General features: G+C 39.5%; 2 protein-coding genes and 1 non-coding gene across 5 annotated transcripts; 2 read left to right on the top strand and 1 right to left on the bottom strand.

Annotated features, from left to right (window-relative positions):
• Nucleotides 1-27,731: 27,731 nt before the first annotated feature.
• Nucleotides 27,732-27,803, bottom strand: trnac-gca (transfer RNA cysteine (anticodon GCA)). The gene has a single exon. It is a non-coding gene; the product is annotated as a tRNA-Cys (tRNA).
• Nucleotides 27,804-27,985: 182 nt separating this feature from the next.
• pomp (proteasome maturation protein) lies at nt 27,986-30,718 on the top strand. Its single transcript, XM_061758873.1, has 6 exons — nt 27,986-28,068; nt 28,367-28,464; nt 28,578-28,638; nt 30,161-30,262; nt 30,355-30,448; nt 30,537-30,718. Exons 1-6 carry the CDS (start codon nt 28,066-28,068, stop codon nt 30,602-30,604), a joined length of 426 nt encoding a protein of 141 aa, XP_061614857.1. The 5' UTR covers nt 27,986-28,065; the 3' UTR covers nt 30,605-30,718.
• A 47,585-nt stretch (nt 30,719-78,303) lies between these two features.
• On the top strand, nt 78,304-133,007 carry LOC133470331 (matrix metalloproteinase-16-like). Of its 3 annotated transcripts, XM_061758585.1 has the most exons (12): nt 78,304-78,571; nt 78,645-78,747; nt 93,450-93,598; nt 94,403-94,417; nt 95,008-95,130; nt 99,934-100,238; nt 115,735-115,896; nt 119,149-119,366; nt 123,412-123,550; nt 126,488-126,638; nt 126,968-127,083; nt 131,017-133,007. In XM_061758585.1, the coding sequence occupies exons 2-12, from the start codon at nt 78,670-78,672 to the stop codon at nt 131,349-131,351; spliced, it is 1,791 nt and encodes a 596-aa protein (XP_061614569.1). In that variant the 5' UTR covers nt 78,304-78,571; nt 78,645-78,669; the 3' UTR covers nt 131,352-133,007. The 3 variants fall into 3 exon arrangements, with proteins under 3 accessions (XP_061614569.1, XP_061614567.1, XP_061614568.1); XM_061758583.1 differs by having other exon boundaries at nt 78,304-78,747; XM_061758584.1 differs by lacking the exon at nt 94,403-94,417 and having other exon boundaries at nt 78,305-78,747.
• The last annotated feature ends 9,312 nt before the right edge of the window (nt 133,008-142,319 follow it).

Here is a 142,319-nt window from a genome sequence, read left to right as displayed (position 1 = left end):
TAATATGATGCGTTACGATGTGGTTTGTTGCACATTGATATTGACCTTGTTTTGTTGCATGAAGCACCAGCCTGAATTTTAGTGTGTAGATGTCTGCACATCTCAGTGCCACTGGCCCAAATATGAAGATGGAAAGCTAATCCAGGGATAGCATCAAACCAGCCCATGAGAAGTGTTTAATATCTTTTAATGGAGATCCAAATTTATATTGTATTGTAGTATTTGTTCGTCTCACAAGTCAGTTTTACTTTTCCGGTTGACGTTATTGTACCTTGTTTTATTGTGGGCGTTGTATCCTGCTGCTGTAAGTACAAAAGTGTAATCAAAGGAGACTCTTTCTGAAAGCAGTTCCCTGCAGTTGGATCTTCCTGTTTACACCTACACTCACGTTTACACACCAGTCCTCCCCTTACATGAACCGCACACATACAGTATATCGACTTGTTTCACAGAAGAAATGGTTACTCACATGTATGATATGCATCCCACAAACACATTGTCACAGTGTTTGACCGCACACAATGCACCGGTCAACCACTTGAACTATTTTAATAAATATGTTTTCCTATGACATCATGCAGACCCTGAGAGTCCATTATTTTGAGAGGAAAGACATTCTCAGTGGAATGCAAAATTGGCTTTGATTTATTAGCATGCGTCTAAACGAGCCAGTCAGTGGTTTATATTACACGCTTCTGTCATGCCCGTCATGGCTTCAGGACAGGCGGTATGAGGGAGGACAAGGACCAAAATGAGGCACTGAATCCAAGACGATAATACAATCACGCCCCTCAAAGCCATTACTCCCATATTTGTTTTAATATTAATTTTTTTAAAGAGGAAAACTGATTAAAGTGATTGCTTTCGCATAACAAGAGAGGAGGATCCACCGCGTAGAGCAGAAGATAAACCTTAACCTCTCTTTTCGATTTTTAGTCTTTCCTCCCATTGCACCACCAGGGAAGGGGAGGTATTGCAAGACGTAACCATTACAGCATCTCCTTCACAGCATGCATTTCAATGTTACTCTTGATGTTTTTGTTTTGATTTGAGCAAATCCGCTGCCTTTCCTTGAAAAGTATACAATGATTCATTGCTGAATCATGCTATGTTTTTATCATGCTGGAATCTCCATTGCAAACATCCCTGTGGGTTGTCCAAATCGGAATAAAACATTTGGGGAAAACTATGCCTCTCAAAGTCACTGACATGCATGACGGCAGCATATCCCAGGAGACTTCAGTTCAGTTCAGCAAGCAAGTGAATAACTCTGCACTTCTGCACTTTGCTTTTTCTTTGATATTTTCTGGTGGTTTTTTTCATCCCTTATTCCAAAATAGCACAGTCAACAACAGGTGTTAAGAAAAGAGCTGAGAAGCAAAGACGAATAAACCTGGACGTTAGTAAGAGGACTTTACAATGCACTCTAGCAGCACCATATACGCTATCACTTGACATGAAAGGCAGTGTTCCATTATTTTTTAGTTGTGAAGTGGTTAACTTATTTTTATACTTTTTATACAATGAACAATCTCACAAAATTTGAGGCAGATCTGAGACGCCATTAACCTCAACAGGAGCTCGTCTGTAAGGGCTTGAGAGCTGCAGCGACACATTTCTAGTACCGCTGCAGACAACAGACTGTGAGTTTAATTTCTTCTTGAGAGATAAGTGGTTCAAAAAATGGGAGGACGGATTATAATAATAAATAATACAAAAAAAATAATTATTGGTCATTCAATTCAGTGTATTGTTTTTACATTTTACTGTTAACTTATTTTTTTGTATGTAAGAATGTTACATTGTTACGTATGATAGATCAGCTAGTAAGATGATGCTGAAGTAGACCATAAAATAATCCATCCATCCATCCATCCATCCATCCATCCATCCATTTTCTGAGCCGCTTCTCCTCACTAGGGTCGCGGGCGTGCTGGAGCCTATCGCAGCTATCATCGGGCAGGAGGCGGGGTACACCCTGGACTGGTTGCCAGCCAATCAAAGCGCACATATAAACAAACAACCGTTCACATTCACACCTACGGGGAATTTTAGAGTTGTCAATTAACCTACCACGCATGTGCCCGGAGAAAACCCACGCAGGCACGGGGAGAACATGCAAACTCCACACAGGCGGGGCCGGGGATTGAACCTCATCATAACTGTGAGGCAGACGCTCTAACCAGTGGGCCACCGTGCCGCCAAAATATTTCATGTGGGGAAAAATATTTACGAGGGCAACCACTGGCCCAAAACTAAATGTGTTCAGATTTGGTGGGTCCACTAAATTCTTATTCTTTAAATGTAAGATTTGTTTTATTTTTATTTAAAAAAATGTTGTTGTTTTTTTTTTGCTCAACAGTCTGCTTTTACACCTCTAGCTGGTAAAGGGAAGGGTCTTTAGTCACCGTGTTAATGAAGAGACAATGCACATTCAGCTGTCACTTCACTTCTTATCCCCCAATAAAAGCCTCATTAAACATCTGTTGCCAAGCAACCAGCGCAGATGTGACAACTATATGATGTGTAAGCTATTTAGTAAGCCCATCAAACAAATCCTTCATTTGTGGCCCGATAGAAGTGTGTGTAGGCTCCATCACTTTGGTTTGATTATGGAGCGAAGAGGAAACAAGTCAATGAATCATCCCACAGAAGGGACATTCAACATAACGGCATAGAAGCAAGAACATTTGTTGCATTCAGAGTAATATTCAAAGATGTTTTGGTCTAGTGGGGGAGTGCATTCATTCAGTGCATACAAATAATAAAAGTATTGGCACAGGTGATACTGCACGTTCACACGAAAACATCTCTCTGTGTGAGTGGGAACATTTGGGTTTTCCCACTGAACAAAAGCTGACAGCTAAATGGATGTGCAGTGTTCACAAGCGTGCCGAGCGAGATATGGACAGCGCTTTGAATTATTGAGCAGTGAATGCAACACGACTACAGAAGCAAGAAGCTAAAATTGTGCTGTTTACATAGTAAGCAAATAAAGGTGACCTGGATAAAACGGAATCATTAGAATTATTTCTAGATATCCATCCATCCATCTAGGGGGTCCCAGGCCAGCCGAGAGACGTCGTCTCTCCCCTGTGCTCTGGGTCTTCCTTGGGGATTCCTCCCAGTGGGACATGCCCGGAACGTTTCACCAGGGAGGAGTCCAGGGGGCAGCCTAACAAGATCCCCGAGCCACCTCATCTGACTCCTCTCGATGTAGAGGAGGAGAGGCTCTTCTCCAAGCCTCCAACTTCCTGTGATGCCAGATGGCAGACCAGAATTTCTTCGTAGCAACCCAGTGACTCTTCTTAGTTGGCTTTGGGAAACCACTACTTATTTTAGGGGGGGGCCGAAGATCAGTTTTAGGGGAGCTAAGACAATAAAACTTTGCCATAAACACATAATACCAAATAAATTTTGGGGGCCTTGAGAAGCTACACCCCTGAGATTGACACTCACATTCATGCTTAGGGAAAATTTGGTGTCGTCAATTAACCTACGAACCATATTTTTCGAATGTGGGAGATTACCTGGAGAAAACCAGCGCAAGTACAGCGAGAACATGCAAACGCCGCAAAGAGATGTTCCAAGATCTGAACCTGGATCTCCTGGCTCTGAGGGAGACAAGCTAATCATTATTCCATAGTGATGTCCTTCTGAAAGCACTAATAATAATAATAAAAAAATAACATTCATCAGTATTTTTCCTCTGCATTCTTTTCTTTGGTTGAAAAACATTTTTAACAGGGATGTTCCTTCTTCTTCCACTCCATTTAGAAATGAACATAATCTAATCTATTGCGATCGTTCAGTAGAATTCAAAATTTCATGCAAACGTAATGCTAAATTTACAGACAAAGAGTCAGAGTCTGCAATTAATGTCTGACAAATGCATAAAAACCAGTTTCTTTGGCAGTTAGAAGCCTCACGGTGACTTTGCACATTCAGAGAGAGTTTATCACGGAATGATCTTGTTCTTATGAAACACTCCAGAGACCGCAAACTCACAGTCAGTCATACGCATCTATTTTATGGCATTACGAGCGGGAAGAGGGGGAAAATTCCTCCTCAGGCAAATAAAGTGCTGCTGGATAAACAAATAGTCTTCTTAACATCTTGTTGATGGCTCTCCCCATCATGTGACCCATGACATCTGAAGGCATGACGCAGATCCTCCCCTCCGAGGGATCACCAATGCTATTGGCCCCTTTTGGGTGACATAATTGTGTTTATGTGGCATCCTTGTTCATTAATCATGTAGAAGCCCTGAGTGAATAATGATTGACGTAATATACTGTGTAGGCTCTGCAATATGCTTCATGCAATGTAACATTTTCCATTTAAACATTGCCAGGATTTAGAAATTCCACATACGTAGAGGATTTGAGAGCAAGTGTGTCCAACTCTTGCTTGCCGTACACATGCTCATATTATCCCACTGAAAAAAAAAGATTTGTCAGACAAGTGTTTTCATTGAATCTGTATATTCGCCACTTCCCTATCGAGCGCATTTTACCATTTCAAGGAAATTCTGGCAAGATCCATAGAGCATCTGTCCGCTAGCTTCACCCAAGCCAGATTTCTGAGCGGACAATTTAGGCTCCATTTGCTTTTCTTTATTCCTGTTCCCGTTCGACACACACACCTACACGCACACGCACACTGGTTTCAGTAAGGTTAATCTCAAGAGAATAGTGAAATAAATCTGTCACCTCCTGTTAAAGCAAATTTAAATGGTGCCGAAAGCCACAATGAGAACTTTCCGGGCTGATTTACTGCATGCTTGCAGAGATGCTTTCACTGGATCCTAGAATCCTAATTTAGCTGCACATGTCCATACTTCCTTTTGTCTTTCCCTACTGCATTACAGTTGTTGGGAAGGATGTTTGGCTTTATCTAATGTTTGGGCTGAAGGTCCTGTGGCGATGTGTTGTATATACACATAGATAATGCTGTTTGCTTTGAGCGCTGGCCTGCATCCTGCTTGGAGGACTACAATAGAGAAACACAATGGATACCCGTGGATCTTCCTCAGGGGTCCCACGCTGTTTACTATACCCTCCCCCCAACAACATAGAGCTTTGTCCATTTACACTAATAACTTATAAGAACTAATAAGACTAAAAATTACATTAAATGTAAATGTACTGTATAAATTTGGACCACAAATTGCATTACACCTGAATGCTTTTCTAAGCAGCTAACTACTGACAAGTAAAATTAGGCAGATTGATGTGTTTAAGCATATAATGTCCTGTTTTAAATAATGGAAATAATCTGGAGTTCAACTGTTGCCATTGTAAAACCATTATTAACTATCCAGCCAATGTTTTAAACAATGATGAAACATTTTCCTTCACTTTAAAATAATAAAAGACTATCTTAATACTTTCTTAAGGGCATAATTGTCACACAAGTGTCAAAGTTCACCACGGAAAAACACAATATTCATGAAACCTTTAGCGTGTGATAAAGTCGGTGTCAAGCTTCTAGTTAGCTTCTGTGTTGAAATGAATTTATAATGTATAAAATAATTAGTAGACATTACGTCTTACAAGATGATGGGGTGACATTTTTTCATTAAAATGTTGGTTGTCTTCAAAATTTTACGACTTTTGGGGCTCATAAATTTTGATTTGACCTTTGAGTAGGTCATCATAATTTAATAAGATTTATTCGTACACAGTCTCTGACTTTTTTCCGTCTTATTATTTTGAATGTAAAACAACAACCAACTTGTCAGGTGTTTCTTGCAGGTCTGTCCAACTAATAAAACTTAACAACCACATTCAACCCCCCCCCCCCCCCCCCCCCCCCCAAAAAAAAGGGGACTCCTAATGCAAACGGCATAAAGCAAGACCTCACAGATAAAAGTAACAGACACTTTCAGACTTTTTTCATATATTGAGTGGGAGTCCAGGAAGTTGTGTTATTTTACAGAAACTCCCCTTGTTGTCCTCTGAGCCTTTATTCCCCCAGTTATTCATTTTTCCAGAACGTCATCACTTGGCTGTCCTTTCCACCCACAGGGTGAGTTCAGTGTAACAACATCGTTAATCCATTGATCATATTGTTCACAGTCCTACATTCCAGACCCATGGAGATTATCATGTTGCGAACAGGGACGTTTGCACGTTTGCAAAAAAAAAAATAAAAAAAAATAAAAGGATCATAGACTATATGCAATTATATTAGTTTTATACAAACTATAAAATCATAGTTTCATATTGATACCATATTGTTTTGAATCTTAAGAATATAATCAGATATAAATGATATGTTTATAATTGTATTTTATTAAACTTACACTTTTCTACCAAAATTCCCAGTACATTAATTTCATCCGCAACGTGGACAGTTTCTTATGAAACCTGTGAGATATACCACTAAAGCCAGATTATGGGATCTCTGGTTCAAATCAGTTGGCAGTTTTGGAAACAAAGTCTTCTTTGTGTTTCAAATTCCAAACGTACCAAAATGCATCACATAAAACCAAACCAGTCACAACACATGACAAATCTCAGTAAATACATTTATGTTGATGTTAATTACTGTAAAACAAAAAAACTTTGGTGTAAAAATGCAATAACATATTGTATATCAATTTGAATTTTTACTCAGGCAGGATTTAATGGAGACTAGGAAAAACTCAGTAATGTACCATATCAAGAGTTTTATTGTGAAATCAGTAGTTTACTGTGCTATCTAACAATAAAATATTTTATTAGACTATTTTCTGTGATAACACAATAAATTAGTGGAGGGGAAAATGCTAGGCTAAGTTTAAAAGTAGCAGAATTGTGAAGCCGCATGGTTCCTAGCATGCATTATGCCATGCAATGTTGAACTGTTGTCGTAATAAAGACGTTAATCCTTGATGTATTAACGTAACATGAATCACGTGTGTTTTTTTCCATGTAGTTCGTCGAATGTCTGTCTTAGTTAACTCTCACAGTACATTTTATGTTGCTCTTTGTTTTCATGAAACCCTGACTGTGGGTTGTGTGCAATAGAATGACATCGCGCTCATGTATGCTAATGGGCAAAAAGTGTAGTGTTATTGGTAAATTACCATCTGCATTAAGGATGTACAAGTGTGTACTTCCTTGTGGCTGCACAATTTGGCTGACTTCTTCTCCTGTTCTCCTTGTGTGACTCATCAGGACCACCAATTTAAAAAAAAATACAGTAACTCTATGTGTTAAGTGTTTGGTGTCAACCGAAATTCCATGATGAAGTGGAAACTATACTGTATAATCATATCACAGTATTTTCCCCTAAGGTATGTGGTAAATAACTGTACAATTTACAGAAATGTCTAAGTGTACTGTAATATATGCCCATAATTCCCCGCATGGTTAAGCATTTCGGTGTACGAATATATAACAAGAGACACATGCGAGAAATAAGAAAAGGAACACTGGCTAAAACACAATGCTCCTTAAAAATTATTTTAAAAAATGGAGCAAATCTGACATTTGTTGATCAAATAAAACTATTTATCTGGACAATCAGGATACAACACATTTCTTTTGATTATGAATATTAATCAATTCATCAATGCATTAATAATTTGAGTTTCCACTGATCTTGATAGTTCCCAACAAATTACACTAGTTAACCTTAATTTTAATATTTGATTCATCGAGAGTTGGGATGTGTGATTTTTTTTGTTGTTGTTTTTTTTTTTTTTTGGCACGGAAATCATTTATAAGTCAGCGCTGGTCGTGCCGAAGCACAGTCACCCCGTTGCTTTCCGCCCTACTGTGCTCTCAGTAACACAGCACTTTTAGTTAGAAATAGTATCACGGCTGAAACACCACCGTGCTCATTGTTACTTCTGCCTCACTGAGCTATCAATATCAAGAGGTAAGGTCAACAAATTGTAGTCTTGGCGCTTACCACCGTGCAGGGAATTGAAACCGTAATGAATGTATGTTGCAAGAAATTGATCAATAGGAATTTTTTGACCAACTCAGCTACCACAATCTTTAATTTAACCTAAATGGGAGTTTTAGAAAAGGGTTTTGTAACCTAGCAACGATAAGCACTTGAGACGAGATAATGAGGTCACGGGCGCAAGAACATCTGGTGCTGTAATGTAAACAGCACTAAACATGGCGGACGTCTGGGAAAAACGACTTCCTGCTCGTATAATATTTGTTTGTGATGCATCTGTTCCTTTTTTCTTTCCTGTCTCTGAATCATTTTGTCTTTTTATTTTTAAATTCACTGTGCTCGTCATTGCCATGACCTGCCCCTATACGTCACATTTATAACGCTACTCGCACGCCACAGCTAATACTATTTAATGGATGTGCAAAATCTATGTAACAATACCAATGGACAAATATCCATGTTTGACTGTTATTTTAGCTTAATAACGTTCAACATATATTTTATATATAAACAGTGAAACATGGGTCCATGAATTCAATTTGTTCCGAGACTTGGTTTGCAAACGTTTCCCATGATTTGTTTCAGTTATTTGACTGCAGTGTTGGGAAGATTACTTTGGAAATGTAGTTGGTTATGATTGCAAGTTACCCTGTTGAAAATGTAATAGTAGTGTAACTATTTAATTTACTTTATTAAAGTAATATAACTAATCACATTTAATTACATTTTGATTACTTTTCTTAATTTTGAATGTACGGTGCTCAGATTTGGCCCGATTAGCGCTGTGTGTGTACTGGTCAAAAGAAATATGTTGAGACATTGTTTGACATCCAATTTATTTAGATTAAAAAAAAATTCTCATAAGAAGTGATAATATGAACACAAAAATCACTTCAGAGGATCTCCATCATACAACTTTTATTAACAATCGTGTCTATTGTTAGATTGTAACATACTGAATTGGCAAAAACTGATTGGGCATCGATCAGTGGGGAAAAAGGGGAGTGTCCCAGGGCCATGAAAATTTGGGGGTCCAACCCCCCCACCATCTGTTGACAAATAATATCTGGAAACAAAATTCAGCCCGCACCCAAAAAATTAGTTAAAATATTATCACTTGCTGTTATAGACAAAGTCAGTTTAGTTTTGCATTTTTTTTTTTCTGGAACAAAAGGAACTTCAACTTGAAACAGACTACATTCATTAATTCAGGCCGTGTACTTTACTGATTGCAGTACATCACTCATATATTTTATTCATATATTTACTGTAGCATAGAAGAATATTTTCTCGAATCGATACAGACAAACATATGTCGTCCTGTGGTGTGAGCTTGATTTTTTGTTTATTCAGCTTGTCTAGTGCTTTGCCAAATTTCATCCAAATAGCAGCAGATGTTTTTCAGCTCCATAGAGCACCATGGGGTTATTGACTCAGATGGAGACAACGACAAGATCTGTGAAATAATGTTTGTTGAATGAGATATCAGATGCGGCATCACAAAAAAGATATATTTGTTGAAGGAAAAATCAAAGATAGCTAAAATGGATACTGCTGGATGTAGATTGTGTTTTTGGCTCTTCAATTAATAGTTAAAAGTCCAGTTGAGCAAATTTTCTTTTAGCCAACGTCTGGAACATCCTTATGTATCGCATGCATTATAATTCCATGCCAAATATTTTGTCATCAAAAACTGATAGGCAAAAAAATTAAAATAACAAAAATACAATAGAACTTGTGTGAGGCTAGATAAACTTTAATAAATGTATTTACAATGGTTTTACTATTGCGCTTGCAGTTTGTAACGGTATAAAACTATACTGCATCATTCGAGTGGTTACATATTATAACACATTTGATAGTGTAACTGTACCTGCCAAAAGACATGAAATAAACTACCAATAGCGTTTTTATTCTCAAGCTGAAAATGTTAAAACATCTGTTTTTTACATGTTTATTATTTACTCTGATTGTTAATGCTCTCTACTGTAATTTATTTTTCTTTTGTAATCTTTTTCAGTTTCCCTCTATTTTTTTTCTCTCTAATTACTGTATGTAAAAGCACTTGTGAAATAAACGGGCATGTTTTTGGAAATGTGGGAGGTAGCTGGAGTACCTGGAGAAAACCCAGGCAAGCTTGAGGAGGACATGCAAATTCCACACAGGAGGGCCTTAGCTGAGATTCCAATTCTGTAAATGTTTATTTAAAACAGTTTTTTACGTGCCCTGTGATTGACCTGCGAATCGGCTGTATCTCAACTCGTGATGCTAATAAGTGCTAACAATATGGATAAACAGTACAGTATATGTAAAACCCCAAACTTTTTACATTTTATGATATGCCTTTTATTCTTCATTTTGCCTTACCTAATGAAGTGTCCATTGCGTAGACACTATGTTTCTCATTTTGTCCAGTGCACACAATTCAGTCAGATGTGTTGGCTTGTTGTGAAGAGCTCACGTACCCAGCAGGTAGACTTTGACTCATTATCCTACATCCTGACATGCACACACGCACACACACACTCACACTTCAGCACAATGCCTTAACAGCAGGAGCAGGCGAATACAGTCTCTGCCAGCATAAACTGTCTCATTACTGTACTTTCGCCTCAGCACACATTTGACCAGAAAGGAATAAGAAAGAGCATTTCCTCTGAATGGGTTGTTATCCACAGGTCAGTGGGTTGTGACCTCTATGTGCAAAGCACATGGGAACTGTGACACTACACAGCCAAAAGAAGCCAATAAAGCATGTTGGGATTAATAACTAAAGGATTGTGTTTGTGACTCTTTCACTGGAAAGAGGTTTGCAACTTTTTCAAACCAATAAAACGGTTTAAATTCAGACAAAAGATATGTTTCTAAATCCACCTACTCAAATTGAAACTGCTGTTTAAAAAACGAAATGCACAAGGCAAGCATGTCTCCTAAGGATGATATTCCCATACGTCGTAACACTATTCAGTTTTCTTGCAAATGTCTTTAAAAAGAAAGTAAACTGAATGTCGCTATATCTTCCAAGTCTACCTCAGATTAGTTCTCCAGTATAGTGAAAGTACTTCCAATACTCATACTTTAGCTAGGTTTGAGGAAAGATCATGAAACGATGTCGTCGTCTTCAAGAGAAAGGACTTCATTCACTGCCAATCAAGGCGGCTCCTGTCAATCCCCTTAAATGTGCCACGACAATCGCGCACTGACAGTCTCGACATAGCGAAAGAAACTGAAGAAGAAACTGATTTGGTCGAGTCCGAGCCATTTTGGAGACAACCCCCCTCCACCCCAATCCTTCGTGTGCCCCCGTAGCTGTACCTGCCAGTGGGATGATTTAAAAAAATATAACAATGATGATAGCAATAATTATAATGCATTCAATTATAATTTTTTTCCGAGGGTATAATGCCTACTGTTCACATATTTACGAATGAAATATGTCTGACATCCAACACACATGCTCAGAATCTGTCTGCCAGTACCCCGATCAAATTCGCCAAAATAGCGTGAGATCAGCTGTGCGAAGACACGGTCTGAGCCGGCATAAATTTAGACCGACTTCCCGCCACCAAATCGTATCTCCGCCGGGCGCGTGTCAAATGACACACACTCGCTGCGCCAGAATGTCCAGCTTGTCACATATTGGCCTGCCAAATTGGCAAACACAACGAACCTTGCACTTGCATCAAAAAACAGGATACACCCGCATTTACAACCCGCTGCAGATGCGCCGTCTAAGAAAATAGAGCCGTGAGTGTTTGTCTTTTACATTGTATCCACCTTCATGGAGAACTGTGATTAATTCAAGGTGTCACATATAGGTTTATGAGAGCAAGCATATTTAGTTACTATTTCGACAGCTTTACGTCGCTGTGACACAGCAGCAGACTTCCGTAGGGTCTGTTGTATGACTTGCCAATGCTTGGAGTTCATCTAATAAAGCTGAACTATAATATAAACACCAGCACGATCATGCCAGAAAGTGAACACTCCACCATAGAAGGACAAAAGTGATTGTATTATTATAACAGAACACCATGAAGATAGAAGTTCCATTTTCCACGCTTCCACGCTTCTACGTCTCCCACCATTTGCAGAATAGTCACGGCAGTGCATGGTAAGCTGCTTGATAAGAGGTGTTGCTCAAGATTCATTTTGATCCAAACGTTTTTTTGTTTTTTTTTTAACTGCTGACATTTCGAGACACTATGCTGATAAAAAAAGTGAGAGGTTTATATATCATAAACTGTATACTTTTACATCAGTGTTTCCCAACCTTTGTAAGGCCAAGGCACCCCATTTATATTGGAAAAACCTTAAGGCACACCACCTAAAAAAAAAAAAAAAAAAAAAAGTCACAAAAAGTATGAATACTGAAATGATAATCTTAATTTACTCACAAATTGTAAGAAACGACTGCGAGAGACATGGACGTGCATACAACGCCCACATGGACACGAAATGACAATTAGAAAGATAAGCAAGGACATGCTCCATTTTATGATGAAAGATATGGATCATCATGTCTGCCTTCAAATATGTGATTTTTAACCAGGACCAGGAAACATGATGGGAATAAGGAAACGTAACATCTGACGACAACACACCGACAAGCACTGAAAGAAACCAGGGAACTAAATACAAGCAAACTGACGAGACAACGAGGAGTACCTGGACAAGACACGAGTGGCTGGAAGGAGCTGATTGGTTGACATGAGGGACAGGGCTGACGAGAACAGCTGGAAACTACAACCTCACGAGCAATTAACATGAACATTGCCAATGGACACAGGGGGAAAACATGACAATGTTACTCTGAACAGGCTGTTTGTGTGTATGTGTGTGTGTGTGTGTGTAGGTGTTTGTGCATGTGTGTGCACACGTGTGTGTGTGTTTGCACGTGCATCCATCCGCTAATAGAGGAAAAAGGACAAATGAGGCTATAAATATCAACTAAATTCCTTATTATTCACATTCATTAATATCCAAGGAGCTTGTTTGGAAATGTTAAAATGCTTTCATGATCAGCCTCACTGCTCTTTCATTCCTTGAATAGTTTTATGTTTATATGAGACATTTCAAAAATGCTTCTGGAAAACCTTAGAGCCAAGCGTAGTGTATTCAAAAGAATAAAAAGATACCTGTCAAATTCACTGTCTTATGATGGAATACAGCAATATGCTGACCTGCATACATAGAAGCATTTGCATTTCTAACTATTTAGCGCTTCTGTTTTTCCATTTATCTCTGCACTGTAGCGATTGATGTCTTTCATAAGAACATTTGTCCTGAGGGAGAAAACTAAACTGGTAAAAAAAAAAAAAAAAAGAGGATTCTTTACCACAATCTAATGAGATCCAATTCTGGGTTATGATATAAATTCAAACTTTACAAAGGTTATTAATGATCAGTTACAGTACACTGTCGTTGAGCTATTAGGAATTTGTTTATTTTTGTGATTGGAGTTTGTTTCCAACTGCATCATGTTGAAAGCTGATGTTCGTTTACACATTGCTGCCTTTGGAAGCTGAAACCTGAACTACTGGCTTCAAACCAACGTCCTGTTTCCCAGAAAATAAGACTGGTACCAGTCTTTTATAAAATAACAGTATGGTGAGTAAGAACGAAATTATGCTTAGTTAAGTTCCTGCCTTTGTGTCTTTATGTGCTTTGTGCAGGCGAAACGGTCTCGTTTCAGAGAGCAAGTTAGGTCAAGTGTGGTTTGAAGGAAAAGACAAGGTAAATAATTTGCTTTTCTAGACTCTGCCACATCACAGCAGCCTAAAATGAGTCCGCGGGTTGTGGTTATCCCTTTGCCTTTGTATTATTTACTGCAGGATCATTTATAATCCTCTCTCATTGTTAATGTGGGTGAATAATATCATTGTGATTTTCCCTTCTTCACAAAATAGACCATTGATGGAATTCTGCTACTAAGGCAAAGTTTATGCAATTTTCAAACCAGGTTTTGGTGATTTATGTGACATTGCATTTCCGTGCCACAGAATAATCCCAGTGGCTCTGTAAGTGACCCGCAGTGAATACCAACTACCAATGGAACTGTGACTTTTGAACGCATCCTTTTCTTTCTCGCCCAAGCTTTGCCCTGAACAGAAACAATCTGACCATACACCAAGTGACCATACACAGCTGACAGGCTTTCAATTTGCAGTAGCAACACAGCAAGAGAGAGACAGTACATTGGGTCTGCTAGAGGTTAGTGATCTGATGGAATTTATTGATGGAGCATATTTTTTCATTCAACTTTCCCGAGCTACTTATGTGCAAGTTTTCTTCATTAGTGTCTCAAAGTCAAAACATAGGAGTCATCACAGTGCATTTTATAACACATGTATTTATCTGCTGACCTAGAAACATTAGCAGGTTCTCCCCAATCCCTGCAAGAGCAGCTCAATCTAAACCAGCCCTTCAATAAAATGATTATAACTATGCTTTAATTGTGTGAATTAACAAACAAACAAACAAATTCTGATTGCACGTTCATGGGTTATACAAGCAATGTCATGGAAATTAAGCAGAACAGTTTGCTACATGTGATCAGATAATGTTTTTGTCTCTACACCTGGTGAAGCAGCAAGTGACTTGTACTCTGTTTCATTTGACTGTCAGCAATTAAATGATTTATGGTCACGAGGGCTGCTCATAATTAGCAAACGTGTGGCAGTGGATGGCCTGATAGTCAGAAGACCGTGTACTCTGTATTCAGTGTGCTTTCTCTGTACACCGGCAGATCTTGGCATTTTCCTAGTTATATTTACAGTAAAAATGCCTCAACACCAATAAGATGATCACCTTCCACAAAACATCTATCCGTCCGACGAACTGAAGTTATTAAGCAATCCTCACAAAAGAGGGGCACAGTAAATAGGTTATAGATGACACATGCTATTAGTAAAAGATCACACACAGCAGGAGAATTTTGATGAGGATCCTGCAAAAGGAATTGAATGCAAAGCCATGCAATTTTGAGACAGGAGTCCTATTTCTGTCAGAAATATACTGTTTTGACCAGAGAAATTAATAGCTGCACTTCAAATAAACATTGCTTTTAGCACCTGACATCAAGTTTACACACTCTTCTTGTATAATTTTATGCTGAGGGACTGTTCCTTTTGGCTAACATCAGAGTGGAATGCAAAAACGAGTCTCATGCTTGAAGATGGCCTCTTTTACCAAGCTTGGTGTCCTGTCAAAAATAAATGTTAGTATTTTTGCTTTAAATTTTTTCTTTTTTTAGGTGTAGCTACTGTGTTCAAAGATTTTTTTTATATGCTTCCTGCTGTGTGCTGACTTAAGATTTATCTTTGAGTGGATAACGGACAAAACGTCAACTCCACCTATAATTATCTTCATCAGATTGTAGACTGACATATTTGCTATTACATAAAAACATTTCCAATCCAACAACAATAAATACCCTAAATGCATAGTTTTTAGGCCAGAGCAAATTGATCTGTACCTATTCTCTAATAATAGTATCCCTGCATTTTTACCAATTATGACAGACCCTTCATTCTGGACAGAAATGAACAACAAATCTAAAACAGTTACCAATAAACTGCCACAATACATTTCCACATGCAATAAGTTCTGCTTTGGTTTACTTATTGTAATCTAATTTGTTACTGGATGGATAACAGCGGCCCCAAATAACTGTGGGTGCCGTGTCGTGAACTATTGATGCCTCCTTTTCCCACTCACGGAAAAAACAAACAAACAAAGAAAACAGGTAGCTGAAATTACCTTCTCTATAGGCAAGTAGGAACAAATGGGAATGTCTGGTATTTGTAACAGTTGCATACATAAACACGGACTTACGGCATTGAACAGAACAGGCACTGAATATAGAAAAGTGAACATGTTACATTCTGTAGAAAAGATAACTGAGGAAAGTAATGTTATGCATTGCCCTTTTCATAGAAGTCTTTTTCAAATAGCAGTCATTTTCTCTTGATACTTGTTTCAGCACAATTGGATTTATTCTGTCCTCCATCAGAGAAGGACTTGGAGTTAAGGCACGTCAGAATGTATTTCAGGTTATCGTGACCTACTATATGATTGCATGCCTTAAAGAGGAGTCAAAATGTGACATTACAGCACAGCCGACCTCATGGTGTACAAAGTTCATCACGTGGCTGCATTAGGCAAGTGTTCACGTTTTCATAGGATTCCCTGTGTCCTCAGTCTTTATCTGTTTATTTGTTAGAATGATATCAAAATTCCAACCTCTCCATCACCTCTCTAAAGTGCAGTCCACTCCCAGTTGTGCACCGAGTAATGTGATGTGAGGCGTTGTGACGAGTCAAAAATGCTGCTAGCTGTGCTGAGCCCCTGTGTCAGACCTGATTCCTTTTCCTTTTCATCGACGTCCTTTTTACCACATCCACCAATTTGCTAAACCACTCATGTCCGAAGCTGGCTATCATCCAATCTGTGACGTGGCACACAGTGAAATGTGAGCATATGATTATGAAGTGTGTGCCTTTGTTTAAATGTATTGTGTCTGTAGCCATCTGTAATGCCATGGATGTGTTTATCTGATGATGAGGTGTAAGACATGTAAACATGGCATAAAGTCCAGAATGATTCCCTGACACTTATCTCATCCTTACACACCCATTATTAGGTACTTGAACATTATTTTTTGGTTTATTAAAGGACACATATTATGCAATTATACCCTGACTGAAAGCAGTTCCCAGGTGTCCTAATAAAAGCTCTCTGACATCCTTCTGTCAAAACACACAAAAGATTAAAAAATTAAATTATAGTTAACATTCACTTGTTAAATCACTCGGTTTTGGGGGCGTGGTTCTGTCTCGTGTACAGTAGGTGCTGCGAGCGAGTGACTTTTTGTGATGTTACTGGAGATTTCTGGCGACTCTGACACTCCTAATGGGTAAATGTTTACCACTCTGCAAATGAATTTCGCTGGCACGAAGCCATCACTGGCTGAGTCTCTTTATGTACACCTCACTCAGCCACTCTCTCATTTTCTCCTCGTCCATTCAGCCCTTTTGATTGGCCTTAATGATGACTTCGGCTGGAAACTTTTCTTTAGGCAGCGTCTTCCTCTTAAAAATCACCATAGGTGGCAGTTTCTGTCCATTACCACGGCCGACTTCTCGTGCCCCGTTGTGCGTATCGCTACCGTGGTGGTCCCCTTCTTCTCTACAGTGTGGTTCAGTGTGGATGTCGAAAGTGAGCGGCACCTGGTCCATGTTGGTGACGTAGTTGGGCTGGATGTGTTTGTCGGCAATCTTTTTACTGCAGTAGGAGCGGAAGATGGCCAGCTTTCCCTTGTAATCCGCCGGAAAGTTGCTGCGCCACGGTAGTCCTTGCCCGGATGGATAGATGGTGCCGTTTCATAAAATGAAAGCACCAAGAGAGACCTTGAAAATGTTCGACTTTCATTTCTTATGCAAGCGTTATTGCCCTCAGTGGAATGGTAACTGTAGAGACGCTATACCCGGCTCATTAATCCATTTGGTCTTCCAACTCGGGCCACCTCGCCTTGTTTCTGCGGAAACTCAGCTTCGTTTTCTTGACTTGGCGAAGCTCGTTTTCCTGCTTCCTCCACTTGCGAACCATGGATTCGTTGGTCTTGAATTCTCTCTTGAACTTTTGGGTGTCAACTAGAACATGACTACAACACAATACCATATGTTATTAGAAAGCCAGTTGAAAAACTAAACTGCACTCCAAATCATTCCAAAGTGATGTAAAACAGTTTTTAAAAAAAAAAAATGTAATTATTATTATTTTTTTTTAACCTTACTCTGATTTTTTTAATCTGATTGACTGGGAAAACTCATTGTTTGGGTTTGAAAAATATCTTGTGGGACGCCACTCCTGGAACCTTTCTGACATACTTCATACATACGTATTATACCAAGCAAGTGCAATTTTGTGTATCTACATCGCCATTTTTGCTTTCCTAGAAAATGATGAATGTATACTGCAAAGTTACTGTAAGTAATTGGAAAACTGTGGTTAACTTAAATTTACTCCTGCTAAACTTAACATTTTTAATCACATTGATGCATTGATGTGCTGTGCAGAGAGTTAATTACATTAGCAAGATACTTATTAGAGAATCCTGCTGCGCTGTGACAGCTTCAAATGATGAATGAAGTCATAAAGCATCTTAATAGTCTGGAGGGATAAAACATAAAAGGCATATGAGGAAACAATAATTGAATTAAAAGCTAGCAGATTGTCCCTGAAGAAAGAATAGAGAGTGAAGACAAGGCAAAGATGGAGATGTAATTATGGTACGAGTTGATTACAGGGATGGAAAGCGGCGAGGCTGACCATTTATGACGGAAGAGCATCATCAGATTAGACTAGATGTAAAACAAAAAAGTGACAGGACGATATCGTGATAACATCCCATCTGTTATTTGTCCTAATTACTCTTCTACACTAAATTCTTATAAAGAGCAAAACTCTTTAAACTCAAAGTAACTGCAAAAGTGTCTCCCCCCCCCCCCCCCCCCCCCCCACGTCACCCCATAAATCCAACCCCTGTAAATTGTTCAAACTGAATGATATGATATCAAATATTGTTTCTTTTTGTCCATTTAAATTAAATTTCAGATGGCACAGACACACACCTCATTGAAATCATTCCAAGACTACGACACCCATCTGTTTGTCTTTCAGGGAATTATATTAGCACTTCCGGGTAGTTGCATTTGGGAGTGCTTTTTTTTTTCTATAAACTACATAACTCTCATGCAGTCTTTTATGATTCAGTCAGATTAGTGGAATGTAATAACACAATGTGTGGTGGTCTCCATCCATTAACCTACAATGATATAATCCTACTTTGTCCTCCATTATTCTACGGCTGCATTGTTGTGTGCCAGTTTAGAGATTACATTATTATATGTATGATAGATATTCTAATACAATTTTTTTGCACAAAGGGGACTTCGTCAGCAATTTGTGTGCACGCTCACACTGTGCACGCATGTCAGCATATACAAAGCTGAAAACAGCAAAACTGCTGAGGTAAGTTGAACATTGCATTAAACGAGTGTGTTAAACTTTTAAGTAAACCAAAACATTTCTCTGCGCGTCTATCGATGACGTTTTCTTTCATTTGTAAGCATAAGATGCTTAATCCCAATATTGCTATCACGGTATTGTATAATAATTGAACGAACGTAACAACTATCAGGGGTTATTTTATTGTCCATCTATCCAGGCGCACTTATTTATTATTGATTCAGACTGTCAATTTCTTTCCTGCTCATATAGTGAAGATATTGTTTTCCCAGCAGTGTGGACTGCTGATACATAAAATGAATAGTGAATGCAGTAGTACTGTGTGAATATTTATGGCATACAGTATATGGTTCTAAAATATATTATCTTTTATTTGATCTGTATGGTACATTACATGACACGACATGATCTGTTATTGTGTATTACTGATTAAAATATAATTATAGAATGTGGAGCTGAACTCTTACAACTACACAGTCTCATACAACACTGCAAGCCGACTTTACAAAGAAAGTTGAGACAAGGTTATGGTTCACTGGGAAATACATTAATTCTAAGAAGGCAATCCTCCACTTAATTACATGCAGCCCCCCATTTTAACGAAAGGTTTAGAAGTCGAAAGGCTTTAGTCTCAGTCTTCAACTGGACGAAATTGTCATATACTGCCCTGCAGTTCCATTATTGGAGCCGGTAGGGCGCTTTGTGTCCCCTCTCTGTTTTCAGCACCTGTCTTCAATCACCCTCATCATTTTACATCTGCCTTCGCCTGCTCTTGGGTCCAGCTACTCCCCACACGAGACAGGAATGACAGACATGTTTACTTACGGCTTTGAGGAAGGCCCAAGTCCTTCTTCTGACTTGCTCAGTACAAACTCATTAAGCACAATAAAACTATTTAGTGTCTTTCTAACTAACTCCCAATAGAATTTCCGGCCCTGCTTTGACCCCACACAAAGGGAGGACGACTGTTTGAACCGTTTAGTTATTTATTTATTAATGTCTATTTTTTATGCATATGCTGGTAGACAATAGCTCCAAGATTGCATGGACTTTACTTGACCTGAATCGATTTAGTTCCCCATATTTTAAGTTCTTCAGTCCTGTTATTGTTTAGCATTTTCATTTCATGTCTATAAATTTGGTGTTAATTTCAAATTTAAAGGGAAAACAAAGTAAAGCCAGGTTTTTTTTTTGTCTTTTGTTTTTAACTTTTCTCTTCAGTCTTCCTCTGAAAAGGAAGCCAAAAAACAACATTTACAACAAAATCAAATATTTTGCCAAGTTTACAAAATAGTCATATTTGGTATATGTATATTCGCGTTTATTAATGACACATCTTGGCAACCTATTCTCTCATTGCTGTTTTTCACACAGCAGCTGAATTCTGGAGGATCAGAGGGTAAGGAAAACTTTTTTGCAGCTACTTTTAAGACCACTGGATCCAGAAGTAACACACTGACTACTTCTGCTATTTCAGTCTTTATCAAACCTCCCCAGCTTTGAGCAAGAGTGTTAATCTAGAACAATGGAGGAAGCCATGACTCAGGCAGCTAAAAATAATGAGTGTGTGTGTGTGTGTATGTGTGTCTGTGTGTGTGTTGAATGCAAGCATGTGCACGCTACTGATATCTGAAAATGTGAAGTCATCTGGTTGAGGGTTTTGGTCCATACAGATATACAACAAAATGTAGGAAGCACCTGCTGTTGTTCTCAAAATACACAACATTCATAAATTAGCACATGAAAGTGCACAGCATCAGGCCTCTGTTGCAATTAGCACTCTGCAGAGTGTAAACTGCACTTATTTTGGTCGCAGTGATAGAAAAATGGAATGTCTGGAATCCTTCAATTTTTAAATTCTATCGTTGAAGGATTCACTGGACTCATAGTTGATTTTTGCCGTGTATAACAGTTGTATTTGGCTCATGTTTGAAAACATACTTGAAATCTCAACATACTAACTCATTCTTCAGTGTTGAATACATTGAATTTTTTTAAATTGGAAATTCAATAATTTCTTGGTAGCGTATCATTAAGGATCATTAAGAATTAAATTCTAGTCATTTGTGACCATGCCTTTTTATAGTTTTTTGTTTTTGTGTATGTCGTATTACATCAAAACAATACACCCCATTAAAAGGTGCATCTTTTTACGTTTTATTTTTTTCTACACAGATCTCAAATTAGTGTAAATTGACAAAGTTATGATGGTTCTTGACCGTCTTGTAATGTAACAAATACTACATTGCTGTAATTAAGTAGAGTTTTCACTCATCTGTACTTTTTTATTCATGTTTCTGGCAACTTTTAGTTTTACACCACTTCATTTCCTGATTTTTTAAATTGTTTTATTTTAATACATTACCCTAGCCATCTTTGTCATTTGTTACTGCAAAATAAACTGATAAGAAATTGTTTGTTGACGAAACGGCAGAATCACGGAGCACAAAGTGGAAGAATAGTCCTGCCTGTCCAAAAGGGAGGAACACAATTTACCTGTGGTGTGCTGACGATATGCAATCACCTGGTGCTGACTCTGCTCCTCACACAACATCTCCAGCAGCACATGACAACTGCAATGACTACAATGCTGAACTCTGTGGTGCTGATGCAAGGATAACATTACACACGTGGCGACGTAAAAGCTCGGCTAACTGTTACACGTTAGACCTTATGTGGCACCGTAACTACACTCTGGTTGCAAACCGTTTTCATTGTCATTTTTATCGGTTTGGGTTATTCAAATTAAAGCTTCCGTTTCGTTTGATCTGTCTCCTCCATCCCTTATTTTGCTCCATTGCATTTGAACAAGATTAAATAACACATTTTAAAAGAGCAAAATGAATTAAGCCGAGTAAAGAAGAAAATAATCTACCGTATCTTCACGACCATAAGGCGCACTTAAAAGTCTTAAATTTTCTCCAAAATGGATGGAGCGCCTTATGTGTGCACCGAGTTCCAAAATATGTAAATGTTGTGTGACTCAAGGGCATGCAAAATCCTCTCGGACCCTCCCCACCCCGGTCACCAGCTCTTCCAGCTCCTTCCCTCAGGTAGGCGCTACCGATCAATGCAAACTAGAACTAGTAGACATTCCAACAGCTTCTTCCCTCTTGCAATCAACTTCTTAAACAGCTAACTTATAATTCCATTACAACAAGCTGGCAATTTTTTGACTTGAGTTCGTTGTCACATTTCTGTGGGGCCAATTATGTATTACTCGTGCACTCACTGTAGTTGTCTCGCCGTGCTGCACTATTTGCATATACTGGCCACTCATGCCAGAGTAGCATCTGCTCCATTTGCACACTGATTGAGGAGTATCTGTAACATTTGCACAACCATTGTCCCAGATTATCGCAGTACTCGTCACTTTAAACCGCATACACTCCTTGAAGTCTCAGTGCCCTTTGCACAATGGTCATTGCACCGGACTATTGCGATATTAGCCATTCGAACTGCTCTAAGTGCTAGAGGACTCTGCATCTTTTTGCACAATTGTTTTTTGTCAATGTCTTTATGTCTCCAAAGTCTTCTGTAAATTGACTGTCTGTTGTACTAGAGCGGCTCCAACTACCGGAGACAAATTCCTTGTGTGTTTTGGACATACTTGGCAAATAAAGATGATTCTGATTCTGATTCTGATTCTGATGAGCGCTCCGCTTGACTGACTGGGAGCATTTCCTGCCGACACGCTGCTTATATAGAGGAAAGGCGGACATGACTGAGGACAGCATGCGGACGTTAAAGGGGGAAGGCTGCGCGTGAAAGAGGACGCTAAAGGCACGCCCCCACCATATGTGAATGGATTGTGGATTCCTGGGCTAAGGTATCTGCTTTGACTGTTGTACGAGCTTTCGCGGGAAAGCCGGCAACGAGACTGACTCCGACAATGACGAGAGGGAACCCGGTATCTTGGTTGGAGAACTTTCCCAGCTATTCATTTGGGATACAGAAGATGCAGACTTTGATGGATTTGTGGATGAGGATTGATCAAAAAATAACATGAGTACATTGTTAAATACTTCAATAAAGTACAACCTAACTCAGTTTTGCTCCCGCTCCCTTTTTAATATGTTTTAGCCTGCATGCATGCTACCGTATGTTTTAAGCTAACGTATGGTTTACCATGCCTGCGCCCAATAATACGGTGCGCCTTATGTATGTGTAAAATACAGAAATAGACCCCGTAACTGAGACTGCGCCTTTGAATACGGTGCGCCTTGTGGTCGTGAAAATACGGTACGTTTGTAAAAGCAGTGGCTACTGTGTCTACTGAGGGATATTTGTTTACATTCAATTACATCCTGGTGGAGAACAGGAAGAGTTTATCTAACGAGGCCTGGAATACAGACAAGTAACTGTGTAAATTAATTAAAATAATGAACGCTGAAGACTCTTCTTTTCTCTCTCTCTGTGAGTATGCGTGTACGTGTCCGTGCACGTGTGTGTATAAATATCTGACTATAATCTCCATCCCTTGGTTAAAATTCAAAGCTAAAGCTCCTCTTGATTGCAGCCAATCTCTCACTGGACTCCTGATGTGAACATGCCGACGTGATGAGACAACATCTTGGCTGTGATTACGCTCTACTTAAATTCAGGTAGCATGCTGTGATTAGATCCCTCTACAATAATTTGAACAGGAGATGAATGTGGAATTTTTCCAGTTAAGGATGTACCCTGCCCAAAGTTGGCTGGGATAGAATCCAACACACCAGTGACCCTAATGAGGACAAGTGCTACAGAAAATAGAGGAAGAGATGATTGTGGATTATTTTTTTTTTTACAGCTAAAGTTGAATAAAATGTTATAATTAATTTAAGATTTTAAGACGGTCCCCACAAGTGCGATTGGACCAACTCATGCATAAAAGGAAACAGTTTAGTTCACTACTAAAACCACAATAATGATGAATGTTATTAAATAAATATGACTCTGACATTGCCAATCAAAACTGAGCGTTAAATATTCTGTCTTTGTAAAGGCAGAGTTTGTGATACATGCAGATTTTATTTGGCCGTGGGGGTGTACCAAATTAGGTATTAGTAGACGTGACTATTTTTTTGTGGATAAAACTGCACTTGACCCTGCAGCCTTCTGACTTACTTAAGTTCATGAAAAGACAACACTGACTCCAAAAAAAAAAAAGAAAAATAAAGAACTTCCTTAATATTACATGCAAGGTGACTTGGCCCTGTTATCAAATACACTTTCATATGCCTTAGCAATGGCTTCTGAAGGCCCTTTGGCAGTGTTAAATCTTCAAAATCAGCACAGAGCACTGTTAGTATTCCCATCAATATAAAAAAGATAGAGGTTGCCATGGTGCACCAGACCTTTTGGATTGTCATATCCACTTTCTCATTTGCAGTCCGCCAGTAGAATACCCCAAAACCTTTTGACATTCCTGAAATTAAATGTTACTGAAAGGTCTGGCTCAATGTTCAACAGCAAAACAAAACCAAATATATTCATTTCTACAAATGCTGTATGCAAAAATGTATTTATCTGACACGAACACACACACGGTATATGCCGAAGGAACACACACGCACATTTGGTACAGTAAGCGAACAAAATGCAAAATAAACTATGCATTTTTTGAGCCAACAAGAATAGATTTATGACATTAAAATAGAAACATCTGAAAACATTTATTTTCAAGAAAGTGCAACATCAATCTTTTTTTTCTTTTTAGGAAATGAAGGATGCAGGCAAATGCAACAGCAACCGTTAGAACTATGTGAATGCTATATAACCACCAATGAAGGCATTTGTTATTTCTTTGGCTCCATCTTTTAAAAGCTGCTCAACGTTATATTTCATATCGCATTTTTTGTCTTAACATATGACAATCCATGATGTTTGCAAGTCAAAAACTGAGCTGTTTGGCTGCAGCACAAAGCAGTTACACCTTGCCTAATGCAATATGTTACTTGTGGAATAACCTTAATAATCTGCCTATCGTATTACACAATTGGCCCTGCATTTGATTACTATCATTTTTATGGCTAGTTATGAAAAGTAGTCAAGGAAATATTTTGGCAAGCTTTCGTGGGCCACATAAAATGACATCAATGTCTTCGATGAACCTAACATGCATGATTTTAGAATGGGGGAGGAAGCTGAATTTCCCAGGGAAAATCCACGCAACCAAGGAGAGAGCATTCAAACTCCACAAAGGAGAGCCTGAGCCGAGATACAAACCTCGGACCTCTCGACTATGAGGCAGACGTGCTTAGTACGATTCCACCCTGCTGCAGTGCCATTCGCCAATAACCAGAAAGTAGCCTGCTCACCAATATATGACCAAACAAAGAAAGCTGGGACACACTGTGAATTTAGGGACCGGTGAAAGTACACTAATATTATTTTCCAGCGCCCTAGTGAGTCATGGGTCGGTATTGCATTACCACTATCCCCCGTTACATATACCTTCATTCTGGTTAGGTCTGGAGCATGTTATAATGGTACTACAGAATGGAAAGCAAATACACAGAACAGTACAGAGAGCACCTGACTACCGTATCCTGACTCCAGCAGAGGACTCCTAAATGGTTAGGTCATAAAATTGATGAAATGGTATCGGAACGGGCTTGTCATCATAGAGAGCATGTGGCTTGCATTCCTTTCATCCTAATTGGCTGCATGTCACCTGATAGCAAAAAATGGATGGATGTTAATGGTAGTGATGTTATCTAATTTGGCCGAGGTCTGCGGTCTACTAATTGCCATTGAGGTTTGGAATGCATTACCACATCCAGTTGAATTGCTAAATGTGTAGTGTACAGTATGTATAATCTGTATTTTGTTAACATTTGCACATTTCTTCCTCCTTGCACAGTCTCAGAGGGCAAATTGTATAATTTGTCTATAAGCAGGAAGCTATATTTAGCCAAGAGGATGGAAAAGCAATCCACCAAGGGCTCTTAAAGGACCTTACGACTATGAAGAGGCATACTACGGTATACGAGGACATTGAATGGGTTATAGTGACAAAGCTCATATGTTTTTAAAATGACTCATTATTAATGTTCAGCTTCTCATCAGGATGAAAGGCAACGCAATGTTGTACGGAATATCAGACACCCACTTGACAAGGAAGTACGTGTGATGAATGAATTCATTAATTTGTAAGACTGTAATGGTGCAAAATGGCTATGGCTAATAAAAGGATTGGTTTGATTCTCCCTTTGTTTGTTACATGTGTAAATTTAACCAAATCAAGTTCATTTTGTCCTTTTAAATGTAAAACGCAAAGCTAGGTGATGACATAATGGATGCCGCTGGCTGTGATTCAAAGCTTCAGCCTGGACTCAGGCCACTGTAATCATCACATCACATGAGGGAAAAGAAGATTGGCAGAAAAGTGCCGTGTGTTACTCCCAAATACTCCGTGAGCAGCACACACACACACAGACACACCACACACACGCACACACACGCACACACACACGTACACAGCAAGCGATAGTAGTGCTGAGGAATAGCAATCTCTGCAGTTTTATGGCCAGTGTCAGAAAGGTACTGTTTATTATTGCAACCATATTTTGCATCGGTATAAAAATGTGCTGCATCATGCAGTTCCACAGTAAAGAGACAGTATGATAAAGCAGTAGCATGTTAGGAAGGGATTCAAAAGAGGTCAGTGACTTTGCTGACCTGATTTCCTCAGGCAGTTTATAGCTTCAGGTCTGTGAATACTCTGCAACCTCTACTTTGGCTTTTAATAATAAATGAACTTGGCACTTTTTGGGCCAATGAGCTGAAAGCAGATTGCAGGGCCAGTTGTGTGTGAGTGTGTGTCCATGCGTGACTGGCTCTTCAATGTCCGTGTGTACCTTTTATGATTATGAAACATACCAAGCTGACACAGCTAGTGCTAATGTGTGTGCATACAGAGTGTAATATGCAACACACACGTGGAATGTGGGGAATTATTACTACATGATCCGGTCTTGATGGGAGACCCATCAGATGCATGACTGGAAAAACCAGTGAGCGCTTGAATGCATAGCCACTTGACTAATATCCCACAATTATTCCATGATCTGACTGACGATCTAATTTGCACACTACCTAATTAAAAACATTTTGAACACGTTATTTATTTTCTCTCATTGCTTTATGCTGCCCCCTGCTGTTATACTTTACAAATAACAGGCAACATTGCTGGAAATACTGCACAATGCAAAATGGAACAGAAAGTGGACATGGATAAGCCCCAAAGGTAACACGAGCATCATAGACTACTTCCGACAAAGGGGGTATTTACGGATTGCACCACCCTAAACAAATTTGACATTGGAAGTGACCACAGATTGGTTCGGGTCAAAGTGCAAATCAACTGCCAACTTGAACGAAAGAAACTTCGAAAGAGCAAGTTCACTCATCTTAATTCAAGAAAGAAGCGACGAGTTTCAAATACATTGGGGTAATCACTTTAAAGCTCTTCTAATGCTGGAAGACACAAATTTGTCACAGCTGCCAAGAAATCGTACAAGAGAAACGCAGAAATTATTTTGCTACATAAATCAGGCGATAAAATCGACCTGAGAAATTATCACCCAATAAACCTGCTCTCAAGCATTTATAAAGTATTTCCAAAGATATTGGACAAACGAATTGGAATCAAACTCGGTGAAGGACAGGCGATAGAATAAGTGGGGGTTTTGTAGCGGTTTTAATACTATGGACCACATACAGACAGTTCTTGTTAAAATGTTATTTTCATGTGTTTCAATCAAAACGGTTTTATATTGTTTAAATCCTAGAAAAAAAATGTTTCTCCAATTTCGAGGGGGCACCCGGATTTGAACCGGGGACCTCTTGATCTGCAGTCAAATGCTCTACCACTGAGCTATACCCCCATGTTGCAAGTTGTATAGACTTGGATTTAAAATACTAAACATTTAAATGTACGATCTGTCAAGACACGACATTCAGCGTTTGCAAATACATCACATTCTTGAACTACAATATTGGAACTACAATATTGGCGAAACATTAGAAAAAGCCAAAGCCGTAGTAAAAAAAGCTTGACGCATGCTATGCAACGTCATTACCGGATATTGCGTATGGTACATGCGACACATATCACATTAAAAAGAAAGCGCAAGTCGTCTAGTCGTAATGGTACGTCAATTCTCTTTTTGTTTTCGTTAATGTGAAGTAACAATGTTAATACGATGTCCAATACTCTATGTACTTATATATTAGCACGTTCTTTTCTTTTTCGTTCTTTAGCCATCAACACTACAGTCCAATTGATTGTGAATATGTTTAGTCACTGTAGCTATTCCTCATTAGCTACTGTTAAACATGCGTGTTGGTTCCTTTATGTAGCAAGAATATTTTAAGTTTTTTTTGGGGGGGGGTTAATACTGCTGTACTTGTTCATGAAATATTAACAAATGTATGGCTTGAATATCAGAATTCTCGAGGTATCCACTCTCAGCTGCAAGACAGCGTACCAGTGACTGGCTTGTGTCCACCGGGGTCTTATGGCGTTCATGATTCGCTACGCAATGGGTGAGTTACGGTATATATGTTATGATGCGGTATATATTGAGCAAGTGATTTTATTCAAAGTACATACAAGTCTATACATATTCATTATGTATTTGTTGTCTTACACCGGTTAGCTTCAACAATGTAAAGAATGAGATCCTTCCTGCCCATCCACTGGAGCTGTCAGAAAAAAATGTAAGTACCGGTAGATTGGATTAACAATTAGCTTTAGCATCCAAAAGAGCACTTTACTAATACTTTTGTATTAGTAAATTTCCAAGAAGAATTGACGCTCCCCTAAACGTGATCTTTGAAAATATTAATAGGTTAAACCATATACTGTATATTAGACTTTACACCGATCTGATCGGTATCGGCCGATAATTGCCGTTTTATGCTAATCGGCTTTGATGTGATAATTTGCCGATTGATCGGCTCCGCAAAAGACATTGACTCCGCTTTGTCATCGTGCACAGTATATTTGAATTCAAAAGCTAATTTATTTGTAGCCTTGTCGCGTATCTTTTGACGTAGTACTGTAAATATCTGACAACCAACAAAGTTATTTAAAAGAAAAAAACATGTCGGCGGTGTGGGACAGACAACAAGTAATGCGTGGATCAGACTACAAGACAAATTTGGTCTTTCACGATTGCGCAGTGTCTGACTACTGCAATAAAATCTTGTATTCCGATACCACCGCATCCTGTCATTTACGAACACTGGGCTTTGTCTTGTCAACTCAAACGCAACCGGATACACTCGTTATCATGGCCACGACATGGCGACGCGTGTATTATAAGAACAAAATGGGGGAAAATGTGGTGGTGGTGGTCACCGGCGCTCGGGAGATTACCTTCATTTAAGGCTTGCTTGAGGTATGTTCATATACTTTTAATACAATACTCCTCGCAAGCAGGCGGCAAAACATTATGTCGCCCTAGCAAGCAAGTGCTAGCACTAACGGTTGTGCATAACCACGCTGGCGTTATGTCGTATCATGCTCTAAAGTTTCAGTGTGTGTTAAGTAATTGAATTACAATAAAATAATTCAACAACAGTAAGTTGCCTCCCATTATTTCCATTAATACAAGAGCATTTATTTGTTTCGTCTGTCAATATACCTCACTGGGATAAATAGAGGAGCAAAGATACATTATTTCTTGTAAATTAGTAATTTTTCGCCCCCAAAAATCCTGATTGTGTAAAGCCTGCTGTATATAGTGTAATTTTGCCTAAAGTTACACACACGCAGTAATACGTTTTTGTGTTGATGTGTTCCTTTAAGGGGCGTGGCCTCGCGAGTCAAATCAGGAGCCTGGTATTAGTCACCTTGGCAGTTTGCCACATTTAGTTCAGTGTTAGCGTCTCCATGCTCTTTGGGAGCGTTGTTATTTTGTATTTGTGTGTTTGACTGTCCTGTTCAAAAAAAGGCTGAAAGTGCATTGGTGACTCTCTCTCTCTCTCTCTCTCTCTCTCTCTCCCTCCCTCTCTCGAGCAGTGGCGTATATAAAGCTGGCTTGTAACTCAAATTTTGGCTCGCAATAAAAGGCAACAAAATCAGCAAAGCAACAGCTACTAATTTGAAAAACTCAAAAGTTGGGGCACTCATATGTGAAGATACCACTGCATTTATTCGGACTCATAGGGAGATTGTGTTGATTGTCGGGTTTGAATATTGACCTGTAATGCTGCGATATGTTTCCATGGTGAACAGTTCCAGCTGAACGAGGACAAGATGAATTTATCTACCCTCAGAAACATCCAGGGTCTTCACGCCCCACTCAAATTGCAGATGGAGTATAGGGCAGCGAGACAGGTAGCATTGAGATACTCAGTCTGCGTTGACAACCGTGCGGCTTCATAAGTCTCATGGCCATTGTTGTTTTCCAATTCCTCTCCTTGGTCCAGATCCAGCGTCTGCCGTTCTTGCAGAGCTCCAACCTAGCGCTGGATACACTCAGAGGCACTGATGAATCCATTGGTTTTGAGGATATCCTCAATGGTGACATGCACGCAAACTCATTTACAGAGTCAGAACTGTCATGTATTTGTTGCTAATCCGCCATCATTTTTTTTTCTTTTTTTTTTAGACCCAGCACAGAGTGAAATGATGAGTGAGCCGCACATGTTGGTGGAATGCAAGCTGGGTTTGTTTTAGATGATAGATGCATGTTATTGTATGTTTGTTTAATCTGATGAAAGTGAGGTGACCAGCATTGCTTTTCTATTACTTCAAACTGGTTGGCAATTACAATAAATGTCACGAAAGATGCTCATGCTGTTACTGTTTTGACTCAACTTTGGGGACGAATGTATTTCGTGATAGATAAAGCAACACCTGGGTTGCTTTGTAGGATTTAATATGCAGTTCCACAATTTGAAGGTACAGTAACTGCCTCCCGTCAATATTTGTGCATGGGTTAAAATCCAAAATTTACTCTTCAAATTAATCCACTTATCTGAATATACTCATTTTATTTGAAAAACATGGTGTACAATATTGGGTTCAGCAGACATTTAATTACAAGTGGTAGTTAGTACTTACATTTGTAATTACAATTATTCTTCAACACTGTCCAACTAAAGCCTACACAGTGAGCAATCCAATCAAATTTGTCTGAGTGAATGGTTGTTTGTCTCTATGTGCCCTGCGATTGGCTGGGGGTCATTCCAGGGTGTATCACTCCTTCAGCCTAGTCAGCTGCGATTCTAATGAGGATAAGCGGTATAGAAATTGGACGGGTGGATTTGTCATTATAAATGATCATAACAGTCATTTTCTGATGGTTGGTTGTCTTATTTGTGCCCTGCGATTGGCTGACGAACAATTCAGGGTGTACCTCTCGCCCGAAGTCAGCCGAGGTGAGCGCCAGCACACCCGCGACTCTGAGGATCAGCAGTTCGGAAAATGGTTGGATGGATAGATAAGTCATATACTGCATAATGAAATAATACGATGTTTTTATGTATGCTTTGAGGCAAGTATTATGCAAAACAGTATTATTACTAAATCAGCACATTTAGGGTTGTTGACAGCCAACTCTTGTCATATTTGTATGCAAATATAGATTGGGAAATACATTCATCTAAGAAATGACATGAATGATGAGACAACAAATAGCACCAGAAGGGAAATAGTTATTGCTCATGTTGTTAATTATTATTTGAACGTGTCAAAGGTATCATGAGGTGAATAAAAACTCAAAACACTTGGGCTGAAAATATTCAGGCTTCGTATTACACTCATATTAATAAAGAAACAACAATGTAAAAAAAGAAAGCAACACTGAGGACGAATGAAAATAAATGAAAAGAAAGATTGAATGCATGTTGGTATGTACATGGTATTATTCTACAGTTAATCATTTTTGAAGAGGGCAGTATAATCTTGACAGTGATAGGTTTTTCCCCCACCCAAAAAAAAAAAAGTTAGTCAAAGCCGGCGGTGAGGGAGGGGGAGAGAAGAAACATAGAGGTTCTGTAACTCACTGTAGCAATCAATTGAAAACTCACCGCCATCGGACCAACCAGTAAGACGAGTGTGTGTAGGTGTTATTTAAGCAGGGTCAACCATTACTTGTTTAAGTAACGGTGTCAACAATTTAAAGACAAAATATTACATGTTAAAATGTATATTCTATAGAGTACTAGTATTACCTATTGTTTTCGTAATATCTCATTTAAATTAAATGAATTGTATTTAAAATCTCGGGAATGGGTTACCGGGAATTCTGGGTAACTGCGTCACACTACTGACGGAAGGCTGCCGTATCACAGATCGTAATGGGTAGATTTTAAACTGCGTGCCTATGGTGACGCAAAGCTAGGGAGGTCGAAGGCGTCAGCGCATCTCATGTTTACGGATGGCAAGAAATCCAAGTGAGCAAGGATGCCGGTACATTGGGCTGCATGCGGTTGCACATAACTCATTCAAATCACAACGAGGGAGCTGAGAAAAACACTCACCAGCCAAAATATGTCAAGGAATTTTTTAAAAACACATTTTGTATATTGACAGCACACACTTTGGCATTGACAAAAAAAAGAAGAGAGAAAACCTCGTGCAAATCGGTTGAGAATTGAGCAAGTAACGACTAAGTTGTAATGTGTTAATGTAATAAGAGTCATTCGAGCTGCGCTAAGTGCTAGAGGACTGCATCTTTTTGCACAAGCAACCCTTTATTGCTCAGTGACTGTTTTTCTCAATGTCTTTATGTCTCAAAAGTGTTCTCTGTCAATTGACTGTCTGTTGTCGTACTAGAGGCGCCCACTACCGGAGACAAATTCCTTGTGTGTTTTTTGGACATACTTGGCAAATAAAGATGATTCTGATTCTGATGTCCATGCATTGCCTTTGATGGGAACGTCGACTTTTCCAAGATGGCCGCTACGTAGGCACGTTGGTTAGCCGGGCTGCTATAGCAGGCTGACGGATCGAGTGTTGAAATCTATGTTCCGGATACCGGTTAAAAAAAAGAATAATTAAAAAAAAACAATAATAATAATATATATATATATATATATATATATATATTACAACGTTTTTTGAAGCGAGAACACTACACTTTATATAACTCTTCAATAGTCTTTACGTTTTTATTTTGGTGGCGTCAATCGAGGTGACCCTTTGACGTCATATCATTCATGTTGTGTACAACATTTTCCACCAGGTGACAGTATTGAGCCATGCATGATTGCTAACCCACGTTAATTTTGTTTCCGCACAATAAACAGGTCGTGATGCTGGTAAAAGTTGATCCTCCGACAGTCAATGACACAGGGGGACTGAGCTGAGCGGTTCAAAGTCCATTTTCACGTGTGACTGGAAAGCAGCTTAACCCAAAGATGATCTTTACTCATAATGCTGTTTTGGACAACAAATGGGATTTCTTTCAGGGTCAGCTTCAAATTTAATGCATTATTCACTAGATCTGTTCGGACCCAATAAGTCAAACTTCCTGCTCTATACAATCACGAAGAAAAGAAAAATCCCAATCATGTGAGGATGTAATGCAACATTTATAATGCCTGAACAAAACATGGTAATGAAACAACAAATCAAATACTTTCCCACCCAACATACACATATCCATTGATTTTCTTTTCCCCTTATACCTTCCAAGGTCACTAATGAGGAAGATCCCATACCAGCTGACTTCCGACGAATTGCAGACGACACCCCGGACTGGGCGCCAGCCAATCACAGAGACAAACATTCATATTGTCACTGGGTGGGAAATCTGAACCCATTCTGCTAAGTGAACCAATACATCACCTTGGACCTCCTACTCAACATTAAACACAGGTAATTATTTCTAAACATAAAGTATCAATATATGACGTTTTTGGGATATGGGATTAAGCCCGATTAAGCCCGGGACAACATGCAAAACCCACACTGGAGGGATTGGAACATTCAACCTCTTGACTGTGAGGAAGGCGTATTAACCACTATTTCGCCAAAATTACCCAAAGTTAGCATTACGGTCCTATTTTTTCCTATGTTTTAATTGTTCTGAAAGAATAAAATATTTATGCCAAGTGAGCTGCCAGATTGCTGTGACATCTGCGTTTTTAAACAGGATAAAATAAACAGTGTTTATAAAGTAGTTTAAATGGGCAGCGTTTAAACTCCTAAAGGAGTATTTATTTTTTATTTATTTATTTATTTATTTTTACGCTGCTAAATGTTTTTGATGAATCCTCCTCAGCATTACTCCTTCTAGCTTACTACATTGTAAGAAAAATAAAATAACGACATACTGTATGTAGTGTATGGTTTAACTTGCAATCGACTCCTTGCCGTCACGTGTTATGTTCTCGGTGACACTGGGAGAATTTTGGCACATTAGACAGGACACTGACTTGTTTGTCACAAGTCCTCCTTTTCCTCTTGCTGCGTGGTAATTGCTCTACAAATCACAATGACTGCTGCAGGGAGTCAAGAGGCAGGAGGCCTCATCTCCGGTCACCATTTGGGAGTGGGTTGCCATGGCTACAGATCTACTTCAACTGGCTAAGAGTGGGATTAGTCTTAATTAACGCTAATGATCAGCCAACACACATGCAATTCAATGGATTGAGCCTAATGATTGCACTTTGTCCTACGTAACAGTAAATCAATACATTTTCCTTACAGTGAACTTAAATTTGAAAATAAAGATTGTTATTATTTATTATTTTTTTAATCTATGGATGATGATGATGATGATCACAAGATAACCTTTTGTTTACCTCTGGTTGCCTGTACAGTTCCACATACTTTATTCACGCAGAGAAAATTGTTGGTACCCTTCCGTTTAAGAAAACAAAACAAAGAACTTCTCACTGAAATAGCTTGGAATTTATGAGAACACTGTACCTACTGTAAAACATGGCGGAGGCTTGGTAATGTTTTGGGACTGCTTTGCTAAATCTGCCGCAGGGGTCTTCAGTGTGTGAAATCTCAAAATATAATATAAAGGCATTCTGGAGCTGAAATGGGATGCCAAGAAAATACATATACAGCAAACTGTACCATGCCATATAATTACATATTTACATATTTACAGCCATGCGAGTGGATGGCGATCTGTCCAGGGTGTAGCCCGCCTCTCTCCCAAAGTCAGCTAGGACCCTAATGAGGATAAGCGGTGTAGAAAATGGATGGATGGATTTGTCATTATAAATTAATATAACAGTATTTCAGTGTTGTTGGGATCTGGAGCCTACCCTATCTGATTTCCGGTGAAAGGCGAATTACACCCTGGACTGGTCACCACTCAATCACAGGGCACATATAGAAACAGAGAAAATTTCACATTCACGCCGTTACTGATTGGACGGTGGTCACAATCACAATTACAAACCTCCCGATTTGTTAAAGTGTACATTCAACAGCTGCTGTGATTCAAAGAGTTTCTGTTGTTTTTCTTTGTTTTACACAATACAACACAGCTTCCCACACACACCTTGTAAAAGCATGCCCCCCACCCCCCCCACGCCCGCCCCCCCCCCCGCCCACTCTATCGTCAAATACCAAACACCCTCATGGCATTTTGCTTTTGTTTCCACGCGCCATCTGCCACTAAATGCACGTGGGCATTATTCTCGTAGATTAACAAAATGTCATCACCTGCCTCCCGCTCTTTTACTTTCTTCTTTTTTTTTTCGACTGAAGGAGAAAATACCATCAAGCCTAAATTTTCCGCACATTCACTGCTAAGAATTTCCAATGTAAACGTTTGCTATACACTGCAGATGTGATCATAAACAGGTACTCTATATCAAGATTGCCCTTTTGTCCATTCTCTCCATAGTGTCATGGCTGACTCTAACCAACAAGGGGCATTGGATCCACTCAGTTGTACTGAAGCAATTAACATTGCTAATGTGCAGAAAACCACTAAGAGATGCCCGCATCAATGATCCTGCAACTACTTGATGGAGTGTGAGGTCAGTTGTTTTTATTTCATTGACATACAATACGTATGCATGCTATCAGCAGTATGAAGTTGGCCTAGCCTCAATTTAAAGTACCTCACTGGAATAATAATATATCCATCACTACCGTACTCTCTATCTATGCGAAGTTTACTGATACGATGTTGTGGAGTGATCACCATTTTCATTAAAAGTCGATTCACTTCATTAGTTGACAATATAGTGAATGCATTAGTGTTTAATATAATGAAGTTATTTGTTGTTGTTACAGCAGAGTGTATTGGGAATATGAATCAAAAGTGATTCATATAAAAAAAAAACGTTACGAATCTTCAATTGGATTTTGTGTTATGTACTTTGAGGACACACACACACAGCAATTCTATTAATAAAACTTTATTTTGTAGTTACTGTATATATTGTCCCTTTTTTTCGCCTCTTCAATATCCTCATGGCAAAATATTCTGCACGTATTCACATTTATTCAGAGGGAACATGGGGTACTTCACAGTCTTTTTTAAGTTGAATTGGATGTTTATGCTTTCCTCATGGAGTTATAACTCTAATTCATGTTTAGAAAGTATGCAGCAAAAGACATAGATGTGGCATTAAACCAAACTCAACGTCCATTAAGGGAACATTTTGTGACTCGTACTGGCAAGAAAATACCAACTAGACCCTACTGTACACTTTAGTGATTCACATCCGGCGACCGACATGCAAATGTATTATTAACCGATCAAATATGTCAATAGCAAAGCAAAGCAAATTTATTTATATAGCGCATGGATGAGCTTCTCCTGGTGTGCTTGGCACATGCAAGACTTCACTCTGAATATGTTCTTCAGATGGTAGAAGACAGTTTTAGTAATTGAGTTGATATGACTGTTGAAAGTCAGGTCGGAATCTATCAGTACACCAAGGTTTCGGACTTTGTCTTTGGTTTTTAAAGAGGCTGAGTCCAAGTATTTACTAACAGCAATCCTCTTTTCTTTATTGCCAAAAACAATTATCTCAGCTATCTCAATAGTAGCATTTTGAATGTCAGTAAAAGCCTACTTGATCTGAGGTGCAAAACATGGCTTAAGGGGGGGGGGGGGGGGGGGGGGGGGGGGGGGGGGGGAGAGGAAACTGATATTAGCATGCCTGTGCACATGTGGGTGGAATAATAAAAGAAATAAGATAATTTGATTATTGCTGGAAAGGAATCACCTTGAGAAAAGGCAGACTTCCAGGCATGAACAAGATTTCGTGTCAATATCTAGCTTATCTAGCTGCTGACCGCCAGTATGTAGTGTTTGTTTTATCCATTCAGGGCTACAGTAGGACAATAGTATGTTGTTAATGTTGTTGTAGTTTTTGCCCTGCCAATTGGTATGCAGGATTTCATTTCACTAACAATACTAGGTTGTTTTTAATGTAACTTTCCCTCTGAAAATTGTTTTTCTTCAGTTGCGCAGTACAGTTTATAGGTCACATTGATGATGGAAATCGTTCTGAAATGATCTTGGTCTCATTTTTTTGTATCACCCAAAATTATCACTTGAATAGGGGTGTGTTGACTTTTTATAGCTCTACAAGAAAAATACCTTAACCACTTTATCAAGTTGTGTGTTACCTCCTTAAGTGATGAATTGTTTCTTAATGTAAAAGAAAGGTTGCGTGGTTGGTGTGAAAAATCTGGAAATATCCGCTCAGGAAATTCTGGCCAACAGTGAAGACTGAATTTGGTCAAAGTTTTCACGAAAAATACGCCTCTGAGTTCAAACTGGCATTGCCGATGTCATCATATGTTACATCAGCAAGAGAGCTTAGTTAAAAAAAAAAAAAGAATGCATGGATTACAGTAACTCTAAATTTTTTGCAACATTTTATCCAAAATGAGAAACTCCATGTTAAAAGAAGACTTGATAAGACATGACAAATAGTAAATACCTTGTCTCCTTTGAAGCTAAAAGTGTTGTATTGTTTTTACGTTCCGCTTTTACCAGTGGTTAATTCATATATTTCAGTGACAAGAATGTCAGCAATACCCCTTCATCAATAGAGTTAGACTGACTGTTTTACAATTGGTTTTGATTATCTGTTTGATATATTGCTGGAAAGAATGGTACTTAAAATTGCCAGTACAGAAAATAAAGGGTTTATGATGATGACAGTTTAGAGGTCAGGAGGTTCTGCAGGTTCTGCTGTACTGTATGCTTTCCGTGTACATCTGGACTGCTCACATATTCTACTTGTGGCATCAGAAGTGGCACACTGGTGTTAATTTAATATGCGGTGATGAAATTATACTCTGAAATAGTAATTTTAAAACCATATCCCTTTTTCTTTTTTTCCCTGACAAAATACCCTCTTGCATCTCTTTTCTTCTTAGTTCACATTCAAATTTCACTGCCTGTAGATGTCCTTCGCCCTGCTTCTTACAAAACCTTTTGCTTTAAACAAAAGTTAAAGCATAGCAGGCCTACATCCATCTGCTGTGATGGAGAACTTCACCAGGACATTGCTTGACATAATAACTAGGAAATATCAGTTTTCAATAGAGAGCAGCGTGGCAGAAGCTGGACATTTGAGGTTGGCAATTAAGTTAGAGAAAATGCTCTGTGGGTGTTCTTATGTATTTGTGCATGACTGTGTTGTTTCGCGTGGGCTTGAATTAAAGTTTTGGAAGCTGCGTGGATGACATCTTGACAAACTGACAGCCAGCCCACGAAGCAAATCTGACAGCATTAATTAATAATTTAAAATGCATCTCATTTTGATTATATGCATGGATGTCAATGGTATCAGGCAGCAGTGCCAAAATTCCAGGTTGGGCTGATTCCTTTTTTAAATATATATATCTTTTCTGCTTTTATCTGCTCTATTAAAAGATCAAAAGTTGTTCTCTCCTCACTAAATGTGGCACTTTTTTTTTATTTTTTTTTTTAAACTCCTTGGAGATTTATCCCTCTTCTGTGCCGACTGAATGTGGGAGTGATTGTAAAGATAGAGAGGGCAAAAGAGGAATAAAACCATTCCTGCTGTGAGTGGGAGTCGCCTGTGGGTTTAAAGTTGTTATTTTCATCTGCTCTGACTTACTGCTGTGACTCCTCTAAAATGTACAGTAAGCCCGCCGTCTGTGTTTGTTTTGAAGACGAGACGGTCTCCATGTTGATCAATGTTGGAGCTAACCATCATCACTGCAGCGTAAATCGGAGAAGTGAGGACACGGGAGGTTTTTTGGGTTGCATTGCATCTCAGTAGATTGTACACATGTACCTAATTGAGTGTTTGGTAAGTTTCAACATAGTTTGAAGGATGAGAGAGGGGTAAAACAAAGAAGACGAAAAAAGCTTTTGTCTTTGGCATGAGACTTTGCAGGTAAATTCATGCCAGACCCTTGATTGTGTTTGTCCTAATGACAAAGATTGGAGATTCACCACAGTGTGTTCAGAGATCAACCATCAGACATCAACCCACACAGCCTGAAGTGATCCTCTTAATCTTCCCCAGAGTTCTTGATGTGATTGAAGTCCTGAGTCCGCTAAATACCACAGCTCAGGGCAATTGGGAAAAGTTTGATTACTAAAACAACTCCAAATGAATAGATTGCATATTGCAATTGCAGATAAGGATTTTGGACTTTTGGAATAATCCATTCGCAACATTTTTACCTGTTTGGAGAGTTCATTTGTGATATTTGCTCCTAAAGCTCTTCTTTTGCCGTTTGTTTCTATGGCAGTGGTATTCTTGATGACGCAAGCGACGTGGATTTGAAAGCTTAGATACAGTTACTTCTCCTCATTCTACAGTATTTCAGCCACTTTCATTAGATAAGAGCTTCTGCATATTCTCAAAGACTTGGCACCTCTGTCTTCCACAAAAAAAAAAAAATGTCAGCTTTTTCTTCATGTTCATGAATAAAAATATTGCTGCCTGGTAATTGCTGCGATCATAAATAAAATAAAATAGATTATGCTCAGAAGTTCATTGCCTACTACTTTCACTTAAAGGTAACCAACCTCACAAATAAACATACCCAAACAATTCTCGTGAGTCTAGCTACAGCATCACTAAAAACAACTATATTGTTAAACTGGAAAAATAAACAAGCTACCAATATCAATCAATGGTTAAAAGATTTCATAGAATACATAGCACTAGAGAAAATATCGGCAAAACAAAATAACTGGTTCATTTTACAGAAAGCTGGTCACTTTTCGTCATTATGCTAAACCTAAATCTTTAATTACTCTCTACATGTGATAGAATGTCATCTAACAGTGACATAATACAGTATAAATATATGTTGGCTTCTTATTCTAGAGTCCTTTGCATCCCAAAGGGTCACTTGCATGTATTTGCGATCCTGACTTCTTGACCCAGGACTTGAAGTGTGGGGTCAGGGTTATACCATATCGTCACAGCTGTCGGGGGGTGCAGTGCCAGTGCTGCCCTCCTGGTGCGCCCTGGTGTCATATCTGCTTGCGGTTCTTATGTCCTTCTGTGTGCCTGCATCCTCCTCCTGCTCCTGCGGGGCTTGTCTGACCGCCCTGGGTCCAGAGACTTGGGTGTTGTCCTGTCAGCCGGGTCCACATTGGACCACCCCAGGACACTTCTGGTGACTAACATGCATGTGAGAACATGTTGAATAAACATTAGGTGAAAAATCAACATTTCCCTTACATCCTTTCATTTTTCTGTATGCGGCCCACAGCAGAAAAAAAGTTTAGACGACTTGGCTGTAGGGATAATTTTCATCTAGTATTTTAGCATTTTTACCGATCATGTAAGAGGAAAAAGAAGTTACCATCCCACACCACACAAGAACAAGAACAAAAAAAGAGTAATTTAAATTAGGGAGTTAATTTTCAGGTACCTCATGTATACTATGTTTATACTGTAATGATATGATACTCTAGGTACATTTGTTTTTACTCACTCATTCTGCTACAATTTTAACATCAAAGCACCACTCAGCTCTCATTACTTCACCCAGATGGTAAATGTGATCGGTCGTGTATTTCCAGGAACAAAACACACAGCTACCGAGACATGGCCATTAGTTGATGTGTCTTGAGGGAAGGCGGTGGATGGAGAGGCGACGACACCATGTCAACATCTACTGCAAAGAGGAATAAAGGTGAATTTAATTAGAACGGCACTTGCGGGTAGTAACTGGCATTTGCCCATATCAGTACTCGACATTTGTCGGACTGAGTGCGTCTAATGAGAGGTTTCGTTTACAGAGAATCCTTTGAGTGAAATTAGCCCTGGCACAGCTGTCAGTAGGGAGCGAGGGGCTTTGTGTTGAAGGGTTTACAAGCCAAACTTTATCCTAAATATGCATCTAACAATAAGATTTACTTCACTGTCTGTATGACGATCATATGTTTGTTAGTCGACCGTCACGGTTCCATTACATCTTGAGTTGCAACCTCATTGACCTGCATGCTGACTGTCTAGGGATTCACCAGTTTATGCAGGCTGAAGCACTTTGGGCTGGGCGGGACCGTACTGTGCAATAAGTAGTCTGGAACAGCTTTGCAACAATCAATATGCTCTAAACAGTACGTGCATGAAATTATTATATAAATATTCTTGGGTACCTCTCTAGTAACGAGTCACAATGCTCATTGTTGTTTGTCTCTAGTCTACATTTGGTCCTCAAGCTCTCTATTATCCCCTCGTTTTAGACAAAACTTGATTAACTTCTTCAATAATGCATATTAAATGCCTCCAAAATAAATAATTATATTACAGTCTACACTCCCCATTTTGCTGTCTGGCTGAAATCAGTCCATTTTTAGGGGGCTGGTACTGTCTCATGCAAGTGAGCCAGCTCTAATCCCGTCTCCCATACCGTTGGGCCAATGTAGAGTCTGTCTTTCATTACTATGACAGCCAGGGGCTTGACGGGCGACCTTTCATCATCTCACCGGCAAGTGGATGCATAGCAGTGGGGTGCTCTCGTCAGCGAATATGTGTGTAACACTGGGACTCTGCCTGTGTAACTCTGCCCGTCACCTTTTCGGTTTCGCTCAGCAGGCTGGCTCTGGTCTTCCCACTGCGGGGAGTGTGTGCGGCAGCCGGCTGCTTGCTTTCACTTCTGGAAGCAGAGCCTAAAGTGTGCAAATGACCGAGTTCCTGTAAAAAAAATGTTCACTCGTGGAGGCATCAGTTCAAACGCACATCGCAATATACAGTATGTCGCCTTTAACTAGTGCTCGACTGGTTAGGCTGGCAAGAGAATTGATGCGTGCTGCATTGCTTATGATTTTATTACTTAGTCATGAGTAAGATAGAACTGTTTGTCCCTGACTGCCCTATCCATCATGGCTGTAGCACAGCACGATGCATGCAAAGATTATATACAGGCAGTATACTGTATATTTTTTCTGTCTCAGATTGTTGCTGGCGTTTTATGTCAGTAGCTGTGCGATGTCGCAACCATCTGAAATATCCAAATTACGGTTCTTCGAAAGCGTAAAAAAAAACTCAATACTGAATGGAAGATCCGCAGGTCTCGAAGTTAAGAGGCCAACAATTGCCCTAGGTGCTGGCAACCCATGTTATGCCACTGCATAGAACAGAACATTAACATTCATAATAGTTTCCATGGTATGCTCCTCAAATTGGGACTTTTTGGCCGCTGTGGGGCAACAGCAGATGGAAATAATTAGCATGAACATATCACCAAAATAATAGATTGCTTTCCCAAAAACTTTGCATTCTCCTTCATCATATTAAAAGTTCAGGGGGGCAAGTCAAGCATTAACAGAGATTTAGTGACAGCAAAGACAATAATAATAATAATAAAAAAAAACATCAGTGATGTGCTGCTGCTGATAAATAAAACAGACAGACAGTATGGTAGCAAAGAAGCTTTAAGTGTCCAGGGGGATTTATTAAAAACATTATGTTGCTCAGATGTTTAGAATATTTGTTGAAAACTGTTGGACTTCAACTTCGAAGTCAAACTGCATCAGAAACAAGCACTTGCCTAAAACAAAAAAACGCCATTTAAATACATGGGCAACAACACCTAATGGGGTGTCATCGCCAATGCAAGGAACTGTCTCTTTTAATTGTGCTTTTTTTGTAAATAACACTATCAGTATCCCATGCTCATTATTAGGTTATTGCTTTTTTGTTGCTATCCCAATTTGGCTCCGGGGTTGTTTATGCAAGCACATTATCCCCCGCAGATAAGCATGTATTATTACCAGCTACAGTAATCTAATCAATATTAATTACAGCTGAATTAACGATTAACAAAGCTCCTTATCATCAATCAAACCAAGTGTGGTGCTTTACATCTCAATTCATCATCACAATGTTTAAGATGCGAGTGTTTTTAACATGCTTTTAATATTCAAATTAACCCTTCAATGACAAGTACTTTTGAAGCTTTTCAAGTTCAGTTGAGCTGACCTTTTAAATGACTCACGGGCCTCCTCCTCAACTCCTGGAGTGGTGAGTCAGCTGACAATTACTTCAAATAACATCCTGTCAACTGGAACAGAAGTTTCAGTCAAGATGAGACGAAGAATAAACTGCTTTCATTGAGGAAAATAAATATTCTCAGTACACATTCAGTACACACTCCCTTTTTTCATCACTCCTTGGTTATTAAAATGGCTTTCTATACCACTGTGGATTAAAAAGTAATGTAAGCTGAACTAGGCGGGACGGTGGGGGTGACTGGTTAGAGCATCTGCCTCACAGTTCTGAGGACTGGGGTTCAATCCCCGGTCCCGCCTGTGTGGAGTTTGCATGTTCTCCCCATGCCTGCGCGGGTATTCTCCGGGCACTCTGGTTTCCTCCCACATCCCAAAAACATGCCCGATAGGTTAATTGACGACTCTAATTTGCCCGTAGGTGTGAATGTGAGTGCGTATGGTTGTTTGTTTGTATGTGCCCTGCGATTGGCTGGCAACCAGTTCAGGGTGTACCCCGCCTCCTGCCCGATGATAGCTGGGATAGGTTCCAGCACGCCCGCGACCCTCGTGAGGAGAAATAGATGGATGGATGGATGTAAGATGAACTAATAAAACAGTCACTCCCATTTAAGGTGAGTTCAAATGTGATTGGTTGATTCTGAATACAGCCACATCCACATTTGTAAGAGGGTGTGCAACCACATCATCTCAGTTGTTTAGAAAGATTTCTTTATGTACTGTGACCAGTACATGAAGGCTTTGCTGTTTTCCCTTGGGTAATAGTAATGATTTTCCTTAATTGCAAAGGGTCCTTTTGGTATTTTTCAGTGAGATAATTACAATTCAAAATACAAAGCTAAATAGCACACTGTTGAGGGAACTGTGCATTTTTCCTCCACACACAGTTTGCGTGTACCTTGACAGTGTGTGAGGTCAGTGGGATTCCATGTGTGCCAGATTTAATGCATCTTATTAAGGCAAATGAGCGGTACCAGAGTCCTTGTGTCACCCTGGTCAACGCAAGTGTTTTGGTATTTGAGCAAGGTTGATTTGCTGAAAGGTCAAACTCATTGCAGCGTCGCTTTGATATTTGCCAGCTCGATAACCTTCAACTCGATTCCATCTCACAAAGACTCGCACAACTCTGGCACATACACAAAAATAGCTTCCCTCCGCCCACCCCCTGTTACTGAAGATTGGGAGGTGTCGAAGTGCTGCAAGTCCCTATAGAGGACAAACTATTTTGCTTTTGTTCTTTTAACAAATAATCTGCAATCTTTTGAAAAATACAGCCATGTCAATTTTTCATGATATTGTGATGCAAAATGTTTGTATTGGATTTTCAGTGGCTCGGTATCGGCTGAAAAATGATTTATTTCTATATATTTTTAACTGAGCTGGTTTTATGCAGTTGTCTGTACATTTCCTATGCTATCACAGTGCTCCTTAGTGGGTAGTAACTTTTGTCCCCAAAGCATGTGCTCCAAAAAAAACACAAGCCTTCACACTGCTCCACAGCTCATTAAGGCAAAAGATGCACAGAATGAGATGTGGAAACATTTTGCTTCCACGGCCGAGAGTCAGGACATGCTGAAAAAATACAAACTAAGCTAAGTCTGCAAAGCCACACAGACCACAGAAGGGAACCGTAAGGCCAAAGGGCTCCTTGAGCGGCATTGACAGCGTTTAAAAGAGGGACAGGTTAGAAAATGTAATGCTTTTAAAGTCTCACGAGTGTGAATTATCTTGTGGCAAGCAAACTTGTGCAATTCTACTTAGAATTGACGAGGCAACTAATCACTAGTGATATTTGTAGATGAGCATAGTCAAACAGTAAGCAACCAAATGTGCAGCTGTGTGTGTGTATATATATATATATATATATATATATATATATATATGTGTAAAAATTTTTCTTCTTCCGTCTCCTTCCTTTTTGTTTTATTTTTCTCCATATTCTTTTTCTGAAACCAAATCTGTCGCCTTGCTTCCTGAGCCACTTCCAGAGAGAGATTGAAGACTCTAAATTGCCCGTTGGTTTGAATGTGAATGGTTGTTTGTTTTTCTGTGTGCCTTGCGATTGGCTGGCGACCAGTTCAGGGTGTACCCTGCCTCTCGCCCAAAGTCAGCTGGGATAGGATCCAGCACGCCTGTGACCCTAGTGAGTATGGTACGGAAGATGAATGAATTAAATATTCAAAGCTACCTGGCCCTTTGTGAAAAAGTAAATCTAAACCTAATAACTGGTTGAGCCACCCTCACCAGCAACATTCAAATTCAAGCGTTTTTTTTTTATAACTGACAATAATGTCTTCCACATTTCTGTGGAGATATTTTGAACCACTCTTCCTTGCAGAATTGTTTTAATTAAGCAACAATGGAGGGTTTTGCAGCATGAATAGCTTTTTTTAAGGCCATGACACAGCATTTTAATTGGATTCAACTCAAGACTTTGACTAGGGAACTCCAAAACCTTCATTTAGTTTTTTTAAGCCATTCAGAAGTTGACTTGCTGGTGTGTTTTGGATTATTGTCCTGCTGTAGAACCCAAGTGCAATTCAGCGTGAGGCCACAACTGATGGCCAAACATTCTCCATCAGGATTTTCTCGTAAAGAGTAGGATGCTATTTTTGCCCAGTCTTTTCCTTATTGTTGAGTCATGAACACTGACCTTAACTGAGTCAAGAGACACCGAGAGTTCTTTAGATGTTTCCCTGGGTTCCTTTGTGACCTCCTGGAGGAGTCGTCGCTCTGCTCTTGAGGTAATTTTTGTAGGCTGTTTTCTCCATGTGATGATGATGACTCCTTATGGTTCGCTGGAATCCTAAAGCTTTAGAAATGGATTTTGTAACACTTTTCAGACTTATAGATGTCAAATACTTTATTTCTCATCTGTTCCTGAATTTCTTTGGATCAAGGCCTTTTTGCCACAGGTTTTTGAGATCTTTTGGCTGACTTCATTTTGTCAGACGTTCTATTTAAGTGATTTCTCGATTGAACAGGTCTGGAGGTAATCAGGTTTGGGTGTGGCCATTACTTTTTCACACAGGGCCAAGTAGCTTTGAATATATATATATTTAAAAACACCATTTTATGTTCACTTGGGTTATCTTTGTCTGATACTTACATTTGTTTGATGATCTTAAACATTACAATGGGGCAACTATGCAAAAATATAATAATTTAAGAAAAGGGCCAATACTTTTTCACGGTACTGTATGTGTCACCTACTCTATATGCCGTGGTTTGTCCTAAAAATAATTTGCTTTCATCAGTTGTAGCTTGAATATGCTGGAAAAGCATGTCAACAAGAGGTGTTTGGAAATGTTGTGACTCACTTGACCTTTAACTTTCCCATTAGTCACATACAGTACTTGTTTAGGAAGTACCGTAACTGTTGTCTGTGGCTTCAAATTGATGGGATGCACAGAGACATGTGCTCATAGTGATATGAAGGGAGCTTCTATTTGATAATTACACCACATTGACGTGCCTGTTGGCTTTGGAGTTAACAATGGAGTTAATTGGAAAATGTCTACTATCTGAGAACTCCAAGGTGGACCAGCTCAGAATGCTGTTACTGTCTGTGTTAGTCACCATAAGTAGATGACATGCCTGCAGCAATGAAAAACATTTTCATTAAATGTCTTATTTTTTATCTAAAAATGACCAGGGCGAAAATATTTCAGGAAAAAAATTGAAATAATACCTCTATAATAAAGTTAAATGTGGAGCCATATTTCAGTTAATTTTTGAGGGGCCTTTTGCTTTTATTACAGTATGTACCATATTTTCATGATCATAGGGCGCACCGTATTAGTTCTCCATCAAACACGCTAGGTTCGAGTCAGTCTCGTTGCCGTGCGGCTCCTCAGAAATGATGCCGGCTTTTACATAAGCTCGAACAACAGCGCAAGCAGACACGTTAGCCCAAGCACCACAATCCATTCACAAATTGTGGCATAACTCGCCCGCCGCTGCCTCCTAGTCTTAGTAAAGCCGTGTTCGCCATCTGTCATCCATGGCTCCCATGCTGCTCACTTCACTTTGAACGCCCTGTTTACACGGACGTCCAGCGGTTCGTCAAGCCTCCCGGAATGATGGCAGGCCCCGAGTTATTGCACTCAGTCGAATGGTGACTTGAGACGCTTCTCCCGGCTGTTCTTTGCTCATTAATCCATTGCTCAAATTGGTCTTCCAACTCCGGCCACCTCGCCTTGTTTCCGCTGAAACTCAGCTTCGTCTTCTTGACTTGGCGAAGCTCGTTTTGCTGCTTCCTCCACTTGCGAACCATGGATTCGTTGATCTTGAATTCTCTCGCGGCTGCTCGTTTCCCATGTTCCTCCGCATAACTGATAGCTTGAAGTTTAAACTGTGCTTCGTAAGTGTGTCTCGTCGTAGGTGACATTTTCGGGGGTCCTTAGCCAAACCGATGTTGTTTTGCACAATGCACACCAGTCAATGAGTCAGTCAAGCGGATTAAAAAAAAAACCCCAAAAAAACACTCCGGCGCTATATACCTGCTGGGGGCGTGGCTTTAGCGTCCGACTTCACGCACCCTTCCCCTGTCCTCGGCCACGTCCGCTTTTCCTCTGTGTAAGCAGCGTGTCGGCAGGAAATGGTAAAAAAAATAAAAATAAATAATAATAATAATTAAAAAAACAACAACATTTATAGATGTTGGAACTCGGTACACACATAAGGCGTGCCGCATTATAAGGTGCCCCGTCCATTTTGGAGAAGATTTAAGACTTTTAAGTGCGCCTTTTGGTCATGAAAATACAGTAGTCTTTTTGGGTAGGAGTTTGTCATCTTAGCACATCTTGACTTCAGGCAAATACAGCAATTAAAAAAGGTTGCAAAACTGTGAAATCTCAAGGGCATCACCTGCTCAACCCCCTTCAGGTCACCCACAGATTGCCCAAATTTTGTGCAGACAGTAGGTGATCCTTACACGTTCATGACATTGTCTAAATTGTTGTTTATGGGCATCCGTACTTGACTTAAACATTTCTGCATATCTTCGTATTCATGCACAATACTGATAATACAGGGTGTCCCAAAAGTCACTATACGCTTCCTTTTTTCTATTTCCTTTCAAGTATCACTCGGACAGCTGTGATATCATCAGGATTTCACAGCTTAGGCTTTACAATTTTTATAAGTACATCACTCCCTTGCCCATGGCTCTCCAATTGACATTGAAGCACTGCTGCAAAATTGCCATCTGACAAGAAGTTTCTATGTCTCCGACTGCAGTTCAGTGCCATTTAGTGACGCTTTATGGCTCTTACACTGCTACAACGCGCAGTGCAATTCACGCTATCCATGGCAAGTTTCTCGAAACAGGATATGTTCTAGACAAACCGCGCAGCATCAGGCCTGATACTAACTACTAAAACACCCAAGTCTAGAGCAGCTGTTCGCACAAAACCAGGGTCTATCCGCAGGGTTGCAGTGGAACTGAGAAACAACAAAAGCTTGATTCAGCGTCTGTCTCAGAGAGTGATCAAGCTTTACCTCTACAGACTTTAGGGTGTTCAGATGCTTCGAGCGAAAGATTATGATCCTCAACAACTTAGAATATTAAGGCAAACATGTCTTTAAGTGCTTAACTAGACATACTGTACCTGAAGCACAATAGCGTCAATATCTATTATTAGTGTATCCGCACAGTACTGTGACATTTGACAATTCAGTATATAATATTATTATATACTTCCTCAACTAAAAGATTTAAACAGTGGCTGTCGGCATGGGATTAGATGACGTAGAAGCCATTTTCACAAGAACCAAAATCTTATGAAACTCAGGCAAATATGATGAAAAGCGCAGATCTGGAATAGCTTGATTTTTGCAGTTTTGCTCTTCACAATGTACTGTAGTTTTGTTTTGTTTTGTTTTTTGGGGGGGCTTTTGAGGCATGAGCTAAGACATGCCTGTATGTGTTATTCTAAAAGAGAAACAGACCTTCAACAACTCTTATTACTTAAATTCTTGAACCAGCCAAAGCCAACCACAAGTTCACATGCACTAAGTTACTGCCATTGTGACTATAGCAATTTGCCATTAAACTATATAAGAAAAGAAGTCCTCACCACTTTGAGTCTTGTTGTTTTAGCACTCTGAACATCACGTCATACTCTCCACAGATATACATATTTAATATAGAAGCATATGGTTGTCATCGGAGGAAGTCAGCGCTCGAGGCAAAGCTGGGCCTGTTTCCTGTGGGCCATGCATCTGCCCTCTACTTTTTAATCATTGGGATTGCAACTGACAAAGAGAGATTCCTATGTAGCGAGAGCCGTAAAATGCATACAAAATACTGTACATCACTAGTATCTGAACTTCAGTGCAAATATCCCGCACTCTAAAGAATATAGTCCATCCAGCCATCCATTGATTTTCCGTACCGCTTATCCTCACTAGGGTCGTGGGCGTGCTGGAGCCTATCCCAGCTAACTCTGGGTGAGAGAGGCAGGTTACACCCTGAAGTGGTCCCCAGCAAATCGCAGGGCACATACAAACACACAACCATTCGCACTCACATTCACACCTAAGGGCAATTTAGAGTCTTCAATCAACCTAACACGCATGTTTTTGGGATATGCGAGGAAACTGGAGTACCCGGAGAAAACCCACAAAGGTACGGAGACAACATGCAAACTCCACACAGGCGGGGCCGGGATTTGAACCACGGTCCTCAGAACTGTGAGGCAGATGTGCTAACCAGTCGACCACCGTTCAACAAAATAAAATGTGTTTGAATGGATATTTGTAGATCTTCTGTTGTAAATAATAATAATAATAATGATTTTAAAAATAATAACAAAATATAATCTTAAGTGCATGTACTATAGAAAGATGACAATCACAAATCATAAAAAAGTCAGAAGATCCAGGTATACTTGAAGATTAAATAAACACAAGATCGTCTTGCAAGCCACAACAAAAAATGCTTGCCATTATTTTTGTACTTGAGCCAAAAAAAAAAAAAAAAATTTCTAATGCAAATCAATCAAAAATTACGCATACAAGTTGTAAATTTCAACTGATGTATGCATACCTGGTTCAGGACTATTTGAGGGCAGTGAAATGGAGTACTTTATCACCTAATAGTGGAAATTGTTAGCATGATACTTGGTCATGAACACATTGGCATGTTAAACAGTACAGAATTTTATATTTATTGTTCCACAAAGGATGTTACAAACAGCCATCTACTAGTAAATACATATGTATAATGTGCGCATTTTCCACACTATTTCTCATAATGTGTTTTCCATTTAAAGCAATGTTCGACGTGAAAACTAACAGCGAGCGGTAGGGAGGAGAGGTGAGGAGTGCATGTAAGGACAGAACTCAAGCAAAGTCTTTGTTGCACATGAATCAACTGAAACAAGAGGGTCTTGGAAGACAATCTACTTTTACAGCCATACATACGACTCAGTGAAAGAGCAATGTCCTTTCAGTTTAGTAGAAAATGTACGATCAGGACGAACTAACAACTTTTATGCAGTCCTGAATAAAAAAATGAAAAGAAAGAAAAATAAAAAACAGAATAAATCCAGCTGTAGAGCTTCCAGACTGCAGCTAAGGTTTTGCCAGTTAAATCAAATTCTGCTTTAATTGATTGTGCGAGCTCACAACCCATTCATCTATGTTTATGGTTGTGCGCCCTGCTTTTTGTTTAGTCATGGCAGATTGTTTGCTGTGTGGCTGTTGTGGATGAGGCTGATCTTCCTAATGCACCCTCCTCTGCAGGGGATATAAATTAGTCTGAACTATAAAGCTGATCTACCCCTGCCAACCTCATCTGCAAAGTGAGTGGTGTGAGGCAGAATGGGTGAAGATGCAGTATCAGGCTGCTCTCAAGGCACACACGTGGCATCGACTAGTCCCGTAAGTTTCTTGATTTTCTCTTAGTTTTCCAGCTGCGACTGTTTTATAAAAGGACATTAACATCAATTAACACTGCTCTCTATATACAAATGTTGCATTCACTATTCTGGGAAGTTTCTTGACGTTCTCTTCCTGATGTTAAGTTCTTATTGAACTAATTCAATTTCAAGAAAGAACAGCCATGGGAGACACCAAACAAGAAGGCTGCCCTTAGTATCCAAATCTGGTATCAACTAGCCTGTGACATTTCTTGAGTTTCTTTTCCTGCTGTACCAATCTTATTAAACTGATTTAATATAAAGGAAGCACAAAGTAAGTAATTGGTGCTTAAGAGGGATCCGTGGGGGACACCAAAATATGAAGAAGCCTTCTTAAAACTGACATAAAAGAACTACATTAAGTGACAGATGTAAACCTATCCAAGAAATAGAAGGTCTTTCAAGGTGCATAATTGATCTATGGTAACAAATCATTACAAACCTTGCAGGTCTTAAGTCTTTTTTTACCAGAATTAGAAAGACTAAAACTGGGTTTGGACTTTTATTTCCTTCATGAGTCTACACATACTCCATGTTGTCAATGATCAATGTTGCATCAATATAAAGGTGTTATTTAATTCATATTTATATTTATATTTATATTTATACAAACAGTATAGGAAACCTTGCACAAGCTGTCATAATGTTTATTAACAGATTAGTAAACGTGAAAACCCAATCAGATGGTTTCTTTAACAAAATCAAAAACACCCTAGTCAGCCTTCTTAGTCCGGCCCATTGCACCCTCTCATGAATTAAAAAGTGTCCTTGGAGATCTCCCTCCTTTTGGAAAGCTTGTTTCAGCAATCTTTTGCTCCCGTGCGTCGTGCCACTGCCTGCTCACTTCTGCTGCAGACACACTTACGATAATGAATAGCTGCAAGGGGATGGCGTTCTTTACTGCAGCCCAGAAAATGGCCATGCTGTCTGCTTCCACAAAAAATAAATGCAGCAGCATCTGGTTAGGCAGTTCAAATCACCGCACTGAATATTTAGACGTTTTCCAAAGATTTTATTGATGTGAATTAACCCTTCAACTTTACTTTTATCATCATTGATAACCCAAGTAGCCATTGAGAACTTTCCTGTGAAAAAAGTAGCCGTGTCACAAGAGGTGGATAGAGTAGCCAAATATTGTACTCAAGTAAGAGTACTGTTACTTTAGAATAATATGACTCAATTAAAAGTAAAAAGTACCGTAGTCATCCAAATATTTACTTGAGTACGAGTAAGAAAGTACTCAATGAGAAAACTACTCAAGTAAAGCATAACTTGTGAGTAACGTCTGATTTAAAAAAATATATATGTTTTTTAATCAGAGCATGAACATCAAATAAAAATGAATAAATAATAATAAATGGGAGTCGACACACACCTGCCACCATTTCAAATTTTAACTGCCCCAAAACCAATAACATATACATTGGGCCCTACAGAAATATTATTTGCTTTATTCACTTAAATGACTTCATGAAGTAGCTGTTTGCTGACCAGAGTTAGACTTTGTGTGTGCGACACCATAGGATAGGGATAATGTTGCCATATCCACTTCCAAAACAACAATAGAAACATCTGCAACTTACCGCAAGGTGTTTTCTCAAGTTAGAACTGGGCTGAAATATCCCAGTTTGGGCAGTCATAATTTTAGAGCTGCATGAGAAAGCTTTTGTTTTCCTTCCCCAAAATGCGTTACTTTGATTGGCTCGCAAAAGCTACGTGACTGCCTTGTGTCGTCTGATTGGTGAATTACGGTACATTTAAAGTACTCTGACAAATACAGTTTATCAAAAATGTTACTTGACTTGCGTGTTGCACACATCAATAAAAGAAATCCACTACTGCAACTACATCTTAAATGGGTCAGGCAACTTTTAAGGACAACAGTGTGTTGTGTTCATGGAGAGTACGAGCAAGGCTTCCGAGCTGTTGCTCCTGCTTCATTACTTATTGAATAGCTATGGATTATTATGCATGGCTCGAATTATTTTCATCATTATATTCAGCAGTCAAGAGGGAAGAATTTCAGCATTGTGTAGTGAATTAGGCCAATAGGGCAAAGCACAATAAAATGAAATATTCTGTCAGCATTGGAAATTTACAGTAAACCGTTTACATAATGAGGTGCCTGTTTCAGGTAAGATTCTGCCTGTGTTACATATACGTACTGATGACACATCATTTTTTTTGCCCATTTCTGACATGTTTTAAATTAATCAACAGTAACTCACCCGTTCATTGCCAAATTTAAAGATCACCGTGGCTCTATTTGGAATATAAAAATCCTTTTATCACCACCAAAACCTCAACACACGAGACTAGGATCAACAATTCCCCACTTGATACTGTAGTTTTCATAACCTGAATAAGTGTACTGTAGATGAAAATGGAGATTGAAAAAAAATGCTAATTAATAATCAGTTCCAATAACTTGTTCTGCGCTTCAAAGTAAATCCATGCTTATCCCATTAACATATTACATAATTAACATGTTGCTATACAGTATGAAGAAGAAAATATGAACATAAAATCAGACCATTTGCTAACTACTACACATATTCCAAAACAGGGATTTTATATATTGCAATCCATCACAACTTTAAGATTCCTTTTCATAGATGGGAAATATGTGCAAAATGTGTTCTTTATATTCTTGTATGAAAGTTTGAAAAAAAATGTGCAAAGCAGTGAGCACAAATTCCAAGCAGAAACTAAAGATTGGGTTTGTTTCTAAAATGATAATAGCTAGAAAGCAAGCTAAAGTATTGTAAGTAGGTCACAATACTGTATCAGTCAGTAGTTAGTGTCAGGGCTCTGATTCACACAACTGTTTTGTTTTCCCACAAATGGACAAAAACAAAACAAAACTGAGCAGTGGCAGCCTCACAGATGACAGTTTTTACCGTGTGACACATACTGCTCACAACTCTGACTCAATTCCTTGAATAAGAAAAAAAGTTCAATAATAAAAAGTAAATAATATAATAAGGATATAACAAATTATATGTATATGTAATTTTAGTTGAGCAGGATCAATTGTTTACAGTTAATGAAGAGTAAAAAGGATTTGTTTATTGCTGCTGTCTCGTTCTGTGACGTAATGTCCGGTGTAGGGACGCTCAGACGTTTATCGGTAAACTGTCATTATGACATGCGCATTGGGTCATAGTCCAATGCAAGCGATATTGCTGAGGGGGGACGTCGCATTCCACCACCGGGTTTAAAAATAAATTCTCCGTTTGTGTCAGTCAACGCCATTTCCGGTCTCTGGACCCGCCCCTCTCGGCATATGTGTGTGTGTGTGTGTGTGTGTGTGTGTGTGTGAGACATTTTTATTTTCATGTAATAATTTTTCCCTGGACTTTAGCTCTGAACAAGCAGGTCTTGAGCGAGGGCTCTTAGGGTTATTTGCTATTTCAGTGTGTGGTAGGATCAAATCATTGGTGTTTGGAAAGTTGGTTTAAGAGATAGATTAGATTAGGTCAAAGTCAAATGAATCCTGTTTAGTTATGTTTTCAAACGTATGTACAGTATTTAGGCACTTCTATAATGTCTCTTGCCAATATCACAGATGTGTCCCCACTGACCCACTTGCCTCCATGGATACAGGTCAGGCAATGTCACACCGATGAGCTGCCACACACCTTCATCCTCGCACCACATTGACGGGATAAACACACAAAACCTTACACAGTCAGCACGCATGCATGAGCTTGCACGCTTACACAAACTAGCAGGCTCATTCTCGAAACACAAAACACACATACTGTAAGCATTCTGGTGCTTACGTACGCTAACACATGTATGGGGTCATGTCACACTTTGGCAACCTTTTGCTTGCTCCAAACACACACAAACACAAACATGCTGTGCAAAAAGGCCAGATGGAATCACAGCGTGGGCTGTTGGCCTTTCATGCACTCGAGAGACTTGATTTTTCACCGTTCCTCCTTCACAAACCAGTTTATTCTCCTTTTAAAAACTTCTAATATCCTATATCGTTTGACCTTTACTTTTGCTGTGCTCGTGGCAAGTCTTTTCATTCAGCAAACAATGCACGACATGAGTATATGTGCTGAGAAGTGATTATTTCATCGTGAGGAAAAGCCATAGCTTTCTGACTGAAACCTCAAATGAAAGGGGAATGCTTGAATCTTCTCCCTTTTGTGTTGTCTGTGCTGTAAATATTGATTCCAAGTTAAAGGCAATTCGAATAATGGAGCTAATAAAAATACAGCTGTCTGTTCCTGGCTTTGCTGTGCAGCTTCGACAATAAAGACGATCGAGAAAGCTTCCAAGCAGCCCGCAGTGTGATTTAAAGAGATGCAGTCTCTGACGGAAATAAGCCCTAAATACATTTTACAGAGGAGAATTCACATTGTACATTACCGATCAGCATCTGAGCAAGGGGAGCAGAGCCCTGGAGGTGAACTTAAAAGGAAAATGTACAAAACAGTAGAAGAAATAGAGGAATCGACTACCTGAAAAACAAAGATTTAATTAATGAAATTAAGAATGCTTGAGTCCTCACTGCCTCTGTGCTGAGGACCACTTTTCAGGTTACTTGAAAAGACGTTTTGATTTAACCAGTTGAATATTACAGCAAAATATGTCTTGCCGTATTAACGAAATATCAGAATGTCATCACACCCAGTGTGGAATAAAGGCATTGAGACTTTTTTAGTATAAGATGACCTAACTAAATGCAATCATTTTACTTTATTTGGAAGAAATAAAATTGCCTGCTTGTGAGCCGCATCATATTAAAAGTACGTGAACATACCTCAAGCAAGCCTTAAACGAACGTCCTCTCCTGTCCTGAGCACCGGTGACCACCAATACACGTTTTTCCCCATTTTGTCCTTACAATACAGTCGGCTCGCTCCACTCGTGTTGTCGTCGCCACGGTAACGAGTGTATCCGGTCGCATTTGCGTTGACACGATGAAGCCCATTGATCGGAAAAAACGGGATGCGGTGGTATCGGAACACAAGATTTTATTCCAGTAGTCTGACAGAGCAAAATTGTCTTGTAGTTTGATCCGGGCATTACGTGTCGCCTGTCTCAGACGTGTTGTCTGTCCCACACCGCCGACATGTTTTTGTTGTTGTTGTTGTTGTTGTTTTTAAATAACTTCATTGGCCGTCAGATATTTACAGTACTATGTCAAAAGACATGCGACAAGGCTAAAAATAAACTAGCTTTTGGATTCAAATATACTGTGCACGCGCCAACGCGGAGTAAATGTCTTTTGCAGAGCCGATCAATGATGTCATTGATCGGATCGGCGAATTATGACATTAAAGCCGATCAGCATAAAATGCTAAATATCGGCCGATACCGATCAGCCCGATAAAATCGGTGTAAAGTCTAGTTAGTAGTAATTGCCCTATTGTTTTTGCGTGTGTCCACAGCCTCGCATTTGAATAACAAAGACAAGATACATTGCATTACTACCCAAGTGGTTGCTGAACACAGCAATGTTTGTATTCATTTAAAGCTTGCTTCAGTGTATTACTTAGGGTAATGTTTCTCTTGTACCTTTACGGGTACAATGACTTGGCATTGGGCTAACCCTCAAAATCTACTGCTCAGTCACCACCCTGTACCTTAATTAATTGGAAGTGCTAATATTTTCCACATATTGTACATTAGTATAAAATATATCAAGATATATTTGAGAAAGCAGGCATACGCCCACAGGCTTGTGCTGACCTGTGACCTTCGGCTTCAGGAGCTTTGTTGAAACTATGGTGGAATATTCACCTCTGGAATATAAAAAAAAAATCCCCCTCCTCATTTGCTAACAACTGGCCATAGGACTAGCAAACAGAAGCAGATCAAGGGACCTTAGGCAGCTGAGGATTCAGAACCGATGTGGACTTAGAGACATTTCTCCTTGACAAGTAAGTTTATCACCTCTTTTTGATTTTTACTTTGATTTTACATTCCAAAGAATGAAACTTCAAACCAAAAACATTTAGGGCTTTATTTTCGTGATTGGTGTAAATCCAACTGTGGAATGCGTCTGACACACACCACACATGTCCACAGAGCTCGTGTATCTGTCTGCTGTGCCCTACTCAAATGCACCAAAATTGCATTAGACCAGCGGTCTACCTACTGTGCTGGACTTAGCAGGCCTATGTTTAGACCAGCTTTCTGCCACCAAATTGTCACTCCACTCAACACGTCAAAGGACAATAAGTCACAATTCCCAAATTCTGTTCCAGGGTCAAACTGTCGCCATCATAAAACCATTATTACATATTCAGGCAAAGCTGTAAGTAATTATCACAGAAGTGTTAAAAGAATTTAAGCACTATTAATAATAGAACAATAAAATACTACTGTAACTTAAGTATCAAGTGACGATGTGTTTGGTAACACTAACGGTACTTGAAAAAACTTCTAATTGTAGTTGTTGGTCAAATTACCAATTGTATGATGTCAAAAATGTCAGGTTTTAAAACGTTCCACTGTAATTTTTGTAAAAGACTTCAGGGCCAAATGCCATAAGAATAGTTTTAATGCAAAGAGACAGAGCACTGTCAGGGAGCCAAAGAACATGCATGGAGGCTTTTAAATGTTACCAGAGAATCTGAATTCCCATTTCGTGCCATCAATGCAACCCATTTTCTGGTTCTACACATTCCAAGAGATCAGAATATCTCTCCCACAAGCAGCCAAGCACGTAGGCACATACACTTTATCAATACAACCATTCAATCAGCAGAGCAGGGTAAGTGCTATGTGGAATATATTAACGTCTGAAAGCTGCATATGGCATGGAATCTATATTGACCACATATGAATTTATCACTATGATTCTGTCGACAACAACTGATGCTTTCTTTCTTTCTTTTTTTTTGTTTTAAACCTTCAAGTACCACTAAAACAGCTGGTTAAGTTGTTAGAGGTCATCTCAGCTCTGGTCGTAAAGATGAATCATCCTGCTGTTTTTCTATTCCATGTCAGTGGTTTAACCCTGAATATACTGTACAATAATACAAGGGGACCACTGTGCCTTCTTCACTTCTTTCTACAAACCCACCTTCCACTCAGTTGGGCTCACATACTGTATGCATGCCAGGATTTGCTCTTTTTTTTTTGCATTAGGATCAAAATTTATATAAATAATCTGTGTGGGTGCAGAGAAATTAATAGATTTTCAAAGTGCATGTCTTTGATTGGGCTTCATATTTAGCGCATACTTACTGGTCACAAAATTGTAAAATCTGCAAAATGTAATGAGATCCGGAAAACAAGAACTGCATCCAAAAAGTCTACCTTTACAAAAAAAAAGCACATTTTACTGTGTGTCTATTATTCTTCATAAAATTATAAACACGCAGAGCAGGATGCCCATGTGTGCACATTCTGAGTATGCTGGGAAGGACTTTGAGAAGTGTGTCCAAATAGATTGAGTGTCAAGGGTACTTTTATATGCATTTGTTTGTGTTAGAACAGTTTAGAAACGGCTGTGGTGGTGTTTGCACTATACAAAATGTTTACAAGATATGATTCGATCAGATATTAGGGGTAGGAAAAAGAACTGACAAATACTTTGTGGAAATTGCTTCAAGCTTTGAAAAGAAAAGAGGAAATACCATTGGAGGGGCAATCCTAAGCATCTACTGTATGTTAAACGCCTGTTCATGTCTGGAGATTTTAAGCTGAAACACCTGCTCAAAGAGGCCTTGTGAAGCTGAGAAACATGTTTTCACTTCATTGTATCAGTCGTACAAAAAGAAATACGGTTGACTCCAAAGACGGCTGTGGTGTGATTGTAACGGTCATGGAACCTGAGGTGGTTGCTTGCTTGGCCGGAGTGGGCAGAAATGTTTCACAGGCCTTCTGGCAGATAAAGATACAATCACAAGGATTTGCCTCGGTCAGATTCATTTTTAATGACAGGCTGAAATGTTAGTTGATATCACAAAAACCCTCAAGACACTTCCTGACTAACTACAAATAGGAAGGAAAAAAAGTCAGGTTTATTCAAATTGATATGTTATTATTTTATACTGTATCTTGGTTTATTTCTTGACAGGATGGTTGAAAACTACAAACAAAAAATGCCAATAAAATGTATTCCATGTGCATTTGATCTTTCAGAGTGCCCTACTAAGCACAATTTCATAACACAATAAATAATTTAAAAACTTTTTTGTCGATGTGAATTATAACCTATACCATATAATGACAATGACAAAGACTAATCATTAATCCACTAACATGAAACAAACTCAATCCTAAATGGGAACTGTAGCACTTTTAAAAAGTATATTTATTCCATTCTCCCTTTTTATGTCAGAAAACAATCATATTTTCGTAAACCTGAACAGCATAATGGTGTGGAAAATGGAAGATTTCTTCAACTTGGACATGAAAAAGTAAAACAAAAAAATACTTAACTACTGTAATTGAATTTTACCCAAGTCATATGGACTATGCTAAACCAGCTTCCACTGTTTTGACGATTAACTGACAAACTTGTAGATGATGGTCTCAGAGAAAAACTACTTTATCACCCACTTCTCTTGCGTTTAATTTTTTTTCTTTGATTTTGCTCTGCAGCGATTCATCAGTGATCACAATATATGCTCACTAGCCGCTTGGGTCCAGAATGCAGTGCCAGATGGATAAAACGAGAATCTGGACAGAACATGTTCAAGCTGGTAAAATAAGAGAGGCAGGATGTTTTTAGTTAGTCATTCATTTCTTTCTTTATTTTCACCAAATGGCCAAGTTTAATAACAATCACACACATTCATTGATTAAGTTTGAGATCATTCAGATGAACTACTTTCAATACAGATTCAATGTAGAAATGTATAAAAGCATTTGCCTTTGCAACAAGATTTAAACAAATAACAATATTGACTGCAGTATGTCAGAATGACGGATTTGTTTGGGTGACAGATTAGATCCGGTACGGCCCGAACTTTTTATGAATCAACAGGGGCTCCGCCAGGGATTCAAGGCCCCGTAAAAAAAAAAAAATATATATATTTTTGGGCCCCCACCACTTCAGTGCCGCAAATTGAAAACAATGTTACCGCCCTACACCCACACCCCCCCGCCAGGCAAGGTTCAACAGACTGATATTAAATTCTGGATTAATTCAATTGTGAAGTAGAATTTAAAGAGCTAATCATCACAACAATATTGTCACAATAGGTCAGGGGTCACCAACCTTTTTGAAAGTGTGAGATACTTCTTGGGTACTACAGTATTTATATTGGAGAGGGGCTACCAGTTTGATTCACACTTCTGATTTACTCAAAGTACCTTTAATGATGTTAATATTAATAATTACCGGTAATAGTTAATGGCTTTGTACAGTAATTATCAACAATGATTTGACATTTTCAAATGATCACTTTTACAACATTCCCAGGAAATCACATTGTCCCATAACTAGTGAGCTATTTTTAGAACAAGGCTCCTCACGTGGTACTTGGGGGATATCTGGTGCCCACTGCCACCATGTTGGTGACATCTGTGATAGGTGTTTGTCAGGGAAACACCTTTTAATAAGTTTTAAATTAATTCAAAATACTCAACGTGGGACAAAATGCAACTAAGGTTAACCATGACAAAGCATGTATAAACCATTTTAGGACTTATGCTATATAGTATCATGACCTGACACTGCTTCTCAGCCTGTAAATGTATTTCTAAAAGCCATACACACTACACTTATGTACTTCACGGTTGTCGCTGTAAAGTGCTGTTGCTACGTTGCAGTGTATAACACTAACAAGTGACTTTTAAATGGATCTCTAGGTTAATATCACTTATATGTCCTCTTGTCCACACCCCCAAAGGACCACGGAATAGATTACCATACACTCTTCAGAGTCTCATTGAGCCAATCACTCACTTCACAGAATAAGCAGTTTGAAGCTAGCAATGCCCTTCCATGTCACTATTAACCTAGTGCGTCTGCACTTATAAGCAAGGATGAGCACTACAAGTGACAAATGTTTCTGGCTGGGCCACTTGGACTGTTGCTTGATGAGGCTGTCATTGATCAATGAAGAATATGGTGATGACTGAAGGGCTATAATGCAATAACCCTTATTACGACATAGGAGGATGAACAAAGCATTGTCATTGTATTTATGACAAACATGATCAATAGGAGGGAATTGAAAGCCCTGATTCCACCAACAACGCCGTGGCTCAGTTTTATAATATAAATCTTTTTTTTTTGGGCAATGACCAAAAATATCAATGGCTTTAAATAACATTTTTTGGTACTCTTACAGTCGGGTGCCAACGCAGGTGTGTGGTACCCATAGGACGGAGTTCGACACACAACAATCCTTTGATTGGTCAACAAACAAATCCTTACCAGTCAACACTGCAAATTGCTCATTGGTCAAAGAGGCTAGAAATGACAAAAATAAATACACATACTAATGTAAGCTCACCCTGTTGATGCAGTGTTATACTCCACAGTGTCCACTTTGCTGCAGTGGTCCATATTTTGTTGCCCTCAGTCTCACGTAGATTTTGTCTCTTAACTGTGGATGAGTAAAAACAGGAGAATCTACTTCTCTTCTATTGTTGTGTGTCTCATTCTGACTGACTACATATAATATAGTCCACAAGGGCTGTGAAAATGATCTGGGATTTCATTTTTGACACACGATCTGCGGTTCAGAAAACGGATGGTTGGATGGTATCTGAATCTGCATTTGAGGAGTTCAAACGCAAAAGTCGACAAGTGCCACGCTTATTGGCAGACTGCCGATTGGCATCGTTCGATGATACATTTTCCAAACCCTGCAAAACCAAAACTAAAATGAAATAAAGGTTTTACTGTATTTGAGAAACCAACAAGAGTCATACTTATTTTACTGGAGGTAGCTTCATCTCCTTTAAGCCTTATTTACATCATTACATATTTTGTATATATTTTTGTATTCACAAAGCATAAAACCATTTTAGTATAATTTAATAGTTAAGTTACTTTTTTTCTTTCTTTTTTACTGTCGACCTTTAGCTTCCTTTTTAAAGAAGCTAAAAAAACGTGTATAACCATCTTGTACTTAGTTGAAAGATAATCTTTTGAACCAAATGCAGCCCCCCCAGCCTAAAAAAAGTATTTAGTTTCACCCAATCCCGCCCACCACTGTCTTCCAGTTATATGCAGTCGTGTTGTAAGTACCTGGCCTAAAACAGGATATGTGGAACATTTCTTAACTTCTACCACTCAATACCAATGCGCTATTATTATTACCATTCCTCATTTTGCTGCATTTAATTGTAGATCACTGTTTATGTTGTTAGGTAGGAATTAGCTGACGCTTTTCCTAGCTAAGAAATGTTTTAGGTGGTCAGAGACAGCAAGAATATAAGTCCAAGGTCCATTTTTGGTATTTTTAGCACTTATTATAGTGGCCTGGTTTACTCAAGGAAAAAGGTATACTATTAATGTGAATGCCAAGGTGCGTACTGTATCAACATTTTAAATAACCTTTATCAGATGTGCCGGTTTAGTCACAGACTTTCCCAAAAAGTGTTACGCTTCCCTTTCATAAATGTGGGAATGACAATTCGTTCGTCAGGAGTTTGCAACATCAATGTGACAGGACCAAGTGGGGGAACTTTGTGCTGACTTCTTAGTGTGAATTGATCCAAAAAGTCTCACCTGAGCTCCCTGTGAGACACGTAGCAGCATTTCCAGCGAGGACCACGCTTGGTGAATCAAAGCCTATACTTAATTACTTTTGTCCTATAAGAGCACTGTGACCCCAGTGGAACATAATAAAATACTGCAGGGCAAGGGGAAGTGGAGCAAGATGGACTCATTCTGACAATCTCAAGCAGAGAGTCTAGACTTAACACCACCTCCAAAGTGTGACTAAGTTTGTTTCAAGATTCGTAGGGTGTTTACATAAAAACACTAACTTGAGCCAATGGCCTGAATTTTATACCACAATCTTTTGTCTCTATTTGTTCCTTTAAAAGGTGCATTAATACACAAGTAGGATTGTGTTAAGCTTCTATTGATGATTAGGCAATTTCCCCTTCCAGCTATAAGGCTCCTGCGTTTTCTAATGATACAAACAACAGGTGGCTTTATCCATCCATCCATTCTCAACACCGCTTATCCTGGGTAGGGTCGTGGGCGCGCTGGAGCCTATCCCAGCTGACTTCGGGCGAAAGGCGGACTACAACCTGAACTGGTCGCCAGTCAGTCACAGGGTTTATGTTTTTGTTTAAATTGTAGTGGTTTCATAACTGTTGTTTGTGTAATAAGACTTCCCTAATCAATGATGCACCAATGATATTCAGGAAGTTTTGAATGTGCTCTAAAGAGGTAGCCCAAAAGATGAGCTAAAATAATTTAACTGCAACCTGTTGTTTTATGATCCTACTCATATTTGTCTGAACTGTTGAAGACTTTCAGCTCGCAATATTCATGTATTATGTTGTGGCATTGGGCGAGCAGTTTATTGGTTGATAAATTTTAATGTAAAACTTTCATTTTTGCACAAAATCCCCAATAGCTCTGGGTTTATGGTTGAGTGGCTCAGAGACATTTCTTAAATCTTTCTGCTCTTTCAAAAACTTGCCATTTCCCTCAGGTTATCTCGCTCTCTATGGGGCGTATATTTCATGTGCTGAATTTAAGACGGACAAGATAAGCAATAAAGGTCATTCCTTTGACACTTGTCCTCCAGGAGCTGCAAGTACATCAAGTGGACTTTGCAGACAGCAAATTAAATACTGTATAAACTCCTAAAGTTGACTTAAATAAAAAATGGACTGGATCTAAGGTGTGGACACATCAGAGGGTAGTATGATGATGATTGTTACTGTTGTTTTTATAAGAATGTATAAATACATTAATTTAAAAGAGAGACTTTTATACATGCAGATTTTTTTTCTATTTAAATAGATTTATATTGAAGATGATATAACAGTTGACATGATTATTAATTATCATTATTATTAAACTGTTAGTCAATATAAGAGAAATAACTTGTATTTTACAGTTTTTACACTCATACATTTATCCATTCCAAGCTTGACCTTTTTTGAGGTTTAACGCTGGAAGGCAAGCTTAGTTATTTAAAGTTTTTGAATTATACACTTGGAGGACTTCAGTTTTGTTCATTGTCCTCCAGATGACTACTGATTACAGGCATTAAAATAGGACATAATTCACACTCAGTACTTTTTTTTTAAAAATTTGAAATTTCAATGGGAACACGTCAAAGCCAGGTGCTTTGCCAGAGGGAAATAATGAATTGCTTTCCACATTTCCGTCTTGGTGAAGTGAGCATTTTGCATGAGCCGCTGCTCCTTTTCTGACACAGCAGGGTGACAATTCCTGTCCAAGTATAGTATTAAAAATTTCCCCTGAGCTATTATTTCACTTGGGAATGAAGAGGAATTTGTACATAAAACATCATAGGCAATATTAAATAGATAATTTTTATCATAACGGGGGGTAGTACATTATATGAACCAAACCTCCAGTTGGCTGCATGCATAGTTTCCTTCTTAGGCGATCTTGGAGAATTTATTGGCTCTAAGTTGTTAGAATTGTAAAAAAGAAAAAAAAAAAAAGTTAAAGAAAAATAATCAGTGATAAGTAAATACATTTTAATAGAAGCACAGCATATGAAAGCATCAGAGCATCTGTCAAAATACAATGTGGCACAGGATTTGTTTGTATACACTTGTGTAGTGTTTTACATACGTTTATGCACATACATTGTGTACTAACATGAATATTCTATGCACTAATGCTGATATGTCAAAAAATGGTTGAATAATACCTTCCTCAGAAACAACTTCGTAGCACTCAGTCAGCTGTAAAACGGTAATAGCCTGTTTAAGTCTACTTTTTTATATCTAGCATTTCAGTGATTCATTTACCTTTTGGGCTGTTTTGTGTGTGTGTGTGTGTGTGTGTGTGTGTGTGGAGAAGATTGGAATTGTGACTGCAGTCGCTACAGACTGCAACGAGGGAGAATATGTTTCAAGACTCACCTGTAATTCAATTCAAGCAGCTCAGTTCCTCTCCACAGGATTCATTCTCTTACTTCTGTTTTAGTCATTTTTGGTTTGATGAACAGGATTCAGTCTTTGCATTGAGTGCTCTCCTCACAACCGAGAGCATGTTTCATTGATGGCCAGAGTCAGATGCCTTCATTCAAGGAGACATGCCTTTTCAGCATTGTTTTGACCTGCAGGGAGAACACTATAGACTTTAACTTCCTTGTCTGGGCAAAATGTCCCTGCAGCTATAGTTGTACACTGCTATGATTTTGCTTCCAGCCATCCGTTTTCCATACCTGTTATCCTATAGGGTCGCGGGTGAGCTGGAGCCCTGATTTTGGGCGAGAGGTGCATTACACCCTGGACTGGTTGCCAGCCTATCGCAAGGCACAAATAGACAAACTACTATGCACGCTCACATTCACACCTAAGGACAATTTAGAGCCTTCAAATCGAAGGAGAATGTTTTGGGAATGTGAAAGGAATGTCGGAGTACCTGGATTCAAACCCCCAACCTCAGAACCTTGAGGTGGATGTGCTCAGCAATCGTCCACTGTGCTGCCTAGTATCATACAATCCTACAAATACTGTGTATGGAGGCGTAGAAACAGTACAGTACTAAAAAATACACACATGACCCAAATTCATAGTGATTCACAGTCCTGTTCTAAATATCAAATTCATTCACACTTTATAAATTCAGTTTTGCAAATTTAAAATGTGTTTGGCAAGCGTGTTGTGTCATCGTATCAACGCTTGGAAATGATACAATAATATAATCACAATGGAATGTGAGTCATCAAAACATCTCAAAAAATCAAATAAAAAAACCTTTCACACATTGCAACACTTTTCAACTACTACAAATTATATATATATATATATATATATAGCTGGGATAGCCTCCAGCACGCCGACGACCCTAGTGAGCGGCTCAGAAAATGGATGGATGGATATATATATATATTTTTTTTTTTTTTAACTTGGTGACAGATTGCAATTCTAGTTGTCCAATGTGTATTTGTTTTTCTCTTTGCCCCGTAGAAGCTTTCTCTGCACACACAGACACAAAAAGGACAAAACAGAAAAAAAACTGAGCTTCACAGTTTAAGCTTCCTTTAGCCCCCAACAAATCCATCTTGATGCCAATTATGAGTTGGACAAGAGAAGTGGGTGGAAAAAAAGAGGCAAGTGTGCCATGTGACCACTGTCCCTCCCCAATGTCAGCTGTGCAACAGATACAGATTGCAGTGGGAGAGCTGTGTCCCATTTCTGTGCGTGAGTAACACTGAAGGCAGCGGTCCAAATGATCCTACTCAGAGAGGCATAGAACACAACAGATATAGAAAGGGACACAGAGCCAAGTATGCCAATGTAATACTGCAACAACAAAAACACGAGTTGGATGAAGTGTGACAAACTGAACCTGAAAGTCTTTGTCAGGAAGCAGCTCACCAGAATGTCTCTTTCCTTTGTCCACATTTTCTATAAAGAAACATTACCGCAGGATTTGCACGTTATCCCACCCACGTTCGCCCCACCAGTCACTTCAAGGGAGTCCAGACATAATTTCAACAACCTCAAGTGTAACAGTCGTGATTTGCTTCGTACTTGATGAATATTGGCAGGGACTGAACTGCAAAAGAAATGTCACTTTAATGTTGCATTTGTGATTGTTGGGAAGTCGGAAATATTGCCCCTAAGAAACTGTGTTTGAATGAAAGAAACAAAAACTAGAACCTTGAATGCCCTTTTTTCTGTAAATGGCCCATCTACCCACCTGACCAAATGTTTTAGTTGAGGCTGAATGTGAACTTGGAAGCGGTAAACAAATTGCCCTCACCGGGATCAATAATGTTGTCTGAATTTGAATCTGAACTCCTCCTTGTAGCTGTCGTCCTTTGTATATTTCGGGTTTAACAATGGACTGCGAGTCGTGCCTCTACATCGGTCAGACTCATCCTTCCATTCATCCATTCTACCGCTTATCTGAGGTCGGGTCGCGGGGGCAGTAGCTTTAGCATGGACGCCAGACTTCCCTCTCCCCAGCCACTTCCTCCAGCTCTTCCGAGGGGATCCCGAGGCGTTCCCCTGCCAGCCGAGAGACGTAGTCTCTCCAGCGTGTCCTGGGTCGTCCCTGGGGTCTCCACCCAGTGGTACGTGCCCGGACCACCTCGCCAGGGAGGCATCCGGGAGGCATCCGAATCAGATTCCCCAGCCACTTCATCTTTCCCCTCTTGATGAGGAGAGCAGCGGCTCTACTCTGAGATCCTCCCGGATGACCGAGCTTCTCACCCTATCTCTAAGGGAGAGTCCGGACACCGGTCAGACTCAGTTCAGTGATTTTAGGAGTAGATGTTTTATTGTCTATCATCAACTCACAACATAACATTCCTTATCGAAGGTTTTTGTCACTTGGCTTATTACAACAAAGCAAAGGGGAGTGGTTCTCGTCATAGCCATGAGGTGAGTCCTTGCTCCTACACAAAATCAAGCCAACATGGCAAAGGCGGAGCAAAATATATTGTAATCAAAGATAATTAGATGTCTAGTGCTGGCAATACATGAATGAGACTGACATTGTATCAAAAACTAAGTAGGAGTCCTTTGATTATCAGGGCTCATTCTTCAACTGTGGCGACTTCAGTGCCATATGAATTCACTTAGAACTGAACTTAGAAAGCTGTTTGACCATTTTTTCCAAGATCCTTGATATCCAACTTGGTTCATCTACTAATACGCTCTTTGTCCTCATTGGTAGAACAATTCAGCGCACTAGTAAAATTACTACGACAAGGATATTGAAGCCATTTGAGCATTCGTTCGATATCAAGGATCTCCAGTTTGAGGTCATACTAGTAGGTCAAAAGTGGGGAAAAGATTTACTAGTCAGACACAGTCGTTCTACTAGAGCGCTGAATTGCCTCACAAGTAGGAATAAGAGTGTAATAGCACTACATATACCTTAAGATGGATATCCTGTATATAGAAATATATATTTAAATAAAAAATAAAAAATGTTCATCGTAGAACATTATGTTATTTCCCTTAGCGCCTCACCCCAGCAGCAACCTTGTGTTTCCAGAGTTTCCTGCGTCGTGACTGCGTCATTGACTCTTGGAAAATTTAGCCTGCAGCTGCCTTCACCTCACAATAGCTATGCAGTCTCCCCATAAATGACCCAATCAGATAGCTCGACCGTACCTGTCAGTCCAAATGGAGCAGATGAGCTGCCTGGGTGCTTATTAGCCTTTGATTACACCTCTTGCTGTGATTGCCCATCACTGTGTTAGATGCAGTTTTCAACTCCCATGTGTAGCAATCTCATACTGGGCCAAATGAGTAATATTGCCCATAGCCATGTGTAGCCACTGACAGCAAGATCGCATGCCAGCAGGTGTTTGGCTCGGGAGCAAGGGCCACCAATGGAGGAGCGCATTGACTAGACTCATTACAAAACAGAATGGGAGCAATTAGGAATTGTTACAGGCAGATATTACTGTTTGGTTTCTTTACTGGGGATTAATGGTGATAATAAACCCAGTGTGTCTCAAATCCATCGCATTAGCATACAAGAATGCACACACACACACACACACACACACACACACGTGCATGCAGGCTTCTGGACTGGGCGATAGCAAATTGTTGCTGTGAATGTCATTACTGCACTCAGACACAGCAAAAGAATTTTTTTTTTCCTTCTTTCAAAATGGAAACCAGATATGGAACATGAAAACAAGTGCTTCTACCCCATTCGCCTATTCTGTATTGTCATTCCTTTCTTTTCCTTTGTCTCCCTGTGGCCCGACAACCGAAAGGGGGGCGGCACAGGCCCCAGGATTCAAGCCAAGAGAAATGTGAATACCCACCACCCCCCTTATTACTATGGTTACCAGGTCCCCGACTGGCAACCGTGCTGGTGTGTGGTGGGGTGTCATGCATTAAAATTGGGGAGATTGGTGGGGGTGAAGCGAAACGGACACAGGGCAATGATGACTCGCAACCCTCACCCCCACCTCACGGCCTTCTTGATGTCGTCCACGTCTTCAAAACGTGTCTGCTTGGGAAACAGGAACAGCACAGCAATGTTGATTTTGGCCGGGAACTGTTGGTTGTTCAGGGTATATGTGAACAATCAAATTGTCAAGGTGAAGCAGCTACGAGTTGTCCTGCCACAAGTTTCACCTCTTCTTGGACTGAGCAAAAGCAAATGTAGCAGCAGCTCTATATAGACATACAGGTTGATCGTATAGCCAACAAAACTCGTAGTTTGGAACGTTTCTGTCACACCTCGTATGTTTATTTCTTCACTGTGTTGACAACCTCCAGCTTCGAAATGTTCAATTTATAGATAATGACATTTTGCAAATATCTTCAGCCGTGTGCTAGAGACAAGACTGACCTTTCCAATGAATACATCTTCTTCATTTGATAGATTTATTTGTCATGCGGAATGCCAACAGCAGTGCTTCCGCTGGCATTTTGATTGGCTGAGAGCTGTTCATCAGGGCCAGCTCATCCTCCTTCGAGGGATATCGCTGACGTGCACTCGATACAACCCAAACAGACCGTTAAAAGACTGCTTTCGCAACTTCACTCAAAAGTAATCATTGAATCCACAAAGCCCGTGTGCTGCTGGTCATACTTATGAAGTTTATTATCTGTCTCTCTAGCTGTCTTGTTGGCAGGCCTGAAGGCTGTAGACCCACCCACTGACATCATATATTTGCTTTTACACTTTAAGACCAATATCATTTTTATAATTGTATTGTCATGTTCGATATTGTAAAACTGCATTATATCGTAGTAATTTTACATGTGTTTCCCCACTTAGTTTCCCTATATTTCCCATCTGATTTAGCAAAACACTCCTTAGTATGATGGAGTATAGTTGGACACATCTTATTATCTTATTATACTGAAGTTTTGAAAACAGTTGAACTTTACAATTTACCATCTGATGCAACAGTTATACTAAAGTATGAGGCAATCTTCAGGCGAGAGGCGGGGTACACCCCGAACTGGTCGCCAGCTAATCGCAGGGAGCATACAAACAAACAACCAGTCACGCACACATTCACAAATACGGGCAATTTAGAGTCTTCAATCAACCTACCACTGTTTTTAGGATGTGGGAGGAAACCGGAGTGCCCGGAGAAAACCCACAAAGGCACGGGGCCAACATGTAAACTCCACACAGCCGGGGCCGGGATTTGAACCCCGGTCATCAGAACTGTGAGGCAGATGTGCTAAACAGTTTGCCTTTAAATGCAAAAATCAACTCCCAATCTGTGTGTAAATGTGAAAATTTGGGGTTGAGTGGATAATGGTATTGTTTAACAAACTACCTATTGTTGTAGCCGAAAATATTTAAATTTGGGGCAAACAAACAAACAAAAAGAAACATTATAACATTATGACGGCCAGCCATGTGTTATTTATAGTTAGAGTCAACTGTTTGAAGGTGTTGTGTTGAAGAAGAAAAAATAAAGAATGCCATGCACACACAGGGAGAGTGATGCTAACTGATTAATAATTTACCAGTGACGGTCGAACAATATTGGACTCCTGGTCTTAAATGTCAATGTATGTGTAGTGGAGGAATGAGGAGGTGGCTGTGACCTATTATTCAACATATCATACTTAGGTGCTATGGATATATGATCTTCTTTGTAATGTTTGAATACATCTAATGTCATGGCGGAAATACCCAGCGATGGATTGTCCGCCTCGGTTCACTTCTAGCTCTTGTCCACCTCAACATGCTGCAGAAAAGAAGTCGAATGCTCCAAGTTCAGCTGTGATGGGAATGCCACAGCAGAAAGATGAGCAATTCACTTATCGCCCGACTCTGAGCAATTATGATTGATTATAGCTCCCGCAAGCGATTCACACAGCCCACTCCTCTGCGCGAAATTGGTTCTTGGCTCTGGGCGGATACCCATGTCACGCAGGAAGACTTTAAAGCTGTACTTTTACATGCAATGTCAGAATACTCTAGATTAGTTTTATTCTTATTTCAAAGTGACTGATGTTACACAGCTGTTGGCTAAATCTTGACTTGAATGGAAAAGACTGAACACCTAAACTCATCTGACTACAGGCACTGGATGACTTTTTTTTAGCTATTGAGATTTATTTACTGGAAAGCTGTGGATTAAAAATGAGTTAAACTGGAATGAAATTTAATAACAGTACAGTGGTCAAGCACGATCAGTTTGTGATGGTAGTTGATACCGAATTTCTTTTCATTTCAAAATGGGTATCTCTTAGCAGACAATGGAACTGGCAATAATCTGTCAAGCTGTTACCATAATGAAAGCTTTATTACTGTACAGACACATTTTAAATGACATTTGGAAATCACACATACAGTACAAGTGCAAAAACAGGTTAAACACTGTTAATTTTAATACAATAAAAATAAGAACCAAGGACGCTTGGGTACATACAGTACATACACACAGACATCCACTTTTAAAATGAAATTCTGAATGACAAAAACATAATGCGTTGAATTACCCAACGGTATAAGGAAGTTAACCACTGTAAAACAGCCAATAACAATAACAGCCATCACACTGAACAAAAGTATCAAAACTGGTCACGGTCTGTATTTTTGCATTCTGTTTTGATTAGATTTAGTCTTCATCCATCCATCTATTCTCAATACTGCTTATCCTGTTGAGGGTCGCGGGGTTGGATTTAATCTTGTTCCATGTAATTTCTTGTTTTCCTTATGGTCTTTGTTCATGCCTTCCTTGTCTACTCGTTATGTCTACCAATCAGCTCCCTGCTGCCACTTGTGTCATGTCCAGTTTCCCTTGTTTTTCTTTGTTACGCTGTATCTTTGTTTTGGAATATGTTTATTTAGTGTTTTTCTTCATAATGTTTTTTTTTTTTTTACAACTTCTCAAAAGTTAATCTCCAAAGTAGGAGTTCTAAAATGTGCAAATAGCAACAAAAACAAAAAATGGTAACCAACAAGACAACAGACAACATATTTTTGTGTTTATTATGGGCCTTTCTTTCATTAACAGAAGGGTACCAACAATTTTGTCCAAGTGTGTACCTGCACATTGATATTGGGTAACTGGGACCGCCACGCCAGTCACATGACCCTGTTACGGTTGCACACCGTCGACCGTCCTCCGTCACCCTAAGTTCTGCAGCTGTCACTCATCTTGGCTAATAGAGCAAGACCTCATGTCTGAGCTTTGCAACCCCGTGGGGTCCAGTGTCCTGGCTGTCCGCGTAAGTGGCACTGCCTGGCATTATTTGCTTGCAATCGCGTCCATCCACATGAATCCTGAGGACGAGCACCTCATGTCTGGCATCTCAGACGTCCACCGGACTGGGCCCGAACTGCCTTTTTCTCTTGTTCTGGTCAGCCTCTGGAATGACCTGGACAGACCCAATACGCATGCCCTCGTACCTGCCTCCAGGCCCACATCCGCCTACTCTCTTTTGGACATTTTTTCTTTAATGGGATGTCTGGAATCTGTTCTATCATGGTCTGTTTTTGCATTGTTTCGATTGCATTTAGTTTTGTTTCATGGCGTCTTGCTTTCCTTTGCTTTATGCATCCCGGCTTGTGCTCAATGTGCTCATCGGCTCAGTCGCCACCTTTTCTTGTCAGCCCTGCTTATGAGCTACTCATGTCATGTCCCGCTGTGCCTTGTTGCCTCGTCAGTCTGCTTGTATTTGGGTCCCTCTTGTCTTCAGTCTTGGATTCATTGTTCTACGTCAAGTGTCCTGCGTGACGTCACGTTACCCGTCTGTGGTGTTGAGCATTTCCATTGTATTAATTTTGTATTTTAGATCCTGCTGCTGCTTTGGCTTTTCATGAATACATTTTGAGATTACCCTTCCTCCCTGCTGTGCTTTCTGTTACTTTGATCCCTTTTGCCTCCACACCACCACAACAAACCCCCCAATTGTCACAAGACTGGAGTCTTGCTTTGAATTAGAGTCTGCTTCGGTTCACATAACTTCTGATCTATCTTCTTCTTCTCTTAACTCCCCTTAATGATGCAGGGACATATTTGAAATAAGTATCACAAAGGTTGAGAAAAACAAGAACTTCAAGATTAAAAACAGAATTAATCCTTTGGTGCTTTTAGTATGACGGATTCTCATGGGACGCTGGATGTCATCCATTTAGGCAGTCCATCTTTTGAATGTGTGAATGTGAATGTGAAAATCCCAGAGGACATTCTTTGAATGCTTGCTGAAATCTTGCATCACGACGTTTTAAATTCAACTTGCTCCCCAAAATATTGGTCAAATTGTATGACTGCAGTGACCTTTGACTTCAGAGGTTCCATTTTAATGTCCACCAATGCTGAGAATAATCTCTTCAGATTTCCAACAACACCAACATCAATGCCACTGGGATACAGGGGTTCTCGGTTTATGGCTCAACGTAACCAGACTTTTTTTTAATATAAGTTGAAAAGCACTGTAGTCTAGCACTAACCTGCACTATTATCACAATAGTAAAGTCATGATTATAATTACAGAAAAACACTTAATGCCCATAATTATAAAACAACCAACTGCACGCCTTCTTGTGCCACATGATGACACAGCCATCTTCTTTTTAATGACAGTTTAGAGACAAGCACTTCAAGTTCTTCAATCCAGAAAATATATTTGAAAATAAAAAAAACAACCTGAAAACAACACTTACTAGGAACAATGTCAAAACAATGTATCCCACATATTACAATAGTAATGTTTGAAATTCTTCTGTTTGTACATTTGGAATAAAAGAATAGAGGCATGAAGTGGTTTGTCTAAAATGTATGATATAGTGTGTTGTGTAGAAATAGAATGGCTTGTTTTAATCACTGCAAGGCAACCTCGACACATGCATGTGACACCAACTCCCATCAACTGCTGCTTTGACCCTGACTCACAAGACAAACTGTCAACTGTTATGAAGGAGCTGTACAGTATATTTGTGTGTGTGCTGCATCTCTTTAGCAGAGCTTGCATCAGGTTGCGTCATTGCTTCTTTTTCTCTGTACATAAATAAATCCTCCAATCTGAGGATTATAATGTTCAGTCTGTTTGAGAAATACATCGTTTTGTTTCATACCAGCTTAAATCTATGCTTTTTAGGCAATTGAATGCAGTCTGTTCAAATGTTTTACTTTTGCCGGACATAATTTTCAATCAAACTTACTCAAACTAGTATATTTCATCCTGTAGGGATTGTTTACCAAAGAAACCCCATTTTACTGAGCATTAACATTCAGAGTAGTGCATACAATTACAGCATGGTCAATATTGTTAGAGATGGAACGCGGTCATTGCCTTGGCGCTGAACATCCCCGCCTCGTTTGTCCAATTGAACTCATTAGCTCTGTTATGGCATCAGTTCTGCCTTTTTTTTCCTCCCCCACAAGCACAAGTTTAACAAACAAACTGTTTGCCGCACTGAGTCAGATTGAGAAGTGAGAGCGTTCGCCAAGAGTGCCAAACGACCTAATTCCTAATTTTGCTGCTGAGTTCACTTGCAGAGATCATAGGTGTTAGGGCAACGAGTGGCTACTTGGAAAGTAGAGTTTCGTGCAGAGGTGTGGTTGTTTCTCAACCTCAGATTCCATTATCCAACATCCCTAGGCCTGAATTGCAGATAATTATTTTGTCGGTAAATTAAAAAGGAGTTTAAAATGTCTTTAGTCTGTCAGCTATTATGTCCAAACCTAACTGCCATAAAAAAAATATTTTCATGTAGATTTTCCACATGACGTAATTTGACCTTATTTGGGATTCAAAAATATTTTTAAAGTGAGACGAACCCCTGTCAGTGTTAATTGGAGACTTTCAATTGTTCATAGGTGTGAGCTGTAAGTGTGAATGGATGCTTGTCTGTACTTTATGTGCCCTGTCATTGACTGGCGACAAGTCCAGGATCTACCTTGCCTCTCCCCCAAAGTCAGTTGGGATAGGCTACTTTGAAGCAAATGGATGGATGCATGCAGGTCATAGTCTCTTAATAGCGTAGTTGCCCACCTGCGCACCTTGTTCCGAATATGCACATCACTGACAGCGTCTAGATTTTGTTCCAAAGCTTCAATTCATTATTGTTTCATGAACGCAAATGCATGCACAGATTTATGCCCTGAGATAATCTACAGTAACCTGTACACATTAACAGACAAAAAGTCTGAAAACACAACTATCAATGAATTAATTACCTCTTGCTTTACTCAAAATATTAATCCAGCTTCTTGACACAACATTAAGGAACATTCTACGCTTCCAACATTTGAGAAAAGCCTTTTCTAGTTCAGCATGACTGCGCCCCAATGTCCCTAAAGGCATTCTTGGATGAGTTTGATATGGAGGAACACGAAGGCCGTGACCCCATCAAACACTTTTGGGGTCAACTACAGGAAAGGCCTTCTCATCCAACCTCCAACATCTCTGACCTCACAAATGCTCGTCTGGGAATGAGCAAAAATTCCCACAGAAATACTCCAAAATATTGTGGAAAGTCTTTGCGGAAGAGTGGAAGCTGTTATAACTATAAAGCAGGGGTTGTTGGGTCAGTGTGATGAGACAAATTAGACAAATGAAAACATTATTTTCCTGGAAGAGGTATATATGCGGTGTCTGTTGGCAGCAATGGTGGTCATGAAGTTATTTTTACACCTAAATTGCCCATTTCTTTAAACAAACGCCACCAGAGTCGCAGGAGAGGGACACAGGCGTCATGGCTCTATTTAATAGAGCAGCAAACCGCCTTGTGTGAAATAGGACTTGGAAGGAACTGCAATCATTTCAGTGATGAGCAGTCACTGGAGCCAGCGAGCCAGATGTGTTGACTTCCTGTATCTTTCACTTCTGCGAGACTATTCAGATACTGTAGTCATATTCTGTTTGGTTTGATGATAGGATGCATGCACAATAACAGGGCAATTGAATATTAATAGTAAGTTATAGTCATGTGGTCCTTATGATTTCTTTCTGGAAGAAAGATTCAGTGTAATCCTCCTGAAACTCAGTGAATTATTAAAGTTCAAATTAAAAAAGCAACACAAAACGAAGATCATTACTTCCACATCACTTTTTTGTCAGATGCAAATACGAGCCCAGAACACAGCACAGCAGTTACTTGAATTAAACCGTTTGTTTGAATGTTGTGTTTTCTGTAATGACAACATGTCCTGATGACATTACTACCCAAACCTAAAGAAACACTACAAGTAAAGTTTTGTTTTAGGATTCAAATGATATTGACAAATACACAACATTTGGACTGGGTCTTTATTAGCAGCTACACTGTGGATCTTTCATCTTCTCTCTTCCCGTTCCTCTCCATCTTTATTTTATTTTTTTAATTGCTCAGTGCGAAGAACCAGACGGAAGACTTTTTCATGCTGCCAGGAGATCCAGAAGGTCTGGCCAGGAGCAGATGCAGCAGTTATGAGACAGAGTCATGTTTGGAGAGGCTTTGAGAATCTTGGCAAAGCTCTGTGCTGGTGGGTGGACCAGTTGGAACAAGCCAGAACCTTTCCAAAAGGGTATTGAGGATTATTGAGTGTGAGAGGAAATCATTAAAGAGAAGGAGTGGTGGTGAGAGAGTTTGGGACCGAAGGAGAGGAAGTTAGAGTGAGAAAATACAAGTCATCCAACTAACTTCCAAAGGATCACATAAGAAGAGCATATAAATGAAGTACTTGAAAAACATTAACACCACTTATTCACGGTTTAGTGCAATAGTCTGGTCTCTTAACCAGGCCAGACGTCATGTTTTCTTCTTTTATTGTAAGCCATGTGCAATTTGAAGTGAACTGAGCAGTCATTTCATGTCCAAGACACGCACGCAGACACATGCGCACAAATTAAGCAGGCATATGTTTTTATTTTAACATCCCAAATGGTGATGGTCCAGTGCTGGTGGATGCACATAGAGGACTTATATTTTGTGACTGCGTCTTAAACTACTTGTTTCTCACTCTCAGGCTTTTCATCCGCCTCTTTTTCCTGCTCTGTGTCCACTCTCTAAAAAAACAGTGCCTCCCAAGTCGTCTGGCTCTCTCGTGTCTCGCTCATCTTGCTTCTCTTCAGTTCTTTCAACACCATCATCTGGCTCTGTTTTAATGTCTGCCTCATTGTTATTTGTCTCTGTGGTGCAGAAAAAGGATGTAATGTCCCCCCCACCCTCTTCATTTTAAACCTTAGAAAAAAATAAATTGGGAGGAATACACTGCATTCCAGCAAATCAGTACACATAGATAACATTTATTATAATAGGCTATTGTTGCTTGGTTTTGTGTCGCAATAACGTTAACTAATGTTAGCGAGAAGAGGGTTGCATGTGCCACACTGACAAAACCCCTAGCTCCAGACTGGCCCTTTACCCTTAGTAATATTGGTCTAGAGCCGCCACTGCTAATCCTATTATTTTTAGATGGGGTGATGAGAATCAAGTGAGTTTGGAAGAGTTGCTTGAATTAAACGGAGCCACTCACTGCCCTCTGGTGGCCATTAAGAGGAGCTCAATGAAAATGCCAAAAATCAAAACACTGTAGTACATCACCCAACACAAATGGACGTGCACTTTTGGATGGAAACACGTTGAAAATTAATCTATAAAACATAAAAGTATATGCATTGTAAATCATGAATAACTCACAGTTCCCCCCCCCCCCCACTATAAAAATGTATTCCTTGTTATATGTTTTGCTTTGGAAAAACAAAAAAAAACACACCACTAAAATAGAATATGCACCAAAAGAGGTATAAAGCTCGAGTAATGAACAAAGGCTATTGTGTGGTTGTGGGTAAGTGAGGTGAAACCCTCCTCATATTACAGCACGTTGCGCGAGCAAACAACCTCACACGCACGAACTGACACGCTAGCTGTCAGGAGTATTTAGTTTTTTTTGGGGGGACGTTTAACACGATTTGGATGGTGTGGTGGTGGTGGTGAAGGGGGGGGGGGGGGGCGCTCAAGTCTGCTGGAGCCGCGCATGCGCATCGGGTGGGAAGCGCAATTGAAAACGAGCAGCTATATGCCGCGTGAGGCAGAAAAGCTCTGGAACGACAGCCGACACACCGGCGGACTGACCCGGGGACGGCGGCACCGGGACGCGGCTGGCAGTCGTTAACAGTTTATCGTCCCCCACCCCCTCGACCACCCCACGCCCCCCAGGTGGAGGTAACCCCCTCCCGAGAACACAGAACTCGCCTCTTCTCCTCCACCGTCCTTCAACCGAGACATCAACAATGTCGCTGCTAGCCGTCTGAGGATCGATGACTCCCTCCTCCCGGTTGTTTGTACCGGCTGTGAGTCAAACTTGAACCGAGACAATAAGCGACAAGCAGCGGCGCTCACTATGCTTTTGTTGGCGGCGCGCAGCAGGAGATGTCTCGATAGCTGCCGTATGGGGACGACATGCCTTCAGTTGTTGTTGTGGATTTTATGCGCCGTGAACGGAGAGGAGCGGCCGTTCAGCGTGGAGGTAAGAAGCGGGACATCACCTCACGTCAATAATGCAGTAACAACAACATCACCGTTCAGCCACCGGGTCCAAATCAGCAACTTTTGTTTGCTTTCACATGTATTTAACACACGCTTCATTGTGTTTGTTTCGACAATGGGCTCGTTGTGCGAAAGATCATGCTTTTTTTCTTCTTCCCTTTTTACCCCCCCCACACACACTTCTGAGCGGGAATAAATGACATTTATTCTCTACCAAAAATGACATTTTATGTTCTATGTGCTGAGAATAAGGAAATATAGTATTTAAATGTAATCAGCATTCCGAAAGTCTAATTATTTATATCCTCACAAATCCATGTGAACGGTGGGGAATGCTTTTTTTTTTTTTTTTTTTTTTAAGAAATAAACGACAATTAACACAGTTGTCATGTCGGGCAAATAACGCTCACTTGAGGTTCTGAGCAACATAGTGATGACATCAGAGCAACCTAATTGTATGGTTAGTACGTGCTATCATCTTCCATTGATGTCTCAAAAGTGTTGCCTTCCTGTGCACTCAAATCTCAAATCTTAATGAATAAAACAAACTGATTTGCAAACTGATAAGTGCTGGGGGCATTTGCATGTCTGCTTCACAGTTTTGGGTTTTGGATTTTCTTTGGGTACTCCAGCTTCCTCCCGTAATCCCAAAACATGCATTGTAGTTTAATTGAAGATGCTAAATTGTCCATAGGTTCGAATAGTCGTTTGCCCTGCGATTGGCAGGTCCAACAACCAAAGTCCGCTGAGATAGGCTTCAGCTCACCCCCAACCCACAAAAGGACAAGCAGTGGGTCCGATAGAAAATTGATGGCTCGATGGATGGATAGGTATTGGGTTGCAACACAAATGAAAGAATAAAATGATTTTTGTTGCAGCAGAGAGCCAGAGTAAGTGTCAACACAAGGGTTCACAGGGATTAAAGTGAGTGTTTTTGGTGACATTTGACTGTAACATCCATGACCACACAAGAGAAACACCACTTGGGTCAGTCTCCTGGCAAACAGTTGATCAGAAGTGCACATTTAATGGGTTGTAAAAAGCCTCCCCGCTACACCTGCCAATGAATATTAACACTGAATCAGCATTTTAAAAAGAATCAATTCACTTTAAATTCAAATGTTTCATTTTTCAAAAGTTCCGCTATGCTAGATATGCCAAGCCAATACACACTTCCACCTTGGAGTAGCTTGTGTTTTGTTGTTTTTTTATTTTTCCATTAGTCTATTTACAAATCAGCCTTGGCTTCACAGGCATGCCTTCACATTGACATCCTAGCATGTCTACTTACGCTCATTCAAGTAGTGTATCAACAGATGCACATGATTTGCAAGTTTGGCATGCCACGGTCTTCTCTGTTGAGAAGAAGTCATTAGATTTAGTCCAGATGCTGCAGGTTATCCAGTTAAAGGCTAACAATAGAACATAAGCAAGGAAGACACCACCACCCTGAATGTACACTGTTTCTTCTCTGAGTCAACGCTAGTTTTGCGAGATAAAGATGCAGCATATATAGCTGCTTCTTAATAAGTAATAATTAATAATGTTGGGGGCCGATCAGCGAGTTTAAAAAAAACATAACCGATCACCGATCCGATCACAAGATGGAGGAATGTGTCTATTTAAATGACTTGTTCATTTAATCTATATACTTGTGTACTTAATTGCTCAAAAAAATTATATTTACAATAAATAATGTATCATGTATTTATGCCAGTAAGGCATCGTGACAGACAGAAAAAAATAATTTATTAGATGGCAGGAAGTACATACAGTAATTAATATATCCATATTTTGTGACATTTTTGTTTGTTGGTGTGCCGTGAGATTTTGCAATTGTAAAATATGTTCCTCGGCTCCATAAAGGTTGTAAATCACTGCTCTTGTCAGATCATGTATTCTAATCAGTCAGGTCAAACCAACATTACAACATGACAGAAATAATGGGTGCTAACTTACTGTAATTAAATTACTTTATTGTAATTAAATTACTTCACCCACACCAAAACTTTAGAGCATGATTCGACAGAACGGCAGCATGTTTACGCACAACCCTTAGTGCTTGCACTAGCTTGCTGGGCTACGTAACGTTTTGTTGCCTGCTTGCGAGCCGTCCATCCATCCATCCATCCATCCATTTTCTTTACCACTTAGGCTCCCCTCACTAGGGTCGCAGGCTGCTGGAGCCTATCCTAGCTATCTCCGGGCGGGAGGCGGGGTACACCCTGAACCGGTCGCCAGCCAATCGGGGGGTATCGTATTAAAAATACGGGAACATACCTCAAGCAAGCCTTAAATGAACGTCCTCTCCTCAGCACCGGTGACCACCAACACACATTTATCCCCATTTTGTTCTTATAATACGGTCGGCGCGATCCACTCGTGTTGTCGTCGCCACGGTAACAAGTGTATCCGGTCGCATTTGCGTTGAAAAGATAAAGCCCAATGATCGTAAAAGACGTGATGCGGTGGTATCGGAATACAATATTTTATTGCAGTAGTCTGTCATAGGGCAATCGTGAAAGAGCAAATTTTTTTGTCTTGTAGTCTGATCCGGGCATTACGTGTTGGCTGTCTCAGACGTGTTGTCTGTCCCACACCACCATGTTTTTTGTTTCTTTTTAAATAACTTTATTGGCTGTCAGATATTTACAATACTTCGTCAAAAGACAGGCGACAAGGATAAAAATAAACTAGCTTTTGGATTCAAATATACAGCGCACAATGGCGACGCGGAGTAAATGTCTTTTGCGGAGCCGATCAATGACATCATTGATCAGATCAGCGAATTATGACATTAAAGCCGATCAGCGAGATCAGCATATAATGCTAAATATTGGCCGATACCGATCAGGCCGATCAGATCGGTGTAAAGTCTAGTTTACAGTGAGAGTTTGGCACAACAGAATGTGAGAAATATGTAAAGGCTGATTTTGGGACACATCAGCCAAACATGTTCAGGAAGGGCTTTGCCACTCACTTGTCTTACACCAAAAAGCCCCATTGAGGAGTGCAATGCTGCAATCAAAAGGCTTCTTACAGCCACTATAAGGATGACTGATGGTCTTGTGATGCTTCTGGAAAGTACTCAGTTTGGCTCTGTGTGTCTTTACTGACTACATTCTCCCTCCGGTTATTGCAGGTATTCATGGGTGAGTAGAACGGTATTCCCTCTAAATAACAAATATGGTTTGTTGTGGAAGCTCTAAACTGAACCTGCTCAATAATTGCTGGTTAATTAGAACAGAAAGAGAAAGAGTATTAGGCTTGGCAGACTTGGTTTTTATGTCATGGTAAAATTGGCTCCATTGCCTTTGTTTGCCAACAATATTCTTCCTTTCCTTCCTCCTTTAATTTTGATTTGTACAGAAGGTACAGCCTGTTAGTGCTTGTTAAAATAGTAATTAATACTTGTTACACATCACTTCAGCACTATAGATGTGCTGTTCCATGCTGACTCTTCATTACGTCTAAAAGATCCTTGGCTTTTGTTCAGTCGTGCAAAGCTGTCACTGAAAAGGAAGGCACAGTTGCACATATTCCTTTTTCTTATCTCCTTGTGAATCTCCTAGGTTGTGCTTGAATCCAAATAGGTAAAAATAAAATAATTTCACTTTAGAATATCTCCAAAAGAACAGGTAAGAGTAGGTTTTGATACTAGGGATAGTCATTTGTCAAAAAGGAAGCAAAAAAAACCAAAAAAACACAAACTTTGACCATTGGGGAAATTAAAGCTCAATTCTTAAATTTTTATTTGAAAAAATATTATTCATAATGGGTGGGGACAGTCTCTCTGGGTGGTCTGAACTCCTATTTCAGTGGCAGATCAGAATAATAATGCCCAGAGGAAAAAGCCACATTAAAAAAGGCAGGATTTAACTAGCAACAGTGTGCCACAGGCTTTCACTGAATTTAGTACCGCCACACAAAATAATTACAGTTAATTACTCTGCTAATTGCAGTTGGTGCTTATGTGGTGGCAATGTATTGACACAATGTCGACGTATTATTTGCTGTGTGAAAGACTGTAGTCTTGTCATTGTTGCACTTAAATATTCGGGTAATTAGACTTTAATGCGATTTTGACAACCTGCAGCAGTTTGCTTCATCAAGCAACATGCCACGACAACAACAATGGATCGTGCATGTATTGTGTTGATCAAAACAGCACAAAATGGGGAAAAAACGTGTGGTGATGGTGGTCACCAATGCTCGGGAGAAGACGTTCGTTCAAGGATTCCTTGAAGTGTATTCACATACTTTTAATACGATACGGGTCACAAGCAGCCAACAAAACGTTATGTAGCCTAGCAAGTTGGTTTTTCAAACTCACTGATCGGTGATCGGCCCCAAAAATCCTGATCTTGTAAAGCCTATAGAGGAATATACGATGTTGTTTACGTCAATGCTCCTGTAGAAGTGCCGTAAATGAGTATTTGCGGGTACGCTACCGTAAAGTATTAGCGTTAGGCCCATAACTCTCCTTCAATGTTCATATAATGTGAGTGCAGCGTAAAAGGTGCAGAGTCTAAAGTCACTATTGTCACAGAAAAACTCACAAATTCATACTCTCTTAAAGCACGTGCACACTACACAGATTCTCTTTATCCAACACTGCTCACAAGTGACCGTGATAATAGCAGTTGCTTCTTTAGCGCGTCATCCCGGGCGCCCCTCTCTCCAGGCATGGCCAATCAACCCACGCTTAACCCAACTAAAGACATTGGTTTTCCAGTTGCATTGAGTGTAAATCAATTAGTCATGTTGGACACTACATTTGTGTAGCAACAAAACTTAACACAATACTCCACACATCAAAAACAACAATAGAAATGATAGAGTGTTATATGGTATGGTAGACATTTTTTGTATCCCACTAATATCACACAGCACTACTGTACAACAAAATGAACCTTTAACTGTAAGGAGGTTCAAACGTTTGTTGGGTATTCTGTATCAGTCATTGTATTGCCATTCTGGTATTATTATACTGTATTTAGCAATACACTGTGCTTGACTCCAAACCTTTCTTTGTGCTCCTTAATGTTTGTCTCTTGTTGTTTGCTCATGCATAATGTTGCCTCTGAAAAGAGCATAAAGGTCTTCATTACGTGTTATTTTTATAATCAAGTTGAGCAAGTTTGAACAAGTGAATATGTACATTTTTAACTCATAAAAAAGTCCTATGTAATTCCACATAATACTTATCTACAGAGTAATTTGTCAGCATCACATGCCTTTCACTGTCAGTATTTTACAGAGCGGCACCAGGTGCATAGTCTTACAGTGTGTCACACTCTACGTTTAGATCAGAACCACTGTAACCTCTAGAGACACGGAAAGGTTGCATGGTCAGAGAAAATGTGCCGTGTAAGCGAATAATGCTCCCTGCACTACCATATATTAACACATCCTTTCTTAGATGGATGAATGATTTAAGTAAATCCAGGTTTGACGACAACAACATTTATGCGACAGTATTTTAAAACGTATGGATGGAAAGAAGACACAGAATGATAACCTGTTACAAAAACATTTAAAAAATGCAGTGTGCACCAAAATAAAAAAATATGCCGCATACGATAAGGCACAACCTTATTATTGGCCCTTGCTTGCGATGTGTTGTGTGACGAAAGGCACGTTTTCCTAACATAAGTGCCGTCTGCTGGTTTAAATACATATGTCATTTTATATTTTGATATTTTTGCCACTTGAGATGTCACAAAAGGCTTCTAAAATGTTTTAAAAAGCAGAGTGGAAATTTTTCAACATGAGCTGCACTGCACATGTGTGTGCTCTGTTCTTACATGCAACCACAACCAGTGACACTTTCAAAAAAGGAATTAAACCATAATTTCATAAAATGAAACAATAAAAACAATTTTTAAAGACCCAATAAAATACATCAGTTTTATACTGTAATTACTGTTTCCTGTTGCTATTTATACGATATAATTCTAAATTTACATGAGAACAGGTTTCTATCACGACCTCAAGCTGTTGTCACTATTCGGGTAATGGTGAGGTCTCGTTGTTGAAACTGTTCATGTTACCAGTCTCTAAGCTTACTCTTGTAGTGTGAATAAGGGATATCAACTTGTGAATGTGTGGCTTCCTCCCATCCCCAATGCTGAACCACATGTTCTATTTGATTTTGGGCTTTATTTCATCTTAAATATAATCAAAGACAATCCATGCCTTAGCAATTGCATTTGCTTCTCACTGAGACGTCAGATTTATTTATTTTCTTAACTGATTTTAAGGCATTTGTGATCTACCGTAATTTCTCGTGTATAATGTGCATTTCTTTCCTCAAAAAATTGTCAATGGTGCGCTTTATACATTGGTATAGGGCAAAATGAAAAAAAAAACTTTGCCATTTTATAAATTTATGCCGCCATCTAGAGGTTATGATAAAGCTGTACACTTTAATTCCAATATGCCACTGCCACCTAGAGGTTATGAAAAAGGTGTACACTTCATTCTAGTATGCCACCGCTACCTAGAGTTTATGAAAAAGGTGTAGCCTACACTTACATTCCAGTATGACAGGGGATACATATGACTGCATATATGTACAGTTGTGCTCATAAGTTTACATACCCAGGCTGAATTTGTGAACTGTTTTTTATTTATTTATTTATTTATTTATTTATTTATTTATTTATTTATTTAATATGACTGATGACTGAACAACTATTGTTAATTTCTTTATGTTTATATTTTGTTTAATGATAATGCTTTTCTGAAATGCTTGACAGTTTAATTTAAATCTCATTAAAATAAAATTGTAAAATAAAAAAATTTGTTTCGCCTGGCCCTTCATGTTTTCTTTAAAGAATTGTACCCATCTTACAAATTCTGCCTGGGTAATCAAACAGATGAGCACATCTGTGTGTTTTCTCATTTACTAAATAAAAGTAGGGCTGTGAATTTCAACAGTATTACCTGTTCAAATAAAGAGCTTAACTTCAGAATAAAATAAAACAATACAGATAATACTTCATGTTTTGATCATATGGGTAGAAGCAAAATTATGCATTGTAAAAATGCATTATACATAGGTAGAAGGGTTTTCCAGAATTCTGAGGTCAACTTTGAGGGAGCGTATTATACATGGGTCCACATTATACACGAGAAATTACAGTATCTGTCGTTTTTGTCAGTGCTGTAACTGTTTTTTGCACTACTAATCAGTGACCGCTATGCACAAAAACACATTCACATGTCTTGTGTACGTCATTTGGCTTGTGTAAGAGAGCAGATTTCGTAGCCACAGGGGTGTCTGTGTCAGTCTGTTGGCCGTGTCCTGAAGACATATACAACACCTGTGGTGACCTTAATGATTCATAGCGTCAGTCAGACACAGAGACATTCTCTCCCACCACCCCCCTCTCCAGCAGTCAGTTGTTAGTGTGTTTTTGTTCTATCTACGGGTGAGCAAAGTTTGACTCTCATCCTTTGGTCTGTTTACTAGCAGCTAAATATTTAGCATGTCGCACACCTGAAACACGAGATGATGCCATTTGGGTGTCTCACATGCAAGGCTGTCAATTACTCTGGTGGTTGAAATGCTTGCTTGTATGTCCATATCTTATTTTGAGTGCCTGAAAGTTTGATTTTATGAAAAGGGCATTGGCCATGCTTAATATTTACAGGGGTTTTGAAAATAGCAGTCATCGTTGTAACATGTTTTAGTTCAAACCCTGAAGTAAACCCCAAAAGAATATCCTGTCAGAAAGCACCAAACACTGATCAGTATGTTGGATCAGACTGTGACATTTGTGTGTGACATTTTTGTGACATTTTGTCCTAATGGGGCCACTGAGGTAAGCATGGCATGCATTAAGTATTGTGTGTGTGTGTCTTTGTGCATGTGCGTATTGGGTGACTTGATGGTGAATGTGTACCATTTTGAATTTTATAATGCCCACAATGCAGCACATAACAGTTAAGATTCTATTTTTGTTTTAAGACATGTTCACTCTTTAAAAGGGATGTCAGTAGGAATAGTGCAGTTAGATTCTGTGTTTACGTGTGGGTTTGCGGTCACTGATGTGGGCAGGAAGGCTGTGGTTTCCTTGACAACACACTCAATAGTGGTTGTTGGTGTGATGAATAATTTAGAGTGGTCAGATCTGGCAGGCTTTGCTAGTGGGCCTGGGTTATGTTCCAATAGCTCACCTGTACGAAGGGCCTACTTCCCTTCTAGTATCTGTACCTGCCGATAAAGCTAATGAAAAGATCTTGGACTCGAAACAACAGTCTATACCAGGCCTGGGAAAAGTATAGCCCATGGGCAACATTAGGCCCGCCCACAGTCTCTGACTGGTCCATGCAGTTCTAATCTAAGCAAGACAACACTGCCAATGCGGCAACATTGTCGCTGTATTTAGCGACTTTAACAACCCCTCTAACAATTATTATGCAAAAAAGCAAATAGCAACAATGCCTACAGTGGTCCTCCTGGTAGCAACATTCTTGTTTCTTGCATGGTGGGAGGAGAGTGGGATCCGGACTCATAATGATTTGGGAGTCCCAACTCGGAATTGCTAATATATGTATTAGTGTTTGGTGCTCATAGTGTCGGCACACTTTAAAAATATAGAAATAATCATGCACAGATGTAGACATATTTTTTTAATACTGATTTTAATAGTGATATAATGTTAATGTCATTTAAAAATTACTTATAATTTTAACCTTTTTATTTCCCCATTATAACAACATATATTGTACCATATTTATTTATTTTTTGACCTGTTGTCGTTTTAGCGTTCCTAGCTTGGAATAAGTTTAAGGTCCGTGCTGATCCTCACATAATTTCCTTTTTGCTGTCACTGATAGCTTTCTGTAGCGGCATCATGACAAACAAAATGGCAAAAAAAGCACAGCACAGGTTTGTGGAGGTAATCTTTTAGATCAGTCCTAAATGGCTGAATCAGGACTACAGATGCCTTTCAGTACAAAAGCCAAACACTTTAACCTGCATAACTTTTAGGAAATGTACTCCCTTTTTTTGAGCAGTCTTATTTTCATTTGTTTAACTTTTGAAAGCTTTTTCAGGCAATATGGTAAGCAATCATGTGTGTTGTGCATTGTAAACTGGCATAAATGAGTAGCTTTGTGAGTGGAGTGAGTCGGTGTGTGTGAGGAAAGTAAAAGGATGTTCTTTGAACTATGGAAAAGCTAAAACATTTTTTAAAAATTGTCCTTACAAATAAAATATAAAAATACAATTTGTTAATTGCCCAGCCCTACATTCTACACGTTACGATGTTTTCTGCCTGTTGGCATTTTCCTGAACTGGACCCAACTGTCAATTGAGGACCCATGTTTAGAGGCTCATTGAGCTGAAGATAACCTGTTATATGACTGTAGTTGGACGTGAAGTTTTGAGTGACTTTTTAGTGTAGCTTTGTCGAACATTTTGGATGAATTTTCAGTTATATGGCATTAAAATTTCAAGGTTCTGCTGTAATGTGTCTGTTCTGTATAGAAGTCATGCTACACCTTCTTTGCTCAACTATTGGACTATTAAGCCATTAGTATTATCACATTGGGAGTTCTCTAAACTCAGTAATAAAAATACCAAACGAGTACTTCCTGCGACTTTTTATTGTGACTTTATGAATTTTTGGTTTCACATTTAAGACTTACATACTTTAGTTGTATGTCTAACGAGTGACTCCGAATGACAGGCCTCTGCCTACCGTGCAGTTCACACAGTATTTATCTGCTTGTTGTACTTTCACAGACAGTTTTGTAATTATGTTTTACCTAGCAACAAACGTTTAGCTGGCTAAAAGCAGTCTGGTCATGTAAACTGTAAACTACATGTTACATGCAAAGGGACTGTGAAACAAGTGAATTCTTCAACCTCTGGGGAGGCTTGTCATTCATTTATTACAGTTTCAAACTCACTTTAATCCCATCATCTTTTCAGTTAAGTTCAACTGTCATGTCCTTAACTCACACGCACATGTGGGCTGAAGCAAAACATCACTTGCTGTCCCTGTGACCTGAGGGACCAGACTCATGTCAGCCGATCTGTTGGAAGTGGCAACATCAACAGTCACCACATGCTCTGAATGCGTTGCTATGCCATCTGGGCTCCATGACATACACCTCATCCATAATGGAGCAATTCCATCCCCTTACACGGCCTTTTGATGGCACCCATTGTCCAATTAGGCCACCCTCTGCTTGTCAGGTGTTGTCTGAGCTTGAGAGGGAGAGTTGGTCTGGGGTTCACATTAGCGCAGTTCCTTTGTCAATCTCCTGAAGGGGACATAGGATCTGAGCATCTGTCAGTACAGTGTCTGGACTTCCTTTCAACTTGAATTTTGAACAGACTTCATCTATTTGAAGTCTTGGTGTTTTTTTCGCAGCATAAAGATAGATGACAATATAAAGCCAAATTTAGATTTTTTGACCGTTTAATTGTATACCGTCTTTGTTAGTGCTGATATAATGATTCTATTTTTTAACTGTATAAAATGCAATATACTGTTCCGTTTAAAACTACAAGCTTTTTTCCCCTTCATTGTCTAACAACTGAGAATGGAAAACAGTCGGGTGAAAATGTAGAGGAGTGAGGTGAGGTTGAACTCTTTTTACATCAAGACTGAATTCTGCTTCTCAGTGGAATGGAAGAAAGTGTAGAGAACCCACAAATAGGCACTGATGCAATTAGCCTTAGCGGGATATGCTTTATCGCTCTTTTCAAGAGTATAAGGGGAATTCTAACCTCATGACTGCAAAGGAAAAGTATGAGTCATGAGGCTGATTTACTGTGATTAAAACATGGTTTTGGTCAAAGTTTTATCGAGTTTTGATTAGGTATGGGTAATTGATTATAGGCATTGATTCGGTATTAGATTTTGACACGATTGATAACCGTGAGTAAAAACATTGCACTTTCACGGTATTTCAATTACATCTAGTTGGGTACATAACAGGAATCTTTTTCTTCTTCAATTGAACACACTTTGTAGGTACATACAGTAAGTGGAATTCTTTTAAATGACAACCTTTATTGTCATACACATAAAGAAAACAAGCATTACTTTCTAAATAAAACCAAATAAGAGTACTTACATCACAGAAAATGTGTAGGTACTTCTCTGCTTTGTGAAGTAATGTCAGAGAGCGGAACAAACTGATGTTATCCATGTTACTTAGCTGGTTATCTGCCTTGGTAGCAGTTCCAGTATTTGTTGCGCAAATTGTAGACGCCCTAACCAAGTCTCGTAGCTTGTTGCAAAAGTCTGCATGACTACACGTCTCCTCACGCCTCCCCAAAAACTCCCCAAAATCAGCTCATACGACTGATGGAACGTTTGAGTGGTTTTGAAACCCTGACCTTTTAAATACCTTGAAACTGATAACCGGCCCATGTCTAATTGATTGTTAAGTATTTGAATGATTGGAACAGATTAATGGAGACGAACATGGAAGACTGACGTGGGCCCCATCCATGAAGACCTTTGCCTTGGCACAAGTTCTCTGGGCATCATTTATTCTACTCAATACAAGGCTAGCATGGAAACAGAAGTTCAGAACATTATGAATGAGATTTTCCGCCCCACCCACCCACACACACACACACAAATAAATAAAAGATGATTGTTAATTTTCCCAATGGTCACTTGACCATTTGTTTTTAATGTTACGTAGATTTAGAAATTCTGGCGGATATGATGAAACAATGTCAAAGTATAGATGTTTTTTATTTTTTGTTTTTGAATAATAACTGTAGTGCACCCAAATCATGTATGTCTGTCAAAAACAATTCCTGGATTTCTTTCTCCTACAGTGCTATTCTGATGAACTGGTCAAAAATAATTGATCTGTGTCACGTTTTTTTAATTTATTTTTTTGTCCTGCTTGCTGTTTACCCAGTTGTGTTTGCAGCTGTGAAACTTTCTGACTGACGCAATTGTAGTGCAGCATGGCACAAAGTAAAATTGCCATTATTTCTCAATTTTGTTACACCAGCATTGAGTTCATATCGCAGCTCTATTGAACAGCCCAGTCTCTGCTTATACTATGAAATCCTACCTTGCCATTTCCAGAGATTGGGACTTGAGCCATTGTGATTTGGACTGAAGTCGACTCGAGTCACTGTTTTAAAGGAGCTATGGGGTCTTAATGGTGCATATTGCACTAACAAGTTAATTTCATGTATTTTCTGCTCAAGAAAAGGAAACTGTCAGCAATTTCCAATCATATTAATCAATTTTGGAGCCAATGGTATATGACTAATTGCACTTGGAAGTTGGAACACACCTTTTCCATCTCCACCAGTGCTACGAGTACAAAGGTTAGTTTAGAGCCATGATGAATGAACTTGTTTTTTTTTTGTTTTTTTTAACGATGGTAACGGAAAACAGCCTTGTGTGCTTTTTGTTTGGTTGGATTTGCCACGCCTTTTTTTCTGCCTTTTGAGATTTCACCAAGGCCAAGTGGTGAGGAAAAAGCCAAATGTCACTGTGATTTTCAAAGAGGAGATGCCAAGGAAGAACAGATGATTACAGGACAAGAAAAGGGAAAGTATCCATTAGAAGGCAAATGAATTGCAGTGGAGATTGTTACAAAATGAGATCTGAGAGCACTGGGAATAATTATATTCGTTCAGTGAACAAAGTAAGAGATGCTCTCAAGCTTTATGGTAAAATTGCGGACATATTGATCTGTGTATGACCCTTTTCTCTTCAATCCACCAACTACTAAACTCCTTTTGATATACTGTATTTTACATTTTAACTTCTAAATTTGGAAAAGATTTGGTAGATTGAACAATATAATAAATTCATGTAATGACTTCTCTAATTGTAATGGTCACACTCTTAAAAATTTAATTAGAAAATCTGAGATTTCTCTTCAAAAACTGACTCCTTCAGGTATTACTTTTTTAAAGTGACTTTTACTGTTTGAAATAAATGATTTTTCATCTGTCATGGGCATTTTGTATCTTACAGTGTGACACAAGGCTGATGTTACTGTTTATGCAGTCATCGACTCACATTTGCTCCATTGAGTGATGGTTTGACCTTCATTGGATACTGCTTCCACACTGCCAGGCCACACTTTCATGTACAGTGGGTACAGAAAGTATTCAGACCCCCTTAAGTTTATCACTCTTTTTTATATTGCAGCCATTGGCTAAAATCATTTAAGTTAATTTTTTCCCACATTAATGTACACACAGAACCCCATATTAACAGAAAAGAACTGAATTGTTGAAATGTTTGCAGATTTATTAAAAAAGAAAAACTGAAATATCACACAGCCATAATTATTCAGACCCTTTGCTCAGTATTTAGTAGAAGTACCCTTTTCAGCTAATACAGCCATGAGTCTTTTTGGGAATGAAGCAACAAGTTTTTCACACCTGAAATTGGGGATCGTCTGCCATTCCTCCTTGCAGATCCTCTCCAGTTCTGTCAGGTAGGATGGTGAACATTGGTGGACAGCCATTTTCAGGTCTTTCCAGAGATGCTGAATTGGGTTTAAGTCAGGGCTCTTGCTGGCCCATTCAAGAACAGTCACGTAGTTGTTCTGAAGCCACTCCTTCGTTATTTTAGCAGTGTGCTTAGGGTCAGTCTTTTTTGAAGGCGAACCTTCTGCTGAAAAATGTAAGTGGGTCTGAAAACTCTCCGTACCCAGAGTACACACCAAATAACTGTAACAGGCCAATGATATTCTATTCTATTTTAGAATAGTGCTCATGTTTCACTAAAGAACACTGCAGCAGGAAGGCTAATTGAGGGAAATTTTCTGCCAGACAGTTTATTAGGCTTTGATTCCCAGTCACAGTTGATGTGTTTGGGTTTCCATATTGACACACTTCAAATACGTACAACGTATTGGTTCTTTTTATTGGTGGGTTTTGTTTTTGTCACAAAATGCAGACATTAGCCATTCTGTTTAATGTTTTGATGATGAGGAATACAGAGCGTCTGGGACAAGCCAAATCCCTAAAGCGTTTTTTTGTGGGAAAGCCCAACTGACCCCCTTCCTCCCAAGATCTGAGCAGTGATTCCCTTTGGCAGGATTTTATTGGGACACTGAAAGCTATGTTATGGCAATTCCATTTCCTGACAAGCCAAACAACACAATAAAAGATTGCATTCTGCTCTGTAAAACTGACATAGATTCTATTTTTTTTCCTGATTCTTTCCCTTTTATTATGAACATGTTCTATTTAAAAGAGCCAACTCGTCTGTTCTTTTCTGATCTTATACCAATGGGGTGGAAAATGTTTACTATATTTATTCAAAGCTTTTCCTGAACAATGTATGAGAACTGTTTCAGAGGTATGGCACAAGTCCACAATAGATGTTGTAAGGGGACATTTAATAGCTAACTGGACTCAATCTGTTTCTATGAAATGCATTACCAAATGATAAGAAAGCAAATGAAATTCTTCAAATCATTGTTTTCAATGCACACAAGCCATGTTAACGTAGAGCAAAGATAATAATTTGCTGGTTCAAGGCATTCTGTTTTTGCTGTACAATTATGATAACAATCTTTCTAATTTAACACTCCGTACAAGACTGAATAAGAATTTATTTATTATTTTATTAAGACTGAATTTAAAAACCCTGAACAAGACTATGATGTCTAATCTCTCCTTCCCTCTCCCCTCTCTTATTTGTGTTTCTTTGGTTATAGACGTGGCTACAAAGATATGGCTACCTCCCTCCTGCAGACCCCAGAATGTCAGTACTACGTTCTGCCCAAGTCATGCAGTCTGCTATCGCTGCCATGCAGCGCCGCTACGGCCTCAATGTTACAGGAACTCTGGACAGCAGCACCATAGAGTGAGTCACACATGCTCATGAAATAGCTCAAAATTTGCTGCATCTCTACAAAAAACACAGCCAAAACTGTCTGACTGTTTGACAATGTCTTTGTGCAGGATCAGCTGATTAAACTGATCTATTGTGTGTAGGGTTGCTCAAGGGTGGAACATTTCTGGTGAATTTCTAGAACATTTCCAAATGAAGTTCCAATTGGTTTTATTATTATTATTTTTTTTTTACGCTTTGGAGTTTTGCGAGGGCATTACCATACTTTAATTGTAATTTTTTTTTTAATCATTTCACTCAATCGGCATTGTATTCTGAACCTTGCTGTTCGCAACACAAAGTAAAAATATCGACTGAGCAACGGATCGTAACTAAAATTTGTTAGTAGTGGTACTAGTAAGTCAAAGTACCACTTTACTTGCAAGAAATCTGGTTATTTTAGTCAGGATTATGCAAAAATATACCCCAACTATCAATAAGTTTTCTATTAAGATCCAGTCTTCAAATCTGTAAATTCCTGATTTATTCTATTTTAATTCCCATAAATTCCTGTTAATACCCATGGAAAGTTTCCAACTTTGAACATTCCTGGAGTTTTGCAACCCTAATTATGTGTGTTTTTTAGTAATACCAACTGAGCTGCATTAGGGATTTTAATTTTTTTTAGATATTTTATTTTGGCCACTGAATTGTAACGTGGTAATGTGTCCGCCAGCTGAGTGACTGCTATCTAACCAATGGACTGAAACAGGGTGGAATGTGATCAGCTAACGGTGTGCCTGTTTTTCTATTTCCCCATTCCTTCTCTCTGTGCAGCAGTAACACACTAAGGTGAGGTGCCCTCTGAGTGTAATATGTGTATCGATTAGATAATGCACACTGGTGAAGTGTGTGAGTTAGGAGAGATGTGCATGTTGTGTTTAGTCCCAACTACCGGAGACAAATTCCTTGTGTGTTTTGGACATACTTGGCAAATAAAGATGATTCTGATTCTGATTCTGATTCTGATTTTGAAATAAAAGGTTTTTGTAATATGTATTCATGCATTTTCTGCTCATTGTCTGCAATTGCTCAACTCTTTTCACATAAACAATACACACGTAGATATACAGTACAGTAGATAAGCATAGTACTCTATTTGTCAATTAGTTAAGAATTCTGCAACTTGTGTGGAATTGATTGTGCCAAAATGCAAATGCTAACCCTTGAAGAAAATGAGGCAAAACTATAGTGTACTATTTGGCAGAAGCACTGTAGGTAGTTAGCTTGCACTCTTAAGATGAGGGTTGAGTAACCCTATGGTAACTTCTAGTAAACAGTAGTTTAGTCAAATGCCCAACACAGTACGCTTTCTTGTCACAAATCTCACTGGATCTGAACACGTTTCATTGGTAACAGCAGTGCTCTACTATCTCCTGCAGATGGATGAAGAAGCCCAGATGTGGGGTTCCTGACCAGATAGCAGGTGTATCAAAATTCAACGTCAGGAAACGGCGGTACGCCCTCACGGGACAAAAGTGGCAACACAAACATATCACATACAGGTGAATGAATGCCTCTCAAATCTTTTCATACAAGAATTCCCTTCCACATTTTTGCTTGCAGTGCAAAAGAACATCTGATTCTAACAGGTAATATGTGAACTCCTGCAACAGCAAGGAAGCTGGAAAACATGAAGGTCATCGTAAGTTCAATTTTGCTTTAAAGACGAGATTTAGTGTGCTGTTACTAGCCCACAATTTGTAAAATCGCTTCTTTCTATAATGTGGCTTGCTCTCTGGCTTTCTGTTTTATGGGACAATCCTTAATCCAGTAGTTGTTTTTTTGTCTACTTTGAGGATAAATGCGTGGCTAATATTAGATTCGACACGCAGCTGTTTTGGGACCTTATATCACTTGTGGCAGACTTGCTTAAGCTCCTGCTATTTCCAGTTTTCATTCATAGTTGTTACACAGGGAATTGAGTTTGGAAAATGATTCCGCAAGACCTTTGTTTCATTTGCGATGGCACAGATCAGGCAAATGGTCAGGCTCAGTGAGGGCTGCAACAGTAGATATGTGGAAATGAAGGGGAGGAAGGACGTAAGGAGGGAACCGGCAGCAGAAAGAAATGCGCTGCAAGAAGAGGCGGAACCCCCCACTGGAAAGTTGGGGATATATTAGGGTTATGTAATGGGATCGAAGGATTTTCAGAGTATTTGCTCTTGTGCGTATATTCGTAAGGGCCGTGTGCTTGGCTGAGTCAGCTTTGCCTCTAGCTGTCAAACTGCTGCAATGGAAGTAGTGAATGTGGTGGATTCTATTTCTTCTTCTACCTTTGACACTGGGAAAAGCTTTGCCACAAAGCAGTGCAGTCCGGTTGTCTCACCACATACAGCTTTAGAATGACAGATCATGGCGACATTCGCTACATAAATCATATAACACAAGCACAAAGCGAGGTAACGCGCCAATAAATTCACTAAAGGTGACGCAGTCAAAACAAACAAACAAACACAAAAATGGTATATTGTATTCTTTTTTTTCCTTGACATTTGGCTGTTTACAACAATATAAGATTTATTTGTGAAAAGGAACAATTTGCCATGTTCCCTTTCCATTAATTTGATGTATAGTGATTTTGCAAGTGGTAATTATTTGTCAAATAGACTTTAGAGTGTCTAGTTAAACCCTTTATCTACTAAACTGCTCTGGACAGTACCTCAAAGGAAGAATGTCAAAAAGCCATATATTATAGATTATTTATTTCGGACCATACCTAACTTTTGACAATGAAAACTCACAAAAAGCGTATCTGCACCCAACTGTGCTGCTTGATAGAAACAGGACTCAAAATGAATACTAATGATAAAAGCTCAAAATTGGAGAACTTTAAACTTCAATGAATCTAGGATTTTAGCAAAGACTAACCCTTGTCCATTTGTATATTTACTTATTTGTAAAAAATGAAGATAATTTCACAACTAAAGACAATGATTTTTAAGAACCATAACTGTTTTCTAAAGGAAAAATCTGGTTCATTACAGCTGGTCTAATAATGTCGATCAATTTTAACGAATACAAAATGTTCCCATGTAAAAACACACACTAGCTAGGCAATGGTTTTGCTGGATGATTTATGGGGATCATAACTTTTAATTGTTGCATAGGAGCACACAAAAAAAAGGTAACAAACAAAGGTCTAACCATCAAAGACCCAATTTAAAAGAAAAATATTGAATAAACACAGTTGATCAATAAGCTTTTTGCCGTTCATTTAGTTAAATTACAACCCAAAATGGAATGACACGTTTCTGCAACTGAATCTTTAATGTCCTTCCAGCTGTCTCCATCTGCTGCGCTCTTGGTTTGATTCCAGCTTTGGTCACGGTCATGTCACCTCCTTAAAATATCCATCTTTCGCTTTCAAACTCCTTAAATAATCATAAAAAAAAAACAAAGCTGGGATTAAAAAAAAAAAAAAAAAAAAAAAAAGGCATAATTAATGCACGGGTGTCCAGCGCGTGCTCGTTCCCACATAGCTGGATACAGTATCTGCTGTTGGGAGGCCCTAATTAGCTTTGGCATCCCTACTGTTTTCCCTGCATGCAAGTGCTATTATAGCGCATGAGTTGCATCCAAAGTAATTATCAGCTCGCAACACGGAGTTAAATAGTTGAAAAGGTCTGAGAAGGGGTTGAATTCTTTCATTTGCCAATTTGCAGCTGGTTGTGTTTTGCACTGAACTCCTTTTTTTTGTCCTTCAAATGGGAGGCACATATGGCTCTGGAATCAGCTGAACCAACTTCCGTTCTTAATCAAGTTACAACACTTGTCAGTAGGCCTGAACGATATGGACATTTCATATCTCGATATTTGTTCCAAAAATCTCTATGGGTTCATTGAAAACTACCGTAAGCATTTTTTTAGAAAGATAAAGATGGAAAGAAAAAAAGAAAAGATAATACAAAAGGATTTGGAAAGTGCCGTTTTATTGATTAGAACTCACTGAACTCACCAATAAATTAAGTAGAAATCAAACATTACACTGCAGCTCTCCTTTAAACAATAGATAACAAATATATAATGCTGCAATTGGTGGAAGGTGAAACAACAGTGCAATATCTTATCTCCAAAAGACAACATAACTGTATGCAGGAAATGTATTACTTACAGAACAGGGGTAGGTGTGTGTGTGTGTTTGTTGTATTCTATCAAAGTGCATGCATGCAGGGGTTTGACGCATTAGCATTACAGTGCAACTTCTATAGATTATCTGCCAGGAACTCTAGCTTCTTAACCATGTCTGCCTCTCACAACTTACGATGATGCACGACGTCTTGTTTTAGATCCCCTTTAGGGAAGCCAAAATACCTCCAAATAATGGAGGATGACTTATTGTCTTATCATATGCACACATTTTCTTTTCAAACTGCATATCTAGTGTATGCATTCGTGTGTCTCTGGAGGGACTGATCAATTCCTCCCTCGGATGCTTGTCATTGGCTGGCATTAACTGTCGATCCATAGTTGTTGGTCTTGTCTTGATAATAATACCAAACAGAGCAGAACAAGGACACATATTCGTGCAGAATTCTTGGAGCCCTTTATCTCCATTTTAATCTTAGTGGCCCAATTAATATTGTTCCAATATCGGCAAACTTGTTCCCTGATAAGTGGTTCGGAAAATGGATGGATGAATGTACTTATCGTGTCATGGCTCTTGACTCAAAATCACTCTTATGCCTCCTGAAATGGCGGCAATCAAGTAGAAATTGTTTGCTTATCTACAGTATCTCATTCTTACACAACCAACATTTAGTGTAATTGTGTTTTTTTTTTTAAATCAAGCATTTCTTGATATGTGATGTGTTAGTGCGATAGTTAATGGCGATTTGGAATGTGATCATAGCAACAAGTTGATGATTTGAGTTATGTGTGATATCAAGGAATATACATACATGGCATGCACCCTTAATGTAAATCACTCAACGAAACTATATATCATGTCTATAACGCAAGTCTCCACGTTAATGTTGAAATGGAATACAAATATTATGTTGTTTTTACATTCCATACATTTTCTGCCAGCCTGCATTGTCGTTCATAGTATATTGATGGAATAGCATGTTTTTAAAAAAAATATTTTTTATTACTATAAAGTGTCATGTAATACGGCTTGGAAACATTGAATGCTGCTCTCATCACAGTCTGGATTTGAAAATTGGATTGATTGGTGATGTTTAAAGCAAGCGTTGGCTGATTTCACAATCCAAAAGTTTACTTCTCTGTAATCTCTGTCTATACCAGTACTTTTTAAAAAGCTATTTAAAAAAAAAAAAATCGATATTTGAGTCCTGTTCAGCTACAGCAGCAGGCAGGCTTATCTTCTCATAAGCTGTTGGCAACTAAACCAGAGTGAAACCAAATTTTAAGACCATGACAAATATTTCCAGAGCATATAAATCAGAGAGAGGTTTTCCTGCCATGACGAACCTGACTTTTGCTTTCAGCAGTCAGTGAGCTGTTGATAAGCCTTAATTAGAAAGTAGATTTGCGAAGGAAGTAGAAAATTGTCCAGTCCTCTCCACACCTGCAACATATCAGACTAGGCAGGGTGGACTCAGCAGCCCTCGCTCATAAACCGCGCCAGGTAGTTCTGTGTAAGCAAGCCTCAATGAGCATGAAATGGCAGAATCTTATTTTTAACTTTGTATTACTGCAGTGTAGGTACTCTGTGTACTTCAATCATTTATTTCCCATTGGATTATATGAAACTGTCAGCTGAGGGTAAAACTTTACCAGTTTTGACTTCTACCGTTTTGTCAATTTAGCTCTTCCATGCATATGCGAACAGTGAGCGGTAGAGGTATTGGTTCTTAATATGACAACAATACAGTACATCAGAAAAAAGAGCGAAATCACAGTGGACTCCGCATTTTAGCTAAGTTTTCTACTTTTTGCCTAAATGGTTTACATGCTGGGTGGAACATTACTGGTCTGCCTCACAGTTTTGAGGTTGGGGGTTTGAATCTGGGCTCCGGCCTTCCTGTATGGAGTTTGCAGGTTCTTCCCGGGCGTGCATGTATTTTCTGCGGGTACTTGGGCTTTCCTCCCACATTCCGCCAAGAAACCTGCAGGCTCTTGTTGAGGTGTGAATCGGAGAGTGAATGGTTGTTTGTCTATACAGTATGTGCCCTGCGATTGGCTGGCAACCAGTCAAGCGTGTACCCTGCCTTTCACCCAAAGTCAGCTGGGATAGCCTCCAGCACACCCGCGACTCGGTATAGATGGATGGATGGATGGATAGTATACATGTTTTGAGAACCTAATGTAACATATCCCTTTTGTATGTTGTATCTCTACAGCATAAAAAACGTGACACCCAAAGTTGGTGCTGAGGAGACCCATGATGCCATCCGGCGAGCCTTTGATGTTTGGCAAAATGTGACCCCGCTGCGCTTCGAAGCTGTGCCATACAGTGAATTGGAGCGAACCAAGAAAGACGTAGACATTACAATCATCTTTGCCTCTGGTTTCCATGGTGACAGCTCACCATTTGACGGTGAGGGTGGCTTCCTGGCCCATGCCTATTTTCCAGGGCCAGGAATTGGAGGAGACACACACTTTGACTCGGATGAGCCATGGACACTGGGCAACCCCAACCATGATGGTAAGCATTGCTTTAGGTTCTAATTGCTGACTTGTGCAAATGAGCCAGTGTCCCCCCACCTGGCTGTACAATGCAAAGTATGGGTTTTGGTGAGTGGCTACTTGTTCTCAAACAGCTCAGCATCTGCAGAGAAAAGCAAGCATTCAAAAAGATGAAATAAAAGCCTCATTTGTAAACGGATCAGTTGTGTTTCAGTGTAGGATTTAGTGCAGCATTAGCGCAGGCAGCGGACACATTGGCCAATGAAAATTATTTTAAGTTCCACGTAAACAAGTTAAAGCAACTTTAGCTTTAATATGATAGTTCTACCGTGCTGTCTGGCACGTGGACTCGGGCCATCGCCTGAAAATGGTGACTAGTCGAGCTGCCAAGTCTTAGGCTTGTGTGGGCGATGTAGGGAAAATTAGCCAAACTGTTCCGTCACAATCCAGCAAAGTTTTGAACTGCTCGCTAACAGACACATATTCAGAAATAGTCATCTCTAAAAAGATTGACATTGACTTTGTTGTTTCATTTCACACTTGATGGTGGCCATGCACACACGCCAAAGACCAAACTATTTGTGTGCAAGCAATTCAAAAGTCAATTTTCCATTAAATGTCCCCATTAAGTGTGGTGTGTGTTTTTTTTGGGGACTTTTCTACATTGATACAGAATCATGTTCAGTTCATTTCTATATTATTGCCCTTCACTTCCATAATCTATTAGATATTTCAGATGTTTTAGTTATTTCATTATAAGAACAAAAGTACAGTTTAAATGAGAAAAAGTAGGCTAAATCCACTCTTGCCTCTTTGTCATGTACCATAAAACATGCATTTTAATGCTAGATAATTGTTTTGTTGACATGTGCCACTTTAGGGCATATCACGGTATACATTTAAATCCCTTTGCGGCAATGGTATGTTTTACGATATAGAATTAAATGTAAACATTACAATGGATGTATTTCTGAATGGCTTATATGGTCCCTTAGCAAAGCTAAATTGATTAAAAAAGGATAAAAAAAAAACAAGAAAGCAAAAGAAAAGATATAATGCAATTTTGAGAAAATGTATCTGCAGCTCTTAAAACTCAAAATTAAATTTTTTGACTCTGGTGCAAAATTGTTCAAACAAACACAATTAGCATTTCTAATATTGTAAATAAAAACCTTTAATTATTTTACTATCGCTTCACCCGTAAAGTCATCTCGGAAATTTCAAGTCTCTAGTTCTCACTTATCAGTTACGAAATGGATCGTAAGTCTGATATAAAACTGTAGTGCGACTTGACCACAAGTCTGTTGTAGTTGCAAAAACACTATAATCCACAGAGGTCTTTTTCAACTTTCTATCAGAGCTGGCCATATAATTTGGGCTTTACTGTCTCATTGAAGTACTTGCAGCTAGGCACTAGGTATTGTGGATCAAGGGCTTTAATCATATCTTGAAACCAGCTGCTTTCCAATGTGTAAAAAGTAAACGTCTTTGCACAAGTGCATCGTAATGGCTTTTGTAATGTCAGTCCAACGCTTATGCTTTAGAGTACAAGTCTCTAACCAAGGCCAAATGTATAAAATCTATACTGTCTATCATATCCCTGTATATGTGCTGTGTGCATATTCCTGCACTCTTCTGTTGTGATTTAGGTTTAATTTCTTAGGGAATGCTCAGGTTGGTCTTGGTCAAAGTAACAGCAGTAAGAGATAAAACTGTTTAATATACTTTAGTTTTTAATCGATTCTATAATAATAATATCCACTTTCACTCCACTCTCACACTGATAGTGGGTTCGACCTTTGGGTTTACTGTATATTAGAAGTGTAGGACTTGCATTCAAGTTTTTGACAGATCGGATGATTCATGTTTGTTATTGGATGATGAAAGGGCTTTCTTCATCTATGTCAAGAATGGATCAACAAATATAGTAAGAGCAAGCTAAAGTTGTTTTTAGCACTGAAGTTCTCATTAAATCCAATGGGGCAAGTCTTCCCTGCGGTCCACAGAGAGACCTCAAGGAGGAATCATCATTCTGGTTACTGAGTCATGAGTCAAAACAATGACACAGACTACTGAGCCATAGATAGTGGAAGACAAATTAGATTTCAAAAATAAGCAAGAAAGTGCCAGTGACTGGAAGAAATCGCATCAGAGGTAAGAGAGGAAAAAAGAAAGGAAGGATAACAAGAGAATGCCAGACTTTTTCCCCAAAAAAATTGTGATTCAAGGGCTCACAAGTAAGATATCCTGTGACGGAAAGGCTGAGGAAGAGACATAGCAAGAAGTAAAGGAAATATTAGAGGAAATGGGTGAGAAGAAATGGCAGCACGGTGGGCGACTGGTTAGCACATCTGCCTCACAGTTCTGAGGACCGTGGTTCAAATCCAGGCCCCGCCTGTGTGTAGTTTCCATGTTCTCTCCGTGCCTGCGTGGGTTTTCTCCGGGCATTCCGGTTTCCGGTTTCACACATCCAGTTTCCCACATCCCAAAAACATACATTGTAGGTTAATTGAAGACTCTAAATTGCCCGTAGGTGTGAATGTGCGTGCGGATGGTTGTTTGTTTATATGTGCCCTGCGATTGGCTGGCGACCAGTTCAGGATGTACACCGCCTCTCGCCTGAAGATAGCTGGGATAGGCTCCAGGACGCCCTCGACCTTCGTGAGGATACGCAGTACACAAAATGGATGGATGGATGGGTGAGAAGAACGCACAGATGTGTGGGAGCTGTTGAGCACAATATGATTGAAGAAACAAGGCCGATTCTGTCTAACACAGGACTCTAAGCAGAAGCTGAGTGATCTTCCAGGCTTAGATAACAGTTTGTCAATGGCTTTAATTCAAGAATCTGAGTGTGTCGGTTCATGGAATTGGCTAAAAAACCTCCTTCACGTTGAGTAACACAATGGCAGACAACAACAGCCTTAAGTGAGTCTGTTGTTTGCCCCTACGATCCACTCCTTCATAGGGCTGCCACAAATGATTATTTAGCTAGTGGACCAGTCACCCATTATTTTTGTGATTGGTCGACTAATCGAATCATATGGCTGGCATCAGGTCGAAACCTCCCATGTCCAAATTTGGTCAATTCCATATTTCTTCCAAGTTTTGAAAATGGCTTGCTCTCTTTGACGATAAAATGTTAATGGCTGTAATCGTGAAAGTGAGAGTTTTGGAGGTATGAGGATTATGCCCGATGGCAGCGATATGTAAATTGCATCTTATCACACCAGCAAGCACCTGCTCTTTTACAGCCATCATCATCTGCCAGCTTGAAGTGTGTAAGGTTAGAAGGTGAAGATAATTTTTAACCTTTTTTAATCCAGATAGAACATTAAGAACAGTTTCTTATTTACAATGTTGATCTGGTAATAGTGTTTTCAACATTCTAGGTTCTACCAGCATTCCTGACATGGTTATCTGTGATAGTGCAAATTAAAAAGAAGGTGATTCTCTGGCCTTTAACATTTTAAGAGGTAAAGGTTTAGTGCACTTTAAAATGGAACAAAAAACCATGCACAGTTATGTACAATCACAGCAAGGAAACTGGGAATAACCTTTCATAGGTAAGATTTTTTTTGGTATTTTTTTTTCTACTGTTCTGTAGTCATAGCTTTGACGACAAAAAAAATAAACCTCATGAAAGTCGGTGGCGAAATGAGGAAGCTCTGATTTATTTGCAATGTACATGCATTGCCAGTGATGAGAACGTTGCCCCCGCCAACATGGCTTCCACGTAGGCATGTTGCTAAATGCCTACAACAGTGTATTGATCTTCTATCCATATACAGTATGTGGTTATAACGTTATATTAAATACATAACATGTGTGCTAAGGCTAATAAAATAGTCATCGTTAGCCTTAAGCTAATGTTAAAATTTACAGCGTTAAGCAATTAGCTCACAGCCGTTGATGCTAATATTAGCTGCTAACTAGCCAAATAGCTTACCGAGATGACTGTCCCTCTTCGTCAGAAAATGAATTAGCCCCACCTTACTTCCATTTTAGACGCTCATACATAGCTGTCATGCCGCCATGAAAGGCATGTTCTGTCCCGCAGGTTTTGCATCGTATTCCTCTTCAGGACTTTTGGTGAAATGCTCAGATTTCGAGCTCCGTTGCTAATGCCGGTTAGCCATAGTTTTTCCGGGTACGTCACACGGCTAACCCAGATGACCACTACTTTGCATGTGCGTTACCAGAAAGACCCAGATAAACACCATTGCACATGTGTGTCACAGCCTTCAAGCAGACAACAGGTGAGCACGGCAAGCAGCGGGAGGATTCAAATTCACTTTTGAGAGAAAAATAAGCCACGACAATTAATTAAATAGTTGAAAATTATGATCAATAGCCATTACTAGTCAACTCATCTTGGCCCAACTCCTTGAATGAAAAGCTGCATGTATTAAAACACACAAATGTGCAGGTTAACACAAAAACACAAAGTCACAAACACTCTCCACAAGTATTGGCAATACCATCCTGTGCTGCCTTCGAGAAAGGGGAAGCATCTGCCCTTGAAGGCTGTGATTCACTGTCTTCAACTAAACATGCCGATACAAATACACTCTCAACACAGGCCTTCTGCAGTCCACACTCACACTTTTTAAAGACATCACATAATGCACGCTGACTGATTACACACTTGGCTTCTGGCTTCCTTGCCGGATATGAACATGCACATTGGCTCAGTTTGACTTCTTGTCATGGTAGAGGGTGCCTATATTTCTCTATGATGATTATTACTTATTTAGTGCTGAGATATGAGTGTCATTTGCACATATATGCTTCTAATATTGGGTGCTTTGTTTTTTTTTTGTGTGTTTCCTTGGTAGCATATTGTTGAGTTCCTAGGCACGTGTAAAGTTTTGGCCAGTATACCACTATTAGGGTTGCAAAATTCCATAAATTTTTAAAGGTGGAAACTTTCCAGGGGAATTAACAAGTTATCGGAATTAACAGGAATATTTGGGAATACACTGGAATACGTTAATTCTAAACACAGACACACACAAACACACGCACGCACGCTCACACACATGCACCACCGATGAGTTCCTTTCGGGTAAACTGCCAGTCGGTAATACCTAATCCCTCGCATCGTTGAGAAGAAGGACCAGTTGGCACTGTGGTTGTTGGCACCAGCGGACTGTGGATGTTACTGTTGTTATTGTTGTGAATGATGAGGCCACCAGTGAACACTGGAGAAATAATCTTTGGTCTGCTGAGAGATAAAACACATGTATACATGCGACTTAAGCGCTCATATACTGTGGCTCTTCTTCTACGTTAAATTAAAAAGCTCTGCATACAGTATTTTATGTTATATTTTACATTTGATAAAGGGGCTGCCCAGAGACTGTAGATAGCCCGAATGTGGCCCACAAGCTCTACTTTGCCCGAGTGTCACTGTTTTTGGGACTGTTTTCAATTTTGTCTGTCAGCGGGTCATCTTTTTGTGCGGAAGTTGTGGTGATTTATTGGCAAACTAATTGGAAAAAAAAATGAAACAAGCAGAAAAAGAAAAATCCCATTGTGACTTTGTCATACAGAAATGATTATTTTGTACAAAAGCAGTGTACCTCGTCCCCAGTAGGGAATGTGAAACACTAAATATGATGACCAGCTCATACAGTTGATGCACAGGTAATCAGACTCATACAAGAGTGACTCATAACTCCCAGTATGTCCTCAAAGACCTCCAGCAAGATCAGTACAAAACAGGGAGCAATGCACCTCATATTAGTTAGGTTGATCACACAGGAAATTAGACATTCTTGGCCTTCAATATTTCTGTCACTCTTGCCCCAAGTATGAACCAAGAGGTTAGAAAAACATGATTGAAACAATGAGGAAAAGTGGCAATCATGTTACCAATTGGTTGAATTTGAGAAGGTTGAAAAGATTTTCAATAATTTGATGATTAGCCTGACACAGATTTGAAGAGCAAGTATCAGTCTCCCTGTCTACTTAAATCTGCTGGTATTTGAGGCAAGTCAAATCAATTGTTTTTCTTTACAGATTTGCTTTGGCAGCCTATTAGCAAGGAGTTGCAACAACTGAGCCTCAATGTCACAAACGCATTAACTAGTTTTTCAGGATCAGCTAGCGGCAGAAAATTAGGAAATAGTGATTATTATTTATTTTTTTTTTACATTTTGTCAGTGATAAAAAACTCTTCTTGACACTTGATATATGTAGACTAGGTGGGAATTAAAGGACAGATCTTGAGCAAATGGACTTTAACAAGATTCCTGCTGGGGGTTAAAGTCATCTCGAGGAGTTACTGTATCTTTAGAGACATTCCTCCTGAGACTGGGAGCTAAAGTCTATAATTTCTCTTTTATTTGAGTTTTGTAATAAAAAGTTACCAGTCATCCAGTGCTTGGTGTCTTTAAGACACACCTGATGTTTGCATAGCTGACTGGTTTGCTTTGGTTTAAATAATAAATACAGTCGCTTGTTGTCTGCATAAGAGTGGAAGTTAACAGAATGCTTTCTAATAATACTGCCTAAGGGAAGCATGTAAAAACAACAGGATCCATGTGGGACCGCATGATAAACATCTACACACACACAGATTTTCTATTACCAATAGATACAAGTGGACGAATATGATTTAAATCAGTTCCTTTAATGCCACTGACATTTTCTAATCTTTCTATTAGGATGTGGTGGTCAGTTGCGTCAAATGCCAGACTAAGACCTTACATGACACTAAGTACAGAAATCAGACATTTGTCTGGAGCAACAAGGAGGTCATTTGAAACGTCTACCAGTGCGGTTTTAGTACTATCATGTGTTGTAAACCCTGATGGAAAGTCCTCAAGCAAGCCATTGTTTCACAGAAAGTCATGTAACTGGTTGGCAACTGCTTCCTTGAGAATCTTGGCCAGGAAAGGAAGGTTGGATATTAGTCTGTAATTAGCTAGAACATCAGGTTCAAAATTCGCTTTTTTAAGTCACTTTAAATGACGATGGTACACAACATGTGTATGGTACATTGTATGGTAGATGGAAAAAATTAATTGCCATTATAAGCCTAGTGTAAAGTAAAAATAGGGTTGTAGAAAATCAAAGATATTTGGTGTTGCTACTCCTGAATGAATTCTACTAGTTCTGTGCGTTATCCCTTGACTAAATTAAATCCACTTTTTACATTAAGATCAAGGCTTTGCTAGTTTAGCAATTTGATGTGTTGCCAAAGCGCTGTTAAAATGACTACTATGGCACAGTACAGTCTATACCTGTGCTGACGTCAAACTGTCTCACAGTTATGAGGTCTCGAGTTCAAATCCAGCCTCCCTGTGTCGAGTTTGCATGTTCTCCTCATGCCTGCGTGCATTTTCTCCAGGTACTCCGGTTTCCTCCCATATTCCAAAACCATGCATGGTAGGTTAATTATCCATAGATGTCGATGTAAGTTCGAATATGTGCCATGCGATTGGCTGGTATAAACCACTTCTGGCCTGATATCAGCTGAGCTAGGCGCCAGGACAGCCACGACCCTAGTGAGGTTAAGCGGTTCGGAAAATGAATGGATGAATATGACAGCACTTACAATGGTTGTTAAAAATGGTGGTTAGAAAGTAAAACGAAAAACCATTCTTTACAGGGATTTGACAACATCCCAATTTTCTGTGTTGAGGTGATGTATCATAACTGGACTGTTTGAGCATGCAGTGTCCTGCTCTCACTTCTTCCTCATTCAACATCCTTCTTTCTTTATCTTTGTCCCTTTTATCTCCACTAGCCAGATGCTTTCTCTTATCTCTCAGGAAAATAATAATGGCAAGATTTTGAGGATTTTTTTTTATTTCAGGTGAAACATGTATTTATCTTAGTCTTTGAATCCTGACACTGTCCAAATTTGCAGACGTAGTCATGAAACAAAGTACTTCATTGTAATTAATGGTCCCCTGTGTTTGGGTATTTCAAAATTCCCAAAATAGCATCAGTAGTTCTTAGATTGAGAAAGAATTTCCTATAAGAATAACTCTTGTTTAATTTAAAAAGGTCACTCAAAAGCCTTTATCTTGTTGATTTATTATGCAATAAATTATAGCCATTGGATACAAGCACCTGAATATACCACGGTTGATAAAGATTTTATTGCATTTTTTTTATAGTGTGTGAAATTATCTTTGTTGGTTATACAGCCTTATCCAATTATGAATGTCACGTTGAAGGAGAACACAAGCTTTAGCTTTGCATTCATACACTCAGAAGGAAAGTAATGTGCCATGAAAGGAAGCAGAGACGTTGCCGCGTTCCTGCCCACCAGGCTGCCACTAGAAATAGACAGCCACCTACTGACAGCAGCATCAACTTCCACATGGGCGGTGGGACTTCCTTCCGCCCACACACGTGTGTGCACACATGCGCGCACGCATGCACACGCACGCGCACAAATGGCGCACTTGAGGAGGCGTCCCTTCCCACTAGTCAGTCAGATGCCCTTATACCTTTATACTCATAATTCTTACCGAACAAATACTTTATGCCATATTTTTATTTAATACAGCATGGAAATGTTGGTGGTTGCTATGTAATCATCCACACCTTTGTACTTTTATAAAGACATTGTTATAGATGGGATATCTGTTGATGTAAATACAGTACATAAACTAATTAGTGAAAACCGATCATATTGGATCTGTCTGATTATGTTCTTTGCATCATTGCCATTTAACACTGGTTTACTACTAACATCAACATTTAAGGCCCAAGCACCTTATTCATTGAGATCTCGGTTGGGCGAGGGGCACCTCGACAGTATTGAGTATTTTTTTCATGACTTGAGCAGAGTGATCATTTTTATGTTTTGACAACAGCATCTTAATTGAAATGGATGTGTAGATCATCTGTCTTTTCATTCCTCTTCCATGGTGTAAGCTGAGTTTTCACGATTTTGTCATGGTTCGGTGTTTCCTAGGACACATTTGGAGACCTGTTTTGTACATATTTGTGAAAGCCCACGTGCAAACACCATTCCTTGGAAATGTATTATTAATGATGAATGATCACAATAAAAATGTACACCAATCCCCTGTCTTGCTCACAGGTGCTGCGCCGAGATAAACATGAAGAAGAATAAAGGATGTCCTTTACTTGGCAGCATTAATTATATTCTCTATGCCGGTTTATTTACCTCAAGTCCACAGGAGCTGCTGATATTCAAATCCTTGGCAATATTCCAAAGTCTGAATTTCACTCAGTTGCAGTTTCTGTAAATAGATAATTACTCCACCGCAGAGTACACATGGTCTGTTGCTATGTTAGACTTGAAAGCATAGTAACTAGTGCGTAGTTCATTCAAAATAGAGAATCAAACATTGGTAAACAATGCATTTCTCACTTAGGCACACCTTCAAGCTTGTAATCAAAGCTCAGCAGTGCTCTCCTACAACCGCTTCACATAGATCTAGCCTCTTTAAGATTATTCTGATTACTGATAAATGACTCAAGAAAGCCCTATCTGAAGCCTTTTTGTGAAAGTCCTCCTTGACAGAGGATATCTACAGATAACTTCCCCTTTCCTCTCTGTAGTCTTGGGATTCTGACGTTGTCAGTAAGTGTGAAACACTTAACAACTGCGTTAGGGGCTTCTTTTGTATTATTTTGTTTTCTTGGACACTGTTACTTTAATTCATCCATCCATCCATTTTCTGAGCCACTTCTCCTCACTAGGGTCGCGGACGTGCTGGAGCCTATCCCAGCTGTCATCGGGCAGGAGGCGGGGTACACCCTGAACTGGTTGCCAGCCAATCGCAGGGCACATAGAAACTAACAACCATTCGCACTCACAGTCATGCCTACGGGCAATTTAGAGTCTCCAATTAACGCATGTTTTTGGGATGTGGGAGGAAACCGGAGTGCCCGGAGAAAACCCACGCAGGCACGGGGAGAACATGCAAACTCCACACAGGCGGGGACGGGGATTGAACCCTGCACCTCAGAACTGTGAGGCTAACGCTCTAACCAGTCGGCCACCGTGCCGCCTACTTTAATTCAATTCAATTCAATTTTGTTTGCAGTATATAGTGCCGAACTGCAACAGAAGTCTCAGGGCACTTAACATATGGGGCAAATCTAAAACCACAGTCCTCACTTATTAAAATACCAACTGAACCCACACATGAGTAAGCAGTAGGTGATGGAGGCAAGGAAAAACTCCCTCTTGGGAAGCAACCTTGAACAGACCCAAGACTCAGTGTGGGGCAGCCAACTGCCTCGACAAGTTGGGTTAGAGATTAGAAAAGCAGAGAGGCGGAGGGACTGAGAGAGATAGACAAGGCTAGACAGCGACAGACAGACAGACAGAGAGAGACCGAGACAGACAGAGACGCAAAGCACAAAAGACCTGATTTACTAAAAGTTTGCATGCGCAAAAATGGGCTAAATCGTAATTGCTCACACAAATGGATGTGGAAGCTGATCTACTAACTCGATGCTCCCAGGACTGTCTGCCAAATGGCAAAATTACTGAGCAGTTCAGTTTACATGTTCTGGGAGGAGTATCTGGATTGAGCCATCCATTCCCTTCTGCTTATCTGGGATCGGGTTGTAGAGGCAGCAGCCTTAGCAGGATAGCACAAACTTCACTCTCCCCAGCCACTTCGTCCAGCTCTTCTGGGGAAATCCGGTGACGTTTCCAAGCCAGCCGGGAGACATAGTCTCTCCAGCGTGTCCTGGGTCATCCCTGTGGCCTCCTCCCAGTGGAATGTGCCCCGAACGACTCACCAGGGAGGCGTCGAGGAGGCAGCTTAACAAGATGCTTGAGCAACCTCATCTGGCTCTTTTCTACGCGGAGGACCAGCGGCTCTACACTGAGTCCCTCATGGATAACAGTGCTTCTCAACCTATCGCAAAAAGGGAGCTGGGACACCCTGATTCCGGCCGCTTGTATCCGTGATCTTCTCCTTTCTGTCAATACCCACAGCTCACGGCCAGAGGGAATGGTGGGAAAATATATAGCGACTGGTAACTCGAGCTTCACCTTTCGGCTCAGCTCCTTCTTCACCACGTCAGACCGATGCAGAGTCTGCATCAGTGCAGAAGCTGCACCAATCCACCATTCTTCCCTCACCCCAAAGATACTTGAACTTCTCTACTGCCCAGTCTAGAAAGGTCTTTTCTGACTGAGGACCAGAGCCTCAGATTTGGTGGTGCTGATTTTCATCCTTACCACTTCACGCTTGACCGCAAACAGCTTGAGTGAGGGTTGAAGATTGTAGGTTGATGAAGCCAACAGAATCGCATCTGCAAAAGCAAAGCAAAGCAAATTTATTTATATAGCGCATTTCATACACAAGGTTACTCAATGTGCTTTACATGATTAAAAGCATTTAAAAACATAGGAAAAAAATGTGCACCAAAGTCTGGCACCGGTCATACAGGGACCAAACAGCTCATAGCAGGTGGTACACTACCCCATACTCTCGGAGCAACCCCCACAAGACGCTGTTTCTGCCAATCAGGCACTGTATAGCTCTTCATTATTATGAGGGAGCAACTTTCTAAAATGTTTCCAGTGTACCTGGAAACAGAAAACAAAATGGAAAATGCAATTACCCCCCTTTGGTGGTTATATTGTTGTATGGCACAAGTTTTCAAGACCAGTTCTAGAAGCAAATTGTCAGGTTGAAGCGTAACACTGGGAAACAAATGAAACCCTTCTGAATTGTAGAAAAGAGCAAGGATTGTAATTACTTTGGGCTTGGTGTTCAATATGCTAACATACGTTTTTTCCACATTAGGGACAATTCGAATCCCGCTAACACTTTTAGCTAACTAATAATAATATAAAAGACAATCATATATATAACCTACAAGGCCAATAAGAACTTGTTACATGGCTTTAGCCCACATCAAATGCCATACATTGAGGAGATTGTTGGTGGTTGGTTAACAGAGGATTACAGGCCCCTTGAGTCTTGCACTGAAAATCTAAACTACTGCAATTGGACAGACAGCATCGTCCGGGGCCCCATATCTGATTTGTGGGCCTGTGAGTGTTTATCTTGTGTGTGTTTATGTCAGAAGATTGTATTCCCACGTCACATGTGCCCCCAGCCAGCAGATGGGCTGCACAAGCAGTGGCATGTGTAGGGAGCTTGTAAATTATGAAAAAAGAGCAAACAGAGGACTCTGGTTTCTAATCACAACCTCTGTTTACTTTACTGCACCCACTGTGAAAGAAGACAGAAAACTTCGCTTGATCATTAATCTACCCATTAACTCCCCCTTTGTATTGTCCATTGTGTCTTTTTTTTGTTTTTTGTTTTTGTTTACTCAAAATGTAATTAAGTGCAACCATGATCGGTCCTTTTATTGTTAGTAAAAATTCTCCACTGAGATCGGCGGGTTTTGCTATGGAAGTCTGCCTACTAATGCCCTTCCTATCCTATTTTCTGCCTTCTTGCGTTTGTGCTGCGAGTTTTGAGATATGGCCAATGACAGAACGGTCATCTAAAAAAAAAAAGGTCCAAGGTTTAGCTTGTGTCATCCATCATTTTCATCTTTTGAGATTAAGACACAACTGCAGATAAGATGTTCTGAGCCAAAGCATTTCACTCACATTAGTTTGTCAGCGTTTGTATTATTATTATTTTTTATATATTTTACTCTCAAAGTCTTCCTTGGATCTTAGTTTACATTTTTTTATGGTTTTACTTATCTACTACAGTACACCCCCACTATTCATAAACCACAAGTAATTGACACCACCCCCTAAAAATGTTTATAGTTGTCTAATGTCGATAATGAACTCTATAATTTATCATACAGAAAAACCATCATCCCAAAACACTTTAAAATAATTTTAAACTCATCTTACTACATTATGCTAAAAAATAAATAGCTTACAGACGCTTGAGCTTTTTAATAGCCACTCAGAAGTGAATAGGTGAATTTGTACAAAGTGTGAATTGGTGGGCTTCACTTTACATGTTTGTTTCCTATTCACCTTATTTGCCCCTTAAAGTTTTTTTTCCCCTTGTCACCTTGTTTTCTTTCACCTTTCCTTTTCACCTGGCAGACTATCTTTTTTTTTTCTCTGTCCATCTCACACCTGTCTTGTATCCTTACCATTCGTGAGGCTGTAACCAAGTCAGCTTGGCTTTGTTTATGGACCCCAGAGCCAACAGGACATCCCTGTCTTGTGCAGCATGATTTCTGTTAGCAACTGAAATAAAAGTGACACCACTAACCTCAAATGCCCCCAGGAGTTCAAACGGTTGACTGGAGAAAGAGGGATCGGAAAAATCCCCAAAACTTCATCCTGTAGTTAGCAAAGTGGGCGAAAACAGCGTTAAAAGCAGACTAAATAAGTTGCTTATGTTGTGCTTCTTCTTAGAAAATTTCTTAGAATCTTTATTGTCATTGCACCGTGAGTGGAAATGCATGCAGACGGGTCTTATTGTTCTGGCCAGACATACCGTAACTGCTCTCCTGTAATCTAACCAAGTGTTAAAATGCCCCATTGATTGCCAGCAAATACACTGGTATACGTTATTACATTATAATATAACTATTTCCATTATACTTATAAGCTTAAATGTGTTTCTTTTTAGGTTTACAGGTAAATTGTTTGGACCAGTCACTATAGTGACTTCAAGTGTTATAACTGTATTGCTATTGTTTCACATTAAAATTAAAACGTTGAGCACCTCTAGATCCCTCTGTTTCTACTGCCATCCCGTAATATGGCCTAAGAATTGTCTTTGGCTGCAGAGCAGTGTGACATTTCTTGCATAGCTGATTCTAAAATCACTGAGCCATTTCTCTTTTCTTTTTATCTCCTCTTCTCTCCCGTCTCTCTTTATTTGCTCAAAACCTAATCCCTAGACACTGTTCAGTGTTACAAGCTTGCATAAATTTTTCCCTCAATTTTGCTTTAAAAGAACTTTTAATAGCCTCGACTTTCTTTGAAAGAATGCCAAGCCTTTTTAGTGAAATACTACATAATGGTCAAGCGTCAAACTTAACATTAATCTTATTGAGTTGCTGACATTTAGTTAATAAATACTGCCGTGACTCTCCAAAGAAGGTGTTTGTCGGCAGCGATCTGCTTTGTAAATTCTTAAACATAACATGTTACTGTACTTGCTGTAAGTGATCTCTATTGCCCTCTTGATATGCAAAACCATTCATGAGACAGACAACCTTTAAACCACTATTAGTATATAACGTGGAAGTCATTTGACCTCCTCAGTTGAAAATTGTAATCACACTTTATTTGTAAAACCCTAAAAGGTCCCATATTTTGGCTATTTAGCCATCCAATAGAGTGACTCTCTAACATGGACTTAGTATAAAAGTGCCAATTTCATTACCAAAAAAAAAAAAAAACTCCTCAGTTTTGTCATATGCGTGTCCAGAAAAGGCCCCTCTAACAGCTATTCATTTTGACCCAGTTTTGTATCAGCTTTGCTCATATTTGGCTAAGACCCCTTTCCTCTGATTGGTTGCCTCCATGAAGAAGACCCACTTGTGAGAGCACACGTGTTTGTTATGTTGACAGTGCTGGCTCGGGAGCAGAAAGGAAAGATGGAGATCTTCGTTAGATAAGCTCGAGAAATTCGAATGACCTGATTTCAGGCCTCTTGGCAGACAAACGTCTGGAACTCAGGAATGTGTGGACGATTTGAATTCATATTTCACATGTTTACTGATGCACCATAGAGTCAATATTACATCCCAAATACGATAAAAAGTTGGTTTGGTAAAATATGGCATCTTTAATCGCAAAAGATTCTCAAAGGGCTTCACAGGCCCACCGTTGGCAATGATTGACGACATCCCTTCATCTAGAATAAATCACTGTGCTCTTTTGAAGTTTGGTACGACATACTGTATTTGGAAAGTGCTTTACAGAACTGTCTCAGTGCAATTTAATATTCATGAATTTCTTGACAATGAAAATGATTCCATGCTCACATCTGAGAACAGTTTTTTCCTTTTATTTTTGGTCGATGTTATGTAAATATATGAGCTTTAACCATAGTTGGGAGGGGTTTTAAAATCCAGAATGGATTGAATTGGGGGTTGGCTGTCGACCACAGAGTGTTCCAGAGTCAAAAGTTCAGACCTGCTTTGGTTAACCACAACTGCACACTAATTACAATGGATGAGTGTATGGCTCTTGTTTCTGTGTAGTGCACTCTATCAGTGTCTATAGCTTGCTACATAATCCCCTCAATTAGGCACGTACATTGTAAATTCTCCATGCTGTGCAGCCACATTCACTTCTCTTAGGATCAACCAAGATATCTTCCTTCCTTTCTATTACATTATCCTTTGTTTTAAAGTGGAATCCCTAACTGCAAGTATTACTGTCAGGATGTTGGCATATTTTTAAAAACAAATCAAAGCCTGAAAGAAAAGAACTTTAAAAAGTTAGGCTTAAACCCCCATTAGAACATTATACCTGTTCAGTCGCTTGAAGGCTTTTGAATCCCACAATGACTGAGCTGATATATTTGTCTCTCTTTTCTCCATCAAACTTTTAGGGAATGATTTGTTCTTGGTAGCAGTCCACGAGCTTGGCCACGCACTTGGGTTGGAACACTCCAACGACCCCACAGCAATCATGGCTCCTTTCTACCAGTACATGGACACTGAGAACTTCAAACTGCCAATGGACGATCTGCTGGGCATTCAGAAGATTTATGGTGAGGCTCGTTATTTTATAGCAGTACTTTGTCCTCCTTAAAGCTGATATAACGTAAGGGTGGTCGTATCAAATAGTGACATAAAACTTACAGAAACCTTCATAGAAGTGCAAAGATAGTCTTAATTTTTATATATGATCATATATTTGCTGGATACTCTTTGAAATGTCTTTTTTCAGCAAATCTTCTGAATTTGCCCTCAAACTTTGGACAGGTAATTTATTTCGGAAAAACCCTTAAATGACACATTTCCTTTTTTTATGTTTTTGTCAAGCTCGTGAATTTGTAACAGAGTTGTCCCTCATAGCTGTTGAGACTGTAAACCAGTTACACTCCACTGTGATGACAGCAGGTGGCTCACACGGGTGTCTGCACACTCTCCCTCTTTCTCTCTCTCTCTTTCTCTCTCTCACCCACACACACATACACGCACATGCACTCAAAAGTACCTGCCATCTGTTTACATGACCAGGGTACGTACCTTTGGCAGTGACAGACCTGGGCAAGGGATCGAATCTCTCCTCATCCCTCTTGTGTTTTACTTCTCTCCCTCCACCTCTCTCTTGTACTCCGAGTTGAAGGGCAGGACAAGTGGCAGCAACTCCTCTCACGGAAATCCTTCTCTTTTTTCCTAGCTATTGGCTTCTTTCCCTTTTTTTTCGTTCACATGGTAACACTCAATGTCGAATCTAAATAAGGTTAATGGTGGGACCTTCAGAGTCTAGATCAATGGGAAGTTGAGACTGAGGAGGAAAATTGGTATAACAAAAGTAGTGAGGCATGGTGAGTTGGGACAAGACTGATGGTTGGGTATGGAAGACAGCGTGTGAGATGAAAGGAAATTGGAGAGCAATTGGTTCAGTAGGCCCCTGCGCCAGTATGTGCCACTAATAATGTGTTTGCTTTATCCACCACTGTGATGGGTAAAATGCAGAGGAAAAATTCCATGTGCATGTGTTCACGACAAATACATTTCCTTCTTCTTCTTCTTCTTCTTTGATTGGTATTGGAATTGGTGTTACTGGAATCAGATTTGGCTGATGTACCCCACCTCTCACCCAGAGTCAGCTGTGGTAAACTTCAGCTCACCCGCAACTCTTGGGTTGTATTGTATTGAACGTTAGAAGTCTACAGTGATTTTAATCAACAAACCATATCATGCTTACTTCATGAACACCATAAAAAACAAAACAGCATTCTTTCATTTCGACAATTGTGGCCAGTCTTGCATTGTGATTGGCTGTCAGCCTGGTTTAAATGCAATCTGCACTGCATGACCACGTTCAGCACTGAAAAATGCACCCAAGCATATTAAGGTCACTTCACCCCTGCTTGCAAATGTTACTACAATTGCCATTAACTATAACTCTACGCTCGTGTGAAATGGAATTAACAGACTTTCAAGGTGATAGCTGCTTCACACTTGCTTCCCAGGCATAACGGTAGAGTCCTCAAGGAGTGCACAGTCACACAGCCCTTACAGATCAGCGCATTGAGATAATTAGATGTGTGGCAGTGCCAACGCTCCATTGATGATTGCTTTCAACACAAAGGAGCATGGGTGTTGAGTCTCGGATGTAAAACTTCACACTCCACTACCGCACTGGTAGCATTCCATCACTGTTACTCTTTTGATACTACCTTAGAAAACAACAAATTTGCAGATCAACCCCCCATGTCACGTTTGTACCTTACACACAGGACAGACCTTATGAAGACAGAAAAAAGCAGACAAATGACCAGTGCGTAAGGTGATTTTGTTTCTCCTATGTTTGGACATCACGTAATCCAGTTGTATTGTGAGCCCAATATGGTTGAAAACATTTTAATATCAAGTTGCCATGTGAGGACCTATGGAGCTGATGTCATTAGGCAGCTAACATATCTAGAAGCAGACTACATGAATACCAAGTGTAATTAAGGCTTAAACAGTTCACAGCAGTGAGATTGCACATTGTAGCCTCTGGCTTGGCATTCATTTCATCCTTCTAGGCATTTATTTCATGGATTCAAGCTATCAATTGAGCAAAAAATAAAAACCTTGGTGAAAAAATGTCACCACTCTCCATAACCTGCCAATGACCATATTTATGTTAAAGCTAATCTAAATAAATTGTGTATCACACGTTTTCTTGGAGTCACGTCTGATTTAATTTGCAGAAAGACTCCTCCGGGCTCCTTCCACACTAATAAGGTTTCTGTTTATTTTTGTTTGACTGCCATGAGTGACTTACATTCATTTGTTACACTCACTAAACTGTTCTGCCTTCTCTTGATCACAAGCAAATACACCTCAAGATTTGCCTTTTGGCATATGCTGCGAAAACTAAGCTTGGACTGATTATGGTTTTGATTGGGAAATAAAAAACAAAAGAGACAGCCTCAGTTGCCTCTTTGCTTCAGAGTATACGTAACTGTATTAATCACCACACAAATGGAAATTAGCTTTGTGGTGCGTTCCAACTTCGTGGTTCATAATGAAACAATTATACAGTGGATAAAAAAAAATCTGTATTTTATTTAGCTTTTATGAAGATTTTAACTTTTCATGGCACAGCGATGTTTCCAGTTTACGCCTGTGAGTGTCCATCTGACTGATCTCCCCCCATGCTTACGTAACTGCAGTGCCATTTGGCTCCTCTAATCTGGGATGTATTTCACAGGATTAAATTCAGTCAGTGAAAGGAATCCCTCTCATGTAAAACAGACGATCAGTTTTGTGGACTGGAAGATGTCTGTGCTCCTCTTAATCCACTTATCGGCCTGTCATTCAATTAGTTTGATGTAGTCTGTCTTCCGTCTATTCCCTGTAGATTACCTCCTTCCCTTAAAAAATTGCTCTTTCAGTTCCTTAATCTGTTTTTCATCCACTCATTCCAATAATAATTAGAATCATTAGATCTGTTTTACATTCATTTTGAAGGTTTACAATAACTTTATAGCCAATTACTTATGGTTACTTGTTATGATGATGTGGATAGAAGGGGATATTTTATTCCCCTGTTCTTATCTTTTGAACCCAGTCAACCTCATATCCTCTTTTTCACATTCATAGGGAATGTTATCTGTGCACCATCACGTGTTCAATTATTTATACTTGCAACCCACTCATGGTCTTCCTTTCTACCGCTCTCTCTGTACTCTCCGCATTTATGTTCTTCAGTCTCTGCTCTCATGTTATTCATGAATAATATTGAGCGACGCCAAGACCGGGGTAAAATTTGAGAGAAATGTCTTTTTTATTTTCTCTAGGGCCTCCTGACAAGCTCCCACAGCCCACCAAGCCTTTGCCAACAGTGCCCCCTGCTCGCTCTCACCCCCCATCAGATCCACGCAAACCAGACCGGCAGACCAGACCTCCAAGGCTGCCTCCCGGTGATAGACCATCCCACCCCAATTCTAAACCTAACATTTGTGATGGAAGTTTCAACACCTTGGCAATACTAAGGAGAGAGATGTTTGTCTTTAAGGTAAACGAAAGACTGGGATGTCAAACAAAACAATGGCAATATTGTGTCGCCTTTGAACCTCAGATCGGTTTTCATACCCTTTTACACTGCACAATACCAGCTCATCTGTGCTCGACTCTCCTGTCGGTTTTCAGTAGTCACAGGAAAACTGCGAAAACCATGCATCAGTCAAAAGACGTCATGAATAATTTTTAGGCGCGTGTCCTCAAATACATTTATTAGATAATTACGACGACACATTGATTACAAATCGTCAATATACTATATCGATTTCAATCGCAAATAGCAAATAGAGTGATGTAAGTCGCGTAGTCATGGAAAAGAGGCATAAGGGGCCTTAACATTCCTGAGACACATTTCACAGTAACACATGGCAAGTTATTTGAAGGCAGTTTTGTTATCAGTTATATTATCCATCATATTTCAGGTCCAATCTAACTACGGGAAATTAAAAATCTGCGCTCTGCTGGTCCGCGGTTCGTATGACCTACAAGTTTAAGAAATCGAACATGTCACATCTGTCTAAATTCTAGAACATAAACAGTTACATGTTTAAAGATATGATGAGCCAAAGCAGCCTAATGTGTAAATTCCTTATAAAAAATGCATATTTATCTTTTTTTGTGTGTGTTTGTTTTATTGTTTCTTTTGATACATTAATGAAGCTAGTCCACATTGATATAGTTTTGGTCAATGGTCATAAAAAAAAAAACTCGTTTTACCTCTAATGCCATCAAAAAGATGCTATTTTTCATGTTACTCTGGGCCAAGTGACAAAGCACTTGGACAAAATGGACACAAATGGGTATTCCAGTCAAAAGAACCACTATGCATGCTACAACAGTTGCACTTTCTTTCACAAAGCAGTGTGGCTTTTACCCCAGCACGAGAGAAAACCACACGTCCCTTAATCCATCCTTATTCTTGGTCGAAGCTTATGAGCGCTTCAAGCAGTAAGGAACACAGAAATACCTTGGGGCAACACACAAAGCAGCCCTGTGTACTGCTCCCAGAGGATAAAGAATGCCTCTCATGCTTTATGTGTGACGTTTTTTTTTTTGTTTTTTTTTGTTTTTTGGTTTTTTTTTGGGGGGGGGGGGGGGCGGGTGGTTATAAATAGTATTCATTTGTTAAATACGAGTCTTGTGGAACTAAGAAGAAGAAGGCTTTGTTTCGCACCCATTGTGTTTTTTATGGCCAAAGATGATAAATCCTGTTTTAAATCTACAGTAGATTATGGATGTACAGTAACTATATATCATACTCAGTGCCCATAGTAGCCTATGTGTATTCATCAGTCTGGAATGATGTCATCTTCTGACTGTAGTTGTCTCTTTGTCAAGTGTCTTTACTTTCTCACTGTTCATTACTCTGAAGTTAACTACTTGCTTACATTGGGTGATGAGCATCGTGGGAAAGCTTCTGCAAAGCTCAAATGTTTTGATGGAAAAGGGAAGAAACAATCTGAGTAAATATTGGGATATGATGCAACAAACAAACATTGCTTTACACAAATTGTACTTATGGTCAGTATAAGAAGCAGGGGAAAAGCAGGAATTTCAAAATGAAATGCATACTTTAGTATTATTTTTTGAAGCATATTTCACAGAACATACTGCAGGTTTGCTTGGCTACATTTACATATTATTAGAAATTTGAATTTGAGTCAAAATTGTCATTAGTTTCATGGTTTTTGCCATAGAAATGGTGATGTTCTTCACTTTACCCCGCAGTGGTTATCGATTTCAATATCTACTTAATGTTTCATCAAAGATTCACATTCACATTGTTTTTATTTCATATGTATTTCATATTAAACTATTTCTCATGATTAATCAGGCATAAGGCAAGGTTTAAAACTTGAATGGGGGGATTAATTCCCAAACATTTACTACCGTTTTAAGAATTCACTGAATATACCAGCTGATTCCAATAAATCCTTACACAATTGTGTTATCCTCTCACAAAGCTTAATAGTCCTTGTGGGAAATTATACTATAATTATATTACATTTAAGGGAATTTGCGGTAGCCATGTCTACCTACTATGCATGGAAAATAGCAGAAAAGATTGTTTATTATAATTATATGCTTCACTCTGTTCTCAGTATTTATGCTGACAACAGCCTGTTTTATAGACTAGTTAAATTACAAAACTAGGTGAGGTTCATGTAAGGTTCACAGATGGTGTAAAGCCAAGTGGTTTAGTGCTGCAAGTTAATGCTGAACCACGACGACGAAATGACAAAGATACCACTTTCCTTGACTGTCATTGCATCGTCACTGTTAGATGAACCTGCGCACCACAAAGTACACTTGAAGCTACAATATCCAGTGTACATTACAAATGCTGTGTAGTAGTAGTGCAGCTCGACAGTTAGTAGGCTAGAGGTTCCTAAATATCTGTTCATTTCGTCTTAACCTAGTTTAAAATGTATATCTCAACAGAGAAATATTATTGAGAAAATCTGCATTATTTTTTTTAATTTATTTACTCTGACTTGAACTTTTGGTGAATCTATTTCTACAATTTCAGATTGGCTGATGAAATAGTGTTTAAGCTTTCTGGACTGAGCTTTCTTTTCCTAGAGGGAGTATAAGATGTTGGGGTGGGGAAAAGCATTTTTTTCACTTTTATAAAGTCAAGCGGCTTCAGAAAGGTCAGATTTCAGAGTTAAATCTGTTTTCAATTACTCTGCTATTCCTTATACAAAGGAAAATGTGGAGCAGTTGCAATCTATGGAAGCTGTTAGTTTAAAGGTAGTGAGGCAGAGGATCAGAGAAGAAACTAAGAAAGTTAGGGAGAGAGAACAAGGTTAAAAGCAAAGAAATGGAAGAAGTGTCCAGTGCAGAGTCCCAAGGAAAGAATTGGATTAAAAAGTCAGAGAAAAAGAGCAGCAGAGAGACTTGTTTAATCAGCTATTGATGTAGCTTTCTTTGGGTGTGTGTTTGCCTCCTGCTCCACATCAATTCAAAATCTCTTATTCCTGAATGTATAATGTGTTCAGAAGATGTGATGAGCTGTTTTCTGCCAAAGGGTGGGACTTCTTGAGCGAGTCCAAATGGCCTTCACAGCTGGGTCTCCCCTGGCTCTCATTTTAGCATCAAGTTTCATCCCTCATCAAAAAGACACACCTTCCACTCCAAAAGGAAATCTGAGATGCTGCGATTCCAAACACTCCCGACATTCACATGCACGTGACTTGATGCCCCCCACACCCTTGAACTTCTATGTGTATTGCAACTGATGTGCTATCCAGCAAATCTCAAAATGCATCTGATGGTTCCTAAGAGGACTTTGATATAAGAATGGAAACAATTTGGCCTGGAATGTACAGTTTCACATTTTATAATTTATTTTCAGCAATGGAAAACTTTATACACGATATCGTTCCTTATTGCAGTTGTACGGTAATCAAAAATGTTAGTGCCGTACCTAGGACAGTTTCCGAACCTTTCCATTAAAACAGGACAGAATGTTCTTATTCTAATGAAGTTCCACATTCTTGAAACCCAATGTATCTTATGTTACTGAACATTTTACTGTATGTCCTTCTCCCATTCAGAGCAAAAGCAAGACTTTATGTGAGGTCATAGCAAGCAGGCTCCTTGGAATCAATACTGTATGTTTTAAAATTGTGCTTATCAATTTCCAATAAGTAACGGGCCTCAACAGGCAGAGAGAAACAAATACAAGACCTGTAGGAGCTCGGACTTTTTTTATTTGTATTTTTTTTTTATTGGTAAAATCAATGAGTCTATGTTGGATCTTGGCACATTTCAATCAAATATCATGATTTGGCAAGTTCATCTACTCCAAAACAAAGGAAGAACATCTAATTTGATATAAAAGAGTAAAAATTAAATTCGACACAAATAAAATCAAAGCAAAAAACCATAACCTTCTTGGCTGAGATAACTTAAAGGTCATTCACTGCCAGCCTTCCCGGTTAACATGGATATTTGACTTCCAAAGCCGTCAATGGCAGTGAATCTGTTAATAATAATAACTCATACTTGAAAACGGTCGTGTTTTTGTCTTTTAGGACCACTGGTTTTGGCGAGTAAGAGATAATGCTGTAATGCCCGGATACCCCATGCTAATCAATGTTTTCTGGAGGGGTCTGCCACCTAAAATTGATGCGGTCTATGAGAACAGTGAGGGCAAATTTGTTTTCTTCAAAGGTAAGGCTGTTTCTTTACTACCACCACTATCTTTCATCCCCACTTTATGTGTGTGTTGTTCACATCAGGGTCCTATGTTGTCCACTTTGAGTTAATACTACAACAAACATTCTTAGATAAGTTTTATTTGAGATGTTTTATTTTAGAAACTGTGTGGCTGTTCTTATGTGTCTCTTAAAACAAAAACAGACTCCTGTCTCTATATGCATCTTTGTTCTTTGTCGTCACTGAGGGAACTCACTTGATCTTACTTCACTATAACTCAGGAAAGATTAAAGTAATGTTTTGCTCACTTGGTTGGAAAAGCCAACGTAATCCCCAAGCTTTGACTTTTAATAATGTTGATACTGAGCTTAGTCCCTGTGGTATTAATGTCTCTCTTTAAATCTACCTCAAATTAATATAGTCTTGGAAATTACTTTCACGGCAGTTATATTGTCTTTTTTAAGTTTCTATTTTATCTGAATCAATATGCATGAAGCCGAAGCTTATGTAGGCAATGAAAGCACACTGGCAAACAAACTACAAATCTTCACTCAACCCCATTGCTATTTTCAAAAACCAACAAATCCTGGACGCGCTCACTACTTGGGCAGTGTGCGCCAAAAGCTTGTCTGCCTTTTCTCAACCCTGCTATCTTCCCAGACTGACTAACAACAGGATTGCTACATTTAATGCCAGTGTATGGCCTTTTGACTTGAAATACAGAACTAATTTCCCAGGAGTCGTTCTTTTGTCTGTCCGCATTCAGAAGGATAGGTTGTCCGAAAAGCAAAATACAACACTTTGATTCCTGACGTTGACAAAATACTCAAAATAGCCTTTTGTTGTACATTATTTTAAGTGAATCATTGCAATTTAAACAATTGCAATGATGAAGCCTTTAGGCTGTCACTGGTTTTTAATGCACCATACAAGCAGGTCAGTGTAGAGGCACTAGTGGTATACAGCACATTTGAAACAGAAGCAACCCCTTATCATACTCACTTTCTCTTCTAAGTCATCAAATGTGATTTGCATACACATTTTCTCATAAAAAAATGAATTGGCAAACGGGTTTGTCTTTCTGAGGTGAAACCAAACAATTTCTTCTTCAATCTAGCCATCAACGGTCGATACCTTATAAGACTATTGCATGGGACTTTGTACACAGAACAACTGTCGGTGTGTCTTTTAAAAAATGGTCTTTCTTTTGGGGGTGGGTAGCGGATTTAATCTCAGGGTGTGGTGTGTTATTTGTGTGTCAGGGCCAGAGGAAGTGTGACATTGATTGAGTGGGTCTATGTGAGGGAGAGAGGTTAAATGAATTCTCCAAAAAGGGGCCATCACTGGTCTCAGTGTGTGGAGCAAATACCACTCATTCATTTACTCTTTTTGGATTATGATCATTATGGCAACAATTTTACAACAGTTAGTAATTCTGTATACTGTACTACATATTGCTTCCACTGATCACATGGTTTTCTAAAATATTCCAGATTCTCCACATTTCAGAAATGTACATATACATTTTTAGTCTTTGTTGTGAAATGTTTCATCCATACATCCATTTTCCATACCGCTTTGTCCTCACAAGGGTCACGGGCGTGCTGGAACCTATCCCAGCCATCCTCGGGCGAGAGGCGGGGTACAACCTGAACTGGTCGCCAGCTAATCGCAGGGCACATATAAACAAACAACCATTCGTGCACACATTCATACCTAAGGGCAATTTAGAGTCTTCAATCAACCCTACCGTGCATGGTTTTTTTTGGGATGTGAGAGGAAACCGGAGTACCCGGAGAAAACCCAAGTCGGCGCGGGGAAACATGCAAACTCCACACAGGCGATTTGAACCCCGGCCCTCAGAACTGTGGCCACAGCGCCGCCGTGAAATGTTCTATTTTGAAATGTTTCATACACAAACTAATGCATCATTGTACTCAAACTAAATAGTTAAACAAGGACTGAGCTGTAGGTAAGATACAAAGATATAAAACATTCTATATCTTTTGTTCATTCCGCCCCCTACCATTATCATATTAGCCCGTTCTCACACACAATTTTGCCTGAAACACTCCGACCACCCCCTCTTCCTGCTCTTCAGCCCACCACCTCCAAGAGTGACTAAGAAAGTCACGTCCTGGGGTCACACTGTCAAAAGTGTGGAGTTTTACCTAATTACTCCGCAGGAAGGAGAGTTCACTACAGAGAGAAACTTGGGGAGGAGACTCAGAGAAGGGAAATAGAAAATGTAAATGTGTACATATTTCACATAAATACAAGTAAGCCCTAGTTTTGTGGGTGCCATGAATCTACGCAAACTAAATGGACAGATGCTGCTTTCTGAAGTTTTATTTATTTTTTTTTTTAATTTGTTTTTTTTATTCAAAATGTGACCATAATTTAAATGAGGATAGGATACTACTACTACTACTACTACTTACTATCAGTAGGATACTGAATCTAGATGGGAAAATTTTCAGAAGTACATTTGGGGGCGTTTGAGCAAATCGTAAAACAAAGTTTACTGAAGTTATGAAATAAGGATAATTTCTCTCATTACTTGGTTTTACAGCATTGTGCATCAGAAACTGTATATTGGAGTAAACATGACAAATAATTTAACATTCCATAGTAGATCATCACTCATACTATCGTTATCAAAACTCTAACACATCAGGGCTACTTATTTTTATCTCCTCGCAGTTTTTTCCAGCAATTCCCGTAGTATTTCAAAGCAAGGGCAGGAAGAAGTTGTCACTTTGTGTGTCCTATTTTGAACAATGGAAACATGACAATACACAAGGCAACAGGTTTACTGCTTGGTATTTACGCCAAAGCTTGTGCTCGCCGTCCTTGTAAATTTGCCCTTCTTGTGTATTGAACCTGGAGGGTAACTCACGATGTTGTTTGTCCTTCCTTCTCGCTATAAGTTTCTTGTTTTTTGTTTTGCAGGGAAGCAATACTGGGTGTTTAAGGACACGGTGTTGCAGGCCGGTTACCCTAAGGACATCACCCAGTATGGCCACGGCATGCCGGCTCAGAGCATCGAAACGGCCGTGTGGTGGGAAGATGTTGCTAAGACCTACTTCTTTAAAGGGGACAGGTAACAATGGCTATAGGAGATGTTCAAGTAATATTCAATTGTGACCCCACCCCTTAGTCCCTTTGAATTTCTTTGAATTATGTAGCACACCAAGACATTTTAGGCTATAGTCTTCTTCTTTGTGGTAACAGTTTATGGAACATCGCTACATCGCTCGCAGATAAAAATGGGAGATGAAAGTTTTTTATCTACGGGTGTATGTAAATGATTCAAGCTTTGAGCAGAAAGTACCATCTGTTGTCAGCTGTTTTTAATCTGTCGTTCATAGCAACACACCTCCTTGCTTTCGGTATTTATTTATTTTGTATTCATTTTTTGCTTGTTTTCAGGTACTGGCGCTACAATGAGGAAATGAGAACCATGGACCCCGGCTATCCCAAACCCATCACCGTGTGGAGAGGTGTGCCTGAATCGCCACAGGGGGCCTTTGTAGATAAAGCCAATGGTATGATCTGTCCTTCCTGATACTCTAATTTGGCAGCAGCAGTACTGTTCATGTGCCAGCTTCTATGGATTTCAAATGGTCATTGGTTCACTCTACAGGAGGTAAATCAGGGTAGCATTGATTGGAAACTTGGCCCAGTTATTTTTACATTATGTTGTAGCAGTTGGCATGTGTCCTCACATTTCAGAATTAGAATTTTTGTCATTGCGCAGTGGCAGTAGCAAATGGAATATGAAAATCTTTCATCCTACTCAAGAATAATTTTTCCAAATTAATTTGTAAGCCAACTATTTCTCGAGATCACCTTGCTCAGTTGAAGCAGGAAGAACAAGACCACCACTGGGTCCGTTTTCCAGTTTTAGGCAGTTGGCCTGAATCAAGTGGGGGGAGACGATGTAAAACTTTCAAAACTGTTACGTATTGAGCCCCTCAATAGTTTGGAAACGGGGAAACCTTTGCTTGTTCAGTTTATTCTGCCAGGTGGGTTTGGGCCCCGATTTGGCAGCACCTGGGTCGGAAAAATCAGGGCAGGTGGTGCTGAACGCTCGGGCCATCTGTCCTGTGGATCAGCAGCCAGATTCATAGCCCAATATTTCTGCCGCTGAGGCCAGGAGGAGCGTGCGCATGAAGGGTGGCCGGCGTGGCTGATTGGTGCCCACATTCATCACATGCACGCTCACTTTTGAAGCAGACACGGGATGGTGTCGAGTCACGTTCATGTGAGATTGACCCAGATAATGGAGCATAATTGAGTGTACGTACATGCCAAGTGTCTATATACATATGTGTGAGAAAGCAGGTTTTATATTATGGCGCCCTGGAACCATGTTGTCCTGGAAATAGCCCACAGTAGCACCTCCTGTGTCATTTCTCAAGCCACTCCGTTTTAATATTCATGTTGCATTTCTGTGTGAATAAAGTATTTGCAGCAACACATGAGAGATTAGATAAGTTCAGCAGAGTTAGTTCTGAGTACATGAGTGTTATCATTCAGGATGAAGATTAAAAAAAAAAATGGAAGTCATTACAGTTAAAAAAAATACTCCTACATCCAACGTCATTAACTTTTGCAACGATTAGATTCAGTCTAAGTCACCGCTCCATTATGTTGCTTTATTGTGAGACTTTCTGACTTCTTTAAGATGCATGCCCCAGCTACAGGTGGTCCATAGGCTGGAGCTAAAGTGCTACTTTTACGGGAATTCTGGAAATAGTAATTTAATCAAAAACACAAACGTTCAGTCGGATATACTTCCTGTGCAGTTTGCAAATGCAGCAGTGTGGCAGTAATGCTCCTGCTGTAGAATTCAGTTTTTTAAGAATTCGTCTGTAATGTGATGGATGTAGAGTGTGTGGCCTCGATAGCCTTGTCGCCCTGTTGTAAGTGGTGTGCTGTGTGCATGGGACAGGAATCCATTGAGATTGGTAGAAATTTAACAGAATTTGCATCAAATCTGCTGTTTTAACCAGTCTTGTATTGCAAAATGAACATAAAATAAACAAGTTCATTATCCAAATTCTCTTTTATAGACCTACCAGAAATGTTGCACATTTTTAGTTTAATAACGTAAATTCCCATTAAAAGCTTTCAACTTTTAAACGGTAGTTACACTAATTCATTATGTGTGGATGTTTTTTTTTTTTTTAAAGCTCATAAGTTCATCACATCATTTATCTGCTTCTGTCCACTCATAAACAACTGAGGAAAATAATTGATATTTTCAGTATCTGTTTGTTTATATGCACAAACAAATAAATTCCAAACTATTAATGAGCACGCATTCACATAGAAACACAATTTATTTCCCCCTTGCTTATGAGAAACAGTGTCACCTGCCCACCATTTTTAATAAGTCCTGAGTCCAATCTCGTTCGCTCTATTTACATTCGGAGTATTTCCATCCTCATTTTCCTTGAAAACAGCAGGCATGAATAATAAATAGCAAGTCAAGCTGTCGCATGGAGGGTAAGGACCCAGTTTTACATGACATATATTTTCAGGGATATTCTGTAGTCAACTTAAAAATGCATAAGAATGAATTCTATCAAATAAAAAAAATAAAAAATCTTCATTCCTGGTTTAGAGTAGACCAAACTTGCGATCATTAAATCAACTAAATTCATATTCAGACGTGTGTGTTCTAATGAATATACGTACATTGTGCACAGAAAGGAAATATTTTGGTTTTATCTTCACTCAACATTTGCACTGCTGTCTTCACAAATAATTCCACAGAGGGACAAGTGTTTCCAAGTGAATTCTTCCTCCAGGGGGTTGGAATCAAAGATGAACACTGACTCGTTGTGACTTTCTTGTTTGCTTGACACCGGGACAATTGTCCACTCATTCTCAGAAAGAAACAAAAACTGAGTGTTTGAAAAACACCAGAGCAGCTTGTTTGTGGATGACATTTTGTGCTTTGGTGTAATATTAGCTTTGGGGTTTGACTCCCATTTTTTTTAATGAGCTTTTTTAATTAATCTCCAGAGACAATGCTGCTTAACAACACTGCTGACAAGTGCACAGTGGCTCAACTGCAAAGTCATGCACAGTTCACTGTTGCTGAATTTGTTAAATTATTTAAGCTACTTGAGATGTGTGCCTGTGTAAACACAGTGACAGATAACCTTCATATAGCTAAACTATCCTGGCAACATTCCTTCAGCATTTTTAATTTAGAGAGCCAATATTGCAGTTGACCTGCAATATTTGCTTGTTGGCTTACTGATATCACTTCACATAAAAAATGTTGGAGGGTTTTGTCAGTTATTCCTGCTGTGAATTTTATATTCATATTTCATATATATCCTTGTATTCAGTTGAGATGATCATTGAAAATGTTGTCCTTAACCCAGGAGACGACCAATTGCGTATTGATTAGTCCTTATTTTATAGAAATGTATCTTCTTATGCAATTTGTTATTGTGAGAGAATGCTGATCTGAGTCAGTTGAAGTGGTTTTATTAATGCGATAGCAATGCTGTCATCAACAAATATGCAAAATGGACAAAAAAGCTAAAACTTTACATTAGGACGCACAAACCAACTTTTGGAGAGCTGGGAGAGAGGTTTTGTTCTGAGTGACAGCGCTTCTTTATTATGTGGTTCTCAGCTTCGAGTAGCTGTTACATGACATTTATACTTCACTTAAGTTGAACAATAGTAGCAGCAAGCTACGGTAACTATTGTATTGCTACAGCAACAAATCTAATGAGAAGACAGTACAGGGGGTCCTTGGTTTCCGATGGTCCCGACGTACGAGGCTCCGAGGTTACATCGCCCGATGGCACAAAGAAGGCACGCTCAGTTAAAAGATGGATGAATGGTTGGACGGATGAAGTTTCATCTGGGACAGCATGGTGATGCAGTGGTTAGCACGCAGCCTCAAAGTCTTGATATCCAAGGTCAGAATCTTGGCTCAGGCTCTCCTGTGTGGAGTGTGTGTTTCGGGATTCCCCCATGACCAACATGTGCCTGTTTCGGCAGGAACCGCTGCAAATGTGGTGGGAGCACAGACGAGCTCCTACTTGAACACCCCCCAAAAAATATGCACCTTTATGGCATGTATGTACCGGTACAGTTTGACAGTTTCAAGATTTCTACCATTCCCACCATTTTCCTTGATCTAACACAAACTGGTAAAAGCTAAAATTCACTTTAGTATATGGACAGCCTCAGTGTACACAAACTTTGTAGCACCTGTACCAAATATTTTTGTTTTTGTGTATTGTGGGTTACTTTTGGAAAAGTTATCAAATTGTAGGGTGAAAGACATTGTTCAGAGCGTTTTTATTGCTGTCGAAATAAGTTACATTTCACCTGAACAGTAGGTAAGGGTTAAATGAGGTGTATGAATCTTGGATTTGCAAGTGATTGTGGTCATGGCAATCCTTTTAACACTTGTCACTATTGTCTCTTTCTGCCCCCCTCAGGTTTCACCTACTTCTACAAGGGGAAGGAGTACTGGAAGTTCAACAACCAGTTCCTCAGAGTGGAGCCGGGTTACCCGCGTTCCTTCCTTAAGGACTTCATGGGCTGCGACTTAATGCCGGTGGACCCGGGGCGCCCGCCCGCCGGCGACGGCAACACGGACGTGGTCATCGAGCTGGACAACGAGGCGAACACGGTGAAGGCGGTTGCCATCGTCATCCCGTGTGTGTTGGCGCTGTGCCTGCTCGTGCTGGTCTATACTGTGGTGCAGTTCAAAAGGAAAGGTACGCCACGCCACATACTTTACTGCAAACGCTCCATGCAGGAATGGGTCTGAAGCATTAAGAGAAGAGAACAGAAGTGGACGGCGGCACTCTATCCTGTGAAGGATGATGTGGACATTTGAAGCCACGTCCTCTTTTGTTCGCCGATCAGACCCACAGCTGGCCTGCCAATTGGCCCCTTACACACAAGGCATGACCTCCGGACAAGATGACTGTTGAATCAGCTTTTTTCACTTACAAGGGGAGCAGAGGGACACTTTGTGGGGACTGCCTTCCCTAAAATGACCTTCAGACAGTTAGAAAATAAAAACAACTTGAGGTCCGTTTCGTTTTGTATCTCTTTTGCCGGACTGCTCTTAATCAGAATCAGAGAGGACTTTTCAGCGGGACACACAGGCAAGTCATTGTCATCTGTCATATCAGGTGTCAGGACAAAAAAAAAAATATAATAATAATCTGATTTCTGTGCCCCCCACTCCAAAAGAAAATTACACTTCTTTTGTTTTTTTATTGTTCTTCTTTTAATTTTCCAATTTCATTTGGATTCTTTAAGGAGGTCGTCACTGTTCCCTTTAAAATGTTCCCGAGGAAGAGACCAAACGAAACCAAATAAAATATCTCCAAAGAGGATCTCTTATCTTTTTTCCTTTACGTTTTCAGATGTCATTTTGTCTTCATTTGATCCCTCTTTCCCTCCTCTGCATCCATGCAGTGATTAAGAGTGGGAGCTCTGACTGTTGTGGCAAACATTCTGCAATATTTGAACTCGCCTTAATTATACTTAATATTTCTTGCTTTGTTTTGCTGTTCTGTTGCGTTTTTTTTTTTTTTTCTATACTGCTCCTCGTTCGTTTTATTTTTTATGAGAAGCAGCTTTAAAAGCTTCTTGTGATTTGGTATTTCTGGATTTTATTACATGACCCAGAATGCTCAGCACTGGCTTGCTGAGCTCTTCTGGACAATCTAGTCCGCTTGTATTCAGAGTAATGTTATTATATGTAGGCGGTCCCTGGAGTAAAGCCACTATTTTGTGTTTTATATTTGTTGCTGTTAAAGTTTTATCATTTTCCTGTGGCAGATTTCTGGCAACTTGAACATCTTTGGATTTATTTTTTTGATTGTCCTTTGTCTTAAAGTCCCCCTTTTATTTTGACAAATTGTATATCCAAATGTCATTCTCTCTGTTTTTTTTTTTTGTGAATGGATTTCTTTGAAGAAATCCTGTCTACTGCCTTTTTTTGCGAGATTTCTCACATCCCTGAATGCTGTCTTCTTTCTGTCCAAGGACCCGAAAAGTCAAGATCAGTGCCTGTGTCAGCATGCATGCAAGCTTTTACAACCACACATCTGCTCAACGTGGCTTTCTTCTCCTTAAAAGCTAGGAGGCCTTTTTTAACCTATGTTTTTTTTTTAGAATATGTTACCCAATTCCCACCCTACAGGTACAGGTAAATCTAAAACAAACATCCAATAGGATCATGTAGGTACATTTGGGAAGATATTAGGCAATCTATCCAGTTGGTCCCATCAACAGATCAACTTTTTAATGTGCTTCTGAATGTCTGTTTTCATGATCGCATAGTCTTCTTTTCTTTTCTGGTTAAAGCAAATGGAACATCTCAAATTTCTTTTTCGTGTAAGTCTTTGGGACAAAAGAGAAAAATGTCCTGACAGAATGAATAAATTGATCAATCCATGATTCAAAGCTGCCTTGAAACTGTTCATCTTTTTTTTAACCATGTATGACTATATCACTACAGCGAATCCTCGGTTTACGTGGTTCCCAATGTACGTTTCCAGGTTATGAACGGCGTGCAAAGAATTAGCTTGTGCAGCGGCGTAAGAATACGTCACCAACCAGCACAAGAAGGCATGCTCAATCACTGCTGTATTTACTGCTTTTTATTTGAATATTTATCTTTAGCCTAGAAGTGCATTTCCTACAAAGATGTACTGTAACTATACGTTAGCGTAGGTTCATAATAGACAAGGTCATGTTCCGACTTGCGTGCAAATTGGGGTTATTGTCGCCACCATAGAAACAGAATTCAGTCATAAGCAGAGAAGGAGCTTGTTTAAAATCTAAGACGAAAATTTAAGTAACAATTTTTTGGTACTAGTTATTTTAGTTTGAGTATGTATGTAAATTTAATTTAGGATTTATATGGCAGGAAATATAAAGGGAAGTCAAGAAGAATCTTATCAGCAATCTATCACACTATAACAACATAAAGTACGTACTGCTTACTGGCTAGTCAGTCCATTATGTAAACACAGCTGAAGTAACACAGAGATACCGATGTGCTAACTTCACGAGCCTAAGTACATTTACAGTGTTCACTTTCAACCATGTAGTCAAAGGATTGGGACATTACCACTCTTTGTTGTCTTTAACAAAATAATGCTGCCTTAAGTAGTGGTCTGCGAGGATGTAGACCTTTGCTGACACCGTGTTCTTTTTCCAACTTCATTTATGCTCCCGGTGACCCTGTCATATTTGCAAATTAAGTGTGTTCACATTAATTTCTGAAAATCCCTTTTCTACCAGTTCAGGGTTACAGGTGCGCTGGACCTGATCCCAGCAGGGTGAGAGGTGGGGTACACCCTGGACTTGTCACCTGTCAATCACAGGGCGCATACAGTAAAGTCAAACAATCTTTTTTCTGATGGAAACTTTTGCAATCCTAGCCAGCAGCAAAGCTATCTGATTCTGTAAAAGAAAAAAAGGCATACGTGTTGATGTGAGGCTGAGAGTTCAACCATGTACTGTTAAAAGTTGATAAGTAGATCGTAGATAAAATGGGTACTCTGGCCTTATTTGGTGATTTATCACATGTTGCAGAAGAGGTTGAAGTCAAGACGTCTTATTGACTAACAATTTCCCAGTGGAATAAAAATGATATACTTGACAATGATCTATGTTGATACACTATATGTTCCTGTGTATCCAAGTGTATTGTTATTCCATGTATTCCGTGTTGCATTTCAACCGTGTACTTTGCATAGCAGGCTCAACCCAAGAGCGGCTGCTTGCGCTGACTCACATTGGCCAGGCATGTTATTCTATGGGGCTATTTTGGTCAGACCTCCTCCTCATCCTGCTCTTCCTCCTGCTGCTGCCATTGGCTTAGAAATTGAGTGATTACAACAGGAACTGAAGGAATACATTTTCATTTAAGCTAAGCCCTTCCGGTACCCTGCTTAATGGCCCCCTCCTATGTTAAGGACCATTTATCCTAGTGGTGGTTATTAGCGCCGCTCAGTGCAGCGCCTCAGAGAGTCTGGTTGAAGGTTAGCCAGGGTCAAACTGTCGCCTTGGCCTGTAAAATGAAGGAGAAGGAAAAAAACAACACGGAGAGATGAATGATTGTTAACGTGCACTGTGTCAGTAACTGGAAAGCTGCTAGAGCAACACCGTCTGGTCACGTCCTACAAATGCTTCTGGTTTTTACATCGCAACTTTAACTGTGAAGTTTCTCAGCGCCCATTAGTACACCGGACCATTTTCTAAAAGCTGCAATATAGAGCAAGTAGACAAGTGCCCATGTCTACTTTTAGTTCAGCACTGTTTACTTTATTTACTGTAGTTTCAGGGCTCTAAGTGCAGCCACCCAGAGGTCCGTCAAAGTTACAAAATGCGTACTCGCCATTGGCCCAGCGGTATGTAGGACAGTATCAGGGCTGGCTCCTTGCATGAGACAGGACCACCCTCTGAAGGCTAATTTCAGCCAGACAAATGGTTAGCAAAGTATATTATATTTCTTGATCCTTGGGGTACTTTGATGAAAGCCAGTTATTAACACAGCTGTTCTACATCATTTAAAATGACAGACTTCTAACTAGAATATTAACTTACTCAAAATTTGCTGAGATGCTCTCATCTGACAAAGATAGCTAACAACAAAGATTATATTGACATTAATCTGACGTCAGTAAAACAACGACGGCAGCACATATAAAGACTAGAAAGAAAGAAAAAACGTATGAACAAATACAATCTGTGTTTATTTGCTATGCTAGATGTTGCCATTTAAAATGTGGTGTGTAAATATTGTATGTGCCTGTATCATGGAGAGGTGAATGCAGACATGTTTTTTGTTTACATTTGCTAGACTGCTTTAAAGTCAGACCTTGTAAGCTTCAAGTGGGGTATTTGCTACTTCCCTGATTTCCCAAATGCAGCATAAGTGGATAAATCTGCTCTATGCTAGGGTCCTGACTCCCTATTTTTTACAAACGATGTTGACTCACAGGCCAATGGATTTTCTTTGTTTCCTCATTTTTCCACTGCAGACTGTATTGTGTATTAATAAATATTTCTGAGAACATGCTTTTATGTCGGCAGCACGGCGGTGTACTCGTCTGCCTCGTGGTTCTGGGATTCGAGGGTTGAATATTGACTTTGGCCTTCCTGTGTCGAGCATTTTCTTCCCATGCTCCGACTTTTTCCACATTACAAAAACATGTTAACTTTGGTTATTCAAAGACTCTAAATTAGGTGTGAATGTGTGAGCATTTGCCCTGTGACTGGCTGGCGAACAGTCCAGGGTGTACCCCGCCTCTCGCCCAAAGGCAGCTGGGATAGGCTTCATGGTCATATCGGTGCATTCCAAGCCTAGTTTGACAGTGATTAGAAAAGATTGCCCACCCCCATTTCAAATTCATAGCATAGCATATTCGTGACATGAAAGGCGACATGTGACAGGTGTCGTAGCGTGAAAGAGATGGTGCTGTATTTTTTTTCTTCTTTTTGTGTGGAGAAATGAGATAGTTATTGTCACTTTATGGAGTGTGGCAGATGAAAGCTGTCTTCCTATCTCCCCAAGTTACATCCATTGGCTAATAGCACATAAAAGACCCATAAAACACCTTTAAAAAGACTGAACAATGAAAAACTGCACTTTCCATATGGAACGAGACTGAGCTAACAAATAAATGAGGCCTCTGCGCATTCCATATCTAATAGTTTTGTACAATGAGCTGCGAGAATCGGACATGCCAGAAAATGTGTTTGCAATTCACTGCCAAATGGTTTTTCAGTGGCGGTGCACCTTCTCGCTTAAAAAAAGTCTGCTTTGACTAAAACGTCAATGCATATAAAAACATACTAAGTGTGTATGGTACATTCCAGCCACATTTTGCTTTTGTTGAAAGTATTTCTGGACTAACAGCATTATATTTTCTTTTCTATTTCTCCAATTGCTGACACTTTGTTTAGCCTTCCTGCCATGTTTTGATTGAAAGCTTTCTCGTTTCACTTCTCCAGCTGTCTTGTGCAAAGCTGTTATGTGCGCTTTGTTCACGCCATCAGCGGTCTGGCACTGATGAATCCCGACAGAAAGTAACAGCAATTTAATGCTATACAGACTCAAATGAATTCAATTAAAACGTTCTTCAAAAGCGTGCTCGCTCCTGGCAAATATGTTTTGACAGTTTCCAATCAGGATGACGCAAATGGAGGTGTAGCGATTTATTTTAGTATGAGGATGAATGAAAATGAAATGCTGAGCTCCAACAGACTCCATCAATATCACCGTAATTTTGTTACTCTACTTCTTAAAACACTGAATTATATGACCTGTCAACTTAAATGCATAACCTTCACTTTAAGATTTCACTTTTAAGGGGGAATACATCATTTTAAGATTTTCTTTCATTGTGTGTGTGTGTGTGTGTGTTTTCTTTTCGTTTTCTTTTTCTTTTTTTAAGCAGCACTAAGGATTATTTTAAAGTCAAAATACCTAAATGATTTTTTAAAAAAAAGATATTTTAACAGCATATTTCTCGCTACGGTGAAATCAACGCATGCAGCATTTTATCACCAAGCCATCGAATTACACGTCAACTTCTTTCTTTTAAAAAATCAAGTCCCTGGCACAGCTACAAATAACAGAATAAATCTATTTCTTAAAAAAATCAGCGACAACATTGTGAACCTGTGTATGTGACATTGCCGTCAGGAGGACTTCTTGGGCAAGGGCAAATATATATCAGCCAATGTGAGCACTGCAGTTGCCAACACATAAATGGCACTGTTCGAAAGGTGCGAAGAGTAGTCATGTAAACAGAACAACTATATACTTCATTGTAATTATTGATTTATTTTCACTTCTCTATAAGCTTAGGTAGCAAAGTACAGCATCATCTATTCTCAAATGTGTTTTACATGAATGTTATTAACACTCTACAAGTGTTTTTTTTTGTGGCGAGCTCAAGGTTAAAATACTGCAGGAGGAGCCCCACAAAGGTAAATACCACACTCTTTGGGAAGTGTAAAAATGTGGTGGCTCAGCGGTTAATGGTGAGAAAAGAATGTAGCTGACTTTGACTGCCGCCACCGCAAAATTATCCTAAGAGCTCCGGTGGGCCTTTTTTTTCTTTAGATGGTCAAAAGTTCATATTTTGTCAGGGTCGTACTGAGACAAAAATCCCCCCTGAGTAATGTTATGTCTGAGCTCAAGGTGAAGTACTAAGAAGTTGGGTGGTAATTATGAACTTATGTTGACCTTAACTAAGCCACAGCTATATTTTCTATAGGTGTGGATTTGCTACTATAACGTTTAGAATGTGTGGTTCTCTTTTGCGTAATGTCCACACAGGCTGCGCGGGTTCGGTTTTCCACTCAGTGATGCCGTGAATGTGAGTATGAATGGCTGTCTGTCTTTATGTTGTACGTGTCCAGGATGTCGTCCACCTGTCACCCAAAGTCAGTTGGGATAGTGGATGGATGGATGGAAGAATGGACCATGGTGCCCATACAGTATAGTAAGGTTGCTTATTTACTGAGGAGGAAAAAAATAACAGCTACAAAATTCAATTTTACTCGACCAATATGCAGTGCAGTCTTTCACATAGTGGACACAGTGCAGGTCACAGGGTGCATGCTTTGGGACGATGTAGATAGCATCTCTGCGTTCCTTGATGGCTTTTCTTACCTTCCTCTGTCCTCTGTATGTGTGTGTGTGTGAGAGAGAGCTTCTCATTAAAGCAGTAAACACAGTATCCACTTTCCACAAACTCCACACTTGCTTCCATCTAGACAGGATAAAAGAGGAAATGGTAAGTAATGATCCACGGTGTTGAGGTCAAATTAGCTCAATTAATCATCATTGATTGGTACTATGTAGAACACCGTTCCTTTCTTTCCGTGCTAGTTATGGCAAGAGTATGCTTAGCAAAAATATTTGTTCATCTGTTGGCGCTTGTTTTGTTTGGAGTTACAGTCAATACCTGTCTCCTTGTAAACACACAAGAAATACGCATCGGAAAGTCCTGAGCTTACTCAAACAAGTTATTTACCTCTGAACTTTCACCATCATCAAACATTAAATCATTGGTAAAATTATTATTTTTATTACCCAGTCCATTTTCCCCAAGAAGGAAATTGTTATTATTATTATTATATCACACAACTACAGCTAAAGAGTGGGTGTTGGATAATCTGGATACTAACTTTTTCCCATCGTAGGCTACGAGAGCTTACAAGTGATAGTGTTAGCAAGGCTTCATGGTCTAATGTTTCCCTTTAAATCTCCTTCGCTTTTCCGATTGTAAATTTAACAAATTTGATTTGGTAGCCACCGTACCATGTTATTGCTTCATTAAAAAAAATTGTTTTCACTTATTGTACTGTATTCAGTTTTAACCACACAGTAATAAAAATAAGGTAAATACTAACTTTGTTCTGAGTCTGGAACGGATGAACTGCATTTACATTCATTTCAATGGGAAACATTACCTTGGTTCACAAACAGAGTCACGGAAAGGATTAAAGTCATGAACCGTGTATCCACTGCACGACTATTTCTAGGTTATATCTAATCTCAGCACACAGGCTGAGTTGTTGATCCAACACAGAGGTTGCTCTGCTGCTGCTGCTGCTGCTGCTGCTGATGATGATGATGATGATGATGATGATGATGTACATCTTAGAACGTGGGAACATCACACGAGAAAAAATATGTGTTTATTTTTTCCTGGCCTGATTTCACAGCTTCCCGTTCCAGTGATAACGCTTTATCAGCAGGACACATACAGTAGGACACTATTTTTTTCACGTTAAACCTGACTTTTTTTTTTTAAGGACCTCAGCAACAAATCTGCTACATCAACAGCCCAGACCATCGACTTTCTTTTTCCCGTTGGTGATGATTTTCTTTGAGCGGGAGCTCACACTCAGGAAGTGTGCAATTCAAACAGCGCAGAGAGGTTATATGGCTTCTTTGCTGTCTATCAATACTAGGCTTTATTTTGCTTTGATAGTTGGAATGACAATTCTCTTCCCATGCTCTGGGCAATTGTATACAGCAACAACAGCTAGACCACGGGATCATACTATTATGATTTAAGAGACATCTGCATCCTTAAAAGCGCCAATATGACCTCAGAGTAACAGTTACAGATTCACTTCGGTGGCTGGATTGTAATATGGACTACAGCAAGGATACCCTCATCCCCCGTGTGTATGTGAGTGTGCGTTTTTAAAAGCAAACTTGGGCACACAACGAACACTGTGTCGCATATACTAGCTAAGCGTCTTTTCATGTCGTTGTAGTCAAGTAAAGATTTCAGCAATGTATGTTGAAAATAATCATCTTTTTGGGGGATGGAATAAACATTTCATATAACCAAGGTTATGGTTAAAGATTAAAAAAAAAATTCTCAAGGTCTTGCACCTCCCCTGAAGTCCTCTGGTCAAAGAGGTAGGCTTATACTTCAAAAAAAAGACTGACATATGTTGATTATTAGGACTCTCTTTTTGATAGATAGATAGATAGGTAGATAGGTAGATATGCTGGGATGTATGACCAGTATTACGGTTTTCCGTTCATTTACTGTTTGTGGAGTTTGGCTCTTGATAGTGTCTTTTAGCACTCACACGCAATTTCTAGTCGTTCCTCACTGTTACTATCCAACCAAAACACGTCACTGTTAGAAACAGACGCTGACAGCTTTGAGTCTCAGTAGACTAGCAAAACGACAGGAAGTGAGGAGGGGGTCGGGGGGGTTTAAGACAGATGACAGCGGGCCCTATGAGACGATCCACTGTGAGAACAAGCGAAGGCTCCATGAAGTCGTCAACTTGATGTAAATGGCTTTTTACACACCGTGGCCTTGTAAAGCAAAGAGCATGGTCTGTGCGATCATAAAGAGAGCAACTATAAGGGCAATGAAGTGTATATCCACACGTCTTCTCACAGGATGTGTGGTCAGTGGCCTGAATCGCCTTTGTACAGTGTTGCTGTGCTATAATGGAAACATCTCTGAGTATGATACTGTGCAGTTCTACACAATAAATTCCTCTATGGCGATGTCATTCAAAAGGGAATGTTATTATATTTGTAAAGGGCCGATTTTTGATATAACCATCATGTTGCAGGGCAGCCTGGTATAATACAGTAGTGGTTAGCCCGTCTTTCTCGCAGTCGAAATGTCCCGTGTTCAAATCACGTGTGGCGTCAGCATGTTCAGCCTGTGCGTGCGTTGTTTTTATTCTGGTCCTCTGGTTTCCTCCTAGGATCCAAAAATGCGCATTCTGGGTTTATTGAAAACTAAATCCCAGTCAGTGATTGTACGAATGTGAGTGGGAATGGTTGTCTGTCTCCACATGTGCCCTTTGTTTGGCTGGCGACCGGTCCGGGGTGTCGTCTGCTGGGATAAACTACCATACTACCATACTTGGTACTAAAAATGAATATATGAATATTGCATTGGATGTCATTAGATTGTGCAAGTGTTACTAATGTGTCCAGTGAGAGAAGAATTGGACGTCATTTATAAAAGCCGTCAATAAGATAGAAATTCCTAAATCTGTCCTACGGCTGGATGCAATCATGGACGTCTTTAGTACTTAATGAATCAGATTAAGATTCTGAGACTATAAAGCAGGTAGCAGTGAGCCATTAATGGCTCATTGGAAGTTACAGTCTATCCAAAAGCAGCCATTATGGAAACGTTAAGTGCTCTGCACACTACAAGGGTGGGAATTGGGACAGGTTCAGTGCAAACGTGCAGCCTTAACAGCCAGTCCCAATTTATAGGATGTGGCGGTGTTAGCGGTGAGTCGCTGTGATTCTCGCTCTGACAGTTACTTAGCGAGGCCCCTGTGGGCGCCCGCCTTTTTTCCCTAGGAAAGTCATTATAGAAGTGGATTATACACGACAGCAGAATCTCATTCTCAAACCTCTCAGGAAGTGCGAGGCTGAAACATTTGGATTAAAAACACTCGGCCAAAGCTCAGTTCAAATATGAAAAATGCACATTTACACTCCTTTTGAAAATGCTGCGTGTGCTTTTATGTTTAGCTCTCAGGCTCGCAGTTATCAATAAGTGCTATGCGTTGTCAGTGGACATTTGCGTGCAATCACCTCGGATTTAAACCTTCATACACTAAGGTATCTCACATGCAATTGTAATCATAGCAATAATCATCATCTAATCCCAAGGATGACACAGAATTATTACCTTCCAAATTCATTACATCACTGGAGATATTACACTGCAGTTGGCATGCTTCCTTCTACAGTGAGGTGAAAGGTGGAACAAAAATTGCACAGGGAAGGATAATCAAGATGAGTCAATAATTATAATTTCTATACACGCTACTAAAAGGGTTGACGTCGAATAATTCAATACTTGATGATTGAACGTAGACAATAATTGTTACTTTGAAAATGAATTGCCTCGTTGTTTTCAGTTGCAATCGGTTGAGCCGCTGCTCAAATCACATTTCAGCCACACACGTAAGATTGACGTTGTGGATTATATGATCTGCAGTTGCAGAATGATAAACATCATTTACAAAAACAAAGCGGAGTAGGGTTTGAAATGAAGGTGCGCTATACTGCATTCGTGTTTAAAAATGTCTCTTTCTATTATATAACTAACAATCTAATTACATTAAATGCAGTGGGTATAAAAAGTCTACACACCCATGTTCAAACGCTACATTTTTATTACATCAGGTCAAATCATTCCAAAAAATCTTTTAAAATTAAAGACTCACACAACTAGAACTACTA

This window comes from Phyllopteryx taeniolatus, chromosome 20, assembly GCF_024500385.1.
Source record: "Phyllopteryx taeniolatus isolate TA_2022b chromosome 20, UOR_Ptae_1.2, whole genome shotgun sequence".
NCBI lineage: Eukaryota > Metazoa > Chordata > Actinopteri > Syngnathiformes > Syngnathidae > Phyllopteryx > Phyllopteryx taeniolatus.
Note: the sequence above shows the minus strand (reverse complement) of the source record. Positions and strands in the feature narration are given on the sequence as shown.

Excerpts from the sequence above, each read along its gene's own strand:
- pomp (XM_061758873.1), top strand. Across the intron at positions 28,465-28,577 it reads CATGATTCGCTACGCAATGG|CTTCAACAATGTAAAGAATG; the intron begins GTGAGTTACGGT and ends TACACCGGTTAG. Across the intron at positions 28,639-30,160 it reads TGGAGCTGTCAGAAAAAAAT|TTCCAGCTGAACGAGGACAA; the intron begins GTAAGTACCGGT and ends CATGGTGAACAG.
- LOC133470331 (XM_061758583.1), top strand. The coding sequence starts at position 78,622 with ATGCTTTTGTTGGCGGCGCGCAGCAGGAGATGTCTCGATAGCTGCCGT. Across the intron at positions 95,131-99,933 it reads CACAAACATATCACATACAG|CATAAAAAACGTGACACCCA; the intron begins GTGAATGAATGC and ends GTATCTCTACAG. Across the intron at positions 123,551-126,487 it reads CAAATTTGTTTTCTTCAAAG|GGAAGCAATACTGGGTGTTT; the intron begins GTAAGGCTGTTT and ends TTTGTTTTGCAG.